Here is a 124,984-nt window from a genome sequence, read left to right as displayed (position 1 = left end):
GCCCCCAAAAAAACCTGTTTGCAGTGTCCTGCACATAGGACTAAAAGCAGCTTGTCCCCAGTTGGTTTTTGACTGGTCAATAAAGCTACCAGCAGCCAATGGCTGACAGAAACACAGGGCAGGACATTTAGGATTCCCAGGAAAGGAACGAGGAAGAGGGGGTTCTGGCATGACAAGGGTGTAGGAGGCAGACCATGCAGCAAAGTGCAGGAGGGAGAGACTGCAGACATGTCAATGGGGTGGGGGGAGGCAGCTCCAGAAGGGCTGCCCAGCAGAGGCCAGGGCAGCAAAGATAAAATATAAACTTAGTAAGTATTAACTCAGGAATATCAGAGGGGAGTGGGTGTTAGCCTCATGGAGTTAGGGAGTGACCCACCAATTGAGCTGTTTAAGGTATTTAAAATAAAAGGTTGTGTATGTGTGTCTTTTTGGGGGGAATCCATAAGGGATTGGGTCGGGAAACAAGGAGCACACACACACCCTCCAGGGAGTTTAAAGTGGTTAACTTATTACAGCTTCAATGTCCTGAGTTCTATTTCCTAGCAAACATACACACACACACACACACACACACACACACACACACACACACACACACACAAAACGGTATACAACTTAAGAGAAACAGTTTGGCATGTTGTAAATACAAATGATGCACAGGGCTTTTTTTCAACTACATTTAAAATAACTTCTGTCTCTACATGATAGTTCAAAATCTATTGGAAGCAGCAATATAGCCTCTGAAAGTCTGGAGTCAAATTGCCTGGACTGTAATCTTTTCCCTCCCCTTCTAACCTAATGACACTTCACCACTGAAAAAGCATGTTGGATGCCACCAAAGGCTTTTTCTGCATCTGTTGAGATGATCATGGAGTTTGTTGTTTAGGCCCATTATTTATTTATTAGATTTATCAGCATCATGCATCCATATATCAGCATGAACATCAGCAAGTGACTTTGTCACTGGTATCAGATGCAGTATAACTTCAGAACTCAAATTAATTCTTCCTACGCTGCATTTTCACTTAGAGATCAATAGATATATTTCCTACTTAGGTTTGAATAGTCACATAATGAAATATTCTGTTGTATTAAAAAAAGATTAGGAAACAAACGCTTGACAATCGGTAGGATGGCTGTGCTGAGAGGGAGCAGTGAGTGGTGCTGGCAAGGGTTTGGAATTGGACGCTTCACAGATGCATGGTAGGGATGTAAAATTATGCCACTGCGTTGTAAATACAGCCTGGAAGTGCCTCAAAATGAACAGAGCCACCACATGAGCCAGAAATGCTATTCCTAGATACAGCTGAAAGCTTGTCCTTATAAAATGTATCCACAAATACCAACGTTAACTTCTAACAGCCAAAAGTGGAAAAATCTAAAATCCCACCTACTTCACAAATTAATGAACAGCCTCCCAAATGTGTGTGGTCCCACTGATCGAAAACGTTCACAAGGAGCAGGTTCACGGAGAGTCAACGTGTCTTTCCTTAGGGCTCAGGAAAGGGAGATGAGTTGGGAGATGTCAAAAACTACAGAAGACAGAGACAAGCAAGACAGAGTGATGCCATAGAGGACAAGTAATCCATACCTTCAGATGCAAAGTCACAGAGAGCTAGCAGAAACACGCTGAAGGGCACTAGGGAGTCTCATCCATGCGTCAGCTTACCTGCAGTTGATCACTGTGTGTACTGAGGTTGCGTTCTGTTCCTTCCACACAGCCTGGGGGATTGGAAAACCATGTTCCTTTATGAATACATTTAAAGGGGCAGCTCCAGGCCCTGGAGGAAGTAATCCCCAGTTACATAGTTGCCGAGAGGCTGTAAAAAGATACATCCTCATTTAACCTGACAAAGGTCTTGCAGTTAGAATGCTCTAGGGGGGAACTGGGCTGAATGAACGGCACAGGGAAAGACACCTCAAGGTTTCCTTGGCCAATAGGCCTTCTCTAGGAGATGACACTCTCCTAAAATCTGGTTAGCAGAGGCTTGCAAACCTCTGTAAATACACTAAATGCCATTGACTATAAGTGTGTCCACTTCATGGTACTTCAATTAGATCCCAACAGACTTTAAGACAACAAAGAATTATCCATATTTGTGTGTGTGTCATACATGTATATTGATGTATAGATACAGATAATGTCCTTTTTTTTACAAGCTATTTTAAAAATGACCTTTCTTATCCTGGAGGAGAAAAGTAGTTGCTTTATCAAATTAAAAGCACAAATACTATCACTATTTGGTGGGTTTAATGTAGTGATTGTGGGCCCTGTGGCCTTAAAATCAGATCGGAACAGCAAGTTACTTTGGCTGTAGCCTCTGAGTGGCAGCTCACCTGTAAAGAGATAGTGGTGTTTCATACCTAATTCAGTCCTCCTTCTCCTCCTCCTCCTCCTCCTCTTCTTTCTCCTTCTCCTCCTCCTCTTTCTCCCCCTCCTCCTCCTCTTTCTCCTCCTCCTCATCTTTCTCCTCCTCCTCTTTCTCCTCCTCTTTCTCCTCTTCCTCCTCTTTCTCCTCCTCCTCCTCTTTCTCCTCCTCCTCCTCTTTCTCCTCCTCCTCCTCTTTCTTCTCCTCCTCCTCTTTCTCCTCCTCTCTCTCCTCCTCCTCTTCTTTCTCCTCCTCCTCCTCTTTCTCCCCCTCCTCCTCCTCTTTCTCCTCCTCCTCCTCTTTCTCCTCCTCCTCCTCTTTCTTCTCCTCCTCCTCTTTCTCCTCCTCCTCCTCTTTCTTCTCCTCCTCCTCTTTCTCCTCCTCCTCCTCTTTCTTCTCCTCCTCCTCTTTCTCCTCCTCCTCCTCTTTCTTCTCCTCCTCCTCTTTCTCCTCCTCCTCCTCTTTCTCCTCCTCCTCCTTTTTCTCCTCCTCCTCTTTCTCCTCCTCCTTTCTCCTCCTCCTCTTTCTCTTTCTCCCCCTTCTCCTCCTCCTCCTCCTCTTCCTCTTCCTCCTCCTCCTTTCTCTTTCTCCCCCTTCTCCTCTTCCTCCTCTTCCTCCTTCTCTTCCTCCTTCCTATCTCTCTCCTTCTCTCTCTCCCTCCCCCTTTCCTTCCCTCCTTCTCTCTCTCTCTCTCTCTCTCTCTCTCTCTCTCTCTCTCTCTCTCTCTCTCTCTCATGTGTGTACACATGTACATATATGTGCAAGTGTGTATTGGGCATGGGCATGCACCTGTCTCTGGAGGCCTGAAGCTGAACTGATGTCAGGAGTCATCCTTGATCTTTCTATTCTGTATTTATTAAGACAGTCATTCAACTGAACCCAGAGCTCATGGGTGGACTAATCTAGCTAGCCCATTTGTTCTGGGGAATACCTTGCTGGAATGCCTACTCGGGCATTTCTGTAAATACTGGGGATGCAAATCCTGGTCTTTGGCCTTGCATCTCAAGCACTGAGCCATCTCCTAGCTGCCACCACCCAGAGGAGCTCTTGTAGAAATGAAAGAACATAGAAAAAAAGGCTTAAGCCCATGCCTCAAGTTCTCAATTGTACCTAACAGTTAACAGATGCTTATGGAGAGCCTTTTTCCTACTTAGATTTGAATAGTCACATAATGAAATATTCTGTTGTATTCAAAAAGATTAGAAAATAAACACTTGACTATCAGGTGTTGTTCTAACTAGTCCTACCCTTGTCTGACACCATGAACCCTGCAGGCCTTGAATCAGCCTTCCTTTGATGTTTCCCACAGGCTTCCCTAAAAGACAAGGAACACATGGGGACAGAAACCCACCTCCCCTCAACTGTAGACCAAACTTTTGGCACCTAGAATCCCAGAATCTTCTGTCAAAATGGTTGATACTAATACAAACTGGTTGTCCTCTTTTCTTGATCTTTCTTCCCTGAAGCTAGATAAAGTGTACACAGGCCTACACACACACACACACACACACACACACACACACACACACAAAATCTCTCCTAGGGCAGGACGGGGTTGGGTTGGAAGAGAAGGGCTCACCATCCATAAGTCTTCCCTAGTCTGTTTCTGTCACTGGAGATGGACCAGTATACAAGACACATGTGAATCTTGTGAAAAGCACGACGCGTTGCTACCAATTAGAAGAGTTACAATCATTTGCCTTTATGTTCTTTCCTAAGTGCATAGCTACAAATCTGAAACCTCTCTGCCAACCCCCCTAAGAAGGCTGCTTGCATTTAAAACATTTTTTAAATTTTATATTTTTACATTTTTAATATTTTATAGTTTTATATTTTATCTTTTTATTTTTATATTTTTATAATTAAATTATATAAATTCTTAATTTATATTAAGTTTATATTATTTATATTATATTTATATTTTTATATTATATTAAATTCTTAATTTATATAATTTAATACTATATGAAGAGTCAATGCCTTGAGAAGTTGTGTACATATACTTCCTTTATAATTAATATGCTTTTGTTCCCTTGCAAATTTTTAGATTATGACAATAAAAAATATTTTCCCAAAAGCCAATTCTGAAGATTCTTCATTTATCATATACCCTGATATGATATGTTCCCAAAGAAAAATGTCAGTGTTGATAGGAAAAATAGATGCTAAGGAATTGGAAATAATGACTACAAGATAAAAACATTTTCAAATATATTGCAGATTGCAGATTGCTGGAGTCGACCTCATTACTCTTTCCCCTTCACATGGCAGGTGGTGTCAGCACCTTGCCCTTCCACAAAAGCTCAAATATACATTAGCTATATTTGGTATAAACACTGTAGCTAGTGTGAAAGCTAAATCCTAAAAATGTTATGAAAATCAAATGTAGGTGAGTTGAACAATGTTGGAAATGCAAGACAGAAAGAGTCCCATTGCTAATCTCATTTAGGTGAATAACGACCTTTAATATATTTCTCTTTAGTATAACATGGACGATTTTTCTCAATGAAAAAGGAAGTGTAAATCTAGAATGTCAGTATTTTATTATATGAAACTGAACTTACAGTTTTTTGCCCACAAAAAATGTATTAGTCATATCTAAGGAAAGACTAACAAGTTATGTATCAGTGTAGACACTCAATTCCTAGGAGTGACATTTGTGATAGCAAGAGCCAACCAAACACACAAGTGGTTTCAAGAAGCCATCTATACCTGTAGTCTGGGTCAGTAGTGGCCTATTTACCTAACATGCCAAGCCTACAAGAGGACAGAGCCATCTAGTGGTGCATATTAGAATTGCAGGTACTTTGCAAGGCATTTTGTTTAATAACTTTTCAAACTTAATTTGACTACTTTGAAGCCAACAGAAAAGATGCTAAAGCTGAGTTTTGAACTCCAAAAAGTTTAAAGGACACTCTTAATTACATCCTTAATTCAGAATAAATGTCCCCATAGAGTCCCACTGTACCAAGGTAAAATGGAATATCATGAGTTCATCTTACACAGCACTCTGAAATAGACCTTTGCATCCCAAATGATGTATGACAAGGCTTCTGCTTGCCAGAACATCATAGATTAGTGACCCTGAATAACTTGTAAGTTAATATATAGACAATTTGGTTATTATTTTCCCCTACGACAACAGTCACTATGTTTGCAATAGTACAGCATGAGTAATTTTATTCAAGTAAATATATAAATTATATATAATTTATATATTTAAAGTCAATTAAGTGTCTAATGAGTGAGAGCTACAACATCACCCCATCACCCTCGCTTTATTTCAGGCAGAGGGGTCATTCCTTATCTGCCCAGGGCTTCTGTCTGATTCACATCCACTTCCCCAGTTTTACCAATGCTATTGTCTTTATAAACATAGTATAGCCTTGTAGTGACTGAAATGGAGCCTGCTCCACTGACTCTAGACAGAGACTCTCTCACTTCCCCTAAAATTTGCAATAAATTCCAGTGCATTCTGTGCTTGGCTTTAAGACCTTGATGCCAAGAGTCCCTTCCCTTCCCTTCCCTTCCCTTCCCTTCCCTTCCCTTCCCTTCCCTTCCCTTCCCTTTTCCTACACGTGATCTGAGCCAAAAGGCCGAGAAGCGATTTCTTTTCTTTTCTTTTCCTTTTCTTCCCTCCCCCCCCCCCTTTTTTTTTTCTGTAGGACCTACTGTGGAACCCAGGCTGACTTCAAACATTGTGCAGCTAAGGATAACCTGATTCTGCAGCCTTTAAGAGTTCCTGGGCTACAGCCATGTGTAGCCACAAAGTTTTAAATTCTCCCCACGGTAAGCAAGGAACCTACTACTTACTGAGGTGCATTTCTAACCTAAGTTGCAGACAGCTTTTAAAATAAAACTAGATCTGGCAAACTGGCCCTGGAGTGTGTGGGTGTCACATGATGGGAGAGTTGAACGTTCCTAAATGAACCTTGCCTTCAATATTTGATGCTCTGTGACCAAAAGCATTTGACCTCAAAGCGGTCATGGGTTAAAGGGCAAAATAGTACTTACCTTGAAGAACTGCCAGGAGGAGTATACACAACTATGCAGGTGCCAAATCTAGCCGACTCCTGACAAAGTGTGCTTGATACGCCTTACCTACTGCTGATGCAACCCTTCCTCAAGGCAACTCTCCAAAGTGGTGCTTTGGGGCTGGGTGCCTCCTGGTATTGTATTAGACCAGTCACAGCAACTCTACAGAGCCCTGTGACCGTTCTGTCTTGCCCTTTATCACTGAGCAGTGATAAAAATGTCCCAGCTGCAGTGCAAGAACTTTAAAAGCAGTCCTGATTTCTCAGTCCAGCTGTGACTGTAACAAAACACACGAGACTGGGTCATTAATAAGTGGCAAGTTCTCACAGTGCTAGAGGCTGGGAAATGCAAAGTCAAGCTGTCGGCTATTCTGGTGACCTCTGCTCCCAAGATGGCATCTTGTTGGTCTAACCCCATTCAGGACAAATGTGTGTGTCCTCCTCACATAGCAGAAGGGATAGAAGGACAAAGGTAAGGCCAGTGTGCTTCTTAATGTCATTGCATGGATGGTGTCAACATGAATTAGAAAGTGACTTTTCTTTTGCACCAAGTGCCTGACCAGGAGCAACTGCAGGAAGGACTTGTTCTGTCTCACAGTCAAAGGGTCACACTGTATCTGCAGTCATGAAGCAGAGAGACGCAGGAAGTAGGACACCACCAAACCTTGAGGCATACCTCAAGTGACTCTCCAGTGAGGCTGCATCCGATCCAGACTCTACCATGAGCTGGATACCAAATGTCCAAGCTGAGGAGCCTGTGAACGATATTCCACATCCAAAGCAAGAAACACAAATATTCAGCCATGGCTCTTGTCTGACACGTGCCTCGCCTCACACAACGTTACACACTACTTTCACACACTTTTACACACAACTCCTTCCCAAGCTGAACTTCTTGACCTAGGAGGAGGAGCCAGGGATACAATGGTCAAGAGTCTAGAAAACAAACCCTATCTAGGCGCCAGCTCACTGCTCCAGACTTCGGGAGAGTTTCATTCTAGAAACACACCAGCAGTCTCTCAAGTCTATCAGGATGTAAAAGATCAAGGAAGGATGGGCTTGCAAACTTCTGTCAGCCTAGGTCTCCACATGGGGAGGACGAGGAGGATGGGGAGGACGAGGAGGACAGGGAGGACGGGGAGGACGAGGAGGACAGGGAGGACGGGGAGGACGAGGAGGACAGGGAGGACGGGGAGGACGGGGAGGACGGGGCCCTGAAGTGTCCTGCCCAAGCTTCATAGAGTTCATGCCAAAGCCAGAGTTTGACTTCCAATCCCAAGTCCGCATCTGTTTTCCTTCCACCCCTCAGTCTGCCTGTTCCCCCAAACTCCACACCCATCACCCATCCAGGCAGAAGCTCATTAGCAGGCTGGAGTGTTCTTTCCCACCACAGGGTCCCCCGGGGACCTAGAGTGTCTGCAGAAACAATGGCGTTTGGAGGCCAAGCTCCCCAGTGAGCATGCTTGTCCAGGCTTCTGACCCGAAGGTGTTGAGTAGGGACAGTGACTCCACCAGGGGACAGTCTTCCTAGTCTGGTAGCCTGCATTTTTCTTAAAGCTTACTCTCTTTTCTGCTCTATTTCTGCCTGCGAATCTCAGTGAGCCATTTCCTTCCCCTTCGCAGATACCTGGCAAGCCCCTCTTCTGCTAGAACTTTGAGTTAATTAAATGTGGGAAGTTTGTTCTGTGTTGTGTCATGATATAAAGTGTCCAAGATAAAGAAACCTTTGCAGTCGCTCATCCGGGCAGTTTCAGAGAGAGCCCCAGTGGCAGCAGGGACATCCAATCTCATGCTCCTGGTGGTGTTGACTTGCAAGCCTGTAGGAGTTTCATTGTGTATATAATTACCCCTTTCACAGTTGCACAAAGGTCCCTTGACAATAATTATATAACCTTCCTGAGGTTTTGGTGTTTTTCTTCCTGGCCTGACAGCCAAATCCATGGGTCTTTAGATTATCGGTGCGTTCTAATTTTTAATCGTTTTGAGGTGTGGATAGTCTGATGCATCAGGAAATTCGACACAAGCATCTCTCAAGTGACGCTAGATCACATCAAATTGAGAATGAAGATTAGCCATCATGCCGCCCTTGATTACCCCTCAAGCCTTCTCTCAGGCAGCTCCTTGTCTGCCAGCTTCCCTTGTAAGAGCCTGTCTCCCTGCTCAGCACATCTTCTCTGCTTATCCATCTGGAGACCAGAATCCCACACATGCCAGCACAACCTGCCAATCACAGAGACTGCAGTGGTTTGCTCTTGATTTTGAGTCAAGTGTGTTTGTTTTGAGGTGTTATTGTTGCTGGTGCTGTGCAGGTTCCTTCTGTCTTTTGGTGTAGACATTGTTCACCAAGGAACCAAGTGAATTTCTTTCTTTCACTAAAGTATCTTTGCCTCTAGGGAGGCAAGCCCCTGACTGCAGCTTTCAAATTCCAAGACCCCTCCCCTCTGTGGACTCATAAACTCAGTGGACACCCCGACTTATTGTAACTGGATGCTAGGGGTTGTGCTTAAGGGTTTGTCCAGGTCTGCGGCAGGGCAGCCCTGCCCTGAGGTGGAGCTACATCTCTGTCCTGCATTTAAATAAACCCTTGTACCTCACCTGCCACCAGAGATCTGCCCGCCTTCAGCCCAGCGGGAGAGGGAGTTCTGGCACAGTTCGTGGAGAGCTTAAAGGAAAGCCAACTTTGTTCGCAGTCCCCAGCGCCCTGGACCATGGCACCACAGGGACGACTTCTCATCCGCGGGGGTCGCATTGTCAATGACGACTTCTCACAGGTGGCCGATGTGCTAGTGGAGGACGGCGTGGTGCGGGCGCTGGGACGGGACCTGCTGCCTCCTGAGGACGCATCTCGGGGGCTGCGAATCCTAGATGCAGCGGGCAAGCTCGTCCTGCCCGGGGGCATCGACACGCACACGCACATGCAATTCCCGTTCATGGGCTCGCAGTCAGTGGACGACTTCTACCAGGGCACCAAGGTACCCAAACCACAGACCTATAATCTGGGGTCTCTAGCGGCTCCACCTCGTCCGCTCCTGCGCAGTAGTAGGGACTGAGGTGGAGTGAGACACTTGAGCTAGCTGTGGGCACAAAAGGACGCCCATCTCGGGTGAAGATACTGTATGCCGTGCTCTGTGGCCCCTCTGCTCTTCCTTTTGGGTTGTTTGGCACTCTGGAGGCCATCTCTTCCCTTTGCCTTCTTTTCTCTAGGCACCACCTCCTGGTGTCTGTAATTCTCTTTTGTCATGATAATCCGTGGGGGGTTGCAAAGCCGCTATACTGTCTATACAATTGGCTTGTTTGTTTTTCAAAATTGACCTTTGCGGCCTTTTCTCCCAGTTCTCCAGCCAACAAGCGAAAACTCCATTTACCTAGAGGATACTGCTGTGACTAGTGAGGCCTGGGTGAGTGGAAGCCACACAGAGATAGTCCACACTGGACGGAGCCCAGCCCTGTAGAAGTAAGATAGCCTGTCCAGGAGTTCCCTCCAGCCTTCACTCACACCAAGGTGACCTCTCCAAGCCCTTTTGCTACCTGCTTGCTCCAGGCAACAGTACCTGCCCGCTTTTAGTGATGTAAGCAGCCAGATCTAGACTGCAGAAGACGATGTCCTGGTCTTTGTCTAAGCGAAGACCAATGAAAGTTTTGGCCAAGGTTTCCTTGGAGCGTCTGAACCCACCATGGGATTGTCAAGGCAGCTTTATAGGAAACTGAAAACGTATCCCCCAAGCCTAGGCTGAAGATGTCAAATCCACAACATTTTTAAGTCTTGCCTCAAAGCCGCTTTGAGAGAAGAGGCTTCTTGCAAAGGGGAGGAGATACACTGATTTCAAGGCCAAGGTTGTTCAGGGGATTCCTCTCAGGACTGTGTCTAAACGCATCCAGCCGCAGAGGCCTGGTAAAGACCAACGGGCTCTCAGAGCAGTCCACACGTTGTTTATTTCACGTACTTACCTGGCTTCAAACCCTCCACCCTCCTCACACCCGCCCTGCCAACTGCCCCCGTCCTCCACGACCACACAGAACAGTTAACAGAAAGGAGAAAGGCAGGCAGTTTTGACCCAGAGAGAAGGGTCCAGGACACGCTGCCTAGTGCAACATTTGGAATGCTTCTTCCTAGTTACTCATTACCAGTGTCTATCATTGTGCTAATAAACATCATCGTCTGCAGGACAAACTATTGTCCCTTTCAAAACTAAAGTACTGTGCTATGAATCTATCTCTTTTTTACAAAATGTTAGGAACACATTTTTGTATTTGGGATGAATCTGTCAGTGATTGGAACAATCCACAATTGTAGAAAGAAGAAAAGTCTCGCCAAGCACCTTCTCCACACGCCCCGGTCTTTTGGTCAGTTCCCTCACGCTTCTTAATTTTGAATACTGTACATTCTTGACATCATTTGGGGCATACGTGTGTAGGACTGTAAATGTAAGTTTGCATATGAAGCAGTGTGACCAGTTGTTACCATTTACAGTGTGAGCCATTTCTGTCACTGCGGACCTATCATTGGCAGTAGATTGCTGGTGTCAGGGTATGACTTTGAGAAACTCCACCTGCAGACTGGAGAGCAGTGGTCCTGTCTACCACTTGCCAGGCATCCTCTTGAAGGCTTCACAGTAACTTTCCTTCCCTTTAACCTGGTCAGGGTCCAGGATGAAGCAACTACGGAGAGGATTTGAAATCCTGAGGACCAGGGGCATGGCGTCCCTTTCTTAGGAGTAGCCATGGTGTCTTGAGGTCCAGGCAGCTGGTTCTTTCTCCTCTTAGACATTCTGAAACTTTTATAGCAAAGAAAGATTTATAGTTCCTCCCTGAGGAAGTATCTCCCTGAAACATGTGACAGAGTACTCTTTCTTTGGGTGTTTCTATTTTTTTAAAGATTGTCAGAATGTAAAACAAAACGTGCTCTTAATGAGCCCAGTGTGCTGAACAGGAAATGGTATGAGCAGAGAGAGTAAGGTCGAAGGCTTTGTAAACACACAGTGTCTGCTAAATACTAAAGTGTATTCACAATGGGGCTGAATTGCTGATGTTGGTCTTAAAAATGGACCTCACGATAACAGTTCAGAAAGGCCCAGAAAGGAGACTCCCTAAGGGAAGGGGGTGAGGAAGACCCAGATGCAGCCAACCCTAGCTCACCAGCCTGAGTCTTCTTCCATAGTCTTCACAACGGTTCTCCAGGCAGAGTTGATGAATGAGCCCTTGGTTTGTGAAATTAAGGCTAAAGAGACCCTGTGTAGAGAAGGAATATATTACGTATTTCAATGCCTAGAGAAACACCATGTTAATGCTGTTCACTGACAATTATCCCACAGAGAACATGCTGTATACCAATTGGGCTAGATCATGCATCGCCCCTTACAATAGTGGGTGTCTTCATCTATATTTTTTAACAGCTGAAAAAGGAATTAGAACAACTTACCTGCCTGAGGGGGCACACCTAGCACATGTCCAAGTTAACAGCTTTCAAAATTCAGCACAGCTTGACTCTCTCTCCCGAGCTCACATCTATCAGGCTCGAGAGCTTTTGGGAAAACATCCAGCGTTCTGGTCCATGGGAGTGGCCAGTGATGGATGAGAGAGCTGTGTAACTTCTGTGGTAATGTAAGACGGAATTCTCAGGAACAGAGCACTGGGCATCCTCAGGAAATACAGTTGCTCTGCAATCCACCTCCCCAACGCCGCGGAGGTTAAAGTTATCAGACTGAATACCTGTCACAGCTATTACATCCATAGGGCAATTACAGCCACAGGACACAGAAAGGGGTGCCTTAGGCTCAGAAAGTCACAATGTAAATATGATATATTATGCTTTCAGGAGATGGGCCCAAAAGGTTAGAGCAAAGCTACTTGTTCTCTGCAGCCACAAGGATGATCAATAACATCTGACACATAGAAGGAAATTGTTGGTAGTGCTCTTTTTACTAATCACTGTGATGGGGCCCAGTTTGAAGAATGAAATATAGATCAACTAAAGGTTATGTATTTTTTAACTCTAATTCATGTCAGGCATTGGTTTAAAGCCTATAATGGATTTACTTAATTACAGGTAAAAGCTTTCTGTGTGATGTAAGTAATGGAAACTGCTCTACTTTGAAGAACCCTTCTCTCATTTTGTCCTACACTGGATGTAAAGTGATCTTCCAAGAATTCAGTAGCCACAGAGAAAAAACATGTGATTATTTAGAAAAAGAAAAAGAAAAAAGAAAACAGTAGATATTGTGAATTAAATAAACCCATAGAATTCCATCTTAACTACATTCTATGATAAAAGCATGAATTATAAGAGTTCTGCATATTTTAAAATATGTGTATTTATAGTGAGACAAAGGCCCAGGCTGGGTAGGTGGACATGAATTGAAAAGATGACAGGCTAAGCAGCTCACAGAGGGCCCAGCTTCCTAAGAATCCGGGGAAACAGCCTAGCAAGCTTTTATTCTTTTCCTACCTTTTTGTTTTCTTCTGTCTTTTTCTTTTTCTTTCCTTTCTTTCATCTTCTTTTTTAAAGGACAGAAAGTTCTCACAATTATAGAGAAAGGAAATTAAGCTTTGCTTTGGACCGTCTTGGTGAAATGCCATGCGGGCGATTACTTCCAAGGTACATGACTAAGCATTTTTGCAGTTGTATTTATAGAGCCTTCTCACCTTGTAGAAGAATCCTTGAAATCCCCTTTTCTATTGCTGTCAGACTAGACTTAGCTAAAGAGCTGGGTGCCTGACCCAGTGACCTCTGACCCAGTGACCTCTGCACATCACTTCCTGCCTGGGGTTTGTCAGTATTCATTGAATAAATAACTCATTGGATATAATTAATTAATTAATTAATTCGATTAATAAAAGCTGTCAATTGTGTTAGATCTTTTATAGACATTCAATATGTATTAGCATAGTAAATTGCATTTTAAAATAAAAATATGCAATAGGATAAAGAAAAATAATATTCAGATAACCTACAGTCTTAAGATTTTCTACCTATCCATTTATAGTTTTCTTTGTAGGGAGACATACAATCATGGGTTTCTTACTACAGAGTTAGCCATGTTCCTTAAATGCTTGCCTGTATCATTAAATGTCACAGATGTATACAACTGTGTGCCCTATCATTCCTATTCAGAATGCCTTAATCTTTTTTTAACTTCTATGTCTCTTGAGTAGCCAAGTGTATGTCTACCAGTCTTCAGACATGACAACTGGATGTTCCAGAAACACCTCAAAATCAGGGCACTGCAAAACAGCGAGCCAGACCGATCAACCATTGTTCACATGCTTGCTAATATCCTGGGACGTCATTCCCAGAATTCCACGCCGGGATAAACAAATGTTAGCCATTATTTTTAAGGAGTTTGATACATTCAGGCTGCTTGTCCTTTGTGCTCTTTTATAACCCACGTTTCACAACATCCTGGACATTGGTGCATGTCGGCTTTAAACAAAAAGCTGTGTCAATTTAATAGAAAAAAATTCTTATTTTAAAAATTACCTCATTTTTAAAATTACTAGCTAGGCTAAGCCTTCATATTGTGTTAATGTTTGGTTGTTCTAGCATGAGCATTAGTCTTTGCATGCTTTAAAAAAAAATGTCTAGTTAATGCTCATAAAGGTGGAGTTAGACTACTCAGAAGGAGAATAACATTTTAAAGATGAATTTGGAACTCTGATGTTAAATAGGGCAGTGGCCTCTTGGGGATGTTGTGTGTTAGGATCCCTCTAAGTCCAAGACTTGCCTTCCTTTTGCTGTTCAGACTCAAACACTCCATATTATTAATTCCATAATTTCTCCCTCATTTGTCTGACTGAAGTATGCCCGATGTTCAACAAAGCTGGTCGAATCAAGGGCACAGGGCATGCAGAAATGAAGCAATATCAATAAATCTGAAGGATAGAGTCAAGATTCCCTGGAGGACTCTATTGTGTGACCAAAGTGAAGAATCAATCACTAGTCAGAGAAGGGGTCAAGGGAGGGAAGAAAATGACTGGCCTCTCTCTCTCTCTCTCTCTCTCTCTCTCTCTCTCTCTCTCTCTCTCTCTCTCTCTGAGAGGAGAAAGGCTGAGCCCCAGAGAAGAAAGGACAGACTGTTAGAGAGGCATGAAGAGGTTGGCAAGAGATGACAACAGAAAGCTAAGGAATCAGATATGAGGTGAGGTCCATCAGGACCTCTGGAGCCGTATAACAGCTGCTCTTTCATCTTAAGAACAGAGCAAAGACAAAGGAAGACTAGAAGGCTCATGTCTCCGGCAGGGATATGGCCTGTGGCCCCTCTACCTCTCAGTTGAGTGTCTGTTGTCTTGAACACTCCCTGGGGAAAGAGTTCCTGTGTGTTGCTCTTCTCTTTCCTCTTTCCTTTTCCCTCTTGCTTTTTCTTTCTTTTTTTTTTTTTTTTTCCAGATCATTTATCCAATTAGGCTAAGAAAAAAGTGACACAGAGCACAGAAGGTGATAATGCAGAAGCTGGAGGGACTCCTGGGATGGATCAGAGGTGGCCTCAAGGAGTTTTGTATAGGGACTGGGTATAAGAATTTTGGGAAGGAAAGAAAATAGAAGGTCTGAAGTGGGACACTTCAGAATCTAGTGCAAAACTGGATAAATAGTGTCCTCAATGTTTCAAACCATGGCTTTGGAAGGCAAGCATGCACGGGACACCTTCCAAACCCCAAATATTATATGTATGGAAATGGGACTTAGGTTGAGTTTGTGTTTTCAACACATCTTCGTGACTACCAGAAAGCAACCAGTTCATCACAGAGCTTTTCTCCCCAAGGCCCAAGCGTACTGTGAGGTTGTTTGTTTGTTTGTTTGTTTTTTGCTTTATTTGGATTCTGTGGTAAATTTTAGTGAACCAAGTTAGACTTTGCAGGATGAGCAAGCATGTGCTGTGTTAGTTACGATCCTAATTATTGACAGTTTCCACATGTACATCTGTAGCTGTGCAGCAGCTTTGGTTGAACTGGATACATGAAAGGGAGGCTGGACATGAAAAGGGATGGGTGGGTGAGAAAAGGATGAAACCAAGGTAAAGGTTTCTGATAAAGGCTCAAAGTTTAATTTTCAGCTCTGCGTTTATATAGGGAAAATCCACAGACCCATTCTTTGTTTCAGCTGGATTGAGTAGCAAAGCAAACTCAGCAGGTGGTCAACTCCTCAAAGCTCCTGTAGGAAGTTGCAAATGTGGCAGGCGAGGCACCTACTCCAGCCAGGTTATAAAACCTTCAGGGGTTTGTTTAGCCTACTCAAGGCTGGGGGAAGGTCACTTACATCCTACTTTTAATTTGAACCCAAACTTCCTAAGATCTCTGATTTGCCTCTCTCTGTCTCTGTCTCTGTCTCTGTCTCTGTCTCTGTCTCTCTCTCTCTCTCTCTCTCTCTCTCTCTGAATCCTTAGTAGCCTTTTCTACATCAGGCAGTTTAGTAAGATTTCCCCACAAGTAGCATTTTCTATAGTACTATGAGGGTAGAAATGGATCTTCTGTCTGTTGTCCCAGCATTGTATTACAATTACTTACTTGTGTTTTAGGCACTCCCTCTGAACCAGTGGTTCTCAACCTGTGGGTCGAGACCCCTTTGGCAACGTTCTAGCTCCAAAAATATTTACATTACAATTCATGGCAGAAACAAAGTTAGTTATTTTGTGGTTGGGGGTCCTCATGACATGAGGAAATGTATTAAAGTGTTGCGTCATTAGGAAGGTTGAGAACCATTGCTCTAGAGCACCCACACCCCAAGGGAAATAGAAAGAATTCATAATTATGTGTGGTCCTTCAAGGCTTGCGTGTTCCAGGTAATGGCTATGTGTGGTGAATTTATAACATTTTTATCAGGAAATAAGTCACATGCAATGAAATTTTGCCATGTAACTGTGCAGTTTCATAGTTTCTGGACTGTTAACAGAATCATGGAGACACCACCACAGTGTTAGACATTCTGTTCAGCCTTGTCCCTCCTTCTGCCAAATTGTATCCGAGGTACCATTCTGCCCTCTCCATTAGCCCTAGTTAATCTCCATTCTACTTTCTGTACCCTCGGATTTCCCTCTCTGGAACATTTTCCATAAGTTGTGCAGTGTGTGCCCTTTCACGACTGGCTCCTCTCAGTTGGGCACCACGTTTTTTAAGGTTCATCTGTGCTTGGCAGGAGTGAAGGTTCCGTTCCTTCTGTAGGCTGAATACTGCTCCATTGCTGCCTACCCATCAGCTAACCAGAAGTTTCTACTTCTTGAGCACAGTAGCAAGTGCTGACTAGAATCTTGGCGCACAAGTCTTGCAGTAGACATGTTGGCGCTGACCTTGAGTACATACCAGAGAGTAGACCCCTGGGTTGTGCTTCATCTTCTAACTTTCTGAGAAACTCCAGACTGATTTCCAAGGCGTCTGAGTCATTCTTCCCTCTTACCAGGAGAGGTGGCTCTTTCTCTGTCACCTAGCGTATGCATCCTGACAATAATTTTTAATCGATTTATGTTGAACCGGTTCTGACATACTTCTTGCCATTCTTTCCAGATAATACAGGATAACAATTATTTATAAAACATTTGCATATGTGGGCAATCTAGGGGTAAACGCAGGAGACTGTACCTCCAGTCTGTGCAATGACTAGACCGTCCTATATAAAGGACTTGAACACAGGTTTGGGTTTTTTTTTTTTATCTGCTAGAAGATATGGCATCAATTTCTCATGTTCTGAGGGACCATTGTATCTAATTTCTCTATATCCTACATGTTGTGGAATGTTCTAAATCTGTAGACCTATAAAACTCTTTTCTAACACTTTAATTACCAGTTTTTTACTAGAAAAAGAAATACACCCCACTCCTGAGGGACTCCTTGTATTGAAAAGGCACTTGAAAATAGAAGAAGGTGACAAGATTAATCGCTATTCCAATAAAAAAAAATACAATCTCCAAATTCTTTTTTCCACCTCTTGACATTGCACTGCTAGGAGTTTCTTAGGAAATGCAAATAGTATTTTCTGCATGAATAAGGACAATGTTATTTAAAGTGGTAACAGAGTGTTGAATCTTATGTAAAAAAGTAAGGCAGTTAAAAGTGGAGAGAATTGGAGAGACACCAAGTGACTTAAGGAAGAATAAAAATATATTCTAAAGTGAGAGAGTGATAGGGGAGAAGGACAGGGAGAGAGACAGAGCCTACATTCAAGAGGGACAGGGGACAGGGGAGACAGAGGGACAGGGGAAAACAGAGCCTACATTCCAGGCCATGAGAGTAGCAGCCGCACCTGGGGCACATCATGGGGTAGGAGTAAGGCTAGAAAGAAGCTATCCCTCCTGATTATCTGGAAGGTACATCTCAGGAAGTGAGATATGACCAGGGAGTGAGATATGAAGGGTGTAAAAGTGGAATGATCCCTAATTATATGGCAAATGGCACCAAGGCTCATGATGGATTAGAGAGCAGTTCTCGGGAGGCAGCATAGCCTTGCTCACTGAGGGTCCAGATGCAGGTACTGTCCTCACTTCTCAGATGAGGAATCAAAGAATACAGAGGATAAAAAACTGTTCAGGAGACCTAGCTAGGTGCCGAGTCTGAACGGCATGCTACAGAGCCATTCCTGTTCTGACTCCTGGGCCACTTCACGTCCAGGATTCTGTTTGCTTTCTTCACCTACATTGTTTGAGTACAGCAATTAAAAATGCATTAACCACCTTGTGATTTTCGTTTAAATTAAATCAATTTAAATAATGAGCCAAAGGCATTTGTTTTTGTAATAGTTTTTAAATTACTTGTAATGTGGCGTAATATGCCACCAGGTCTAGCGAGGGTTGAGGCAGGATGCAGGGACTCAGAGACCAAGTTTATGAAGATTAAACTTCATCCCAGAGGCAACAAGAAGCATTAACTTTCTAAAATTTTCAGTTGGCACAGAGTAACCAGGGACTTACAGAGTGCAGTGTTTTACCTCTGTAAACATTGTGTAGTGATCAAAACTGGGCAATTAGCAAATCCATTGCCTCAGACATTTAGCATCTCTTTGCTGTGAGGACATTGCAAATCTTCCCTTCTAGTTCATGAGGCACACACAGCACAACTGCTAATGATAGCATTCTCCGCTGTGCTATTGAAACCAGAACGCATTCCCTTTGCAGGAGAAACTGTGCCTTTGTTCCTCCTCCTTCCTTAACCTATTGAGCCAAGTGGCTCAGCAGTGGGTTGGAAATGCCCTCTGCACCGAGGGTCTGTGTGCTTGATCTTAGGGCAGAACTGAAGCGAAAATACCCAACCAGGCATCAGCTAGAGATAAAAAGGTTCTGAGCTAAAACCAAGCAGTGGGAATAGGCGGTAACCACGGATGTAAACCACAGAAAGACATCACCAGCATCCCAGGGCGAGGAGGCATTGGTTAGCACTAGAAGTTCCCTGATTCTCTGGGTAGAGCACAGGGCTGCTGGCAATGCAATTCCTAAAATGAATCCCAAGGAAGTGGGATTTTACAATAGCATGTATAGTTTGGGACTTTTCGTTTGTTTGTTTTCGGTTTTGTTTTCAAAATGTTTTGTATCTTTTCTCCTTTTCCCATCTGAGGGTTTCTCGGGCAAAGGTCTCACTCTGTAGACCAGGCTGGACACCCACTCACAGCAAACTTTCTGCTTCAGCCGCCCAAGTGTTAGGACTGCAGGCATGAGCCAGCACAACCTCTGGAGTCAGGGTTCTCTGGAGTCACAGAACGTATGGAATGTCCCTATATGGTAAGGGAATTTATTGGAATGACTTGCAGTCTGCAGTCCAACTAACCCATCAGTGGGCAGCTGTGAATGGGAAGTCCAAGAATCTAGTAGTTGCTCAGTTCCATGAGGCTGAGTGTTTCACATGATCTTCTGTGTAAGCTGCAGTCCTGAAGTAGGCTCCAACAGATGTGCTAGCAAGTGAGTGCAAGCAGATGAAGAAGAAGAAAGTCTTCCTTCCTCCATTGTCCTTACGTAGGCCTACAGCAGAAGGTATGGCCTCAAGATCTGGGTCCCAGGTGTGCCCTCCATTTCTGGATTGTAGTTCATTCCAGATATAGTCAGTGTAACAACTGACAACTGGAAACGGCCAACACATCCACCCACTTCAGCTTTTCTTTACAGTCATGCTTTCTTTTTCAGAAGCAGCTCCAGGTATTTTAAGACTCCGAACTTTAGTTTTAGGGGAGTCTATTCATGCCTCTCAGGTCTTTTAAAAAGCAGCATCTTTGACATTCCCTGGACACATCAGATGGGCCGAGGGGCTAACAGATGTGCAGCTTTCACGGCGTGCGTGACCTCTGACCTAACCAGGGAGGATGACAATTGACCAAACCCTCCTGTGATTGCAGGCTGCTTTGGCAGGAGGCACCACCATGATCATTGATTTTGCCATTCCTCAGAAAGGCAGCTCCCTCATCGAGGCCTTTGAGACTTGGCGCAACTGGGCAGACCCGAAAGTCTGCTGTGACTATAGCCTGCATGTGGCAGTGACGTGGTGGAGCGACAAGGTAAGGCAACTGGCTTCCAGTGTGTTCCATTTAGTCCCTTTGTCCTTGATCTGTAGGAGAGCAAGAAACTGGCCTTGTCAAACAGGAAACACCCGCCGGTGGTGTCACTGTCTCAGGGTGACTTGGGGCTGGGAGAACAAATCTTCGCTGCTTATTCTTCTGAGTTAAAAACACTAAACTGTAAAACCACCAGAGCAAGCACACATTGGGTTTCCACTATGCTTGTTCACATTAGCATTGTCCTGTATTTAATTCAGGAGTTGTCAACATTTCCTCCAATTTCCATAGGACCTATCCTTCTTATTCTCAATGTCAACATGCCTAGAATCTTTTAAACCATATTAGAAAATTTTAATTTATGAGAAAAACATCAAAGAAATTCTACACTTAGAATTCCTTCCAATCTGAAGCCTCCGTTTCCACTCCTGACAGAGGAGACCAGCTAGGCTCTGTTCCAAGGCCTCTCCCAGCTGGGTCCAGCTGTTATGTGGGATCTCCCAACACTACACAGCTACTTCCACCTGAAAATCTCTTATGGGAGACCTCAAAACACTTTCTTATGCCTGATAATTATTCAGGTCATGAAGAAATGGAAAGATTCAGACAGAGGAGATAATTTTGAGAGCCATTCAAATATGTTGATTTTTCTCTTGAACTTCTGTACGTGTGCCTCGGGGGCAGTTCTCCTTGGGTTTTAAGTCCTAACTCATCTCTTCGTATTGCGCGTCCATCAGAAACGTTATGGTGGGGAAGGGTGGCCCACGGGGATATGAGTCAAGACGTTTGTACACCAGCATCCCTTCCAAAACGTGTTTCAGGCACTAAGTGGATATAAAACAAATGATCAGTCTGTTACAAGCACCCAGCAGACATCATTTCAAAGGTTATAGTCCATTGCCCAAATTGATTTTTCTCCCACAATGATATTTAAATGATGAGTTTGGTCATCATTTAAAGAAAGGCCAAGAAAGGCCAACCCTTCCTTTCTTCCATCCTCTCCTTTATTTCTTCCTTTCCTTCCTCTTTCCTTCTCCCTTCCTTTCCTCCCTCCTTCTTTCCTTCCCCATCTTTCCCCTCCCTCTCTTATTTTGCAGAGACAGCAGAAACAACGTTGTTAGCTTTTACCAGTCCTTTTCACATTTTAACAAGTAAATAGACTCCCAAACATAGATTCTATTGTGTTACTATAACCAAGAGCTCAATAAAGACTCCAATAACAGAAAACTTATTGTCAGTCCTGAAGGTTAGAAGGCCAAGGAATCTACTTGGTTGGTTTGTCCTAAGGGCTATCCCATGGTTTTCTAGAAGCGATCTGTAGTAATCTTCTGTGACCCTTGCCTTGAAGAAGGATCATTCTAACTCCTGAGTTCATCTCCTCATACATGCCTGCATCTCGGGTTCCTCTTTTTGAAGGCCACCAATCATCAGGGGTTAGAATGTACACCAATGACATCATTAAAACCAATCACATCTGTAGCAAGCCCGCTTCTAAATAAGGGCTTAAGACAATTTGTTAAAACTTTTTCCCCTTTTACGAAGATCTTTTTTGTAGTCTTCTTCTCCCTCTTTTTTTAAAATAGATTTCCCCTTCACATAATATATTCTGATTACAGTTTCCCCACACTCTGCTTCTCCAAGTTCCTCCATACTCCTCTTCTGTCCAGATCCACTTCCCTTCTGTTTTTCATTTGAAAAGAACAGGATGCTAAGAGATAATAATAAAATATAATAACCTAAAACAAAAACTATCACATTAAAGTTGGATAAGACAAACCAACATTAGGAAAAGAGCCCAAGAGAAGGCACCAGAAACAAAGCCCCACTTGTTTGCACACTGGAAGGAATCCCAGAAACTCTAAACCCACAGCCCGCGGCAGCTCTGTGCGGGCCCTGCCTGTGCCGTTTCCTTCAATCTCTATGAGTTCCTATGAGCTCTGCTCATGGTGATTTAGAGAGGGACTTGCTGTGTAGTCCCCTTGAACTTGCCCTCCTACCTGTACCTTTGAGAGGTGAGATTTCAGAGTGTGTTGACAGGCCTGGCTTTGTGCTTTTTTCATGGTATATTTCTTTGAGACACGATCTCTCTGCATAGTCCTGAAACTCATTATATAGACAAGGCTAGCCTGGAACTCAAAGAAATCTGTCTGCCTCTGCCTCCCAAGTACTGGGATTAAAGCAGCTTTGTGCTTTTTTAGTGGCTGTTACTGCTGCTGCTGTGTGGCTTCATCTTCTTTTCTAGAATGATCTCCTCAAATTGGAAGATAGATGCAGAGAATTCTGTGTTCAAGAATAGAAATTAAGTTCTTTAGGGAAAGCTAGTAACTTTTCCATGTTTGTCATCTCTTAACACACATGTTAAGTCCATTTAAGAATTTAACAGCAGCAGCCGTTTATCAGGTAAAACAGGATAGGACATGGGGCTTAACTGCTTGTTTCTGAGGTAATGGTTATGCTACATATAATAGATATGTTACATATATCTTTTCTGAATATAATCTTTGAGGAATGACGAAATTATCATTTAAATTAACGAGAAACATATTGGTGTACCTGTCGCCCCCCCCCCCCTAGGTAAAAGAAGAAATGAAAACCCTTGCCCGAGATAAAGGCGTTAACTCTTTCAAGATGTTTATGGCCTACAAAGGTCTGTACATGGTGCAAGACGAGCAGCTGTATGCGGCCTTCTCTCAGTGCAAGGAGATAGGAGCGATTGCTCAGGTGCACGCCGAGAATGGAGATTTGATTGCAGAGGTGAGCGTTTCCATTCCAACCCTCCCATAGGCAGGAACACAGCTGTAACTTAACGCAGAGACATCCAGCCCTATGGAGGTGGACTCAGCTCATGGAAGGGCAGGAACTAAGTCACTCATGGTCTGTGCCCATAAATCACAGGCAGGCTTGTTTGCCTTTGATTTTATTCTACACGGTGGGATGAAGAGCTCTCCTTTGCCAACCAGCTACATACGTTCACTTTTTTAAAAAAAATGCGCTGTTATAAAAATGTGAGGCTTTTTTTTAGATTTATTTATTTATCATTTATGTGTACATGTGTGCCTGCATGAGTGCGTGTGTGCCCGCACCAGTGCATGTAAGCCAGGTGCATGCAGTGCTTGCAGAGCCCGGACGAAGTTAGTTGGATCCCCTGGAACTGGAGTTACAGGCAGTAATGAGCTGCCATGTGGGCGCTGGGAACTGAACCCAGGTCCTCTGGAAGAGCAGCCAGCGCTCTCAACTCCCAAGCAGTCTCTCCAGACTGTAAGGCCTCTCCTGTACGTCCCTCAGCACTGGTTTGTTTCCTGGGTTTTCTGAGACTCAGGCTGCTGGTATGGAATGCTAATGTGCGGACATGCGTGTGAGCTGAGGGCCTGAGCGGTGAGTAAGACAGTATTTTAAAGCCTCACACTTTTCAGAGACGGGGAATCAAAATGTGCTCTGGAGGAATGTAGAAGATATTTATTTCTCACGTTAGCTCCATTACTAGTGCCCAAAGGGTATGCCATCTGCAAGATTTAAAGAGCTGTCTCTAACCCTCTATATTAGCTGATTCCCCACCCACCTTCCAGGCTTAGCTCCCATTAAAGTAAGATTGCATGCAGCTCAGTAGCCAGGAGGCCCTGGGAAGAAAGAGAAGGGGATGTAAGCTATAAACTCAAACAGGCCAGAGTTTAAGTGTGACTTCCTCACTGTGTGAGACCGGTGGGTCCTGTCAGTCCTCTGAGTCTTGACTTGCAGTTCTTTTGTGAAAGAGAGGAGCAAAAATGTGAAGAAATACTGGATCTAACTAGTGTAATGAGTTGAGGAACAGTGGCGACGGATTCGGTAGAAAAATAACAACTCCTTAAACAATATATCAAGCGAGTGACTTCAGCAAGGCTCTCGAGCTGTTGTTCTATTTTGCTTCACTGAATTAATATACTAAAGTCTCAAACACGAACAGTGCTGGACAGGGCTTCGGACTGAGTGTGAGTACAACCCTCCTCATCTTTTTCGGGGCTGGGATAGACAGACAGACACGCAGACAGTAGAGACCAGAGGACAAACTCTAATGTCATTCTTCAGGATCCAGTCCATTTTATTTTAGAGACAGAGTCTGTCTCTCACTGGCCGGGAATTCACCAGTCAGGCCAACCTGGCTGGCCAGTGGTCCGGTGGAGCTGCCTGTCTCTACTGCCTCAGCATCACAAGGGCATTTCCCATCTTGCTTGGCTTTTCCACACGGGTTCTGTAGACTGAACATGGGCTGCCATGGTTGAACAGCAAGCACTTTACCAACTGAGAACTCCCCCGGCCTCTTCCTCCAACCCAAAGAAACTATTGATAAAATGATGCATAGGGGCACTATGAATCTACGCTATCAGCGTATTTCACTCTGCCCCGCCCCCATACCTATAGCGAGCACATCTAAAAGCCTATCAGAACCTTTAATTTCCAATAAAATCCTACTTGCCATTAGCAATCTTTCCTGCTCTCCCTTTCACATTCTTGCTGCCTTTTAGGGAGCAAAGAAGATGCTGGCACTGGGGATAACAGGCCCTGAGGGGCACGAGCTGTGCCGTCCAGAAGCAGTGGAGGCAGAGGCCACCCTGAGAGCCATCACCATAGCCAGCGCTGTGAACTGCCCTTTATACGTCGTGCATGTGATGAGCAAATCTGCAGCGAAGGTGGTAGCCGATGCGAGGAGAGCAGGTGACCCTCAGGGGACCCCGTGGGTGTCTCAGGTTAACAACCGGGCAGAGCTCCCATGTTTCCTTTACTTAGTGTACGAGGAGGGCTGCCTCTCTCATCCTTACACAGGTCTACTTCGTTCTTCTTTTCTATCATCTTCAGGGCCTATTCTCTTCCTTCCGGTTACTTCTTCCTTCTACGTAGGGCCTCAAACTATTTCAAGCTCATTATCCATCTCTTAACATCATAAGCAGCAAGTTTTTAGTTAAAAACATGATAGTAAATTTTAATTTTAAAGCTAATTTTACAGCGACTCCCACCTTTCCTGATCATCAAGCTTCCGTTGCTAGGACCTGATGAGGCCAGGGCAGAGTTCATGCTCAAAAACTTACTTTTGAACAGAATCGATTTGTCTGACAGCACCTTGGATCTCGGGTCAACTGGAGCAGTAGCTCCCAGAGCATTTTAATGATTGCTGTTTCAAAGGTTATTTTTTAACTTCAAATTGACTGTTCCCTAAGCTCTGTAGTTCAGTCTAAATGTAGTCATGCAAAAGGAAGAAAACGTGCTCCTGAGCAAAGGGGAAAGACGTTAGTTTGTGAGTACTGGACAAAGATGGTTGAAAGCCACATATGTGCATCTCCCTGGAGCCCCCATCTCACTGGTAGAGATCCAGGTAACCCTGCAGCAGGGGAGGTGGTCCTGTTAACACCACTTCTGAGAACGACAGCCAATGGTCAATGTACCTCATTAAAAAAAAACCACAAAATGGATTTAGTATGCTTCTAATTGACACCAAAATAAATTTTGTCAAAACTGTGCGTTGCAAGGTTTAGTAAAGATTTTGTGAGCTGTGCTCACTTTTAAAATGTTATCCACTATAACATGTGTTAGGAATAAGGTTAATTTAAAATGAGCTCATAAGGTCTTACTAGCAACTATTGTAAACTCCCACACTCCGCGTGTGGGTTTGCCTGCGTGAAGCGGCTCCCTCCCTCACCTAAACAGAAGTAGCTGAAAATCCCAAACTGCAGTTCTCGCTTTCTCCCGCCAGATGGTGGTGTTGCCAGCGCTATGGAACCGGGAGGGTTTCCCTTGTATGGGCACACCAGGCACACAATGTTAGAATCTGTAAAATCTGCAGAAATGCCCATTGTCACCCACCATCAAGCTACGATTTCGAAAGTTAAGGCTGGAAGCTTCTTCTTGATAGTATTTATTCTATATGTGGACAAAATTCGATCAAAGCCGGCTTATACAAACCTAAGGATCACAGACAACTGTTAATCTTAGGTAATCTTAAGTACAGGCATTTTGATTTTGATTTTAAGTTAGTTTTAAACACAATTTTACTTCTTGAATGTGGGAAATGTTTACAATTTTACATTAATCCCAGTTTCAAAATTATATGTCCTCAAGAAATGTTCAAAGAAGTTTTTCCCTTCTGAGTCCTTGTCATACCCCATAAGAAATATCTATATCTTCTGTTACTTCATAAAACAAAACAAATCAAAGCAAAACAAAAAAACAAAACAAAACAAAACAAAACAAAACAAAACAAAACAAAACACCACCTTGCTAGTATTTTGCCCCTTTCTGGTTTTTCTGTTGAAATATATCCTTGAGGTAAGCTCTCAGAAGGTAGGTTTTATCATTCTCATTTGTAGGTCTATAATGTTCTGCTGTGTTTATTCAAACAACCCTCCAATGGTGGGCACTTGGTCTGCGGCAGCCCTTGGCTCTTACAAATGAACACCAGAGCATCACCTTCTGCAGAGACTATTTGGTATTTGTAGAGGCTGTGTGGCTTTTCTATTGTCTTTGTAAGAAACTGCTACAAGCTTAGTGACTTAACATGATCTTGCTATCTGGTTGTTCTAGACAACAGAGTATCCAGGTGTCTGGAGTGCCCTGCCCCTTCCTTAGCTTTCCCAGAGCCCGCACCTGCCCAGTTTCCTCAGCTCATGCTCACCTTCACCTCCACCTTCCTGAATCTTCAAAGGCAACCATGCTGGGCTGCGTGCTGGTGTCAGCTTATTCTGAATGGCCTCGTGCATCTCCCACTTTAAGGATCCTTGTATAATATCGAGCCAACTCCATTAATTTATAAGACTTTCCCATCTCAAGGCTTTTAATCACATCTGCAAGGTCCCCTTTGCTACATTGTGTAACATATGAACAAACTGTCCATTGGCATGTAGACATCATTATGGTTCCATTCTGTGCCTAACATAAAAGGGTATCTTCTAGATGAAGAATTGCTGGTTCAAAGATTAAATAGACATGCAGTTGTTTGAATACTGCTAGACTCATTTCCAAAGGAGCTGTAAGCATGAGATAATTTAATGCCACTTACGCATGCTGGCGAAGTTGGATTTACAGTAACAATACTTGTTAAAAAAAAAAAAAAAAACCAAGTGGCCAGTTGTCAAAGAGACAGCAGAACTCCAGAATGATTCAGCATGAGATAGCCCACTCTGTGAATGTAACATCTCTTGGGTGGAGAGGTCATGTGATCAAAGAGGAACCAGAAGGAAGAGAAGATAGATTAACAGACCCAAACTGTTCCCATGGTGACTACATCAGTAAACCTGGTATGGTGATGGCTAAGAGCCCATGGACCACATGTACTGTCTGAAGGACTGAGGTACCCACTCCGCCTGTATCCTCTAACACCATTTCCTCTCACATCATTTCTGAACACAAAAGTGCAATAAAAGCCTGCTATTTGTAACCTTATTTAAGTAAGAAAGACTTTATTCTTATGAAAGTGTAATATGGAAATCTATAAATACTTTCCTCACCCACTTGTTTCTCCCTGGGCCCTGATACAAACAGTAGACCCCTAGAACACAGTGCTGATGTTGCTAGGAGCAACACACAGAACCCCGATTCCCCTCCCAGACCCACTGAATCTAAGGCACTTAACTGAAACTTCAGGTGATTCATATGATTATTAAAATCAGAATCCAGCCACAAACTTGTCAAAGTATTGGTTGTCTGTCTATTGTGACTTAGGGATATGATGCTGTTAAATTTGATTTTATACCTCAATTGACAACTCTATACCCAGATGAGGTGGACTGAAGTTGGAACAGCTAACACTATCCATGCTTCAGAGTAGGACTATGAGACCCTTTATCCCTTCAGGTTTTATCCTCATTTTATTTTAATATATTGTTGCTTGGAATTATCATCAGAATACTTCAAGTTCAACTTTACAACTGTTTTGTGGCTGATGACATCAAGGCCTGGGGGACAATTGGTGGGCAAAGCTCAACATGACTTCAATGGCAAGCGCTAGGTCTACTGGTCCAGCCCAAGGCCACCAACCTAAAGCCTAACCTTCTCAATGACTAGTTCTACTGAAGTGTGCCCTGTGGAGGTGGGGGTGTGTGGATGCCATCTTTCCTAATTCATTGATTTGACATTTTAAAAATTAGCTGGTTTAGGAGGGTTGTAATTATGTTTGAAAGTTACATTGAGGGGTCTGGAGAGATGGCTCAGGGGTTAAGAGCACTGCAACCACATGGTGGCTCACAACCATCTATAATGGGATCCAATGCCCTCTTCTGGTGTGTCTGAAGACAGCTACAATGTACTCATATACATAAAATAAATACATACATCTTTTTTAAAAAGAAAGGTTTTTTTGAAGACACTATCATTATCTTAGCATCTTGGCATTATTGAAAGGATGGAAATGGCAAGACTGGATTTGCTAAAGCCTTCACTGGAGACTTGGCTAGCTCCCATTTCTGTCTGTCAGCCTTTCTTTGAGCTTCGTGGCTTTGGCCACATTTACTTTCACGTCTACGAAGCTTTCTTCAAAATTCTAGACTGTAAGTAGGTAGTAGTGACTTAAAATTTGGAATAGTATCAATTATCTTCCAACCATGAAAAATGAGTAACAGCTCATGTAAATGCTACCTGCCACCAGAGTTTTGTTAATAATTGTCACTTCAAATAACAATTTTTTTGTGCCTGGCTAGTGCTTTTAGTGACACTCCAGGGATGTCTCTGCCAGCCCCTTCTCCTCTCCGAGGCTGCAGAAGGAACTTGGGAGCTGTCATTACAATTGCAGTATGATTATCTTTGTTACCAACACAGCACAATTGTTTTCTTTTTCTCTCTGACTGATTTTACCATCTGGAATATTCTCATTTTTTCTTCATCATAGAGATACAGAAATTTCATGAAGCCCACATTGGGTCATACGATTGAAATAACCCCCCTTCATGTTTAATCTGAAGGCTGATCTTAGGTTCTGAACTTTTCTTCTGTCGTTTCTTCCATATTTATTTTCTTTGTTTACATTCCCAGTATTAACTCCTCCAGCATCTTCATCTCTTTCCAGTTTTTCTTCTCTTTTCACCTTTTAAAAAAGTCAAGTTTTTGTTCTGTCTTGTTTGCTTTCCTTTGCCCTTCCTATGGACTTTTGTCTTGGGAATATTTTCTGTTTGCTTGATACCTTATTCTTATTTTATGCCAATTGGTGTTTTGCCTGCATGTATGTCTGTGTGAGGGTGTCAGATCCCCTGGAACTGCAGTTACAGGCAGTTGTGAGTTGCCATGAGGGTGTCGGGAATTGAACCCAGGTCCTGTGGAAGAGGAGCTGGTGCTCTTAACTGCTGGGCCATCTTTCTAGCCCTCTCTCTTTTTTCCATATCCTTTTTCTAAGAATATTGATGAGACTTCAAAATTCTCTTTCATTTTCTGTTTGTTTGTTTTGTTGTTGTTGTTGTTTTAACATAAATTCCTAGTCTTTTTCTCCATGGTTAGGAGCACTTTCTCTACAAACACAAGGACCTGACTTCTAACCCTCAGCGTGCTCATAAAGAGCCAGCAATAGACATCTGAGTGTGTGACCCCAGCATTGGGAAGGCAGGCTGGGAGACAGAGACTGATGGATCTCAAAAGCTTCCTGGCTAGCCAGCTTAGCAAAGAAGGCAAGGCAAGCTCCTGGTTCAGTGAGACACTTTGTCTAAAGGGGTGCATACAGGCAGACACCTGACTTCTTCCTCTGACCACCACAAATGCAAACTCACGTACGTGCACCACACACCATATACCACACATATACAGCACACATACACAACACACACATACTTAGTCTTCCTTTGGTGTGATCTATGGTTTGGTTTTTCTTTTAAAGAAATTTTATTTATTATAATGTGTATTGTGTGCTTATGTGCACAGGTCTATTATGCACGTAGATATATACATGACACAGTGCACACGTGCTTGTCAGAGGATAACTTTGTGGGCTCTCTTCTTATACATTTGTGTGAGTCTTTGGGGATCAAACTTAGACCACCAGCTTGTTCTGCAAGTGCCTTTACCTGCAGAGTCTGCCCACGATTATGTGGTGTTCTGTAAACATCTGGTGGCTCTTGGCTGTCACTGCACCCATGTGCAGTTCAAATGCACAGTGTGAGGAGCAGACATGCATTTCTTCTCTGAGTAGATCTGTCTCCTGAATGAGCTCTGTGAATAGGAAACGCCTTTGGTGAGCTACAGTATACAGGTATAAGGTTTTTACTCAGTGGTATCAACACATTATGAAGGCTGACACCCCCCCCCCCCCACACACACACACAGAGGGGTGGTTTGAGGGCTCTGCTAGCTGACCCTCTCCTCTTCCCCTTCCTTACTGTTCACCAGAATTACTGTCCTGTTTCCCTCTGCTCATTTGAATTCCGAGCGCAATTCTCTGCTCCTCTCATTTCCCTTACCTGTTAGTCCATCCCATGTGCTTTCTATCGTCCTCAGAGCCTTCAGAGCCTCCCAGCATCCGTGGCTCCTCTTCCTTCTCTGAGTCAGATGGATTCCCTCCATCTGAGCCTCTTCATCTGATGCTGCCATGGACTGGGAAAATTATATTCAATTCCGCAACTTTAATCCCAGACTCAGGCTTTCCTTGTGCTGGAAGGTTAGTATTTTCCTCTAGCCTTTGTCCCCTATGATAAAGAAGCAAAAGTGTGTTGTGTCCGGCCAGCAGATCACAGCCTGGGTTCTAGCCTGGAAAGGCATTCTGGAAACCTGGAAGAGAAGAGGGGCTAGGCGGCGAGATAAAGAAATGCAGCTAAGACAGGCATTCTGATCAAAGCTCAACTTTACTGTTCCGCATGCAGTTATGAAGCAGGGGAAGGGGCCCGATTCCCGCCAAATAATCTCGGGGTCCAGTAGCAGGGTGACCACATGTGTGGCTCCAAACAGCAAAGCAGCACGTTCCAGCAGTGGGCGTGGCAGAATGATTGAGTGGAAAGCTCCACCCCTGAGCAAGCAGGTTTCAGGCTAAGGAAGGGGAGACGACCAGGCTGAGGGAGGGGAGACTACAAAAGTGCAATGACAGGAGAAGGAAGGACAATGTCAAGGTCAAGTCGCCTGTCTTAGTCACTGATATAGTGACCACAGTGACTTACAAGGGAAAAGATTTAATGAGGGCTGGCTTACAGTTTCAGAGGGCTAGTCCATTATCATCATGGCAGGAAGCCTGGTGACACATAGGTAGACATGGTGCTGGAGGGGGACCTGAGAGTTCCACATCAGAAGGAAGAGAGTGACCCTGACCAGGCTTCAGCTTCTGAGACCTAAAAGTCCATTCCCTAGTGACATACTTCCTCCAACAAGGCACACCTCCCAATATTGCCCATCCCCGTGAGCCTTTAGGGCCATGGCCATTCAAACTACCACATCTGACTCCCTGCTCTCCATAGTAGATCATTATGAAAAAGTCTCCATAGTCTATCTCAAAGTCTACTCTGAGACTCAGGCAATCTCTTGACTGTAATCCCCTGTAAAATCAAAATGAAAAGCAGATCACATGTTTCCAACATATAATGGCACAGGACATACATTATGATTCTAAAGGGGAGCTTACTGGACCAAAACAAGACCAAAAAACAACTGGGCAAACTCCAAAGTCTGCATGGCTTGGTCTGCATGACCATGTCTGATGTCAAAGGGCTCTTCAGACTGTTCATAGCTGAGTTACCTTTGACCTTGGCAAAGAGGGGATGTCCATTTCATTCTTAAGTCTTGCTTGGCCTGAGGTAATTAAATCAGGTGATTTCCCACCCACACTTCTTGTGTTAAGCCACTTGTGCAAAAAGGAAGCACCATAAATCTGTCCCAAGAGTTATCTCAGAGAACCCAGGCTAAAAATTAGACATACCCCCTGGTGGTGTGACTCACTCACAAGGAAGTTCTGCTCAGCTCAGCCCAGATCTGACCTACTCCCTATACTCCAGTTTGAGATGGGGTTTCTATTTCTAGCCTTGATTTCTATTATTATTATTATTATTATTATTATTATTATTATTATTGTCATCATCATCATCATCATCATCATCATTATTTTACAGTCTAGTCGTTATCCTCCATCCAGCTCGCCCCTCTGACAGTTCCTCACCCCATTCCTCTTCCCCCTGTCTCCAAGAGGATGTTTACCCCCAACCCCTCAGTCCTCTCCACTCCCTGGGGCCTCAAGTCTCTCAAGGGTCAGGTGCATCTTCTCTCACTGAGGCCAGACCAGGCAGTCCTCTGCTGTATATGTGTCAGGGGCCTCATACTAGCTAGTATACGCTTTCTGGTTGGCTCGCCTTGATTTCAAGATCCTCCTGCTTCAGCCTCTAGAATTCTTGGATTACAGGTACAAGTGATGGTCTAGTCTTTAGCCAAACAGTGCATGTGCTGATATGAGCCGTTGACATCCCTGATTATTCTCGTCTCACTAGCTTTCACCATGCACATACCTTTCTAGCCACTTTGCTGCACAAGGGGTTCTCAATGACCCTTTAGAAAGCACACTGTGCTCATCTCCCCAGTCTACCACCAGAGCTTGGATGCCATGGATTCTGCTGTTTTGTTTAGAGTGGAGGTGTAGTCTCTCAGTAGCTTAATCTGCCTGTTATTGTTTCTCCTCTGTGATTGAAACATCAACTATAGCCCACTTGTGGTGGTTTGATTAGGAATGTCCCCACAGACTCCCATGACTAAATGCTTTGTCATAGGGAATGGCACAGCTAGGAGAAGTGGCCTCCCTAGAGTAGGCGTGACCTTGCTGGAGGAAGTATGTCCCTGTGGGGGCAGGATTTGAGGTCTCAGAAGCTCAAGTTAGTTCTCTTCCTGCTTCCTGTTGGTCCATTTGTTGAGCACTCAGCTCCTTCTCTAGCACCATGGCTGCCTATGTGCCTCTCTGTTTTCTGTCATGACAATAATGGACTAAATCTGTGAACTGTAAGCCAGCCCCAATTAAATCTTTTCCTTTATAAAAGCTGCCTTGATCATGGTGTCTCTTCACAACCATAGAACCCTAACTGAGATAGAAGTCTATCCTTAACCTGTTTTAACGTATCTTATTAAAATTCAACCTAATTTTATACCCAAGCTCCCGTCTTTACGGGGCAAGTACACGTCTTGTTTGAACATATTGATTAAACATTTTATTTTTGCTTTTCACAAAAACCAAGTTAAAGGATGCAAATGTGCTGTCCCAACTCTGGGTTGGATTTGTAAATTAGAGTGAGGCCCCAATAGTTCCTCAGACACACATTGGGAGCTGGGCCTTGGGGTTGGTTTGCTGTTTATTTGTTTGTTTGTAGTTGTTTGAACTGGTCTTGGTTTTCCTATAGCACAAAGATCCATATCTACCCAAGCTTTCTGTTGCAGGACATAAAGTTCTCACACAGAGGTTGGGGTAGTTCCCACTTTTCAACTCCGTCCTCCACATATTCTTGTTTTTAGAAGACCAAAGAGAGATTCATAAAAGGCCACATCCTCTCATGCTCTTTATTGATGAACAGCAGCAAGCCAAGTCTTGTTTCTTCTATACTTCAGTGCACTGACTCTCAGTGGCCAGGGTAGGGGAGGCTGATGTGTGGTTGAGTTCAGGAGAATTTGAATGTCACCTTGTCTCTTCTTTCTTGGTCTTATGCATCTGATTACCTCATTGCCTTTTAAATTTAGAAAAAGATATACTTCAAAGCAGTTGAAAACTGGCCATTTAAGAACATTTCAAAATCTGGAATTGTGTGGCTCTGAGGGAAACAGCATTGATAGAAGGTGTAGATTTCTTAAGGTTCCTGATACACAAAGTACCACAGCCATAGTGCAAGCAATAAGGTCCTGTTTTTCCAGAGTACTGAAGATGAGAAACCTGAGAGGGCAGTGTCAATAGCACCAGTGTTTTCTGAGCTGTGGATGAAGCTAAATCCCAGGTCACATTCCAGGCCATGTCCCAGGGAATGTCTCAGGGTGATGTTCCAGGCCATATCCCAGAGAATGTCCCAAGGTGATGTCCCAGGCCATGTCCCAGGTATCCCAGGGTGATGTCCCAAGCCATGTCCCAAGACTCTCTTCTTGGTTCATTGGGAGGCTTTTCTCCTTGGCTTTCAATGTGTCCCTGTTTTTTGGTGTCTATATTCCAACTCCCTCTTCTTTTCAATGCCAGTCTTACTAGATTAGGTTCCACCCCAAAGGCCTCACTTTAATTTCACTATCTCTATAAAGACCTTATTCAATATCTTTGAAGACTTCAAGAGCTGAATTCTGGTGTGTGGTGGCTTGAATGGGAATGGTCCCCAGAGGCTCATATATTTCAATACTCAGGCCCCAGTTGGTAGAACTCTTTGGGAAGGATCAGAAGGTGTGGTCTTGTTGGAGAAGGCATGCACTAGAGGTAGGTTCTGAGGTTTCAAATGATCATTGCTGTGCCCAATAGATTCTCTCCTTCCTGCCTGTGGTTCAAGATGTGAGCTGTTCCTGTTGTCATGCCTTTCCTCCTCCATCATGGACTCTAATCCTCTCCTACTGTAAGCCCAAATAAATGCTTTCTTCTAAGAGTTTCCTCAGTCATGGTGTTTTTAATCACAGAAATAGAAAAGTGACTAGTCCATGGTCAATTTATAAACATGAAGAGACCCCAGGTTTCCAGGGCCTGCTATGTACTTTTGTATACATCATGGTTGTTGGTTTTATTTATTTTTTGTTTGTTTGTATTATGGGGATGGTTCATTTGTTTTTTTAACCATCACAAATTTACTATACTAGAATCATATTGCAATCCCATTTCCTAGATAAGAAAACTAAGACAAAGAACATTGATTCATCATATGCAAAGCACAGATATACAACATCAGGATTTGAACTCAAGCCTCCATTTACTACCATCCTGTCTCTGTTTAATTTTCTTCCCAAATGGTGTCTTCTTTTGAAAAAATAATATTTTGAATCGGTGTAGCTCAGCAGAGCTTCACCCTGTTATTTACAAGGAAAGTTATTTTGAAAAGCATAGCTATCTTCACGCTGTAGTTCAAGCATCTTCCCTGACACCTGCAGTTCATCCTCCTCCCCTTTCAACTTTCACTCATAGCTCTCAGGATGCAAGGCTCCACCCACTCTGTCACTTCTCACTAATAAGGCTGTCTGGTGATCAAGAGAGTCCTATGCATTCAAAATGCCTCATAGCTCAGAGATCTTTAGGATCTCTCAGAGATATAAATGCCGTTAAGTGGGAGATTGCAACAGGATGATAGAGTCTTTGCATTTGGTCCCATGTCCAAGGATAGAGAAAGACAATGGAGAGTAAATGTGGATAGAGAGGGAACAACCTAACAAAAGGTGCTAGGGAAGAAACAGGTGATAAAGACACAAGAGTTATTAGAACCATGAGGATGCAAACACAATTAGAAGAGGACCAGATGGAAGCCAGACACAAGTGCTGTTCACAGCCACCTGCAGTACAGAGCAAAGGAAACCAGGAAGGGAAAGTGGGTTACCACTTGGTCACATCCACAGATAGTTTGTGCTTGGCTGAAAATGTTTAGGAATGTATGCTCTCCCCCCGAGAATGAAAGTATTGCTTTTCTTGTAACAATGTGTGTATGGTCCTATATCAGAGGAGGAAGCCTTTAAGTCTGATTCCGTCACTGCCCATGTGTGGCAGATCAGTTCGTTTCATTGAGCATCAATTTCTTCTTTATCAAAGCATCGTGAGGTGTTGCTGTGACGTCAAGTGAAGAGATATGAAAGTTCTACAGTCCATACCTGTGGTCTCGATCGCGCTTGCCGTATTTTTAGATGTGCAATTAGGTTGAAGTTTTGTGGTTTCATACTTTAGCTTATGGACTCCTGGACTCTATCTTCCTTCTTTACACTTTTTGCATGAGGTTTGTTCTTTTAAAAGTTGAGGAGGGGAGCAATGAGCCATTAGGAATTTTTATTTATTTATTTATTTATTTATTTATTTATTTATTTATTTATTTTTGGTTTTTTGAGACAGGGTTTCTCTGTATAGCCCTGGCTGTCCTGGAACTCACTTTGTAGACCAGTCTGGCCTCGAACTCAGAAATCCACCTGCCTCTGCCTCCCGAGTGCTGGGATTAAAGGCATGTGCCACCACACCAGGCTTATTTTTAATTTTTTATATTCACAAATATGTAATGAGAATAAAGTTGAAAATACACTCCTTAATGAAGAGCTTGTGCATGCTAAGAAGGTAGCTTGTCACATCTGAAAGGGGCTAAGGCCTTCTAAGGAAATTACCTGTCATCCAAGTTAGAAGCAGCCCTGGCAGACTCTGGTAGATGTTGACATTTATTTTTTCCTGAGAGCTATTAAGATGGTAGAAGTCTGGAAACTGCATTCCCATATCATTTCGATGTGCCAAGTGACTGAACAGAACATGTGACAGGACCTTTCCTTGGTGATGAAGCACCAAGGAAAATCCTGAGTTGGCATCTCATGGAGCGACTGCAAATCAAGTCAGTGTCTCGTTGCCCAAGCAACTGGGAGATGTGCTCTTGAAACAGCAAATTCTCTTTGGAGTTGCAAATAGAGGCTGCGCCTGTCTTAGTATCTCCAAGTAGAGACTGCTACCTCTTAGCTCACTACACATAACCGATGTTTATCCTGCCTGCCACAGAGGGATACTAAAGTTGCTTCTCTTTTCTAGGAATAAGCCAGTAAGGACCTGGGGTGGTGTGGCATTGAGTATATCATGGAGTCGAAGCAGATCAGCAGTGGCTGGGTCCTGAGGGACCCCTTTCTTGCATACGTGGCACTCAGGTCAAGCTCCTGGGCTTCAGCAAGCCTGGCTGTAACTGTTCCTCTATTTCCTAGGCTAGCTGGAGAAAGAGGCTGTTTTGCAGGAAGGATAATTTGTGAGATAATAGGGTGCTACATTCCATTTTGAGGACTGTGGCAGCTGGTGGCCATCCACTGCATGTGCTCTCTAAGGAAATCAGTTAATTTCAGTTATGTATCTGAATCGTAACTAAAATTCAGCATCTGGTCAACTAAAGTGAGCTCATTTGGCATGCTAGAATCTCCTCACCATTCTCTCTCTCCCTCCCTCCCTCTCTCTCTCTGTCTCTCTCTCTGTCTCTCTCTCTCTCTCTCTCTCTCTCTCCCTCCCTCCCTCCCTCTCTCTCCCTCCCTGTCTCTCTCTCCCTGTCTCTCTCCCTCTCTCTCTCTGTCTCTCTCCCTCTCTCTCCCTCCCTCCCTCTCTCCCTGTCTCTCTCCCTCTCTCTCTCTCTCTCCCTCCCCCTCCTTCTCCCTGTCTCTCTCCCTCTCTCTCTCTCTCTCTCCCTCTCTCTCCCTCTCTCTCCCTCCCTCCCTCTCTCCCTCTCTCTCCCTCTCTCTCTCCTTCCCTCCCTCCCTCCCGCTCTCTCTCTCTCCCTCCCTCTCTCTCTCCCTGTCTCTCTCTCTCCCTCTCTCCCTCTCTCTTCCTCTCTCTCTCTCTCCCTCCCTCTCTCTCTCCCTGTCTCTCTCTCTCCCTCTCTCCCTCTCTCTTCCTCTCTCTCTCCCTCCCTCCCGCTCTCTCTCTCTCCCTCCCTCTCTCTCTCCCTGTCTCTCTCCCTCTCTCTCCCGCTCTCTCTCTCCCTCCTCCTCTCTCTCTCTCTCCCTCTCTCTCTCTCTCCCCCTGTCTCTCTCCCTCCTCCTCTCTCTTTTGATTGCTTGCATGTGATGAGGTTGATGCCAGTGTATCTATTATTCTGACAAATGCTAATCAGATAGGAGCCTGATTTTAAATTCAAATTCACTGTGCACTATTAAGTTTTCCAACATCGCATGCTTTGGATGTCCTCATTTGCATGATTTTTAAGTGTGCATTTCAGGCTACAATTTTATTATCTGAGTGTTCTTTTATTGAATATAAGTCTTCTCAGAAAGGTCTTTTTGAGAGTGTGAAAAGGTTATCAATCAATCAACAGCAAAGATGTACTATGGTTGGAGTCCATTGGCAGTATTAATAGTAGTTTATCATCTGGCTAGATGGCATAAAAATTGAGACCACTGACTCAAAATTCCTGGGTTCAAATCCTACCTCCTTCAGTCTACAAATACAAAATGTGTATAAAGTATCTGTAGAGAAATTACATAATCCTGTAGTTTTATCTTTTAATTAAAATAGTGATAGCATTTACCCAATAGAATTTTAAGATTGAATTACAAATGTAGCCCCCAGCATCCTCTGGGTTTTGCTTCAGTAACAGTGGAGAATAATCCAAGATGGTTTTAATAACCTCACTTGGAAGGAGAGCATGCCATTTGCATTCAATCTAATTGACCCAAACAAATCCCATAGCTGGGAGAATGATCTATGCCTTACAATGCAAATGACCTGAATACACTAGATGCTCGGTAATTATCAGCCATTGTCTGGTTCACAAAAGTGAGGTGTGGGGTGGGATTCTTTTAAGTTATAGTATCATCCTCTCCCGACACAGAGAAGACTCTCTGTGTGATTGTCAGATGTTTTTCTTAAACCTGCATTCAGGGACTGAATCCTGCCTTTGAACCTTCCAGGAAATGTGGTCTATGGAGAACCAATTGCAGCGGGTCTCGGCACTGATGGCAGACAGTACTGGAGTGAAGAATGGAGCCATGCAGCCCACCATGTCATGGGTCCCCCACTGAGACCCGATCCTTTAACACCTGGCTTTCTTATGGATCTGTTGGCTAAGTAATAATTTTTCAGATGACTGTAAAGCATTTGGATGGGAGATAATTCTTTGGATGGAGGAAAGCTTGTCTTAAATCTGTAGATCCAAGGACCTTCTGGTCTTCTGCTCTGTTTGAGCCATGGTATAGGAGGAGCAGAATACACTGGACTTAGAATGTTTAAGCTAATATGGTCTAGGGACTAGTTTGTTGCATGGGTGATTTCCCTTTCTCTTCATTCTGAACATTTTAGCATGCCTTGGTCACATGTCCCCAGATTTCAATTGATAGGGAACATTTCACAGTAGACTGGACAAGAACTAGCTTGTCCCCTTTCCTTTAACTTCCCCCTTCCTTCACACTTCTATGTCCCAGGGATTATTTATCAGCCAAATTGGGATTTTTATCCCTGGTGACAGAGCTGTTCTCAGCCAGTCTTACATTAGTGTTCATGACAATATGGACATCTGTCACTGGGCTGCTCTGGAAGACCTATCTCCATTGTCATAGGTCACCATGAGGATATCTCTGGGGTATTCTACTCACAAGAAATATCTACCTACATGTTCCTAGTGAGCCTGCTGTTTGTATTGCCAGGGCCATACAACTATCAGTTTCTAGATAGGACAAGCTCGAAGCCATGGGCTCATAAGTCTTGATGCAGAGTCTAGTGGGCACCCTATCATCTCATAGATCATTTCTTCCTCAAACTAGCCAGCTTCTTCCTATTAGGTTAGGAAATTGAGAAACAATAAAAGTCAGACTTGTGAAGGATTCTGCACCATAACACTTATGAGTGAGTTCTCAAAAAGTGCTTCTAAAGATAGACTGAAGAGAGGTGAACTGTGTACCTAGGAATTCTACTCACACCCCTCCCACTGCTTGGCATCCCATGGAGGAGACAGGAGGCTAAGAAACACCAAGGGTGTCCTGTTCCGTGTGCTTTCTTCTCACCTCATCATTGCCTTTCTTCCTTGTTCATTCTCCACAGTGGCGATTTGACCACAACAGGGAGTGACAACTGCACTTTTAACACCTGCCAAAAAGCTCTAGGGAAGGATGACTTCACTAAGATTCCCAATGGGGTGAATGGTGTCGAGGACAGGATGTCGGTGATATGGGAAAAGGGCGTGGTGAGTTTCATGGGAACGAGTCTGGGTTCACTCAGGATTAAGTTGTTTGGAGATCTCTCTGTCTCTGTCTGTCTGTCTCTCTCTCATGTGCACACACACACACACACACACACACACACACACACAAACTGTGAATCACCGCAGTCACCATCAACTCCACCCCATGCCCTTTCAGGGCATTATCAGCAAACAAGCAATTGGTTTCTCTACACAGCTCAGCTCAGAAGTGTTCTGTCATTTGTGCAGAGACATCAGGGACCAGTTTAGACTGGGTCCAGATAGGCTTCTTCTTCATGTGTCATTAATATAAATATTTGAACTGATAGGAAAATATATGAATGATATTAAATTTGCTGTCAAAGTTACATAGATAATGAAAGCTGTGGGCAAAGTGAGTTTTAAACTAATAATAAATGAGAATGAATAAAAAGTTTCTTCCTAAGGATAGAGCAAAATCCCATAGGCAGAAGTCAGGTGTGAACCCAGCTATCCAGGTGCCACTGTACAAAGATCTACACAAGACTAGGTAGACCCAAGATTCTCCCTGTCATGCTTTTCAAAGATCCCTCTCTTACATTTACCATATTTCACACTTGAGAATTCTCCTTGATTGTTTCTCCTACATCCAGTGCCATTTCTAACTCTCATTGCTCTTCTTGGAGTTTTCAATTGCTGTGATTAAACATGATGACCAAAAGAAGTTGGGGAAGAAAAGGGCCTTTCTGGCTTACACTTCCACATCTTAGTTCATCATTGAAGGAAATCTGGACAGGGACTCAAACAGGGCAGGAACCTGGAGGCTAGAGCTGACGCAGATGCTCTAAGTGATAATGCTCCCTGGTGTGCTCATGAGGGCTTGTTCAGCCTGATTTCTTACAGAATCCAGGACCTGATGGTATCACCCAACTTGGGCTGGGCTCTTCCACCATCAATCACTGATTAAGAAAATGCCCTACATTCCGATCTTGTGGAGGCATTTTCTCAATTGAGGTTCTCTCCTTTCAGATAACTGTAGCTTGTGTCAAGTAGCCAGCACGTCCATTATGTACTGAGTCCTATTGATTTTACTTTTCAGAATGCCTCCTTGTTTCCACATTCATGACTATTATAACTTGGAGGCTCCAATTTTGTTCCAACCATTCCCATAGTCTCAAAGCAGATTTCCCTATTCTCGGGGATCACTTGCTCCGCTGTTCCATCCTGCTCTGTAAGTGAAGCTCTGTGCACATTAATTCCTTCTCAAAAATGCATTAGCGCTGTCTGTTACCAGGAGTGTTTAAGCAATCAGTTTCATGCAAGGGTCTTCAAAACATCTCTCCAGTTCTAGCTTCTGCTGATCTTCCTCCTCACCCCTCCTTGTCACTCTAAACTCTAACCATCTCTCATGATTCTCCCTCTTCTTCTCCTTGATTAAATATTCTAAATTATAATGCAAATTTCCTCCTTACACTTGTGCTATTACAGTAAATATATGAAAGATTTTCATAATCTATTCTAGTTCCCACTATATTTATATACGTCTTTAAATATGGTCTTTAAAATAATTGAGTATTCATCCAGTTGGAGACGGGATAGGGGGTGGGGAGGAGGTGTGGGATGTGAGCAGTCAGAGGGTGAATGGGGGGCGGGAATGGAATATGGAGTGTAAAAAATGAATTAATTAAAAAACTAATTGAGTATTTTCCAATAACATGCATGAAACTGTATAATTTTCTGAAACAGTAAAATGATTTACTTCTGGGACAACTAGAAATAATAAACAAATCTTTAAAGGCAGTCTTGTCATATACATATATAAGCCCTATAAAGATTCTATGTTAAAATTTTTTAAGCAGACTTTCCATGATTTATTGCTTCACATAAATTTAAATTATATAAAATTGTGCCTCTTGTGTTTATCTTTTATCTTGTAAAGGCACTGCCACATCATTTAAAAGCATCATCTTATGTCGACTATGTAGTGTTTTACCTAATATCCACCTGATCATCTCACAGAGTTAAGTCTGCAATACATGAAGTAGATAATAAATATTGTTATGGCAGTGAGAACTTTAAAGGGGAATGGAAAATGCCATTATCAGCTTGTAGCTATCGTATGTAGTAATCTTGGATGATTTGGGGACAGATGGGAAAGAAATAGTAGGGTTGTCTTTTACTCTGATAGGAGTTTTGGAAAGCAACCTTCAGGCTTCTGTACACCCTCATCTTTGTCAATGGTGCTGTGACTGGTTTATACTGCGCATGCACAGACGTAGTTCCTTTATGTAGGGAATGAGGTACAGTTCTTTTTTGTGTGTGGTTTTTCGAGACAGGGTTTCTCTGTGTAGCCTTGGCTGTCCTGGGACTCACTCTGTAGACCAGGCTGGCCTCGAACTTAGAAATCCGCCTGCCTCTGCCTCCCAAGTGCTGGGATTAAAGGCGTGTGCCACCACTGCCCGGCTATGAAGTACAGTTCTGTTTGGATTAATAGCTGTCCGTCCTTCACTTTTATCCTCAGAGGAGGGGTTAGTGTTTGATCATCATAACAAATGCATCTTCTTTCAATTGTTTTACAGCACAGTGGTAAAATGGATGAAAACAGGTTTGTGGCAGTTACCAGCACAAACGCAGCCAAAATCTTTAATCTTTATCCGAAAAAAGGAAGAATAGCTGTAGGCTCAGATGCTGACATTGTGATCTGGGACCCAGAAGCAACAAGGTAAGTCTGAGATTTTGTGTCACCAGGTTTTACCCTTGAAGAAAAGCATTTAAGTTGCAAAGCAATCTCACCTAGGCCTTTCCCAGCATGTGTGCTAGGTAATTTCCTTCTCTGTGCTCAGGAATTCTAAGCCTGTGCGGAAGATAAAGGTGTGGATCGACAAATGTTTCTTTGTTTTTCTTGGCACAGAGGATGCCAACATTGTGTAGGATGGATATGTATAGAAAACCAATATGAGTTTGCTATCCCTGTGCCTGGCAAAGGCCCGAATTCACATGGGGGGAAAGTGCAGAGCCCTGAAGAAAAGAAAAGGCTTAATTTGAAAAAGAACTGAATTGGAAACTCAAAATAATTACAGCCTTTTAAAAGCTTTTAGATAAAAAGATTCCAGCACAAAAGACATCACTTTTAGTTAGCCAAACTTTCCAGATGAACTCAGCCTCAGCCTGCTGTTCCCGTAGGCTTAAGCCCTTTCTTTTCAATTTCCATAATTCTATGTTAATATTGTGGGTCTGGCAAACTCCACCAATTCAAAAGAGCATTGATGGACGTTGAATTTCTGCTAGATTCTTCTTGTAGGATATGTCCCCAGCAGTGCTTGTTTGCTCATGTCCTTGGGGTAAACACTGCTAAGGAGGAAATTCTGCACACAAACATGTTGTGTGCACAGTGTGTGTACATGGAAATTTGATGGTCCTTCTGCCTTCACTATATGGGATTTATTCAAGGTCCAGTATGTTTGTTTCTATTGTAGTTAGCAAAAGTGCATAGTTTTTAGGAAGTGATATTGTTACACAGATACAGAAGTACCCTTGGGCCACCCTCTGGGAAAAAGATGGCCATTTGGAATTTGGAACATGAAGGATGCGCCTATGGCTGAGAGCCTAGAAACAGGCCCCAGATGGTCTTTTTGTGGTTGGCACTTTCCTCAGGACACTCACTGTCCCTACCTAGGGATCAGTTTGTGGGATTGGCAGGCCATTGGTCATGGCAGGTAGCCTTTGGCCAGCACTCCAGTGCATCACCTCATTGCTGCTGTAAAATTCACCGCCAAGCAGTAAAAAGCTGTGTGAGAGCCTCAAGTCAGGAGACATCCTGGGATCAGAGCCAGTCACAACCCGAGGCCTTTGTCCTTATATTGAGAGAGAAAGTTATGTTTAAAGACTCGATGCCTGATAAAGCTAATGTAAACAGACTTTCTACTAGTCTAGGAAGGATAATGTAGAACAACTGCTTGGCTTTACAGACTCCAGATGATCTGTGCTCCACTCTGTAAGTTCCACTCTGCAGGCTCTACCACTGTACAATGGTCCTCTTGGCGCAATGCAAGTAATTTAAGCCATTGCTCCAAGGCTGGAACCAGGTATATCTTTTCAAATATCTCGTGGCTTATGAAGATCACAGGGTATAATTAGAAAACCCAGAAATTCTCAAAGTTCCTCTCTCCTGGAGGGAATATGTGAAAAGCTGTAACTTGTGAGGCCTTCTGTTTGAGTCATGGGAATAATAATTAGTAACACTGTGGGCAAGTCAGTGGGGCAGAAAGTACTTTGTCTCTAAGATGGTGTTCATCAGGTAAGACCAAGAAAGCTAAATCTAAAGTAATGAGAAAACTGTAACTATGAACAAAATGGGCAAGAATTATACTTCATTTTTCCTGTTCTATTCTTATCCCATTGGGGTGGGGACTTTAATTCTATTCTGTGTTTTCCTGTATCAAAGTGGAAAGAAAATAAAAAACTCTATTGAACTACGGAACTCTCCAGTCTAGTTCTAACCCCAGGGAGAGCCCTGGGAGACTGGTTCCATGGTCCCTCCTCCTCCTCTTCCTCCTCTCCTTCAATTATTTATTTTCTAGTTTTTGCAACTCATTTCACTTTTTAATTGAAAGTAGATTTTGCCATATATATTCTAACTATGGTTTCATCTTCCCTAGCTCCTTCCAGATGCCTCCCCCTCCCGATTCTCCACCCACTCAGATCTACAGCCTTTCTTTCACTCTTTCATTAGGCTACAGCTATCTAAATAATGGCAATAAACTAACATAAGATAAAATAAAAGCAAAGAAGCTGGAATAGGAAGAAGAAAACAAACTAGCAGAAGAAAAAGAGCTTTAAAAAAAGCACAAGAAGCCGGGCGTGGTGGCGCACGCCTTTGATCCCAGCACTTGGGAGGCAGAGGCAGGCAGATTTCTGAGTTCGAGGCCAACCTGGTCTACAGAGTGAGTTCCAGGACAGCCAGGGCTATACAGAGAAACCCTGTCTCAAAATACCAAAAAAAAAAAAAAAAAAAAAAAAAAAAAAAAAAAAAAAACCAACCAACCAAACAAACAAACAAAAAACCAAAAAAACCCACAAGAAACATATACAGATACAGAGACATACACATTTGCACACACAAAATACAATATATGCAAATATGATATATGTAAGAGACCTGTAAGGGGGAGGGAGCAAGGAAGGAAGAAGAGAAGAAATGAAAGACAGAAGGAAAGATGGGTGGAAGGAAGAAAGGAAGGAAGAGTATGCCCACACAGAGCATTATGAGAGGAGGCACCTCTAAAAAAACGCTATTGAGTGGATTTGAGTTGCTGGGCTCTGCTTTTTAACCTTCCACCTGGGTGTCTCAGCAGGACCCACGGTGAGAGTCCTTGGCTGGTTTGAGTTCTGGGAATCACACCAGCTCAGGTACAAAGCGTTGTCTTTCTCAGACAACTGGACAAAGAGAAATGACCGGAATGCAAGGCTGTGAATAATTCACTCACTTCTTTCCCCACCCTCTGCTGCTTGGAGGGTATTTATAGGTTGTGATTATGTCTCCCTGAGTCATGCCCGAGGCTATACAAATTTAGATCACTTTCTCACAAGCTCCAGTTACTAATCTCTGTAACATTGTTTTGTCCCTCCTGTCCTCGTCACTTGCTTCAGAATGGTGCATAATGGTCCAGATGTGTAGTTATTTTTTTTTAAATGGTCTATATATTACTTAAGTTTCCTCCAGTTTAGTCCAAGAATAACTGACTTAAGGTCAAACTCATGCTTCTGTTCTCCATAGGCATCTTATTCATAATGTTAGGCATTTATTCAGTTGTTCATCTCTTTTATTTGTTCTTCACCTATCTTTTACATAACAACCATTCTTTATATAATAATGACTAAAAAAGTTAAATATTTGAAGTTGTTTTTGGTGAATATATGTATTCAGCCTTGTGAGAGCTAAGTCTTCATTACTATGACACATATGTGCTAGCACTACCAAGTCTTCCTGATCACTCCCCTGCTTTCAATCCAGTTCTGCTTATCATGACTATCCCAGTGCCCGAAGCAATGGAAAGCAACACAGGTTGGAAGATTACCATGAAGCAACTTATGTGGACATATTTTATAAGCTAAACTAATCCTGTTGATAGCCTTTGCTTTATGGAGGAAGCCCCATGGTCAAACCACAGCACTGCATACACTAGATGCAATGTTGCTGCATACACTAGATGCAATGTTGCTACATACACTAGATGCAATGTTGCTGCATACACTAGATACAGTGTTGCTGCATACACTAGATACAACGTTGCTGCATATACTAGATGCAATGTCCCATACCTGTAATTTCAGAATTTGGGAGTTAGAGGCAGGAGAATCAGAAATTCACGACTGTCTTTGGATACATAGTGAGTTTGAAAAGAGCTTGCTAGGAAACATGGTTTGGAAGGGGGCGGTTAAGATGCATTGCTATGATGACCTTATCCTTCTAGTTTGGCTGCTGTTGGGCTTTGCTGAGTATTTGCACTTGGTTATGCTCAGTTCCTTCCCCTGTGTTGAGCAGGCAGGCAAATACACAGGGATTCTGCTGTGCTGACTCCCACAGCCTCTCAGAAACCCACAGATCTTTCCACGTTCTCTGCTTTTGTTATCCCATTGAAGGCAGAAAAAATATTATCAAGCTAATGACCAGGCCCAGTCCTCTTTGGAACTTTTATTTGACATTTTAAATTCTGTGTGAATTTTTTCTCTCATACACCATACGAATTTTGCACTAACATGCAAAATTTGTAGACTATGGAGAAAAAAGAGAGGGGATTGTTGGAGAGGAGGCTTCATGGAATAAGGGATTGGATGATCATTTAAACAACGAGAAAGAATGGTTTGCATAGTTCACATACAAAAGGAGAAGCAGGAGTATCTAGGTTGATGCCAACACCCGCGTTCTCTATTCTTGGCCTGCTTATTATGAGAAAGGTACTCAGTTGGACTCTCTATTCCCAGTCAAAATGTATGCAGATGACCTAGCTGGGACATTTCTGATGCACTACAATATTTTTAGCCTGGCTGCACACACCATCCTCAGCTCTCTACTGTCCTTAGAGATGGAGAATTGCTCTCCATCATCACCTCCTACCTCTTCCTACCCTGCACACTGAATCCTAGTGAGTTCTGCACACCGGCTCACAGTGCCGTGGCATAGTCTTCCTTTACTTTCTGATAATGTTGAGGTGCATTTTTAAAAAGGAATAAGGGTTCCGATGATGGCAGAGAAAACCCCCTTGGTCCCCACAGCCTTATCCCACTATTGTCAACTGATAGAGTGCCACTACTGTCAGAGTCGATGAACTACTATTGCTATATCAGTAGCTAGAGCCCATCCTTCATTCAGGTTTGCTTAGCTCTTACCCAGCATTCATTTCTGTTCCAGGATCCCGTAGTAGATTTCATCAACATGTGTCCTGAGGCTGCCTGAGGTGGGACAATTTCTCTGCCTTTGCTTTTAATCTCTTTGCCAGTGTTAAGGAATCATATTCAAGTCTTTTGGAGAATGTCGTCATTGTGCTTTTCTTTCTGACGTTTTTTTCTCCTTCCTAGCCACAGGTTTCGGAAACAAATAATACAAAAGCCTCACTTTGCATTAGTCATGAAGAGTGAATGTGGCAGATGTGGTGCCACACAGTTGATGCTGTGCTGGGTACCTGGCTGGTGCAGTCTTTGCCAGGCATAGCTATGCGCCAGCATCTGCCCCTTCTGTATGGCACGCTTGGAGAGGAAGTTGCTGCATACAAGGCAAACTTAAGAAGTGAGGTGCTATGCCCTAGGCTTATGTTTGAAAAGGTACTTTGGAACTTGAGCTTGGTCAAGCTCAGCCCAGTAGCATGTCGGAGAATGTGGTTGGGCAAAGTGGAAGAGAGCGGCCTTCCACATGGCTCAGGAGGCAGGAGGGATTTGGCAGTGGCTGGGAGACACTGGGAAGATTGCCTTCAGTGACAGCTGTGCTTCGGAGGAAGTCAAGGGGGGCATCCCCTCACTCTGCTCTTTTTTTTTAATTCTTTTTTTTTAATTAGGTATTTTCCTCGTTTACATTTTCAATGTTATTCCAAAGGTCCCCCATACCCACCCCCCAACCCCCTACCCCCCCTCCCCCTTTTTGGCCCTGGCGTTCCCCTGTACTGGGGCATATAAAGTTTGCTCTTAATTATTGTACAGGATCCTTCAATAGTAACAGGATGCAGAGATGTATCCGTAAAAATGAGATTTTTCCAAGCGTGAGAGAGGATGCCCTGCTGGACTCCTTTCGTTCTCTTGAAGCAGACTTTGACTTCTGAGGCTGAGAGCTGTTTCTCAAGCAGAAGTAGCTGGAGCGTGAAGAGAACTGCTCTCCTGTTGTGCTCTCAAACGCACTCTGGGCTGTTTCGCCTTGGAGACAGGTTCTGAGAGTCCAGGCTATACTGGTCCTTCCTTTGGTCCAGGAAGAGGAGAGGGAATATAAGATGAGATAGTTTACTCTCAGAAGGGATGTGTTAAAAATACCGTTTGACAGCCACCAAACCCAGACACTATTGCATATGCCAGCAAGATTTTGCTGACAGGACCCTGATATAGCTGTCTCCTGTGAGGCTATGCCAGTGCCTGGCAAATACAGAAGTGGATGCTCACAGTCATCTATTGGATGGAACACAGGACCCCCAATGGAGGAGCTAGAGAAAGTACCCAAGGAGCTGAAGGGGTCTGCAACCCTATAGGAGGAACAACAATGTGAACTAACCAGTACCTCTCATTGTTGTGTCTCTAGTTGCATATGTAGAAGAAGATGGCCTAGTTGGCCATCATTGGGAGGAGAGGCCCCTTGGTCTTGCAAACTTTATATGCCCCAGCACAGGGGAACGCCAGGGCCAAGAAGTGGAAGTGAGTGGGTAGGGGAGCAGGGTGGGGGGGGGAGGGGTATAGGGGACTTTTGGGATAGCATTTGAAATGTAAATGAAGAAAATACCTAATAAAAAATTTTAAAAAAATGAAGCCGGGCGTGGTGGCACACGACTTTAATCCCAGCACTCGGAAGACAGAGGCAGGAGGATTTCTGAGTTCGAGGACAGCCTGGTCTACAAAGTGAGTTCCAGGACAGCCAGGGCTATACAGAGAAACCCTGGCTCGAAAAACAAAAAACAAACAAACAAAAATACTGTTTGAGAGGTTCAGAGCAGAGCGGTCCTGCATGAGGCCAGAGGGAGGTGTACTGTCACGTCACGTGGGATGAGAGTGGGCAGAGGATCCGTACCCGAGAGTCGAACTGAAGCTGAGGCAGAGTAAACTCAAGCACGGGGGAGGAGCAGGCGTCCAGGCTGCCTGAAGAAAGAAGAGAAGGCAGCCAGATGGCCTCCAATGTGAATTGTGTCTGTCATAGACTGAGCTGAATGTTCACAAAGTTAGCCTTGTGGAAAAGAATTATTTAATCAAGGGAAGAAATGGATTTATCCTACGATGGTGATTTTAACATTAGTTACAGTCCAGTGTTATATATGATTTCTGTTTTAACATATAATTAGACACTAGATGTTTTACTGCAAAATTCCTCAAATGCTTTTAGCATAAATGACAGAAGACGGCAATGTGCATTGAATCCCATATCCTGAAGGGGGCGCCCACAACCCGCACTGGGCTGCCCGATCTGCTGGTTATGTAAGGAGGCAGCCTCCTGAGAGAGGAAGCGATTGCTAACGCTCTGGGGGCTACATGGTACCTAGATGTTTCTGTGTGTTTGTTATTCCTGTTGGTTATTAACGGCACGTAGAAAACAGTGTGCTTGCCACATAGCCTGCTGCCCTAAAACCGGGTTTCATTAATGTCACCAAAGGAGGTCAGGAGAAAGAAAAGCCGGGCATCCACACTTTTCTCCTTCTGCTGCTTGTTTTGTAAATCTATAGAAGCTGCATGGTTCCAAGAGTGAGGCACTGACATCAGTGTGCTGATGGATCTCGAGAGAGGACTGGGAGTGGGCGTATGAGGGGAAAGGTAGGAAATCCTGATGAAAGATGACCTTAGACATAACAAGCCTGTAAAGAAAAAGTCCCTGCAAAACCAACTGCAATACCTCCTCTGTGTCATTGCACATTTAAAAAAAAAAAAAGGCTGCATTTAGTGCAAAGAGAACATTATCAACTTTTTTTTTTCTGCTTTGGAAATGAAGAGTCCCCTGTATTCAGTTTGACAGCTCATTGAGCCTGTGTCTATCTCTTGTGACAGAAGTGTGTGCCCTGTGCTTCACTGCTCCGGTCAAAGCTTTAGAGTTAAGGACATAGCCCTTTATCTAGTTGTTTGGCCTTTTTTGGGGTAGAATATTCTGGTACTTAGCTTATAGAGAAGAAATCAAGAGTGTGGGTTTCATGTGATATTGAAACAGAATTTTAAGGTGTCATATGGTTGAAACAGAGATCAGTCAAAATGGCCAACCTGTTAAAACTCTGATCAGAGAAAGGGGAATGTGAGCTGCCTGCAGGTCTGCAGGAGCAGCAGCAACTCGTGGTCTGGCAATTTAAGGCTCTCCTTTGAGCTCTGGTTCTTTGGTATTCATTAAAGAGCACTTAGTTACTATGGAAACTGTCCCTTTTCTGTATTTATGAGCTACAGGGCATCTCACAGCATCTCAAGCATACCAGCACAGCTGACTACTGTGTGCATTGAAACATTTGATGAAGACTTCTAGCCGCTCTGTATTCTGCAGAGGAGGCATATTTTTGTTTCCAGTTATTTGGGGTTTATTATTTTTTTTAAACTCAATTACAGCAAGCTTTGACCTTGCATTCACCATTCTGGAAGGCATTGTGCTGCCTCTCCTGCTTAATTTCCGTCCTTTTCTCAGTGTAGATAGAGATAAACGAATTTAACTTTGTATTCAGTGAAGAGTAATGACTTGAAGATTATGAATGTGCCCCTGGGTTCTGCCTAGGAACCTTTGTATGAAATTGAGCAGGAGAGGGATGGTTCTCTAAGGGACATGGAGCAATAGGGAGTAAAAAGCATCATGAACCAAACAGTGAAGCTTAGGGTGTGTACATAGGGTCATATCATCAGGGAGAGCTTCAAAGAGACCGCTTGGCATTTTCCTTGGAGAAAACTAGATAACTCATTGTGTGCTATCTAATTTCTGAACTGTAATTCTTGTCTTCTTCCTCCAAAGAAGTATATGCATACACATGAGAGTGCACACACACCACACACACATGCACAAGCACATACATAAGCACACCTAAGTACACACACAAGCACACACACAAGCATACACACACCACACACACAAGCATACACACACCACACACACAAGCACACACACACCAAACACAGACAAGCACACACACAAGCACACACACAAGCATACACACACCACACACACACACACACACCACACATATACCACACACATAAGCGTACACACACAGAGAGAAGCACACACACACACCACACACAAGCACACACATAAGCATACACACACCACAACACACCACACACACAAGCACACATACCACACACACACACCACATACACACCACGCACACAGCACACACACAAGCATACACACTCCACACACTCAAGCACACACACAAGCATACACACAAGCATTTACACACCACACACACACCACACACACAAGCACACACACACACACACACCATACACATAAGCACACACACACACACACACACAAGTACTCACACAAGCATACACACTACACACACACACACACACACACACACACACACACACACACACAGTCTGTGATTGTTTTGAAAAGCTGGTCAGCATAAAGATTAGCTTTTCACACCAGTGCTGACAGACTCTGTAAAGAACTGTTCTCCCAGGCCCCAAAGCTCAGTTGTCCCAGTTCATGTGGTAGAGAAGAGCAATGTGCACTCAGGGCTTGTGCAGGTGCCTACGTAGAAACGATGGTTACACCATGATGTCCTTGCTGCGTTGTCATGATGCAGCATGGTGTTGGGACCCACAGGTGGGTCTGCACAGTTGGAGGAGCATCCTCCACACAGTTCTTACTACAGATGTGTATGCTCCCAGGACAATTTCTTGGTGGATGATAATTATAGAGATGTTGAGGTATGAGCGTTATTTTTTTATTGTTATTAATCCACACGAAATCCAGCCTGTTATTCAGGCATTGGGGTAGTAATACCCTGGTGGGAGAAGAAACCTTTTTATTAAAACTTTTCTTTGAAAAGGTTTGAAGCTAACAACTTTGTCTTTTCTGAGCTGGTTGTGGCTTTGAGAGTGCTACTTGGTTAAAAGGAACAGCATTATTTTTTTGTTTTGCAACATTGCTGTCATAAGGACGCTGTACACAAATCCTCAGCGTATACGTAATGCTCACAGTACTTGGTACACAGCAGTGCCCACGCACCAGCAGGGGCCAGTGTGTGGAATGGGTGGGAGCCGTGGCTAGCCATAGCTGTCAATCAGAGCTCATTGCATAATGGCTTCATTCAGGCAAGAACTGGATGAGTGTAAGAAAGTGATACTTCACTTAAGGCATCTCCTGTCTCATAGACACGCCCAGTTTTTACCAAGAAAGACGGAAACTGAGACACTCTCAGGCTTCTTTCTGGCTACGACAGCCTGGTGGAATCGGGTGCTCCCAAGAGTTGATATCCCTTAAAAATGATTTGGAGAGAAACTACTCAAACAAACCACCTAAGATTATTTTATGGCCTTTGTCAGACAGTTGCTTATTAAGTTTGGACGGTTCATGAAGAGAAAGTCTAGCTCTTTGATAACACACAGGGGTAAAATATTAACCACCATGTAGTGCATGTTATTTATTTAAACATGTTCTTATGCAACTGAACCTTTCAAGGGAACTAGAAATGATTTCTGAGGACCTCCTTAGCAACGGCTGAACTGTTCTGAGGACCTCCTTAGCAACGGCTGAACTGTTCTCCACGAGATGAAAGCGAAGCAGGTCAGAGGTGACTTTCAGGGACCAGCCAATCCTGAGAGGTTCTCTTTGCCAGAGCAAGCAGGGTTTGTGTTCAGCATTAAAACCAGGCCAAAGCATAAGGTCCAAGAGAGGCTGTGTAAGAGGCACAAGCTCAGCTAAGCTACTGTCTCGTTTCCTTCCCACCCAGTGCACACTGGTGTTTTCAGGGCTTCCTTTTGGCCTCGTCGCCAGGACAGTTCCAGGAAAATAATCAATAATTATTTGCTGAGTGAATGAACCAGGTTTTAGTAGCCTTGGACTACTAAAAGTAAATATGTGCTTTTAGGAGTGTGTGTGTGTGTGTGTGTGTGTGTGTGTGTATGTTCTCCCCTCTGAACATTGTTTACCAGCTCTTGGACCCATCTCAAGGTCTACATTTTATAGTTTTTCCCTTTCAGTTAAAAAAAAAGAAGAAGAAATGAATACCAGGCGTTTCTGTTGTCATCTCTAAGGCTGCCCTGATAAAAGCCACGTTCTACAGTCAATGGCTAGAGAGTCATCACCGGCCTGTGCATTATGGTGGCTTATTCCACTCTTAGTTCTAGCTAGTCACCCTGACAACACAGGTTCTAGGTTACAGAGGAAACAAAAAGGAGTTCAACGGGACTGAGGGAAATTTGATGGCAGTACTTAATGGGAATCCTAGGGACCTTATACTTGCAGTGTGCAGGATGAGTCATGGCTGCCTACAAGAGGCTTTGGAGAAAGCCCAGCAAACACAGACCACTCCCTCTAAGAAATGGTCACATGGCAGTGAGAGTTGGAGATTAAGTATTTTAGGGAAAGGCCTTTTGTTTGTTTGCTTGCTTGTTTTCCCAATGGCTTGAACGAGACACCAAAATTTACAATTTAAGATTTTTGTTTGCTATGTTCATTTTTTCCTGTTTGTTTGTTTGTTTGTTTATTTATTTATTTATTTTACAGAGGAGAGGTCCCTTGACTAACCATGCCATCACTGGGGATTTATTCCAAGTGTGAATTCTCAAGCCCTATCCCACACCAGCTTCTTCGTGAAACAGTCATATTTTAACATGACCTACAGGGGTTCAGAGACACACTGAGGTTTGAGAAATTCTGGTTTAGACTCAAAGAACTAAATAAACTTTACAGACTGTAGCACAGTTGGCCCTAGAGGCAGAAGGCCTCACCCATCTTTGCTTATTTAGTCCTTGAAAGCCCAGTGCTGTCTGAACACAGACATTTCCTTCTCCTCTATTGTCATGTGTCCTTTGCTCACTCATTCCATCATGTAGGCCAATAGACTGGCCCTTCCAATGGTCGACACACTAAGCAGAAGGGCAAAGTCATGAGGCCTAACCCCAATTTTTCTACCCAATTGTAAAAGCAGGATCGGCAAAGAGGTTGAACCTTCTGGTTTTTGCCTCAAACCCTGTTTTGTTTCTTTTTAAAGTTTTCTAAATTTCTCTTCATTCAAAACTGGAACAATGAGGTTAAGAGTAACTGTGATGGTTCAATAAGAAACACCAAGGCATAGCATATTAGTTAGCTTTTTAAATCTCCGTGACCAGAATGCAAGATGGAAACAGGGGTGAGAGAATTTATTTTGGCTCACAGTTTTAGGGAGTCCTTGTCATGGAGAGGAAGACATGGCCAAGCAGCCCAGCTCCCAGAAGCAGCAATGTCTGCCATAGACTGTCTACATCACTGTGGAACAGAGAGCAGAGAGGAAAGAACCAGCAGCCAGGCTGTAACACTTAAGGGCTGGGCCCCTACTGGCCTACTGCTGTGAGCCAGGTCCTGCCACCAAAAGGTTCCCCCATCTCCCCCAAACAGTGCCACTATTCAAACATTGGAAAAAAATATTCAAGACATGAGCTTGTAGAGGAAATTTCAGATTCAAACCATGATCCATGGCTTCTAAACCCATGTGAATGTCTGGCGCCTATCTGTGCTGAATTGAAATGAGAAAATATACCAAAAGCTCACATCTCACAGTTAATATAGAGCAAGATAAAGAGTCTCTATAGCTAAAGGAGAAAAGGCAATGCTTAATGGTGGAGGGAAGACAGAGACAGACAAAAAGACACCCATTAACTCAAGACACCATCCTTGTCGTCATTGTGTCTAGCCTTTGCACAGCACATGGCCAGGAGCTGTGCTTCATGGTCTCTGAGAACATCTAGGCAGCCAACTGTGTTGAACAGCCATGGTCCAGGCTACTTGGGAGGCAGAGTATAAAAGGAGTTTGAGATTACCTGGACAACAGGGCCCAACCCATTTCAAAGAAACCAAAAACAAGGGCAGAGGCTGTGGCATCCTGGTAGAGCATTTGCCTCGGATACATGATGTCCCAGGCTCAATGCCAAGCAATAGCAAGAAAATAAAATAGCCCCAAACAAGCACACTGAGTACAGATAAAATTATAAATAAATAAAACACAGACACCAGGGGCTTGGAAACTAGGGGACAAATAAAGATACAGAAACTTCATACACAGAGTAGGCATGTATAGCACACAGTGGGGACATATGCCAATCTTTGCCTTTTGAATTGTAGTTCCTACCTGCCCTTATCAATCAGGCCAGAAGCTGAACCTGGAGACCTGGAGAGTTCAAACCCTTCTCCTGACCCTGGTGATGCAAACATTCACCTTTAGACTGGACTCTGTATCTATTTTGTTGTTCTAATTACACAGTGAATCCTCAAAATATTGTCTCACACCCAAGACATGTAAAACTGCTTTCTGTAAATCTAAGTTCTTTGATTATAGACATTTATATCCTGGGCCAACACCCACACTGACCCTTTAGCTCCTCACTCTTGGTACATATAAACTGAGACTCTTGATTCAAGCAAGACCAAGGTTTCTTCCCTATGCTCCTGGGCACCAGATTGCATGTCTGTCCTTGGCTGTAAGAGTTCACTTGGCTGAGACAAGGCAGAGATCCCTGAAAACCTGCCAGGGTGCCTGGACCCCAGCCATGCACATCCTGCGGCCAGCATGGCTTCTCTGGACACCAGAAGGCGGGTGACTTTCCAATTTGAAAGAGTCCGTGTGCCTGCAGAGCACCTACTCAGTGTCTTCCTGAGGAAAGAGTGACTGTGTGCACCACAGAGCTGGGGAAGAAGACAGTAGGGCAGAGTCAGTACTGGGTTTTATGCTGTGATTATGTTGCCTGAAGGGAATTTTTGATTGGTTCACCAGGCCTGCCTTTAGTACTGTAATTGTGGCTATAGCGCCTCCCTGGTCACAAAGTGAGGCTTTCTATCTGTCTAGAGCTCTCACAAAACACCTGGAGGGGTCAAGTAGGCCACGCCTCTTGGGCAGAGTGTGGCTCATAAGCAGGAGGTAGATGTCTGTTTGGGTTCCTCTGCTTGTCTTCTGAGGTAGATAGATTTGCTTCGGTTTTGCTCTCCCGTGAATCTCTTCATCTAGACATCTTTCTGTGTTTGTAATGTTCTTTGCTCTCCAGGTTTTTGACAGGTGGCTTCTTTACTTTGCCATTGTATTTTCTCTCTGCCCGCCTCCTGGAGTTTCTTTCCCAACTGGAAATCCTGACTTTGCTCTCAACTCCACTCTCCGCCAAGCTTCCAACTGATCTGAAAAGGCAAATTTGTCCATGTTTTTAAAATGGAATATTTATCAGTATGGGAGGTTACTAAATTCCACATGGCATGGGAAAAGACAATACTGGCAGTTAGCTGTAAACAGAGATTCACTGCATGCTTACTATGGGTGATTTCTGGACACCATGGAGTGCATAAATATAAGGAATAATACCTGTTATTTAAAAGGGTGTGTGTTAATGAGGCAGGTAAAACACAAATGTGGGAAAAAGCAAATAATATTTCAGAGAAAAAAATGAAACCGTTCACCTTAGTACAAGAGATGGGGAAGGATTGAATCCTGATGAGAAAAAACCATGATCTAAAGATAATTCTGATCTGTGTTCTTCTGCAATGACTCCACAGAAGGCTGGCTTGTGCTTAGGAAAGGGCACTGGATCAAGAGAATCCTCGAGGGTGGCTCTGGGTTTGTAAACAGAGGGCAGACATGTTGTCATGGAGGGGAAGCCATGGGTCCATGGGAAGACTCCTTCGCTAAGGAGTCATAAAGACACTGCCAGGTGAGGTTCAGATGGTGAGGAAGAGAAACTAGGATTATTCTTGCTCATACAGACAAGGGCTCTGAATGCTGAATCAAATATAGAAGGATTTCTAGGATACAGCTCAAGTGATTGAATGGTTTCAAGTGCTAGTTTGAGTTGACTAACTGCGGCGAAATGCCTGCTTCACCACCTCTATCAGTTTCTTCTCTACTGCTTCGGTGAAACAGCGTGACCAAAGCAATTGATGAGAAAAGGATGGTTTTTTTTTAGGCTTGAAATTGCAGAGGGATAATTGTGGTGAGGAGGCATGGCAGCAAGCAAAGCAGAAGTTGTTCAGCCATTTCTACAAGCATGAAATAGAGCAAATTGGGAGTAGGAAGAGGTCTTAACATCTCAAACCCAACTCCAGTGACATCCTTCCTTCCTTCCTCAAGGCCACGCCTCCTAAACCTCACCAAACAGTGGCAACAACTGGGAACCAAGTCTTCGAATGCCAGAGACTGCAGGGGTCATTCATTTCTCATTCATATTACTACATAATTACATGACATTTTCAGGGAGTAGTAAAGAAAAAGGGACCAGGAGGGTGTTGTGGCAACACTGTATCCTGCTTTGCCAGAGACACTGCCAATTTAATGGATTCCTATGTCCTTGGAAATCCCCCTGGACTATGAGTTAATGATAGCAAACTGTCACTGATGTGTTTATAAAAAGATAGGAAGCGATAAGGGTTATGTTCTATGGTTATGTGGTGAGGTGTTGGGAGGAGGGGTTGTCTCAGCGGGCCCTTTCCCCTTGAGGGACCAGACAAGATGGTATAGTATAGAATAGAGTTTATTCAGGACATGGGGATGGGAGTTAAGAGGGCAGTAGAGACAGAGAAAGGCAGAGAGAGGGAGAGAGTGGAGAAGTAAAGGCCAGCCATGATGATGAGCATGTGGAGAGAAGAAAAAGGGAAGGGAAGAACTCAAGAGGGCAAAAGGGAAGCAAGAGAGCAAAAGAGGGAGGAGGGGGCAAGCAGTCCCTTTTACAGTGGGTCATGCCTGCCTGGCTGTTGCCAGGTAACTGTGGGGTGAAGCTTAGACAGAATGCTAACAGTCACCCTATGAGAATGACTTGGTCCAAGGCCCGAGGGCTTCTGTCTTATGCCCAGCTCATTTATTAAGGAAGTCTCACTAAATCATATTTTAGGGAGCTAGCCAAGTGTGTAGGGTGGATTGCAGTCAGGGAGAATTGTAGGAGGCAGATAATGGGGTTTGGATAGAGGGAGTAAGAACTATGACAGGTCACACATGGTGTCTGCAAGATGCTGAGAGTAGGAAGTCTCAAGTTCAAGGATTGCCTGGGTCGTAAGAGTGAGCCCAAGCACAGCCAGTGAGAAGAGATGGTCTCAAAATACAGAAGCAGAAAAGATGGCAGGGGAGGAGTCCAGTGTTGAATGTTTATATAACGTGCAGGGGGCTCTTAGCTCAATCTCTAGTTTGTAAACAAACACCCTCAGAAGCCATGAAAGGGGGAGAGAGAAAAAGGAACTGATTTTAGAGGGTGTTGTTGTTGTTGTTGTTCCGGAAAACTCTCTCCAAGAAATCGATGAAACACTGGAAATGAAGTTAAAGAGAAGTTGTTTATGTGTGACCCATAATTTAGTAAATGCCAGGTGGCAGTAACAGGCTGCATTCAAAATCCAGTAGCAGATTTTTAACTTAAGACCTAACTGGGCAGAGAAGAACCAGCCCTTGGTCAAGTTTTCCCTCACCTTGGTAAAATGTAGGGTAAAATTCCCCTTTGGTAAAATGCAGGTGCAATAACAATAGTATCATCATTTTGTGACTATTGGAAGGAAAGCTGGTGTGCAGCATGTGTAGCAAAAGAGAAAGAAACATCAATGCATCATCATCGTGGGTAAGAGTGACAGTTTCAGAAGCTGGCAGGAGACACAACACGCACGTGGAATCCTAGAGGCAAACACAACTTAGAAAAACCAAGAGTCCCAGCATCCCAGTTTGGCTTGTCACTCAGGGCTCCATCCCTATTGAATGTATTTTCTCTCCCTCACTTTCATTGACAAGTCTGCTGGGTGCCATTTTGACCACAATGTCACCAGAATGTCCCTTGGATGCTACATTGTGCAGAGGCACAGTTTTGGGGTGATCCAAATATATCTCAGAAGTCTTTGATTCTCAGGAGCGCAGCCTCCCAGCATGGAGCATCGGCCCCAGGGAAGATTATCTGACACTTCTCTGTGAAGTCCCTCTTCTGGGCTCATGGTAATGAGTACCTTATACAGTTTTTAAAGTTTTGCTATTTTAAAACCTCTGATTGTTTCCATTGTATCAACGACCAACCATTGTATAACAACCACAAACTAACTGTTTGTCCTAGCAAACTGTCCGTTCCTGCTGTGGCACAAGGGGTTTCTCTCTTTCCACTTCTGGATTCTTTTATATGTGAGCATTATTACCTCTCAGCTGCAAATTGCTGATAGTTTAGCACTAATGAAGTCGAGTACTTTCTTCTTTATTTGTCACAAGGTTTCATTTTTTTCTTATAGAGGAATATCAATCCATGCCTGCTACTGTTTCTTTGGGTCACATAATATTATTTTTCTATTTAAGGGTTCTATCCCATTTCTTGCAAGCTGCCCAATGTTTCCGAGAAATAAATGCTGTAGTTCTGGAGAGTGTTCAGGGCAAACTGCGAAGAGCCATGTGCCTGTCACTATTATTGAATGCTGACCTCATTCATGAACTTACATTAGAATCCTGTTTATAGCAAAGAAATCGATGTTTATTCAGAAACATTGTGATTAGGAAGTCAACTTCAAGGGCCAGGGATTTTCATCTTTTCTTGACCCATCCGCAGCACCGGAACGGTGTCTGGCATGCAGCAGGTGGGCAGTAAGTGCATTGATAGAAGGTGGTTGGGCACCCATAAACAGTTAAGACTTGGCTACAATTTTTTACCAAAAGGGAGTTTGTTTTGTTTTCTTCTTCCTTCATCCCTTTCTCTCTCCCTCCCCACCTTCCTTCATTCCATGCTTCATTTCACTTGAAGCCAGAGATAAGTACAGTGGTATAGTTGGAGTTGAGAGGCCAGAGATACGAAGAAGTTATCTTAAAAGTCTCAACATGTCTAAGAACCTAATTCCCCCATGGTAACGTCATGGACCTAGTGAGCAACCTTCCCTCATTTGTGTGAGAAATAAGGGACAAAAAAAGTTTAGTTATACAAGAGTAGCTTGCAGTGATTTAATAAAAGACCCAAAGTGTTGCTCTGTTTTCAATTTACCAGCATCTAATTCCAAATATAGGGCAAACCCATCACTTCTCCTATGCGAATTTATCACTTTTCTGGTCCTTGTGAGACTGTTTTGTATGCAAGGTCTGAAGGAAAGCACAGTGAAGTGCCTTCATAGCGACACAGCCGTTGATGACCTCTTTGGGGAAAATGTGTTAGATAGAAGTGTATGCCGATTAGTACATTTTCCTATTTAAAACATTTATGGGCACCTGGAAACATCTTTTCCAAAGATGGAGTTTTTGATATGTTTTGATCCCTAGTTTTTTCTTAAGTCACCCTAGTATTTCTGGAAAGATCTGGGGAAGAATTTTGGGAAGTACGTTCAGGTCCAGACTTGTTGGAAGTGTCACTTCCAGCAGGAAGCAGCACACTATGACTGACCTCTTGGTGTCTGAGTGACAGAGACTCCTGTTTATGGAAAGAGGTGGCTGACCCGGTTTCCCTGAGCCTCAGTGTAATGAGGATTAAATTAAATAGGGTTTGACTTGCTTCTAATGTCAGAGTCTCATAGATAAGCATGCGGTAAATCAAAGCCATAACTAAATATCTTATCATCACATTCATCAGACACACCCTTGACCACACTTTGAACCACTGAGGTGCTATTAGTAAATTCAAGGAAAACAAGTGACTTCGAAGGCAAATCATTTGAGATTTTAAAAGAGAAAGAAAGAAAGATCCTTATGAGCAACAGTCCCAGAAGTAAACCATCTAGGATATGTCAGGGTTTGTGTGTGCATATGCATCTGTCTGTCTGTCTATTTGTCCATCTGTCTGTCTGTCTGTCTGTCTGTGTATATTCATACACTTCTCACACATACAATTCTGACCTTCCATACTGACTGGGGCTACAGTTTCATTCTCTGTATCTGATGCTGGAGCTTGAAGTCCAGAGGGCAGGCTGCTGCCATGGAGAGACAGGACTGACAGGAGAAGGCAGGACAAGGAGAGCCAGAGTATAAGGAATCTCAGAGACAGAGTGACATGCGCAGGTCATGTGTCTTCAGTGCTGTAATGCCACTGGTCATGGGCCCAAGCACACATGCATGACCCAGGAGCTAGAGCACATGAAGGAAGATGCAGGGCAGGATGAGCATTGAAGGTCTGAGCCCCGCCTTCCTACCACTCAATGTCTTAATAGACAACCTCATCTCCTATTCTTATTGCAGAGAGTGTACCAATGACAGAACAACAAGACGATTACTCCCAAGTCTAGCTTGGTGAACTAGTGAGTTTTCTGGGGCTACTCTCGTAGGAGGACTTATGAGGGGCTACTCACAGCAGCATCACTGAAAAGCCCTGTGCCCCAGTATGGACGAGGACTCATGGAAGTTGTAATTTGAGTCTCCTGTGTAACTACAGGCAGTGTCACACAAATGAGTCCTCTCTCCACATCGAGTGTTTTCTGGGTACACCTCCAGGGAGGGACTTCTGAAGTTTACAAGTTCCATAAATTTCCTGCATCATTCATTTCTTGCAAGCCTCATGAGCTAAGCCCTTCCTTTATGGCCATGAGGGAATTCTTCAATCTGGAAGAAACAGCTATAGAACAAAGGTGCCATACAAAATGACTGCCTTCGTGTGCTACTGAACATGTGAACATCCATCCACCTAAACATCCATTTCCAGGATCCCTCTTAAGGATGAGGGCACAGAGATGGAGAGAGTGTTTCCCAGTTCACCCAGCTGAGAAGACCAAGGAAGAACTTCCAAGCAGGCCAAGCAGCCTTCATTGTGTCGGTACTTTCACACTGTAAAGGCACAGCCTCCCCAAAGGTCAGGCCTGGAAAAGGCGCTACAGACCCCAAGTTAAGGTGTGGTCTCTGGTGCTGGCTGTCTGCTTGTAACCCCCATCCAGTTACTGAGTGAGGTGAACACCGTAGCCTCGCTTTGCCTCATGTCCTCATCAGCCATGAGGGAATGATTATAGTAGCCCTATCACAGCTGCTTGGTAGAGGCAGGGAGCTGATAGACATGAATTCTCTCCAACAGAGCTCAGAATTTTAGCCATCCCATGAGCTAGGTTATTATTTCCCCAGCCTGTTCAAGTCAACGGATCTCAGAGTATCTGGCTGTGACAGATAACTCCTCATGCCTCCTGGGTGTCACTGCCTTCCCATCTCAGCTCTGGGTGACTTTGCCCTCAGGCTTGCTCTGTGGAGAAGCTGAGTCAGACTGGCAGTCTGCATTTCTGCAGGTTTTTTGTTTGTTTGTTTTTTAATTTTCCCCCCCAACTTCTTGTCACAGGGAAGCCTTGTACCTGGTTGAGATAGCCACACTCTCTCCATGCCCTGGGAGCCAGTAGCTCATTGGTTATGCTTAGAAGCAGTGCCATTTGGTCTGGGTCCAGCTCAAGCCATATAGTGTATTGCTAATTGGGATTCAGGCTATGTCATAGGTTCTGAGACCCTCAGAGATCCTCTACATCGGGAGGGTAGACGAAATGCTAGAATGCACCAGACAGAAGACGGAGATGATTACCTATCTCTGATTTTCCATCCTGCTGGAAAATAGCTAATTATCCAAGAATCCCCAGTGTTCTGCCCGTTCCAAGAAGTGAAGAGCATTCCGCTATCGGTTCTTGTTGTTGCTGCTTGTTTATTTGTTTGGTTTGGTTTGGAGCAGGACCTGTGGCGGCAGGAGGAGCAACCTGCGTGTGTTTGGCTTCTGGTTCTTTTGCTGAGATCCTGGGTGACTCATTCAAAGTCTCTCTCTCATTCTACTTCAGTTTCTACTTCTCCATTGGCTACAAGGACATAGTACTGTGGGCTGTTGAGAAATCAAGTAATTCAAGGTGCATGAACGCATTCGGGCCTCGCAGGGGCTGGGCCAATGCCTAGAACGTGAAGTTGCTGCTAATCACGCAGCTAGTCCCATGACTTCCGGGTCATGGCTGCTGTTGCTCTTGCTTTCCTTGGTGTTCTCTTCCTCCTTTACTTTCTTTTCTTTGCCCCCTTCCTTTCTCTCTTTCCATTCTTACCTGCCATTTTCCCCTTTGGTGGCTCTCCAGCTTGTTTTGCTTTAATCTTCATCCTCCACCACCCAGAAGTATGGTATGTGATTTCACTTTTGCCCCTGGAGACATTTAAATCATCAAAAAAGATTTTTAAAAAATTAGTGACTGTTGAAATACTTCTTGCAAGCTTCATGAACCACAGGTCTCTGTAGCTCTGCTGTTCATTTCTGCTTCTGTAATGTAGTTGCAGTCATAGATAGCATCTAAGTGAATGAGAGTGACTGCATACCAATAATACTTTATTTGATAGAAGGAAGCTGCAGGCCAGCTTTGGGCTGCAGACCAGGAGCTGTAGTTGACCAAATATTGGAGATTGCAGATTCCTCACACTGAACAGCCATTCTCTGACATCCTCATCTCCACTGAGACATCCAGGAAGCCTTTGGTGCCTCTTGGGATGTTTTTCCACAGTTCAGGGTTTAGATAACAGTTGAAGCAGTGATTAGAGAGTCTGGCTTGGGCTACCTATCAAGTTAGAGGTAATTCTGGGCTTCAGAGAGAAACCCTGATTCAAGAAAAGAAAGAAGGAGAGAGAGAGAGAGAGAGAGAGAGAGAGAGGAAGAAGAAGGAGGAGGAGGAGAAGGAGAAGGAGGAGGAGGAATAAGAAGGAGAAGGAGAAGGAGAAGGAGAAGAAGAAGAAGAAGAAGAAGAAGAAGAAGAAGAAGAAGAAGAAGAAGAAGAAGAAAAGTGTTCTTTTGTTCTTAGTTACGTGTTTGAAATGTCTACAGAAAATCTGTTAGACGGTTGTAAGTAGCATCATCAACTTAAAGCTGAGTGGTGGCTTTGAATAGTCACCACTGGACAAAGAAGTATATAAGTATAAGGTGGCACCTGCATATTGAATAACTATTTTGTCTCAGGTTGTTTTCAGTTAAGTGTGCACAGCCTGCAATGAGGTTTAAGCAAGCAACTTTTCACTATTGAATGGCAGTCTTCTACCCAGAGTTCTACGTTTGACTCTTGTGAAGTTGTTTGCTCCAGATTAGAATTGCCTGCTGCCATTTTAAATCATGGCAGCTGGAATCACTGAGACCTTCACTATATCTGGCCTGTGATGACTCCTTGTGAAAGGAGGAGTCACAGGAAGTTCTGTAAGACTCTCCTTAGATGGTTTAGTGAGTGGAGGGGCTTGCTGCTAAGCCTGACCACCTGTTCTATTCTCAGGACCCATCTAGGCTATTTATAAGACGGTTGTAGGAGTCCCTTTCCTGATTGAGATTCTCCAGCCACAATGGACATGCTAAGAGTTTTGCCATCACATGCTTACTGGGAATGAGATAATGCTTTAAGTCTTACTTCAAACACTTTATTATTAATCTAAGGTGGACTTGGAACTCCATTGTTACTTAGTAGATGACCAACAGCTAATGTAACTTCACCAAAATTCTGCCCAAATGTTGCCTGAATGGAACAAAGGGATCATGTTTAGCACTTGGAGTTGAGTGAAAGAGGCCATAGTCTCTCTCCAGCCCATTATTCAACTCTCTTCGCTACAGATACTCTGTGGATTTCCTTCAAGTCTTTAGCTTTCTGGTTATCTGCATGGCTGTGGTTATCTGCATAGTTGTGGTTCTGCATGGCTGTGATTATCTGCATGCCTGTGGTTATCTTCATGGTTGTAGTTATCTGCATGGCTGTGGTTATTTGCATGACTGTGGATATCTTCATGGCTGTGGTTATTTGCATGACTGTGGATATCTTCATGGCTGTGGTTATTTGCATGACTGGATATCTTCATGGCTGTGGTTATTTGCATGACTGTGGATATCTTCATGGCTGTGGTTATTTGCATGACTGTGGATATCTTCATGGCTGTGGTTATTTGCATGACTGTGGATATCTTCATGGCTGTGGATATCTGCATGGTTCCACCTGTTCTACTCCCTTTGCTTACATTCCTCTGTCAGAAAGTATGCTCATTAACAACTTCATCTTCTTCTTCTTCTTCTTCTTCTTCTTCTTCTTCTTCTTCTTCTTCTTCTTCTTCTTCTTCTTCTTCTTCTTCTTCTTCTTCTTCTTCCTCTTGCTCTTCCTCTTCCTCTTCTTCCTCCTCCTCCTCCTCCTCTCACCCCCTTCTTCTTGACTTTTTTTGGGAGTTGTCTCCTATGGTAAGGATGAAGGAAAAATAGATCATCTTCTTCCATCAAAATCAATAGTGAAATTTGAACCCCTCAGCTATTTCTTGCCCCCATCTTCTGTTTCCTTAGGATTCTGGCTCATGGAGTACTTTTAAGAAGGGCATTGCATGGCTTTATCCCAGCCACCTCCTGTGTAAGAAGACAACCCTTTCCCTCTCAGGCTGTGCCTGGGAAATATGTCAAGAGATGTCATCTATCAAAGGTGAAGCAGTCCCCCAGGAAAGCCACAAAATTATAAGGCCATTTCCACATGCCGCCCCAGGAAGCTATTTCTAACTCTTACTGACTGGCCAGGCCAGTAGACTAGCCTTTCAAAAACCCAATAATCATCCTTCATCGCTAAGCACTTACCTGTTCAGTATTCATAGGATGTGCCTCCTCGTAGCCTGCTAGCTTGCCTGGCTCACATTCAATTCCTATTTCTTCACAACATTAAATTATTTTTAGTTTCTCATTTTCTGAAAGCTAGTGATTAAAATATTTAAAGTATTTATGTTAAGTAGCATTACAGAGATTTGCTAATAACTTACTTTCTTATAAATGAACACGCATACAAGTACCTTCTAGATGTTCAGTGCTGTGAGGTACGTGGGGTGAAGGACATAGAACCTACCCCAGATTTCTAGTGTCTAACACTATTTATGCCACTGTGATCTATACCACCAGCTGTGGCCTATATTTCAGCCCAAAGCAGAAGAAGAGTACACAGCATTGGTTAACTCCATCAAGTCAATGTTAGGGCAGCATTTTTTTAGGAACCTGAGTTAAATGTTTTGTCGTCAATGAATATCAGTCGGGTTCCAAGCTATTGTCCGATTTAGATTAATGATGTGGTTGAAGAGTTAGATTCCCATCTTCTTTTCTGTGGGAAGCTGATGTGGAAGTCTGAACAGAAGAAAGAAGATTGATGCGGGCAGCCAGAGCAGCAAGAGTAGCTCTGCAAATGCTGACAGTGTACTCGAGGTAGTGCCAGCTAGCATTGGCAGAGACGTGCCTGCTCTGCTCTTCATTTACATAACTTGTCTCGTCCATGGAGCTGACAGAGAGGCAGTTGCAACACGCGTCAAGAAAAGCAAAACTCTTGTGCAGTGACCACGTTGAGAATGACTGGCCAATTCCAGCATAGGAAATTTTACGAGCATCTGAAGTCCTTTGGTATCACACAGAAAACAGACCAAGAAGCACCAGAAAGGATGAAAAGGAGTCACTTCTTATTTAGTGTCTGGGGGTGAAGAATGTTCCCAGCAACTGTACAGTTTTGTGGTAGGAGCCCAGCTTCTGAAGCCAAAGACACAAGATCATATCATATATGCTCATAACTCACATCCATACCTCTGCTTCTTGAATGTAGGCTGTGTGCCATGGGTGAAGTATTAATCCATTTTAAGCTTCAGCCTCCTCCACAGCACAGGAATAATAATTGCACCTACTTCTTAGGCGATAGAAAAAAAATTTAACAATGAACTATTCCTGTTTCATGCTGAGTACACAAGGTGTCATAATGCAGAGAAATGAAGTATACTTTTAAAGATGCCACTAAGATGAGCACTGAGATGATTGTATTGGCTTCCTTTCTGTATTTTGGTTCTCCTGGCAATCTCATAGGAATCCATTCATGCCATGAATAAAATGAAGGAGTTGGAAAGAATACAGTAGAATGCCTAATCAAGTTACTTTTCTGGGGTCAGGGAGACCCATGATGCTCTAAAGAATGACCCTTCCTCGAGGGTGTTTTCTTGGGATGCTCAGAAGTGGGGCTGATACCTGGCCCAGCTTTGCTTCAATGATCTCATCTGTAAAAGCAGGCGGCTGGCTGGTTGATAGAAAGCCATTTGCAAAGGGACAGAATGGCTTTTCTGCAGCTGTGATGTGAGTGGCATCAAAGCAATTGACTAAGTCAGAAAGCAGCTTTGAGGCTGCTGCTTCCCGTGGACATCATCTGCCTTAGATAAGTATAAATCATAGTGGGGACTCAGTAGACAGGGGTGTTGCCCCCTTCATAGTGAGACCTGTCTGTGACTCCCGTGATACAGGTTCAGGGTAAGTTGACAAAGGTCAGCTTTCCCCTGGTCAGTGGCCAAGATCTGCTAATGAGAAGACCAGCCCACTTGACTGCAGGGAAGGAAGGGTGTTAATCACTGAGCTGCTGGGACAGCTATTGGTCAGTAATGAGATGATGGACGGATGTGCACAAGATCCTCCGCATGACCGTGAGGTTGGAAAAGGACCCGATAGCGAGTCTTGCAGTTCTATTCTGCTCACAAATGAATGAGTCTTGTTCCATATCCGTATCTGTCCCCTAGGAAGATTTGCTTGTAACTCTCTTCTCTACTCAAGCCATTTGAACTCTGCCTCATAAATATCCATGCAATTCCTCTCTCTCTTTTAAAAAATTACTATGAATTAATTGTCCATAGAAATAGCATTTGGTGTAAATTTTCCTACGTTATCTATATGCCCTTGTTGGTCAAATTCAGCCTCGTTGTCTGCCTATCTGCACCATTGCATCTCTAATAATTTCTATTATATTTTCAGGTCAACATTTTGGTTGTTTAGCTTCACATCTAAGAGATGATGTGAGCCATTTGTGGTGATCCCATGCCACTTAATTAACATCGTACATTCTACTTGTATCCGTTTAGTAGTAAATAACATAGAAATTTTGTTCTTCTTTGTGGCTGAATAATACTCCACTGTGCATATTTACCAGGTCTTATGGATCCCTTTCAGGTGTTAGAATCAAGCACTACAGCTGATTCTGTAACTTGGCTGCTGTGAATTGTGCTGTGATAAACAGCGTGCAATAAACGAATTATTCCCCTAAGGACACGTTCTCTGTCAGTCTTTGACAGCAGATTATAGTAACCGACTATGCTTACTGATGTGAAGATATAGGTTATGAAGGCCAAAGGGAAGGCTGAGGCTCAGTGACTTCTTTGAAAGGAGAGAGTCCAGGGTATCACAAGAAAGTCTATAACAGGGTGTGGTCTGTTAGGGGAGAGGTTATATCTTCTAAATATTTCAATTTTTCCTGTTACCGGGAAAGAAGGCATGCCCTCCCACCTCTTGGTTAGGGAACAGGAGGGTAGCATGGGGGATTTCTCACCAGATTCTCTCCAGTGAGGAAAAGAGGTTTCTTAAAGGAATCTTGGAATTCTGTTGAAGACTGCTCGGGGTGGGACAGCAGCAGCATCCCAACCCCCAGCTCTGAGTCTGTGGGTGGCTTCCACCTGAGAGCAGAATAGGCTACAAAGACACACATGACCTTTTCAGCTGTCTCCTGGTCTGCTGACCTTCACCATGACTTACCTTAGACTCGGTCAAAGCCAAGGTATGCATGTCATCGTCTTTGTCCTTATTAGGACTGTCCACTTACCTGTAACACCGGGCCAAACAGACTGACAGAGAAGATTCTAAGTCTGACTTGTCCTTCACAGCAAAGGCAGCCTCTTTTGAAAACCTAAAAGGCTGAGGGATGTCAAATGAGGGATGTCACATGAGAGATGTCACATGACAGTGCAATAAAGACAAGATGCAGGGAGCTGTTTGGAGAAGGACAGGACTTCTTCCAGGTGCTGTGACACCAGTCATGGATGAGGCCAGAAGACCATGCATGACACTCGTGTCTGTCCTGAGCTCCTTGGAGGGATAGCGTTCAGGTGACTCCAGACTTGACATTCAAGTAGAGCTTCAGGTCTATATTTCTGAGATGGCTGTAAAAGGAAGATTTTGTCATAATCCCAGAGACCACAGTAACTGCTTCCTTCCTCAAACTGCTTCTGTCAGGGTATTTTATCACAGCGACAGAAGAGTAATGAAGCCAGTAGGGATACCCACATAGGCTATTCTCCAGAGGTGAAAGTATTTCCTAACCCCTTCGGTGTCTCTAGGTATCTAACTATATGAGCCTAGGGCAAGCTTTTCAACAGCGTCTCATCAGAATGAAATTTAGCTTATACCAGTGGCTGATAATACTATTACTGCCAAGTACTGTGGATATCAGTGAACCCATTTCATGTAAAGGATAAGATGCCACTGAGGACGATAGCTGTAACACCTTTACTTATTATTACTAATTAACATGCACACTTACCAGAACAGTTAGGCACTCACCAGAACTCCTGGACTGTGTATCCACTTTCTATTTAATTCATCATTCTGTTCCCAGAACCGTCATGTCACCAAGGTTAGAAAATAAAGCTGCCCTGAATAAGCAGGAGAAATATCTTGCAATCCTTTTATTTGGCCATTTCCTATTTAAAAAGCGCGTACTATGGGATGAGCATCAAACTACCTGGTCTGTGACTTAGACTGTATAGCAGTAGGAAAAGAGCCAGATTCAAAAAGACTCCAGAGATCCTGGATTAGAGCTGGGTTCTGGCAGGGTTCTGACTCAGAACAGTGAGGCCCTGGTTTCCATTCCCAGAAACGCAGAGATAAAAATGAAACAAAATAAAACTCAGAGAACTGGAAGCTACGGGGGAAGAATGAGGCAGTTTTGCCAGAGCTTGGGGGTTGGATTCTAGGATCCACAATCCTTTTTGTCTTTCATTTGGGACAGTTGTAGCTATTCATGGGATCTAGTGTGACAGTCAGTTGCATGTATGTACCGTGTGATAATTAAAGCATGACTTTGTGAGAACACAGGCAGAGGGAGGGGGTAGGCGTGATGAGGCATTCGGGGTAAAGGGCTGGAAGAACAAAGATGCAGGCATGTGGACGCTCCAGAGAACAGCAGAATTGCAGCTTTGACTGGAAGGGAAACGCTGGGTGCGGATGACACCCTGTCAGACACCTTCCTTGTGAAAGTGGGAGCAATTCTTTTAGCTGCTGGTGATAATGCCTAGAATTTACATCCTGTGTGAGTGTGACTGCATTTATATAGTGCCTGCTTTGTAAGAAAGCATCTCCTGGATGTTATCGAATTTCCTCTTGCTCTTGCTAAGCTTGAGGGTGAGAAAAATCAAAGTAACGTCCTTTATTTGGTATGAAGCAGAGAAATCTGATTTGATGTTTTTCCGTGTCAACCGCCTCTTAAAATCTCAACTCAAGTCACAGAAACAGTGCACAAACAGGGTCCTCCACATCCATTTCCCCAGCTGCCTTTCATATTGCCCACACGTGCACGCATTTCATTTCTAGAGGTGTTAATGGCCTGTTGTCTTCCTGTCTAATATAAGACGCTTTTGCTTCTCTGGAATATTCTTACTTCTCATCATGCACAATGCTACGTATTCTATTGAAGAATCAGAGGGAACTCGTTTGCTTCAGCTTCTCAGTAGTGTAGACTGACTGTAGTGGCGGTCGCCGTGCATAGAACACACTCCCCTGTTAGCGTGCGTTCCTTGGTTCCAGAGACTTTTGTTTCTCTCCCATTCCTTCACTTCACAACGCCATTTCAGTATGGATTTAAATTTTTTGAGATCATAATTTGACCACATCTCTCCCCTCTAAACCCTTCCACAAACATCTCCCCACTCTCCCTCAAATCCATGGCCTCTTTTCTTTTTGAATTAATTTATTATTTCATAAGCATTAATTTTTCCTTGTTACTGAAAGTAGACTTTTTTATCAATATACCCTGATCATGATTTCCCTTCCCTCTACTTCTCCCCGTTCCTCCCCACATCTCCTCCCACCTGAGACCACCCCTTTCTGTCTCTCATTAGAAAAGAAACCGGCTTCTAGGGGACTATACTATACTATGATAAAACAAAAACAAATATGTCAGAATAGGACAAAATAAACGAACAGAAGGGGAAAGCCAAGAAAAGGCATAAGGAATAAACACAGATGTAAAGACTGGCTAGTTCCCACATTCAGAAATCCCATAAAGCCACTAAACTGAAGGGCTGGGTACATAGACAAAGAACCTGCAGGGTAAAAAGAGAGAAGAAACATATATAAATAAAAAAAGATAAAATTTGAAAAGAAAAAACCCCAGACATGACATTGTAAGATGAAAATCACCTCCAAAGATGTCTGTGTGTTAACTCTGGTGGCCATCTATGGCTGGGCACATGGCCTACCATTGAGAGCAGTTTGTTTCCTCAGTGAGATTCCCTTAGAGAAAACCAAACTTTCATTTGCAAGAGGTTGTCAGTAAGAGATGGCTTCTGGCTTAGAGATGGGGTGTCCATGTCTTTCAGGTCATCAGCAAGTATTTTTAACCATTTTGCCTAAAACCACCTCACCAAAGCATCCGCTCAAAAACTTTTTTATTGTTGAACTTGGCTTATTTTGCAATACAAACCTAACAGAGTTCAGTCTTGACAAAAATGCCCACCTTAAACATCTTTGAAGACACCAAGTGAATCAGATCCCAACTTGTAACATTGTAGGATGATTTTAGTCCCAATGAAGACAGGCCTAGAAGAAAAATCCCACAGGAAAAGAAGATGCACTTGGTCCTAAAACCTCCATCAATTATAAGCCTTTGATCTGCCCCATCGAAAGCCAGGGCTTGTCTGCTTCCCTTGTGATCTTTATAAAAAGCTGTTTGTCCTTTGAGTCCTCCAGTGAAATGGGTTCTTAGACGATGCATTTATAGCTCGTCTTCATCGCCTCTGTTCTTGAGAACGATTTGCTGCTTAAATTGCTTAAAAAAAAAAAAAGACTTGGTTTTAAGCTCGATTTTGCTAGATTCTATCAACTGGGAAAAGCTTGGAACCTTTTTTTTTTTTCTTCTAGCCTTCATTCCTAGGCTTCAAGAAGCCTTGGTCTGACAGGTGCACCAGAAGCAGGGGTCATCAGGAGTCCTAGAGCACTAGACAGCTCCAGTCTAAGAACATTCATGCAGCATGCTACAGGGAGAACACAGAATGGTAGCCATGAGCTGTGGGATGGTGGCACCCAGGCTTTGACACACTGTGAGGGCCACAGATATCATTTTAACCTGAAAGTCTGGCCTTCCTCTATGTTGACTCCTTGTTGGCTTTTTCTTTCTTTTTAATCTTTTCTCACAAACACACATTTCATCGTAACTCAGTCTGTAGCCAATGTCTTCATTTTCCTATTTAGTAACTAGACACTTGAGCCAGCCCTCCCCTCCTCAGTATGCGAAGTTCTGGCTATATTTGTATTTCTTCTTCCTCAGCAGGGATTTTTCCCACAATCCCTTACCTATAAGAGCCTTTGTTGTAGCTTGCAAAGACCATACGACCCAACAGGTTCACTGCTGGGTCTTTACAATAGAGAAGCACTCACACAGTGTATATAAAGTATTCTTTGCAAAGAAACACTCTGTGAGGTAATGTATCAGCTAACTGGCCATTTAGTCCTTCCATACTGTTTACATCAAAATAACAAATTGCCCAGGGCAAATACATAGTTTTATCTTTCATTGTAAAAAGTAAAATTAAACTAAGTCAGTGGGGTTGATAATGAATGTGCAAACATGTGATACAAAATGCTAAGTGTTATTTTAACATATCTATTCCCACTGTTCTTAAATTTCTCATTTGTCATTGACCAGGGGAAATCTTTCGTAACGTATTTCTTTTCTTGATAACTACCAAATTCAATTTAATAACTGTCAAGTAGTAGTTTCCCCGGAAGGCAGGAGTGAGAATGGATTTGGGACGGGTACTGAGAGAGCCCCAGCTGCATCTGTCAAAGTCAACGCTCTGTAGAACTGAGCCAGCGTGCTCATCTGTGCTTCGAATGTCTTTAACTAAAAGGTAGGGATAGGGAGGCTGCTCTTTGAAATGCTTTTAAAAAATCAATACGGCAGACATTGCCCTACCTCAGTCTATCTGTTTGTCACTGTAAAGAGCAGTCTCTTGGGTTTTCCTCTTCAAGAATATGATAACTTTGCAGTAAAATGGCAGTGGTCTGTTTAGTTCTGGAAGCCTCCTGGTACCAAGTTCTGGACTTGGAGTTCAAGTTTTCTTCCAAGTCAGTTCTGTAGCGTTCTGTATTCACCAGTGATGACCTGGAACTGTTCTGGTTTTACAAACACAGGAGGATCTCAGCCAAAACTCATCATCAGGCCGTTAACTTCAACATCTTCGAGGGCATGGTTTGTCACGGGGTGCCCCTGGTGACTATTTCAAGAGGCAGAGTGGTGTATGAAGCAGGTGTTTTCAACGTCACAGCAGGACATGGGAAGTTTATTCCCCGCCAACCCTTTGCCGAATACATTTACAAACGAATCAAGCAGCGAGACCAGGTGAGTGGCAACACAGTGACCAGTGCTGTCTACACACCTTGGGTGTCAGGTTCGTCATTTATTGTTCACGGTGGCGGCACCATGTCAGAGTGCATTTAACATGCTCCTGGAGAGTCAAGATTGACCAGAGAAGACAGGCACACCCCAGCTTTCAGTGAAAGAGTAAATCCCCTAGTTGGAGGTTTGTAGATGTGTCTCTTATAGTTTTCTTGACTTTCTTTTTCGGGATAGGGCCTTAAGCAACCTATTCATCATTAGGTATGGGTCTTCCAAGAACCAGGCATCCAGATGGATCAAGTGGGGTTTGTCGGAGACACCTGTGAGAGAATAGTTAAAGGAGCTGGGGAAACACTGAGGGCAAAAATGCCATTTAAGGATGACCTGAGAGACAGGAGAAGCCAGGAAAGGGAGGGACACATTTTAGAAGGCTAGCTATACAGGGCACATCTGGTTGGGTTCTGTTTAGGGAGAACCTTTAGGCCACCTGTACTGGCTAGTTTTGTGTCAACTTGACACAGCTGGAGTTATCACCGAGAAAGGAGCTTCAGTTGAGGAAATGCCTCCATGAGACCCAACTGTAAGGCATTTTCTCAATTAGTGATCAAGGGGGAAAGGCCCCTTGTGGGTGGGGCCATCTCTGGGCTGGTAGTCTTGGGTTCTATAAGAGAGCAGGCTGAGTAAGCCAGGAGAGGCAGGCTAGTAAAGAACATCCCTCCATGGCCTCTGCATCAGCTCCTGCTCCATGCCCTGCTTGAGTTCCAGTCCTGACTTCCTTTGGTGATGAACAGCAGCATGGAAGTGTAAGCCGAATAAACCCTTTCTTCCCCAACTTGCTTCTTGGTCATGATGTTTATGCAGGAATAGAAACCCTGACTAAGACACCACCTCTGGGTCTGGTCGGTTAGATCCTAATGGTGGCAGTCATTGGCTGCAAGCTGCCATGGAGGACGTGGCCTACCTGACCTCACACTTTTGTGGGTCTTAGTGCCACAGCTGTGCAGTGAGACATGAGTTCCCTTTAGTTAAGAATCTGCAAGGAGATTTCTGAGGGTAACCACCAGGAGTGGGTACAGCTTGGAAAGGGGAGATCTGAATGTGCACTCTCCCTTGCCTCCCCACGTCCTGGCAGCGTGCCCGGAGCAAGGTCCCTGTCACCCTTAGGTCTGCTTTCCACCTGGACGTTAAACATCTTAACCCTCAAATAAGAGTTTGAAATGTCAGAATTAATAAATGTCAGTCCCATCTCTTTGTTTTCTCTTTGCTTTGATAACGGATTCTGTAACGAAGGCTAAGACTCTTTGTAACCATCCAGTGATTATATAAAAACAGTATCTGTTTTTAATTTATCTTGTGTTTTTCACGTTTAGTTTATACAGTTTTAAACTGTTTTTACACTTCACTAAATGGACTAAAATACTGTTTAAATTTTTTTAGATGGAAAAATCTAGAACTCTGCTTTGAGGGTGTTGGTTTGCACTAACAAAGTTGCTCAGAGCTGTGGTGGCTGGCCTCACAGAGCATGCCTTTCTGTTCCCCACCCAGCAGGCCTCACTCATGTTCATCCCCCAAACCCCACCCCACCCCGCCAAAGAGCCCTTGTAACACACAGTTTCCGTCAGGAACCTCCCCTCTTTCCACTTTTCAAATATGTACTCCCCTCCTGCGAAGTTTCTCTAGCTGTTTTCCGATTCATTTTGTTTAATTTTTAAAAAGAGGTTGATTGATTGATTGATTGATTGATTTTATATATGTGAGTACCCTGTCACTCTCTTCAGACACACCAGAAGAGGGCATTGCATCCCATTACAGATGGTTGTGAGTCACCATGTTGCAGGGAATTGAACTCAGGACCTCTGGAAGAGCAGTCAGTGCTCTTAACCGCTGAGCCATCTCTCCAGTCCTCATTTTGCTTAATTCTTATGTCCTCTTTGATTTCTGTGTGATGGCTTGTTAGTTTGTTTGATTTAGGGATACCCAGAGTCCTTAACACAAAATACCTCCATTTTTTAAGTAATTTCCGAAGGTTTTGTTTAGGTAAACCAGTGCTCTTAAATACTTTAAATTCCTCCCAAATACCACAAAATTATTTTTATCTTCCCCCATCCCCCACCTTTTTTCATTCATTCCCCACCGAGAATGAGCCTAGGCCTGTGTTGGGCTGAGCCACACCCTGACCCTACAGGTCTCAGTCAACACAACCAGTGCTTAAGATAGTGTTGAGTTTGCTGTGGGGTTAATTTAGAAATGTTGACATTGGAAGGTAACAAGTGGTGACTGTGAGGACCCTGGGGGTTTTCTGCTGGTTTTTGTGCTAAGAAGCAACAGTACTAACATTTAATGAGGGCGTATTCCTGAAGGCTGACTGTGGCAGCACAGGGAGGTGAATGAATATTCAACGAACAGGAATTGGAGAGAAGCCATTAAGGCATTAAGAGCATTTGCTGATCTAGAGGACACAAGTACTGTTCCCAGCAGTCCCATAAGATGGCTGACTGTCCCCTGTACCTTCGGCTCTGAGGGATCTGATGTGACCTTCTAGCTTCCATGAGTCCCTTCACCCATGTGACATACACATACCAATAAAAAAATTAAAATAAAGAGTTGGCTCAGCTGTTCTAGAGGCCATGGCTCAGCACTTGTAGAGCTCATAACCGTCCGCAGCTCCAGTTGCAAGGGATCTAATACACTCTACTGCCTTACCTGGGCCACAGGCACGCACAGAGCACACAGACATACATGCAGGCAAAATACTTATACTCATAAAATATTTTTTTTTTAAATTTAAGTACAAAATAAAAGACATGAATCTAAAGGGAAGGGGAGCATTTTTTTAAAAAAATTATTATTATTTTGGAATATAGGCAGCTAACTTTCCCATAACTTTTTCAATAAAAAAGAAAACATTAAAAGTACTTAAAGCCGGGTGAGGTGGCGCACACCTTTAATCCTAGCACTCTGGAGGCAGAGGCAGGCGGATCTGAGTTCGAGGCCAGCCTGGTCTGCAGAGTGAGTTCCAGGACAGCCAGGGCTACACAGAGAAACCCTGTCTCATAAAACCGAAAAAAAAAAAGTACTTAAATTTTTCATAAAAAGCCATTCAAGGAAGAGCTTTAACATCAAGGAAGGAGAAACGAAATCAAAGGAAAGACAAAGTAGTAGAAACTTGGATATTCCAAGTTTCCTGAAAAAGAAGTTACGTTTTATTAATTCTTTACCAAACACAAAAAGCTCTTTAATTTCAAATGCATTATATCCCTGGCCTTTTTCTGTATTTAGAGTATAATAATTTTCAACAAAAATTGAAAATATGTGCCTTCCTTGAGTCTCCCTCTCCCTCTCCCTCTCCCCCTCCCTCTCCCTCTCCCTCTCCCTCTCCCTCTCTCTCTCTCTCTCTTGCTCTCTCTCCCTCCCCCTCTCCTTTTGGATTAGGCAACTGCTCTTTTCTGGAGCGTAAGGTCACATTGCACTTTAGAGAGAAATCAGAATAGCTTCCTGGAGAAATATATGGTTTCAGGATTCTGCTGCCAAAGCTTTTAAACTCCTTGAATCTTTGCAGTGATAAGCCCAATTTTCCTTCTAGATAAGAGAAAATTGAGCAGATGACTGACTGGGTCCTTGAAATGGGTATTTTCCATTTTCAACATCATAGTTTGTCAATGCCTCTCTCAAGGTGGTAGTGTGAGAAACTCATTTAACTCATGTCACCACCTGCCTTACAGTCCTGATTCGCTGGATTGATGGCTAATAAGTGGCAAAGGTGGAGCATCTGCTGGAGCTGCCTCTGGCTTGAAAAAGAACACTTGGTGCGTCTCTGTCCAGTCCTCAGTCACTGATGTCAGTTTGGTGGCCAGGAAGCAGATGTGAGGGTACACTTGCATTCCAGAAATGGGCACCACTACCACCGGAATGCTAAAGACGGAAAGGAAAGAAAGAGGGGGGCTTGCTGTTAATATTCACCAGACCACTAATGCATGAAAGGTACTTTCTCTGAGATCTGAGATCCTCCAAAGTCCAAAAACATTTTAAGAGTTGACTTGAAACACTGGGGAACTTCAAAAGTCCAATTTTATAGCTAGGAATGCCCAGTCAAAACACCTAAAAAATATAGAAGATGCCTTGTCTCTAGTATTTCGAGGAACACTCAACCTGTGTTCTTTCTTTGCTTTACCTAACCACTCAACATCGTTCTGCCAGTAATATTTATTGACCATGACTTAGGTGTCATAGTTTAATTCTCATAACCCTGGAGATAAATGGTAGTAGTCCTATTTTGTAGGTTAAGAAATAGAAGCTCACTATAAAGCATGTTAATCACAAAGTTTTCGCCTTACTCAATGTGTAGCCCCGCCTCCTATCTCTCCATGGGTTCAAAGTCTTCCCTCTGCAGCGGGGAGGGGCTCACTTTCCCTCCTGCTAACAAACTTAAGATGAAGCCAGCCCCAAAGTGAGATAGTTGGATGTCGTTGCACTGCCCTTGGGCAGTAGTTCACTGCATATTTTAGGAATTTTAAAGTACCTATGTTTTTATTGTTGAACCTCTTCTGTTGAACCCAGGGGCTGCCCACATTGTAGTGACTCATGGGAAAACACTGGGTGGCTCAGCTTAATATGGCCAAAAGCCCACCTCACCCCCCAAATTCACTAGGGGTGGGCTGAATTTCTTTATCAAGGAGCTGTCATCCTTCTCTCCATGGGTGACATGGTATCAGTCATTCCATTGAGGTTGAAGGGGTCTTTTCCATTGTTCTTGATGTCTTCAGAAAAATCTGGTATCCCTTCATTTCTCTCTCAGATAATACAGTCACATTTTTTATCAATTTACATGTTCCTCTTCGCCTGATCAACTAACCAAGAAGCATTTCTGTAATTATGTAGACATAATGATGATTGCAATTAATGTTTATTCATGGCACTGCATATAATTCTCATTTTTGTCTTTCTATTAACACAGCACAATGACAATCATATTAAATATGATGAACTCAAATTGAACTCTCATCTGCTAAAATAATCCACCCATATTCCATTAAGTGAGGGGCTAATTTTGCTTTCCATGGTACTTAGGGCGCCCTTTCACATGCATTTACCTTCAAATTGTCTTGTTGAATCACGGTTCTCCTGAGATGGAAACTACCGGAGCTGAAGTGTGATTACCAAATCTCAGGGAGATGCCATGACCTGTTCTAGATGTGTCCCCAGTGTCTTGAGATGCAACTTGAGAGAGCTGTTGAATAATTTTATATAATGTTGCTCTCAAAAGAATGATAAACAGTTCCCAGAGGCCTAATATCCAAGCACCCTCCCTTCATTCCACAAACACTGTTGGTCATCAGGAAGATTCAAGGTACTAGGATACAGGACCATGGAAGGCAGCAGTCATTGATCCCAAAGGCTCACATCCTGCCTCTTTTTACTCCAGCTCCTAGTGTGTAAGTCTTCCTTCGTGACCTACTTTTACACATCTCTTTGCTATGCTTTTCTAGCTATTTGGATCGGGAATGGGAGAGATGAAGCCTGGAGATCAAGTTAACAATCATCAAATATAGATTTATCTTCCCCAGTCCAAGCTCACCAAGGCAACTGTTAGATGGTGATAAAAGAGGGGTCTTATTGATGCTCAGGGAGCCCAACCTTCAGAGAACAAGGAAAAGCAAAACCACCCAGGGAGCTGGAGAAAGCTGGTCTGTGAGGCAGAGCAAATGAGAGCAGAAGTTCCTAAAGCGAAAGTACCCAAAGCAAGTGTTTGAATCCACTTACTGTGTTCAACCAGATCACCTCAGCCTTCATTCAGGCCCATGTGCTTCATGCCTCAGCAAAAAATCTGCTGGGATTAAGTATCCTTTCAGCAAGGAGACATTGTGATGAAGTCTGTGGACCAATACTGTAAGCTCTGATCATCGATGCCTGGTCCCAAGGAATCTGGGCTCTGTATTATGCTGGTATTTCATATTTCACATGGATATTTGCCATTGTGACTAGAGGAGAGGATCAAGACTCAATTTGCTAAAAATGGTAAGTTCCATTTACTTAGAAAACAAATGTTTACCTGGAAGTGCTGCAGAGTGAGTGCCATTTGGTCACAGTGAATATCCCTTGAGGCTCCGAGAAGCACATAGAGCAAGATGTCCGGAGGAACATCCACCAAGAGTAATGTACCACGCCCCAGATAAGGGATGCGGATAGTTTGGGTCCGGCTGGAAGAGAGCTTACTACCTGTGAGGAAAGGGAAATATCAAAAGGTTAACATTTCTGGGAAGCAGGAGGCTAGACCTTCATTGTCATGAATTCCTGCTCACTTATCTGAAAGGTTGTGCAGTGTAGGGTGGCAAGGCACTTGAGAGGCGTTGATTTATTTCTAAGACGGCAGTGGTAAGAGCAGCCTCCATCTCTTTATCATTCTGGTAGAAAAACCAGGCTTTCCTACCTGAAGTGTCTGAGGTGGATGAGCAGTAGAACCTTAGTCTGGACCTGGCTGGCAGGACTGAGACATAGATGGTGTGAGCAAAGTGGGGACTACCAGGCTACATGCTGTCCAGAGGCCTGACCAGGACAGTGACTGGACAGCTGGAAAGCAATTATTAGATACCAGGTGACCTGATGAGACCTGGACATTGAATGCAGTTAATTAACAAGAAAGGGCAGTTCTGCAAGTAACACGTGGTGATGGGTACGACAAAGGAGCTTGGGGAAAAATGGAGTCAGTCTGGACCAGAACATCTCACACAAGAAGAAAAACACCCTGACTCTCTGCTCCAAAGATCGTTTTCCTCATGTTTTTGTTTTTTTTTGTTTTTGTTTTTGTTTTTTTGGCATATTGCTTATATTTATCATTAGGAAACAACAGAGTAACCTACCAAGCCCCAGTCTTCTGGGAGAGACAGTCGAGGCAAAGGCAACTGCAGAACACACTCGTGTGTCTATCCAAGAGTCCCCACGGGAGAGACAGCTTCAGGTCTGGTGTTTACCTGAGCTGAGCTATAAAAGACAAATGAAAGGGAAAGAAGAGGTCAATCATGCTGGTCTGTGCACAAGCCTGAACTGTGATTTCTGGTGCAGGTCCTGAGTCTGCAGCTAGGATCCATGGAAGGGATGCTTAGAGCAGCTGACCAGTCTGTAGAAGAGCAGTTCTCAACCCCTTTGGAGAGACCAGCTAAGACTCTCTGAAACCACAGATGTTTACATTATGATTCATAGCAGCTGCAAAAAATACAGTTATGAAGTAGCAATGAAAATAATTTTGGTTGGGGGGGTCACCAATACATGAGGAGCTGTTTTAAAGGGTTGCAGCATTAGGAAGGTTGAGAGTCACTGTTCTAAAACAAGCCCACCAGAAACGAGCAGGACCCAGCACAGCTGGTACAGTGATCTGCTCCAAAGATGCTCAGGACACATAGGAAGGCAACAAGGGAACATAGCAAAGTAGCTAAGGTCCAGGAGCTGCTGTAGAAAGGGGAAGGTGGAGCAGGATCGGGAAGGGCCAGGTCACACACAAATGCATGACCAAATGTCTGCCCGCTCTGTTAGTTCCCCCAGAGCAGTCGCTAAAATACACCATGGGGTTAGCCAAGAGGAACAGAGAGAAAGGCAAGACCCACAAGAGAGGGTGAAAAGAAGGTGCGGGGAAATCTTGGTTTTGCTTGCAGGGCCTGGGTTATGGAAGCTTACGATGTCAGTTATCTTTCCCATTTCAGAAGTGTCCTGCTTTGGATGATAACTGCATAGGGACCAGCCTACTGTGGCAGCTAGAGCCTCAAGAGGGAGAAGCAGAGGGGCAAAAACCTGAGATGAAGGATGTAGTCAGAGACCATGGGGTTATGCAAGTTTAAAGTTTCAGATGTGACATCTCCAAGTGACCAGAGCATCACTTGAGTGACACATATGGGAAATTGACACTGTCTGGCTGTCTGGAGATGACGATAGAACCAGAATGAAGGAAAACCATGATAGGAATCAAGTAAAGTCTCTGCCTCCCTTGGTGTTTGAGTGAGTGTAGACACATGTATGTACACATGTATGTACATACATGTATGTGTATGTGCACATGCCATTCATGTTGAGGCCCAAGGTTGACCTCGTGTGCCTTCCTCTGTTACTCTTCCATTTTTATTTAATGAGGGAAGGTCTCTCAGCTGAACCCAGAACTCACTAATCAGCTATTCTAGCTAGCCAGCTTGTCCTGGAGAGCCTTGTCTCTGCCTCCCTAGGGCTGGAATTACAAGCAGCTTCCCTACCTGCCTAACTTTTACCTGGGTCCTTAGAATACAACTCTAACCCCCAAGCTTGAGTGACAGGCACTTTATCCACTGAGCCATCTGCCCAGCCCTCTGGTCTTTCTGTGATGCAGATAACACCAACTAAGAGGGAGACTAGAGAGTAGGAGGATAGGATGCCTGTGGTCACTCACAGAGTTACTGCTCTCACGATTCACACTGACTTGGCTATTCAAGAAGGTAACGTGGAATTCAGGAAGCGAGCCAGGCACAGGAGAGAAACGGGATGCATTCTGTTTCAGACCTGCACACCTGTGCCCGTGAAGCGCGCCCCCTACAAGGGAGAAGTCACCACACTGAAAGCCAGAGAGACAAAAGAAGATGACACTGCTGGAACCAGGATGCAGGGCCACTCCTGATCTGGATGCTGGAGTTAAGCAAGTGCAAGGTAAGTGTTCTGGAGCAAGGGAGTGAGTATCAGCCTATGACTAGCACATAACATCAGTGTCTCTCTTCCCAGACTTTTGAAGAGTCCAGAGCTTCAAAGTAGAAGGAACCCTGATAAAGGCCTTGAGAGTCAGAACGTTAGATACGCCTTGATTAAATGAAACAGGCCTTGAGCTAAAGATTCATTCTGTACAATGTTCAAGAATATTCAAAAGAGCCCAAGAGAGTCTTCTATGAGTGCAAAGCAGTAGGCTAGTCCAGGCAGAGAACCCTGCCTGCAGTACTAAAAGCATGTCCCACGGTCAATATTTGAAAACCAACTAAAACTTTATGAAAAAAAAAAAAGACGAATCTTTGTATTGTACATGCAGCTGTGTTCTATGACTTAGAATGCATGGACAAATGAATACAAATGAGGAAATAAAGGGAAGTTACACAACTTTGGGAAAGTTTTTCTAGAAGTATTTGGCAGTGTTGACACGTAGTTTCTAGAGGAGTGTAGATCTCAGTGTGGGAAGACTTAGAAACACTGTCCAGTCTCATGATGCCATTGGGCGTGCAGAGCTTTCTGTTTTGAAACTCCCACTATTTCCGTCTATTTTTCTGTTTCTTTCCCTCCATTGCTTTCTGTTCCTCCTCTGCCGAATCAGTATTAAAGGACAGTGCTACAGTTTTAGTGTCTCTATGAGGTCACTTCTATTGACTCAGTAAAATGCACATTTTCACCATTTGATGGTGAAAATTACATACTTGTGATGTATATTTATATGCGTCAACATGTAGCAATCTGGGGGAGACTTAGGCCAGCATGCATGTCCGGTTTACAACCTGTGGGTCACAGGTTGGTAGTACAGCCTAACCCAAAATCAGTTGCTTCCTTGGGAACTTGATTGTACATTTCTCAAGTGTAAACTTTAGAGAGGACAAATGTCATAGGGCGATGTCAAAGGGTCAGATGTTGCTGTTAGAAGTTGACCGGGTGGATGGGGGGTATAGTGTGTGTCAGTTGGAGCACTGCTGGACACAGGTCTGGTTTTCTACATACCCTGCCACTGCACACATTCCCATTTGACGACCTGTGCATCCCTGCTTGAGCCTTGTGACCATGGAGATTTGGATAACGAGCACCGAGACATTACAGACCTGGCTCCCACCTGCAGAGTGCTCTCTCATTGTTGAATATTGTCTTTTTTTTTTCCTACCACCAGCCTCAAGCTTCAGATTTTCTGTCATTTCCACATTTCAGGAATTATTTGTGTGGTTCAGAAAGATCATATTTAAAATTCAGGAGATTAGCAAGAGAAAGGCATTGGGGTTGGATGTGATCACGTGCTATCCGAGCTTTTGTAGGAGCCGGCTTAGTGTTTACTTTGATTAGAACGTTTCTTGGCACTAGCTTGAATCCAGTGTCTCTTTGTGAGAGAGAATGTTACACTGAGTGCCTTTTATTCTCTTCAAAGGCAAAGGCAGAGCAAAGGCTCTGAGGCGCCTCTTCCCGCCATGCCGCCAACCCCTGGAGAAACACCTGCTATTTCAACTCCCCAAGATCCTTTAGGAAAAATCATTGCTCTAGGCCTCTTTGATTTTTCTCTCAAAAGCAATAGCTGTCTGCCTCACTGTGCCTTTGTTGCTGTGGAAGACTGAAGATATAAATGAGCATTACTGGGACGGGACGTCTGCGTGAAGACTCACTGGAGATTCCTTTCAAATGCCATCTTTCTGTACACTAGATTTCTTTCTTTGGATCCTTAAAGATTTCTTTCCAGTGTAAAGGTTTTATTTGTTTTGTTTTAATGTCTATATTTGTTTGAAAAAAATCACTGTGATTTTACATTTCACCACAATTAATAAACATTGGGAGCTTCATTCTGTATTCTAGTGTCTGAGTTCCATGTGTGTCCCTCTACCTAGTAGGTGGGACTAGGACCCTGGATTGGTCATGACGAGAGAACGTGATTTCTTGTGTATCAGTGTCACCTGTAAGTCAAGTCCCATGATGGGTCTAAAGAAACCAGATCCAGTACTCCACCATTAAATGAGTCCGAAGCAAAATATCCAATCATATGGATAGATTCAGGATTTGAGGGGATTCGATGGAACTGGCATCGCATGAGGATATCATGTTGATCTGTTCCTCCCAAGTCCTTTCTTGTGCCTTGGTCCCTCTGTGCGGCAAAGCTGGGCTTCTCTTTGGATGTACCCACACTCTGGAGTAAGAGCCCAGGAGAGGATGTGTGGTTCCTTTAAGGAAGGATGGGCGGAGCTCAGCGTCATTTGATCTCAGCGCCCAGAAGAAAGGATGGTAAGCTGCACCTGAAGAGAAATCTTCAGCTCAATTAAACTCCAATTCTTTTTTCCCTCAGGTTAAAAGATACTGCAAAACGTTTTATTATTTTTTTATCCCTACACTTTTTAAAAAGACTTATTTATCTATTTATTTATTTTATGTATATGAGTACACCATCACTCTCTTCAGACACACCAGAAGAGGGCATCAGGTCCCATTTACCGATGGTTGTGAGCCACCACATGGTTGCTGGGAATTGAACTCAGGTCCTCTGGAAGAGCAGTCAGTGCTCTTAACTGCTGAGCCATCTCTCCAGCCCCTTATCCATACACTTTGTTTGACAAAGGCAGCTCTACATTAGAACACAGACTCCTTTACCAGTGAGTAAGTAAGCTGCTTTCTTACCCAGAAGTCAATCCTCACACAGCATTTACTGTTCACTGGAAATGTCACTGTCTCCTGGATGCTTTCCTAGGTAGGATGGTCCTTCTTTTATGCAGCTCCATGGAAGGGCCCAGCATCCAGTCCACAGGATGCCTTAACTCCTGCAGCGTACCGTTATCCTTCGTATCTGTGGATGCTACACAGCATTTACTTCTCATTAGGAGATAAAAGTGATCAGGAGTTGGGTTCAAGTGTAATAGTGTAAGGGAGGGTGAGCATGGGTAGTTAACATGATGTCATCCTAGGTCAGTGGGGTCAACATCCCCAGACTTCAGAATCACACTGCTGAAGCCAATTCCCCCAAGCACACTCACTGAGGGACTGAGATAGATGATAGCTTCACTTCTCTGTCTCCTCCCTCATCCCTCCTCCCTCCTCCCTCCAGAAGCTGAAAGGTCATTCAGGAGGGGCTTGTCTAGCTCACTGGCTCTCCCTCACACCCAGCACAGTGTGTGGTCAGTTATGGGCACTCCGTGGATACTTCACAGTTTTTAAATAAGAGAGGAAATAAAGGAATTCCTGCCCAGTTCTTCAGTGGATACAAATGAAGTGAGAGAGTCTTCTGTGAAGCAGACACCAATCCTGGAGCTACACAGCTCTCTAAGAGAGAGGAAAGTCACGTGGGCTCCAGCTAAGTCCTTGGAAATGCACATGAGACTCCCTTTGTATATTCCAGATGGCCTGGGAGACCAAGCTCTTTTTCCTTATGAAGTTTGATTGATCTTCCTAAACCTCAGTTTCTTCATTCACGTGACAAAAACAAACAAACAAACAAACAAACAAAAACCAAGAGTCTCCCTGGGAGTACCCTGAGGCCCATGATACTGTGGGAATGTGTGACCTTAATAAGATGTCTGCTGAAAGACCTTCCTGGTGATCTTCCGATAGAAAGCTCCCTTCCCGGAATGACCCAGCAAAACAAGCTTTACATGGAAGCTCTGAAGGTAAGGCAGGTGCAAATAATGACCAAGAAAGTTTCAGTCCCCTCTTCTGGTGACTAAGACCTCACCTCCCCCAAGGCCATCAATGCTGCTTAGGGAAGGTCTCAGAAACACTTGCCTCCCTGGAAGGGAGAGGCTAATTACCATTTCTAAAGGGGGAATGAAAAGGTCAGATCCAGCAAACAGTGGGCTTAAACACTCTTGTTGTAATCAAGGCCTACCCTTAAACTGTATAAAAAGTGTGTGCTTAGGAGACTTGGACTTGCCTCTGCCCTGATTGCAGGACAGCCCCAGTGTTCTGGATCAATAAGCCTCTTGCTTGTTGCAGCAATCTCAGTCTCCTAGTTTCTGTGAGTTGGACATCCTGGATGTAAGGCTCTTTGGGTCTTACATTACCCAAGCCCTACACAGTCTGCAAATGCCAGTGCCCATTGCTGGCAAGGTGATGAGTCAATAAAAATGGCTGCCCAGAAAGCCTAGGCCGTTTTGTTCTTTCCTTGAAGTTCACGACATCTGAGAGAACCAAGCCCTTAGTGGTGGCAGAATGGAAGCTATGAAAAGGGAGGTGGTTCAAACCCAGGCACAGATGAGAGCATTCAGCCATCTTGGAGACGTCAGTGGATGAAGGCCAGGATGTGGGCACCACGAGTGAAATGAGCAGGGATACATTTGGAGCATGGGAGATGGAAGCAGAGTGACAGCTACATCTCAGCAGGAACTCTTCTCCCTCTGTAGGAAGAGGGAGAACTGGGGGCTTTGTCAAAAGCTGGGAGGCTACAAAAGCTGCATTTGAACCAGCTGAGCAAGACATAGAAACGTTCTCAGTTTCAGTTCTTCTACTGATAAAATGCAGTAGCTAAGATTATTTTCTATGCAAGAAGAGTTAAAAACTAATGTCTTTGTTAGGCTTCCTACTTGCAGTTGGTGCAGAGGCCATGGAAGGGTGCTGCTTACTGACTTGCTTCACGTGGCCTGCTCAGACTGCTCTCTTATAGAATCCAGGCCCACCAGCCCAGGGATGGCACTACCCACAATGGAGGGCCCTCCCCACCTTGGTCTCTAATTCAGAAAATGCCTTACAGCTGGATCTCATGGAGGCATTTTCTCACCTGAGGCTCCTTCCTCTCTGATGACTCTAATGCCCATCTGTCAAGTTGATACAACTCAGGCACTATGTATAATGCCCTGGCTCTCTGTGTTAGTCCAGAGGCATCCCCTCCTGTTCTTCCTCACCGGGCTTTCTCCCTCTTCCTTTCCAACTTCCTCACGCTGGGTTGGAACCAGAAGCCACACAATATAATAATTAGATTTCTTTTTGTCAAACCAATTCTCTCCTTTTACTTCTTTCTGTGGACAAGTCTTATAAACAGAGAGACCCTGCCATCATTTATTGAGCACCTGCTGTTTGCAGGGCATGGAACCAGACCCTTTGGCCCTGAACAGCTGCACAGAGCAGTTCAGGAAGCAGCTTGGGAACTCTGCATTGGATGTCTTGGGCAAACAATTTAGTGAACAAGGAGAAGAGGGCTGTGCTGCGTAATGAAAGTAAACGCAACCACTGTGTTCATGGTCGGGGCTGCGTCTGTTGTAAGAGTCATCTGTGGTGAATCAGTGGGGCCTGTAAACCTACAAAGTGCATGCGGCCAGGCCCTTAGGACTCTTGAGACAAGGGTGTTTGTATAAAAGCTAGAGGGGCAGAGCATATTAGCTCGGTGTTTTCAAAGTGTGTTTTTATTTGTTTGTTTTGTTATTTTGGCCTTATAACAGAATGTAGTCTCCAGAAGAACACAGGACCTCTGGGTTTTCCTCTAATGAAACCTTAAATGTGCTCAATAGTTCCTAAATGGTAAACCCCTATTAGGCCTTTATGATATTATGTGCCTGTACCAGGGCTATAAGCTCTGTGTGGACTCTATCACCTTATTCTGCCTACAAGCTTCTGAGAAGGCACTGCTTCTAATTACAATGAGAAAGCCAAAACTCAGAGAGGTTTAGCAATTGCCCAACGTGATGGCATTTGGTGACTCAAGATGTAAACCCCAGTCTATTTGTAAATAACTGTTGTAACGCAAATGTTGTGATGCAAATGTAAGTCAGAAGGTTCTCCATGCCCCAAACAGGACACACAAAGAACCCACATTCTCAGAGAGGACAGAATCCTTTTCACCCGAAAGAGAATATCTGTCCAGCTACTGATAGCTCTGGACACCATGTTTTACGGTGGTTTAGGTTCCAATAGCCTGCACTGATCAGCAGGGAACTGAGTCACTGTGGAGATGCGGTCAGCAGTAGAGTTGAAGGGATGTGGTGAGGCAGAGGCGAAAGCACAGAGTAGCCAACACAGAGCCGGAAGGGAGTGAGTGAGCAAGCACCTGGCACATTATACAGCCTGTGCCAGTCCCCTGCCACTGCAAAGCCCTGGGAAGGGACTGCAGGAAAGCAGGCATCACCACAGCCTCCTGGCTACCAAGCCATTCCAGCTGGACCTGTTGCAGACTTGACTGCCAAACCCTCAGCCTGCCTCCTCCCTCAACCCTGTTCCTGTAGCCATTCTTACGCATGTCCCTCTGCACCTCAGAGAAATGAGTTATGAGTTTTTCACACTCCTGGTCCCCACCTCCCCAAGTTCTGCTTTCTTGAGTGACTTGCAGTACTCTGTGAGGCCTTACTCCTTGGGGCCAATCTCACTATAAATAATTCAGTTGTCTTGGGAACTCTTGTTGCAGGAAGGCTTGTTTTCCATTCTTAAGAAATCGCGCACACACACCCCTCTGATCAATATTTACGTCTTGGCACAGGTCTGTGGAGAGAAGAGAAGTTTACAGCACATTAAGGAGACAGGAAATGAGTCTGGGGGAGCAAAGCATTGCAGTGGAAGTATCTGGAAATGCCTGGCAGGGCTCTCGGAGTGCAGCGGGACCTTGGGGCTGGGACTTCAGGGTCCTTCGGAGAGGAGGGAAGGAGGGACACCTCCAAAGACAGGCCTGTTGCCTTGTTTCATTTTGATTGTAGACAACAAAGGACAACTGAAGATTCTTTAGAATGTGCCGTTATGACCCTGGATCTGAAGGCTAAGGAGAGAGGACAGACAAGGCTTGGTGTTAATGTGTACCGCAGTTCTTTACTGGATGCTGGAATACCTGTCAAGAAAAGACTCAGGAAGAGTGGGTGGTGATGACTCTGAGACAGCCTCCTAAAATAAGAGTGTACAACATGGGCAAGGTGACCATTTGGAGAGGACTTGGAGTCCACGCTTCTCAGGATGTATGCAGTCTGAGGAATGTCACTTCACTTCCCCTTTATGAATCTCAGTTTCTTGATCTATGAACTGGAGACAGTAACATTTCCTCTGCTTCCTTGACCTCATTGTTAAAAGAACCCAAAGAGGAGACATTTGTGAACAGCAATAACTGTAATGAGTGCCATAGAAGGACACCTGAACGTCATGCTCAGTCAGCTGCTCTGGAAATTGCTAGTAAGAGCAGACATCGAATGAGAGCAATTAGAAAGCAGTGGGGGAGGAGTGGGGGGTGGGGTAAAATAGATGAATGAGCTCACAGCCACACAGAGAGGCTCTTCTGCGGGGAGAATGCCAAGGGCTGGAGAGAAAAACGTGGGCAAAACCAGAAGGTGAGCGGTGGCTCCAGGAAGTCAGAGCTTCTGTTTATTCCTACAGAGGCTTGGGGCTGGGGTGACAACTCACAATGTGGCACTTTCTGAGTCAATCCATACTAACGGTCACATGCTCAATCCAGAGCCAGATGCAAGCACAACAAAGCCAAGGTTGGGCTGAACATAGAAATGAGAGAGAAGAGGCTGCAGGTGGGTGGACCAGCACGGTGAGTAAGAGAGGCGGTATAGGGGAGTTCCATGGGACAAGGCTAGAACACGTAAAGGGTGACCCCAAAGAAGGTGTTGTGCCACTGGGCTGGGGGTGAAGGCCAAGAAGATGAGGAAGGAAGGAAGTCTAGAAGGGACCAACCATAGGACCAGGACTACTGGGTAAAGTGAGGCTGGTTCTCTGGAGTGAGATAAACTCTGCTCGGGATATTAGCTTCTCTGTAGCCTTTGTGCCAGGGTCTGTCATTCAGAGGGCACCCTTAGTCATGTCAGAGTGAACTGACAGATGACAGAAACAGGCTAATTGAAAGTGTTCAGCAAACCAAGCCTGAGACCCAAGTTATTCAGAAAGCTGAGGCAGGAGGATTGTAGCTTACTGAAACCATTATCTCAAAATAAAAATGTAAATCATTTGGCATGGAAAGGTAGCTCAGCTGTAAAACGCTTGCCTGGCATGTGGCAGGCCCTGGGTTCAACTGTAACACTACAAGAGAAGTAAACTATTTGAACCCTTTTTGTGGCTTAGGCAACTGTTAGATTTCTTTCTGATAGCATCAATGGGTCATCTGTCTTGTTCTTTGTTTTGTACTATTGACTGGAAACAAAACAATAACAGCTCTCACCTAAAACAGAGTAAGAGATAGTTTATACTAGAGTCAAATTTGTTTGTCCATGGGCCTGGAACCCAGATTTAGCTTATCCAAATTCCATGTTCCAACATAGAAGCAGTTTCATGAAATCTTATACTTTTATAGAACAGAGAAAGTCATAAATGAAGATTAAAAAAAATACATGAGAGAAGTGGTTTCCTATTGGCCTCAGAAACTACCTGATGACTATCTTAGCTTTGGGGTTGGTGGAAGCCTGTGGTCTGCTATGTTTATATATTATAAAAGGTCATAGTATGTTAGTTCTGACACAGAGGTGGGCAAGAAATGGGACTAAAGCTAGCCTGAGGTAGGGAAGTAGCCTCTGGACCCACAACAATCCAACCTCTTTGTAGATGTAACTTCTTTCCGGAAAAATATTATCTCTCTCTATGTCTTTGTCTCTGTCTCTGTCTCTGTCTCTCTCTCTCTGTTTCTGTCTCTCTTTCTCTCTTTCTGTTTGTTTCTTTCTCTGTCTCTCTCTGTGTCTCTCTGTCTTTCTCTCTCTCTCTCTCTCTCTCTCTGTGTGTGTGTGTGTAGCTTCAAACCTGGGACAACCCTACCTCAGTTTCCCAAGGGTTATAATTGCAGGATTATGTCATCAAGTCCTGCCTCACCCATCTCCTTCTCTTTATAGGATACAAAGGTTTAGAACTGCCACGCTCCATTTAGTGTCTTGTTGCCATGGCAACTTGTTTCTGCATCTTGCCATTCTCAATCTGCCTATAGTGCTGTGCTTGATTCCAGCTTCTAACCACAGCAACATCCTGTCCTGATGCAACATGTTTTTAAAAGAACACTGTCTTCTAAAAAAATTCATTTAAAGCACATTTACACATATGAAGGCAAGATTTTTTTAAAGTAGAAATATATAATTTCTTCACACTCCCTAGTCAAGAAATAACTTGCCTTATCAGTCTATTTATTGACTTTTTCTAAGCTGTTTGCTACAGATATATCAAGTGTGATGGTTTGAATAAGGATGGCCCTTGTAGATTCATATATGGGAATGCTTGATCCCCATGGGATAGATCTCTTAGAAAAGAATGAGGAGGTGTGGCCTTGTTGGAGGAAGTGGTCATTGGGGGATGGGCTTTGAGGTTTCAAAAGCCCATGCCATGCCCTAGTTTGCTTTCTCTCTGCTTCATAGTTGTTGTCTCTACATACAACCTCTCATTATTACTCCAGCATCTGCTGCCACACTGCACAACATGGCGGTAATGGACTAACCTTACGAAGCTGTAAGCAGACTTCCAACTAAATGCTCTATTTCATAAAATACTTTGGTCTGGTGTGTCTTCACAATAGAACAGTATCTAAGACCTTCAAAGACAACCATAAAGAGCGTCTCCAGGAGACGCTAGACTCCAAACATAATGTCTGGCTCTCAGAGTTTCTTGACACCTTCCGTGGTGATTAGACTCTGTTAGTGTCCCCTCCTTAGTGGTGCGAGCTGGGACTTGACCTCAAGCACACGCAAGAACAAGACAAAAAATTCATTTTTGTTTCACCAGTATGTTTTCTGACTAACAAATCCTTCTAGTTTGTTTCTTTTTCCCCATGTATGTGCGTACACTTGAAAGCCCGAGGTTGGTGTTGGGAGCCTACTTCCACGGCTCTTTCCACTTACTCTTTGAAACAAGAGCTGTCGATCAATCCCAGGTCTTGTCAACATGACTAGTTTCATTAGTCAGCTTGAATTCCTGTCTCTGACTTCCAGAACTAAAATTGCAGGAGAGCTGCCCCATCCACCTGGCATTTATTTGGCTTCTAGGGATCCAAACTCCGGCTCTCTTCACGCATGGCAAGTACTTCAACTGCTGGGTTGTCTTCCCAGACCATCTTTGTGTTTTCTAAGTCCCCTGGCAACGTTTCCCACTTCAGTGAGGCTAAATCAGCTGAGCCGTTAGCCTTTATCTTATTGTTCTAGACTAAGGTTTGCATTGAGTTTTATTTGATTTGTTTCTGGCTTTTTAGCTATAAAACTGTAAGACTTTTAAGAGATGCTTGGATGTGAGCCCACAAATGCTGGTTGACAATCAACTGGCCTTTTCAGAATGAATTTCCATATTTTCTAGCAGAACTGTGCACCGTTTGCCCTTGGCCATTAGTGCGGATAAATGACCTTGTGTTCCTAGTCTATGTCCTGAAAAGCCAGGTTTGGCCACCTGGCCTCAATAATACAATTAGAATGGACAGGTTAATAGTAAAAACCAAAGCTATGGGGTTTACTCAGTGTGGCCACATTTGGAAAAAAAAATGATAAAGGGATTCAATCACACTTTTCAAGTTCATTTTTGGGGTTCTGAACTGAAATTGAAGTTTAAGTAAGGGATATACATCTCTGAGTAGTTCCCACTCTCCCAAGTTCTCTACGCTGTATGAAATCTCCTTCCTAGGTGAAGTTTCTCCTTTGGAGAGTACAGGTCTTTATTACTTCTTCCCCAGTATGAGATTCCAGGAGGAATCCCACTTTCTTGGGATTTGTTGTGTCAATAGTATGTAAGCTAAAATAAGGAGCACAAGTGTCCTTTCAAAATATTATTCGGGCCAGAGTTGCATCTCCTCCTCTGGAGTAGCTGCTTTCTTATTGTGATTATTGTGATAAAACACCACGACCAAAGGCAACTTATAGGAAGAAAGATTATTTAGGCTTATGGTTCCAGAGGAATAAGAGTCCATGGTAGCAGAGTGGATCATGGCAGCAAGCAACACGCATGGCATAGGGGCAGGAGACTGGGGGCTCAGAGAGCAAAGTAGCAGCAGATGAGGTTTCACTCTCAAAGCTCACCTCCAGTGACACACTTCCTACAAAGCCAATGCCTCCTAAGCTCCCCAAGACAGGGGCAAAAATTGAAATCACAATGCTATAACCATAGAATGCCAAAGACTTCGGGAAACCACCCAAAGGTTGGAAGGGACAGGTAAAGAAGCTTCTAGAAATTTTGAAGGGAGCACAGCCCTGCTGACCTATTAATTTGCGCTTTTAGACTTCACATTTCTGAGGGCAGAGATTTCTATATAGTCATGGGAAACCATTCCGTGTCTGGTCACTGGTTACAGCAGGACCAGGGAGGTGGAGACACTGAGTAAGTCTGAGAGGTGTGAATTCTCCAGACTCTCCTAACTTAAGCATTCAACGCCTCCAAAGGACAGATGGGAATGTGCCACATTGCTTTTATTCTTCTGAATGGTTTATTTTCATCCCTAACAATGATTGCTAGAATTGGCCATAAGACGTTCAACACAGTATTTTAGGGGCTAGCTGGATATTTGCAGCACCACTGGGGTATGAAAGCCTGGCATCCAATGCAGGGGCTACTGGAGAGCCAACCTAGTCCTGCTGTGAGCCTCTACCCTTCCCCACATGACTTCAACATGGTTGCTTGGAGTTGGCATTGCCCCCCCCCCCCCCCCCCCCGCCTCCCACGCCACCCTGCGCCTGCTCGGGAGGTGGGACTCCGGAAGTTGACTGTGCTGATCTCACATTGGTGAGGGGCAGGTATTGGACTATGAGAAGCTGCTGGACACCGCTCCGGGGGTCCCGGACCTGCTAGGAGGCTGCGGGCATCTGGTTCTCATGCTCTTGAACACCTAGATGCTGTTGGGAACCACAGAAGCGCTGAAAACAGGGGTGGGGGCTCTGGTGGGCTGGATCTAGCCCAGGGCCGAAGGGGAAAAGAAGGGAGCTCCGGTTAGGTTCCATGGGGAGGAGAGTCCTTGGCTTGGTCAGTGGGCGGCTTAGCTTGGTGGAGGCCATGGCTGGGAGCCCTGAGAGGCCTTCTGGGATAGATTAGCGGCCAGCTCTTTAGACCAAGGCCTGTTCCATTGCTTCCTCACAACAGGTCCTGATGAAAAGAGACAGTCCATGGTTCTAAGGCATTTATTGTCATGGCTGAGAGTGGCCAAGAGTAAACTGTACCCCACTTTCTCAGGGCAGGCTTGAGGTTAAATACTTTGTTGCAGGGAGGAATGTTTTAGTATCATTGGCTAAGCCTCCAGGCCTTTAGGTAGTTCATTAAAATGGAGATCTGTCTTCAGGCTATATGATCTGTAGTCACATCCTCTACCTGTGGAGAGGCTTGGGGCGTTGCCCTTATGTGACTGATGGCCACAGAATTATGGAGAGCTGCAACCATGTGTCAGGAGCCTGGTGTTAAGGAGTGTGGCAGGGTTATCCACTGCAGGGTCTCCAGGTTTCCAACCTAGCTCAACCAGAAATCAGGCTGCCTTTCATAGTCCTACAGTTGTTGTTGTTTTGTTTATAGAGAAAAGGGTCAGAGGACTGAGATGCTGTAGCAGAGATGGAAACAGAAAGTAGCAGGTGCTAGGAATGATGATAGTTGCCCCAAGGGAAGGAGACTTTCTGAGTGCTTCATCAATGTTACTGCTTGGGGTTTACACAAAACAGGCCGCCAACAAAGCTGCCCTCTAATGTGAGAAAATGAAAAAAATATATGGACCATCAACTGCTGTGGGGAGTCAGTCTCTAAGATGAGAAAGACAGGCCGATGGAGGTTTGTAGATGTCTGAAGGTCATTGCCACTGAAGCAGTTAGTATGAAGTTCTATAGCTACACAGAGCCAGTGGTAAATCGGATTCCAGGGCTTCTGTTATAGACTCATACCCTTTTAGTATCATAAGTCAAGAATGAGAAAAGGCAGACAGTTTCACCTAGAACTTCTAGATTTTGTAGAGTCCCATTTTCTCAACATACAAAATCTCCAAAAAACACTGGAGCAGAATCTACAAACTAAAGTTCATGCTCTGGGTTCTACTTTATTTTAAAACACAGTAAAATACAATTTTATTTCTAACATTAATAATTAGATGAGTTCCCATAATAACCTGCGTCTTTGAATGTTCTGGAAAAAGCCAGTGGCTCTGTAGGAAATGCAGTAGGAGCTTCCTCATCCTGCAGATGAGATATAAGTGGGCTGCCTCACACACCTGCCAGACTTTAGGTCACACTGTCAATTTGGCCTAGAGTTTGCAACCCCTGGGACCAGGGGTTGGGTGGGGAGACAGAGTAGAGGTCAGAACAGACTCTAGAGCCCCTGGCTGACAGTTGAGATTTTATATTACAGAGTGCAGGGAGGAAAGTGGGCAGAAGAACACAGAACAAGAAGAATGAGAAGAAAGCCAAGGTCACAGAAGCAAAAGGTCTTGTCGAAAATCCAGGGACAGAGTTTTCGTCTATTTCTGGATAAAAGAACAGGATGTGGGAACCAAAACTGTGGTCAGTTCTCTAATGCCACCCAGCACGATGACTTAGGCAAAGCATCCTCTTTCTATTTTTAACTAGATGGAGCTGCGTCAGAGGACCTTGCTGCTGACTAATCTTGTCAAAGCGTCTTTTTCTGAATTGCATAAATGCCATCTACACAGGCTGAGGAACATTGGAGACGAAAACTTTAAAGTCGGCTGCACACGGGACACACTATAAATAGTGTTCTGAAGAGGAGCAGGGTGTTCCGGGTCATGGCTCTCTGGAAGTTCTCTAGGATTTCATGGTTGAGCCACACAGACATGCAAGAAGTCATTCATTGGTTTAAGCTGAATTAATGGCCAGTGGGTTCCCCCCCCCTCATTCAACGAGGGCTGCCTTTGTAGTGTAGATGATAGAAAAATGTATGCATATTTTCCGGCAAAATTATTTTTCTACTTGTATACCCCTTCACTAGTAGTAGGCATTTCATTGGAGGAAAGCAGTCGAGAATGGTTGCAAAGAGCTTTATGGCAAGAGTTACATCCCAGCCAACAACAAGACTTTAGTGACAGCGGTGTGCTAGGTGGTTATGGGCTGTACCCTATCACAGTTCTTTGATGGGGGGGGGGATGGATATTGTGATATCTAGGCTCTACTGCATCTCCATCCCATCCCAATACTCAAGCTCACAGATAGGGAAAGCTCTTGGTGCAGCCTCGAGTGCCAGGGAAGAGACAGTGCCCAAACTCAGCTGCCCACAGCTACCCACTCACTGGAGTTGGTGTATAAATAAATGCCTTGACCCTTCAGTGCAGTTCCATAAGCTCTTCAACACAGAATGGGAGTGGGGGGGGCAAGTTCTGCCAAACGAGGACTTATAAGTGAGAGTAGGGTTTGTTTTGTGTGTGTGTGTGTGTGTGTGTGTGTGTGTGTAGCTGACTCTCTACCTCTTCCACACAGGCAATCAAAGACTGAAAGCGTTCAGAAAAAAACACAGTGCATCTATTTGTTTTGTTGTTATTGCTGTTGCTGTTATTAACTTCCTGAATAATATACATAGACACAAGCAACATACACGCTGCTTGTATTGCATGAGATATTATTATTAGCAATTTAAATAATTCCTTTAAGTAAAAGTGCTGAGTTCACTCAGAGAATGTTTAAGTAAATGACAGAGCAGAGCCTATATAAATAGGATAGAAAGAACAGTGGTCACACACAAGTTACTGAAGCTGGAGAAGCGTGGCATTGCAAGGGACTCACCTAGGGGACACCCAAATGAACCAGGAACATCTTGCATGGAGTTTGTTGGCTCTACTTTGAAAGCAAATTATTTCCTCCAAAGAAGCTATAGAGACTTGTGGTGTTCTGCCTTGGATCAGTCTTGAGGAATTCCTGGTCTAGGTCCTTCATCTCCTCATTCAATATACACACACAGACGCGTGCACACACATATATGTATACACATACACTCATATGTATCTATGCATATTTATACACACACATACGATGAGGTCTCATTCTTTAACCCTTGCTAGCCTGTGTAGACCAGGCTGGCCTTGAACCTGCAGCCATCTTCCTGCCTTTGTTTCCAAGTGCAGGAATCACAGACACACCCTAGCGCACCCAGCTGGCATGACGTGTTCTCCAGGAAGCTGTGTGCTATTGACAGGCTGACTACTAATTACTGTGGTAGATAAGCGAAGGAGTAAGACATATGTTCTCTATTCATAAGAATGTTAAAATCTAGCTGGAAAGCCAAGGTAAATTATTCACCCATGTGTGATGTATTATTAAAAACCACATATCTGAATACAGAGGAATGAGTCATTATCATAAATTGGGATAATCTGGAAAGTCTCCATTCATTTGCTTTTCAGAGATAGAAAAAAATCTATAGCTGTCGTGCTCTCTCTCTCTCTCTTTGTGTTTTGATCACTCAGGTTTCTGAAAGACAGCCAAGATGAAGTAGGAGGAAAGGAAGGTTTAGGCACCAGCTCTGCTTCAAGCTCATTAGGAACGGTTGATCCAAAGAGCCCAGTAGAGAAAACATGCTGATGTACTGTGCAGCAAAGACCTGCGTTCAAGTCTGCTTCTGGAACAAGCTTCTCTGTGCTTCAGTTTCCTCATTCCTAAAACTGCAATACCATCAGAAATTTGGTGAGATGTTACACTCAGTAATGTGCCCGACACCCAGCAAGGATAGTAAGACTTACTATGTTTTCTGGGAAGAGCTGATTTGAGCCAGGAGGGAGAAGGACTTGGGTCACCTCACAACAGCACCTGAATAATAAACTCATTCTCTAAATTCTGAGTTCAGCATTTTTTTAAAAAAATTCATTACATCAAGGATTTTGAAAGAATATGTATTTTCTTCAACATATTAATGCATCCATTTGCAACACACGGGGCCTTATTATTCCTGTATAAACACTTTTCTATGACGCTTTCCTTTTCAAAACAATTTCGATTGATTTCTTTCTCCTCTAATTAATATATCATGTTTACAGCCAGTGCACCGCTTGCTGTGGAGAAGCAAGACTTCAATTTTCAGGTCGTCTGCCACTGACACCACACTCTGGCTTTAAACTGTATGAAATTACACATGACATTTAGAACTGAATAACGGTTCCAATTGCCTCTGAAAAAGAACATTTCTTTTGACCTAATGTTATCTTCCCCCCCTTTCAGAAAATAAATCACACTAATACCCCAAGAGCTCCTGTTGTTCTTTATGTTTCACTGACCAACCATGAAAGAGGAAGCCAATCAAATGCCAAGACTCAGGCCACCTTTGAGGTTCTCTCCAGCGGACTGCTGTCTCCCTAGGATCCTAGGTTTGAAGAAGTAGCAGTTTCCTTGGAGATTATTGAGCTCGGCCCTTTGAGAGATGATCTCTGAGCCGGGGTGGGGTGGGGGGGATGGGGAGGTCACTTGTAAAGTCAGCCAGCTAGCTGGCATTTAAAACAAGGTGTTGGGGAAGATCTGGGAGCATCTCTGTTTCTAACTTAAAAGACTCTCCATGATACCATGTCCTGTGCCATCCACGGACTTCTCAAATGCCTTTCTGCACTATCAGGTGTTCAGTTACATCATGCAAGCTCAACACAGCCTACTGCTTGCTCTTCCAGTAAATGTTTACTGGAAGGCAAACTTGCTCATGCAGCCATTGTGATTATAATGACAAAGTCAAGTCATTGCACCGGAGACTGTATGAAGGCAAAGCCTCAACTATTTGCCACCTGGACTGTCACAGAGGTCTGCTGTCTCTCAGGCCTAGTCAAAAGTCCTTCTCCACTGTTTTTACTCTGTGTATCAGACTTATTGCCAGAAGTTGAAAAAAAGAGGGTAACAACTAGAGAGAAGAAAACCAGAGGGGCCTGCATTTATTTATTTAACTTGGAGGGGAGATGTTCACCAGCTTTTACACATGTCATCTCATTGAGTGTCTATGGGGCGGATTGCTATGTCTTAGCTATACATATGGAAGCAGGCTCAGAGAGACAAGCACTAAGCTGCTTACATTTATATCACTAATGCTTAGCACAGGGATTCGGATCCAGCTTTCCCCAGTCTAAAAATCTGTTCATTCTATCATACTGTGTAGTTTTACAAGGTTGCCTTCACCTTTACAGCAAATTTATCTATCATCCCCTAAATTTAACAAAAAAAAATGTAATCAAGTTTAATCATCTAAACAAAGATACATTTAGCAGCAAGTCATGTTTATTAAATGGATAAGAATAGACAAAATTGTCTATCCTCACGAATTCACACAAGTAAGCAATTGGACCACAGAGAGGGAGGCAGTGTATTGGTTGGCAGGCAATTAGCATTTTGTGTTATTGAAGAAATTCAATGGCTCATCAATAGTAGGTGGAAGTCCTATGTGTATAACCAGTTACACAGTTAATTACATAGACACCACGTAGATGCGCTTTTACTTAATCAACAATCCCTCTTCTCCAAGGCTTAGTAAAATTCTCCAGATGAGTGTGTACTGAGGTTGCTTAATCATCTCAATTATTCACTTCTTTAGAACATATATTCCCAGGGCATGAATGCAGGTTTGGAAATTTGGAATTTCCTTTTCCTTTTTTGCATATGCACTCACTCCTTTCTGTTGCTGCTGTTGGTGGTGGTGGTGGTGGTGTGTATGTGTGTGTGCACATGTACACACACACACACACACACACACACACACACACACACACGTAAAGGTCAGAGGACAGCTTTTAGGAGTTAGTTTTCTCCTTGCACCTTGTCAAGGCACTATCTCTCTTGTTTTTGTAGCCCTGCATACTCCATGATAGCTGGCCTGCAAGCTTCCACTGATTCTCCTGTCTCTGTCTCCCCTCTGGCCTAAGGAGTATGGGGGTTGCAAATGCAAGCCATCACATCTGGCTTTTATGGACTTAGGAGATCAAATTTAGATGACATGGCTGTCACCTCTGATCCTATGCTGGCAACTTTGACACTGAGCCAACTCTAAGATGGAAGAGCAAGTCAGCAAGGGCTGCATGTTTGTCTCTGTCCCCCAGAGACCTCCCTGGTTTCTCTGAATCTATCCTTTTCCATAAATAAATGTATGCCATGGTCAGAGAAGCATCATTCCTAGCCTTTGCTAATGAGCCTGGAAGATTTGAGGCAGCACACACCACACTGTATACTTCACCATCCACAAAAGCAGAGAGCACTCTGTTCTAACTTCACTGACTGTGTGACTAGCTGTAGTTTATTTATGCCATTGGATTTTTAACTTGTTTGCATTTGTACAAATTGGTCTACTGGCCAACTTAACTCTGATTTGTTCTCTAAGTATAAAGTGAGGTTCACAGACATTCAGAATTTAGATTAAAAAAAAAAAAAAGGCAGTTGTCTCCTGTATCGTGTTACCATCTTTCCTTCATGTCTAGCTTTTGAAAATGTCACTAAAACTATTATAGATGGGAGTCAAAAGGGAAATTGACCTCTGAACATGTGGAAGCTTAGTCTACTGTTGATTTGAATCTTATCTGTGCAGTGTAGGGCTATTTAAGGCTAAGATAACAGATTTTCAAATATGGGTATGTACCTACATTCACCCACCATTCATTTTACCAGCCAGCACCTCTGTCCTCTGTAATGTGAATAATTGACCTCAATGGTATTTGTTACTTATCTTTGAGTGAGACAGCTAGTTCTTACTAAGAATGAACTATGTGAGACACTTTGTCATAGGGGAATTAAAAACAAAAACTATCTGAGAGCTTCAAAACATCCTGCATGGTGATCTTGATTGATTAGGTCCTAATGAGAAAAGCAGCAGACCCAGAATTTGAGAAAGGAAAAAAATGTCTAACATCACAGGAAGAATCATGATGAGACTATTCCTACGAATTAGTTAAAATCACTATATCTGCAGTAACAATATAAATCTATAACAATAGTAAATATGGTGTCAGTGAGGACATCAAAAAGATTCCAATGCAGCACTGCCACCAAACTGGGATTTGACATGAGAAAGGACGATGTTGTCTCTGATGCAGTAGACGTTATAAGCCATCAGAACTAGGGAAGAAAGGCAACTGTGTGAAGTCACCCTCGCCAGCATCTTTCTGCCTCTACGAGATTAAGAAAGCACATTTCACAATAGATAACTCCAAGAATTCAACCCACTCTTCATTTCCATTTAAAGTGGACCAGCTACAGTTAAATAATCATGCCGGTAGTGGTGGCACATGCCTGTAGGATTTACTGAAAGAGACAGAGGCAGGAGGATAACGAGTTTGAGGCCAGCCTGGGCTACACATTTTAGCCGGGCAGTGGTGGTGCACGCCTTTAATCCCAGCACTTGGGAGGCAGAGGCAGGTGGATTTCTGAGTTCGAGGCCAGCCTGGCCTATAAAGTGAGTTCCAGGACAGTCAGGGCTATCCAGAGAAACCCTGTCTTGAAAAACAAACAAACAAACAAAACAAAAACAAAAACAAAAAATCAGATGTGTAACATAGACTGTAATGAGCAGGCCAAAGTCTGTTTTCAACATCAGAATTGTTCCTTGTGACAGCATCTCCTTCCCAGGAAGGGACCCCTTCAGTCACAGGATAACTGTGTCCAACAGAGTGCAATAGCAAGTCCCAATTCCTATGACTCTTGCTAGAGACAAGAGGAGTGGATTTGATTTCTATGAAATTAAGACATTTTTGCATGTGATGCCCTCCCCACATAGAAGAAGCTGACCTGTGCATTTGTGGTAAGGAGGACAGAGGTACCAGCATGGCAGTCTAACATTGTTTCCTGTGCCCATAGCACTTACCTAAATCTACTGCACACTTTTATTTTTGGATAAGCATATGTGCAACTTCCTCACTAAGTTGAAAAAATACCAAAGGGACCAGGTGACCATCACCCTTCCTTGAGAGTAGCTGGGTCAAATGCTTGCCCCGGATATCGGTGACGCTGATGGTGAGGCATATAAATAGGCTAGATAATTACCAGAAATGAGATATTTAAAAGCAACATGCTCTCTCTAAAACCTGTCCATTTGATCCTTTGTCTGGGTTAATGTGAGTGAGATCCTTATTGTGTAGAGAGAATAAACTAAAAAAATTATATGCATAAAATCATTCATTATAGAAATTTGTTAATATATGCATTTCTTTAGGAAACACAGCAGGTTTAGAGATGACTCATTGAGAGAACACCTTCCTATCATTCATAAGGCCATGAGAATCTAAGGTTCAATCCTTTTTGCAACAAAATCAAACAAAAATCCCTATACACAGGCACATGAAAGCACATAAAACCTTCAGTTTTAAACAAGTCAAAATTGCAAATGCCTCCGTGCCTTCCCAGGTCCTTCTATGGCTGACAACCGTGTGTGATTATGGGCACTTTCACTAGAACACACTCTATAGCACTGGTGCACTGTGTTTATGATAATCAGAGATATGATTGTTCTGTGGTCTAACAGTTTAGGGGAAATTCAGGGTGACCAGTGTTAACAGGAATGTTTTTATTGTGGAGTCTCATGGTGTTTTCACTACCCCACTAGGCTTTGTGATTCATCCTTGAATTTATCGCGTGATGCTCATGCCACACAGCCCGCTTTTTACGAAGCAACCATGGAGCTAGTGGTGTTTGTAATTTGATTGGAAAAATTCTTAATCAGACACGTTTCTAATGTAGGTCTCTTCTGTTAAAGAGATCTCACCACTGAGGAGCTGTAATTCTGCAGGATTCCATGGGGCGTGGTTCTAAATGGCAGCTGCCTGGAAGAATCCCTAAGCAGCTTCAAACAGGCCAGTGTGGGGGTCCCTGCCCTGGCAGCAAAGTCAGGTCCTCGGAGGATGGATTGAAGTAGTAAGCTTTAGAGCTACACATCCTAGGAATTATTCCTCCCCACCAGCCTGGGAACCATGGACCAACAATGTGAACTCTTCTTAAACGATGAATGCATGTGCAGGAACTCCATGGAATCTGCCTCCCCATCCTACCAAACACCTACAGTGTTAGGATGCCTCATTTACATACATGTAAAATCAGAGATAGGTCAAGCCTGATTGTGTATGCCTTTAAATTCATCATTCTGGAGGCAGATACAAGTGGATGTGAGTTCTAGGCCTGTTCTGTAGAGTGTGTCCCAATCCCTTACTTAGTAAGACCAAGTCTTTAAGCAGACATGTGATGCATGTCTTTAATCCCAGCACTCAGGAGGCTGAGGCAGGTAGATCACTGTGAGTTCAAGGCCAGCCTGATACACACACACACACACACACACACACACACACACACACACACACTTCTCCAGGACAGCCATGGCTACATGAAGGGACCTTGTCTCAAAACAAACAAACAAACAAACAAACAAACAAAAAAACAAGACAAAACATTTTAATAGGCTTATGTGAAGTATTCAGATAGTGAATACGCCCTTGAAAAGATATGCAACCTCATCTGTCACTGGAAAAATTAAACTTCTAAAAACAATACTACTAGACTAAGTTGGACCAAAGTCATATTTGTAAAATAAATAAATAGAAGTAAAGAATACAGAAAAAAGAGGGACAATATTTTATAGAAGATTTGGGGCCAAGGAGGGAAAATGATAAAAGCTTAAGAGGCACTAACACAGAGAGCTTTATTCAAGTGTCCTTCAGAGAACAAAACCAACAGGAGCAGTGAGGGAGCCTCCAGCCGGAGGAGGGAAGTTTTGAGCACTCCCAGGAGAGGGGAAGGGACAGTAGGAGCCAGCTACATGTGTAGGTGACATGGCTAGGAGCATATAGGTCAACAACTCGGAAGCTTGTAGGACCTGTTGTCTTAGGACCACAAGACTCTTCCTGGCTGGTGGACAGCAAGAAGTAAAAGAGGTTTCCATGGATACGCAAAGCAGGTAACCTCTAGACCAGCAATTCTCAACCTGTGGGGCATGACCCCTCTGTGGGTTACATGCCAGGCATCCTGCATATCAGATATTTATATTATGTTTCATAACAGTAGCAAAGTTACAGCTGTGAAGTAACAGAGAAATAATTTTATGGGTAGGGTTCAAAGGAGCATGAGGAAGTGTATTAAAGGGTTGCATTGCTAGGTCCGTTGAGAACACTGCTCTAGGTGGTAGACAGCTGCTTGAACACGTAGAACACTACTAGCACAGATGGCCAAGCTATTACTAATACAGGGTTTCAGCCTGTGGTGAACAAATAACCTACAAAGTCAACCCAAGAGGACCATCTTTTTACCCATTTCTATAACATACCTGCTTTGCTGAGCCATTAAAAGTCTACCAGGGATAAAATGCTGGCTTAGACAGAGCAGAAAGAGGTATAGCCAGATCCCGTCCACCACCTTGGAAAGTGCCAACAAGCACTGGTTGATTATTCCAAGTCCTGGAATCTCATGAAGCTCTCGGATCATGCAGAGGTCAGAGTCATTTTTCTATTGAAATGTTGAGAGAGCTCCCACCCCTCCCTAGTGTTTTCTTTGAAAGAACATCTATGAAAGAACAGACATGTGCAGATCTTCAGACATGTGCAGACATTCGGATCCAAAGCCTTTGAGAGGCAGAGGAAAAACCAGTGTTCTACCTTGCCTGTTCTCTGCTGGTCATCTCCTTGTCTGCACAATACCTACCTCACACAAAATTTGCTCTTTCACCAAAGTGTGCCTTAGAGGGAATGATTATGCCTTGTGATAGCACGATAAGTAAGATACAAGTAAGAAATTATTAAACTAGAAAAAAACACTATTTCATCACCACAGGAATAAGTTTTACATCAACAGATGCTAAAATTAGAGAGTAAACACGTTAAACAGGGATGCCTGCATAGTCTCACAATATCTCTCCACAGATGCTTATTAATTACAAAGGAAAACAATAATTACGATGGAACAATTCACCAGATGCCACCTTAACCCTACGATCAAAAGTAGCTTGTCAGCAACTCCTGCTGTGATGCAGGAAACACACAGTCTCACTTTTGTATATTTTCAATGAAAACGCATCACCTCAGTTTAACCGAGAGAGAACCGGACTAGGAGCTCCTGGTTCTGTGAAGTCATTGTTCTGCTCTTGAGGTTGTTTTGTAAGATGTGAATGTTTGGCCATGAAGGTGAAGGGCAAGCACAACTGTATGCTACTTCCTCAACTTTTCTAACCCTGCTGATTTTCAAAATAAAAAGCTAAAAAAAAAAGAAAAGAAAAGAAAAGATTTTTGTATTCTGGTACTTAGAGATAACAGGATCATTATTCAAGAAGATTTCCCCCTTCTTGGTATTTTGCGATAAGAAAGGTGAAAGAGGTCCAAAATGTGTATTTTAATAAGCGTGTCCTACGATGCTGGTGCAGTATGCATCTGCATCCTAAAACTTGGGCTGGAAAAGGCAACAAAAGAGTCAAAGGCTGGAGGGATGTGAGGGAGGGGCAGGCAATGAGAGGAAACTGGATGCTCCTGCAAACAGGCTTCAGGGCTTCTGACTGAGGGGCACATGGGGAGAGAGGCAACTGTGAGGTGACATCATGAAAAACATTATATACAAGAATTCTAGGGGCAGAAAGAGACCAGGAGATTAATAGACACACTGTTAACTTTATATACATGAGCTCTTGACAGCTGCTAATGACACTGAAATAGACCCTTCACAGTTGTGTTTTGAAATTTTTCTCTGAATGTTATTTTTCTGAGTGGTATTTGCTCTGTGCTGGGACTCCTTGGGAAGGGGTCCAAACATAACTAATTACTTACCTTTCTAGAGCTGTGATAAAGTCACATGATCAAGGCAACATATAGAAGGAAGGATTTATTTGGGCTTAAGGTTTCAGAGAGGTAAGACTCCATCAATATCACAGTTGGGAACTCTATTACAGACAGACATGGAGGCAGGGACAGCTGAGAGCCCACATCTCCAGCCACAGGCTGAGTAGAGTGAACAGGAGTAGCACATGACTTTTAAAACTGCAAAACACTCCTCTGGAGTCACACTTTGTCCAGCAACATGACACCTTATAAGCCTCCCCCAAGATGCACTAACTGGGGACCAAGTTTTCAAATATCTAAGCCTTTGGAGGACATTTCCATGCCAGCCATCACCATAGCTTTAACTATGACACAGTTTAGATACTGTGTTTTGTTTGGAAGACAGACTCTGAAACTATTTACCTAGGGGCTATTTGGCATTATGATCGACATGTATCTTGAAGGATCACCAAAGAGAAAGGCAGCCTTGCAAACTCAAACATCTGTAGACCTTCTCAGATAGCCCCCTCTTGTTGAGTAGACAGAAGCAGCAGTTGGCCCAGAAAGAGGGACTGTGTTGCTCATAGATCATCTTCATTTGCAGGGATTGTCTGCTTCTTCCTAATCATTTTCAGGACTGGAAACCAGAAATGAATCTGAAAATTAGGTAAATGGACACTGGAATCACTTCAAATGCCACTGCTACAAACTCTGAAAAACACAGAAAATATCCTTAGGGCCTTCCCGGTCTTTCATTGACTGAGCTGCTTTCTAGCTGGGTCTGTTGCCTGAAAGGGGCAATGTGAAAGATTCTTGTGCTTGACACAGAGTTGAATTTCTCCCTCTAGACACAAGTGCTTCCCCCATGCATCCTTGAGGAGACATTTAGTTTGGCATTTATAAAGCAACATTGTTATTGTCCTGGTGATCTGAATATGAGAGTGCTTTGAACTATTCTTTGAATTGCTCACTGATTCTTACTTTTCTCTCATTAATAAGTCAAATAAAACCAGTAATGTGTGTAAGAGGCAGATAGGTAGATAGATAGATAGATGATAGATAGATGATAGATAGATAGATAGATAGATAGATAGATGATAGATGATAGATAGATAGATAGATAGATAGATAGATAGATAGATAGATAGATGATAGATAGATGATAGACAGAATTCTTTAAGATTTATTAAGTGCCATTTCCTTCCATGTTTTTACTTTATCTTTGGTGTAGAAAGGTAAACTGTCATACTGCACTTGAGCTCCTAATGTAAAGTTGTGGAGTGCTTTGCAATCTAGTGTTGTTTGATTTCAAACAGAGCTTTATTTGGCTTAATTAGAAGTATAGCACTACCTTGGCCTTACCTTTTTAAAGTACAGGCTCGGTTTCCCGTCAGCCTCTCTCAATGGCTGCTTTGATCGTTTCTCAAGGAGCTTCGCATGCAGGTATTCAATTCTCTCCCTCTCCACTTTGGGGTAGAAGGAGACTGACACGAGAATTTTAAGCTGCATCAGCATAGAAGACAACAATCCTAGTATTATTAGTGTTAACAGAATAATACTGAGAGGAACCCAAGTCTCAGACACACTGAGACGTGGTTTAGGAATGCAGCTCGGTTCAAACATAGATATATTAAAGGCAGAATCATGGACGACTCCTTGGGTTCCTTGCTTCTAAAATGAAAGAATAAAATAATCACTATGTACGCCATCTTCTACTCTGTCTCATCTGACTGTCTTTCTACTTCTTTGAAACATGCTATTTTCCTGAAAATATTCAGGGAGCTTTGTCTAAAGTAGCTGTGTGTAACCAGGCAGTGGTGATGAGCTCTGTGAGCGGTGAGTCACAGAGTAACTTCCAGGACAGCCGGGGCTACGTGGAGAAACCTGTCTCAAAAAAACCAATGAAGAAGGAGGAGGAGGAGGAGGAGGAGGAGGAGGAGGAGCAGCAGCAGCAGCAGCAGCTGTCTGTCTGTCAAATATCCCTGTATACACTGTGATTAGAACAGAGAAGAAAGAATGACTTTTCTCTGGAAAGGTGACAGTGTTTTCCGAAGTAGGCTTGTGAAGAGCCTCTATCAAACAGAGTCAGTTTCTCTGTCTCTTCTTGGTGATTCAGATGCCGGTGGAAATGTTAGGTCCCATGAAGACAGAGAACTATGCTTTAACAAGTGTAACCATATACCCATTTTTAATGGATTTTTTATGTTGGTTTTTTTTTTTTTTTTTTAGTAGGGCACACAGAGGTAATGAAAGATGGGGAGGCAGCTCAAATGAAAGAGAGAATTGGATTGTTACATAGCCATTCAAGCCTTCAATTAAGGACAAACTCCCTTCATCAGACCACAAAGTTAAACAATATTAAGACACCGAGTCATAAACTCAATCTTTAGAGTTAGGGGGAATTCTCACTTCTTTAGAATACGATATCTCCTTTTAGGATGACATGTTGACCCATCATTGAGGGAGACTCAATGGTCTTGTTGGAGGAGGTTGGAGGAGGCATTTTCTGGTCTCTCCGGGTTTGAAGGCTAGAGAGCAAACCAGTTGTTCAGCCAATGGGACAAAAGACAGAAGATGACATTGAACCACCCAGCTCAGCCACCCGGGTGGAGAGTGAATGCTGATTCAGCTCTTTCTCTCCTCTGACCTGGAAAAGTCATTTAATCTCTCAGTGGATTTGTTTTCTAATTTGGTAAAGCAGGAATTAATGGACCAGATCCTGCCCATGAATAAACTACTCCCAATGAAAATTAAACACCTTGGGGATGGGACATTAACCTTACAGACTAGAATACTCAGTAACTTATTATCACCCTAGTGCCACAGAGCCCCAGGACCAAGAAGTAAATGACTTATCTAATTAATTAATTACTTAATTAATGAAGTAACCACACCCAGTGAATATCTTGCATCTTAGACCTACCACCAAACCTGGACCTCAGTGCAAATGCCAAGTCACATGTGTATCGGAGCAGTGGGAAACATTTGGGCAGCCTCTCATCTCCTTTTATTAAAAAGACAGTCTCAATCTGCAGTTACATGGAGACTTCAGTCCCTAGAGCAGAGGCATGCACTCTTTTTAATATGGTGGGAGAAACAAACACATCGATCGAGTCAGTGATGAGCGAGCCTGCAATGAGAAAGCAGCGGGTGTTCGGTCTGGGAAGAAGCTATTTAGTCTAGAAATCTAACTGGGAATTTGCAATTGGGAGTCAGAGCTTCAGAAAGATTGAGTCAACACTTTTGTATGGGCTTGCTTCGGGGCAATGTAGAAGACATATTCGCTCCTTCAAAATGCCAAGCAATATCCGAAATGAGACCCAATGGTTTAGAATATGTTTACCTCTCTTAAGTAAACAACTTGCTGAGATGGTATTGCTTGCAGTGGGTGGGAGGCTCTGCTACCAGATTGTCCTGGAAAGCTAATGCAGCCCAGTACCTGGCCCATGGGGTGCCCTCACTAAATCAGGACTATGGCTGCTTCTACTTACACCGCCATCCATCCAAACTCAACTTGGATCACTTCCCACTCTCTTTATTTAAAGCATTTGTCTAAAACTATACAATAGTGGAAGAGAAATATTGGCAAAACCTTGTAATCACTGTGTCTCTTCCTGTCTGATTTCTTTTTCGCAAATCTGCCATAGCAGAGAAGGTGAAGAGCCTTCAAGGGCATCCTGGGATAAGGGCAGGGCATTGCCAGTCACGTGGGGAGAGGGGAGGTAAGCTGCTGGCACAGTCTCCCAGGTACCGCAGAAGAAAACTTAGGAGATGTCACAGAAACCTTGGACTCATACCTGACCCAGCACCCAACATGCAGCTGCTGTTATGTGTGTACACAGAGGTCTCATCCATTGGTGTGTGAGTTCTGCAGTGGAACTATCATGGTCTAGACATTATTATATTCCTGGTACTAAACAATGTTTAAAGATTAATTTTATGGGAAGATAGAACTTAGACATACACAGAGACACAGACACAGACACAGACACACACACACACACAGAGACACACATACACACACACACACACGCACACAAACATATATATATACACACACACAGACACCCATATGGACACACACACATGCACATGTGCATACAGAAACACAGACACACAGACACACATGGATAGAGACACACACATATGCACAGGTATACACAGATACACAGACACACATACACAGACACAGAGACACACACAGAGAAATACACTTGTACACATGAATACAAACACACACAGACATACATAGACACACACATAGGCACACACACACACAAACACGCACACTCCAGTTTAAATCAGTGAAAATTCACCAAACAGGCATGGATGTTTTATACTGGCAGAGACAGAAATACATGAGAGAATCAGAAGAGAAATGGGGACAAGAGAGAAAACAGGAAGACTGAGGTGGGGAGTTAAGATGGGGGGGGAGTGAAATGAGGGGAGGGGAGTGAGGTGGAGGGTGGAGGAGAGCGAGGTGGAGAGAGGCCTTTTGCTTCCAGGCTTTTTATTTAGCATCATTTGAAGCATGTCTTCCATTATCTGCCCATTCCAAATATCTAGAGCAACAGGGAACCTGATAATTAAGTGAATTCTTCAGGGACAGCAGAGAGCTCAGAGTAATCACCTCTAAGAAGCAACTCAGGATCTGGAGGGCAAGAGCCCTGAGACTTGGTGTGCCGAACCAGAGGAAGGGGAAGGGCAGAGGAACTTGAGGCCCCCAGAAGCAGAGAACGGGAGAGTGGGGTTTAGAGTGGCCCTTCTCCCCAGCATCTTGATAGAGAGGAGACGAGTCAGACATGTGGAGGAAGTGGCCTGTAGGGTACTTAACCCCAGCAAGTACCCCTCCCCCTCCTTCCACCTGGATCAGCTCTATAATTATCAATGTTATAAAAACAGGCAAGTGTCTGATATTTTCCAGATCCTGTGAAATGTTACAGGCAAAATGGGACAAAGAAAAAAAAGATATGATGTAACCCCAGCATTCTCTGCTGGCTTATGGCCGCCAAGGGGAGAGAGAAGCTAAAGGGAAGACAGAGTTCCCACACACGAATCAGGAGCGCTGGGTCCGAGGAAGACAAAGTCTTGGGGTGATTAGGGTTCTCACAGAATCTTCTGGAGGATACTGAGGTTGGAGTTCCGGATGTTCTCTGGGTGGTAGGATTAGGAAAGGGTTCTCAGCCTGGCTGCACAGCGGCGTTGCAGTGGGACGGGAGCTGAAAAATTCACTCTAATCCAAGCAAAGTGGATAACTTTACACCAGACGCTTCGAGATGGAGAAGTTGTCTTGGTGCACCCTAATGTGACCATGAGCCTGTTTTGAGAGGGACATAGCTATTTTTTCCACGCACAGAGAGATACATGTGATGCCGCCACAAGCCAAGTAACACTGCTGGCCAAATAAAACCAGATGACGCAGCAGCGTGAACGGCTTTCTGGAAGGAGATGCCCATGCCAAAGGGTTTGGATTTCAGCCCAACGATACTGATCTAGGCTTCTTGCTTTTGAACTAAAAGAGAATAAATGTATGCTGTTTTAAGACACCCACCCTATGACCATTAGTTATAATAGCCAGAGAAAAATAATATAGCATTATATTTTAACTCTGGGACCTAATTTAGCCCATAATATTGGAATCCTTCTGGGTGCCAGGCACCACCAATCTGAAGACACTGACTGGCTTAGTCCCAGCATTTTTGCAAGGCACACCAATAAAAAGCCCCATTACCCTATGGGAAGTGCTTGTGAGCCCCTACCTCTCCACGTAGTTTCAAGTGAACTTCCAGCCCTGGCAAGCTTTGGAACTGTTTGTTCATGGAGGAGATGAGCCGATACAGCAGATAGTCCACAGCGGCAAACAGCACCCACATGTAGAGATAGGTCAGGACAGGAAGGAAGAACAGCCCAAGGGTTTTCTTCTCCTTAGGAGTCAGCTGCAAAGATGGGACGATGACATATTTCTTCCTTTCCTTCTTATTCAGCGGGAGGACACAGGGCCGCTGTTGGTGCCTCTCCTTTTCATCAAACCGAACAAATTGTTTGGTGATGTAGACATTCTCATACTTCCAGCCACAAGGGCCCAGGAATCGCTTCAGGAAGAGGCCAGTGCTGACTAGGATGAGCAGAAGCCCGGCAAGGGCAAGCAACTTCTGGCCCACGGAAGTCAACAGCTCTGTCGTGACCACCATATGGTGCAGGACTCCCAGGACTTCTCCTCTAGTGTCATTCATATGAGCCTCCAGGGCATGGCTGGGACTAAAAAGAGAGACCACCAGAGTCTGGTTCCAAGAAACAAGGTCATCAAATAGATTCAGCGGAGTGGCAAGGCCGTAAATCCACTGGATGGCTTCAGTATACCGTTTTAAAAGTGGGAAATGTACTGAAAAGCTCTTTGCCCTTAGGTTGCAAGTCATGCTGTCTAGGAGACCTCTGAAGTTATAAAAAATATTTTCCACATGTCCAAAGATCACTACCCCAGTGCCAGCCGCAATCAAAGCGTTCCTACCTTCACGGAGGCCACACGACAGAACGGCCAGAAGAATGAAGCATCGTGCGCGCTTGGAACAGCATAGGAAAACACAGGTGATCATCCAGACAGAAGAGAGCAGGGCAACGGGTGGCAGGATCCAGTAAAAGGCTGCAGAGAAGAGGCTCACCGAAAGGAAGGCCACAAAGCAACAGACTCCCAAATGCTGGATGAAGTCCAGCCAGCTAGGGCTTCGTGGAAACACATAAGTCCCCCAAAGCCTCAGGAAAATACTGGTGCCCAAGGTCCAGAGCCTCATTCTCCCTGTGTCTCTAGAGATAAAAAAGAAACCGAGTTCAGAAGTTATTTAAAAATCAAGCGGTAGCAGGGCGATGGTGGCGTAAGCCCTTAATCCCAGCACTTGGGAGGCAAGAGGCAGACGGATTTCTGAGTTCGAGGCCAGCCTGGTCTACAAGGTGAGTTCCAGGACAGCCCCTGTCTCGGATAAAAAAAAATTAAAAAAAAAAATATATATAGCGGTAGACTAGCTGTAAATACACACACACACACACACACACACACACACACACACACACACACACACACACGCCTCCCTCTGTCCCTTCCCAGTGGGACTCCCACCAAGAAATGGGAGAAATAGATACATCAAGATGTGAGGTGATGCCAGAAGGTGATGCTGCACTGCACTTTCATCCCAACACTTGAGAGGCAGAGGCAGGCAAGTCTCTGAGTTTGAGGTCAGCCTGGCTTATAGAGTGAGTTCCAGAGCAGCCAGGGCTACACAGAGAAACCCTGCCTCAAAATAAAACCGATCAAACAAGCAAATGACAACAGTAACAACTGAAGGTAAGGTGTGTTTCTGCATCTTTGGGTCTAAGTTGGTCTCATGATTTAGCTAATTAAATGTGGCAGCAATGTGTTCATACCAGCCTTGGGACGATGGCTCAATTCTTCATGCTCTAGTGTAGCCTTACCATCTGCTGAACTGTGGTAATTAGTGTCCCTTTAACATGTTAACAAACTATCACAGACTCACTAGATCAAAGAAACACCCATTTATTCTTAGAGTCTAAAACGGGTCCCTAGAGCTATGATCCTTCTGGAGGACCAGGAGGAGAACTGGGTTACTTTCCTGTGCCAGCTCCTTGGGGGGTTGGGGATGAGAGCATGCATTCTCTGGATCATAGCTCCTCCTTCCATCTTAAAGCCAGCGAGATTGTATCTTGTAAGTGTAACTCCCAACTGACATAAAAATACCAACAAACACTGTACCATATGTATAAGATTGAATGGGAGACACTGCAGTCTTTAAACACCCTCAAATGTATTCATTTTCATGGAAGTATTATGGTATAGGATCTATGGCACAGCTTAACTCTGCGAGAACCAGTGTGTTACACTGGATGTGGTAGAGATGAATGTAGGTGGTGGCTACAGGGTATGAATTAGAAACCAGACGTCAAGATCTGATTCTGTGCTCAGGCTGAGTGGAGTTAGCAAAAGGCAGAATTAAGGCGGAGGAAGCAGGCACCTTAGGAGTAAACACCTGTAAATTTCCGGTTCAGGAATGGATCCTAGCAGAAAATAAATGTGGAGAAAACTCTTATGTTGAAGACAGGCATTATCCATTGCTTTAAAAAAAACAGACAACAAACAAACAAACAAAAACAAAACTGCTGCATCACAATTCCTGACAGAATCAACTTGGTAGGGGATTTTAGTGCAGGGCTGGGTGACTTCAGTCCAGGGTTGTTTGGGCCCAGGATTTTGAGCAGAACATCAGGGAACTAGGAAGGGGTTGCAGAGGAGAGCTGTTACACCAGGCAGACAGAAGTTAGAGAAAGAAGTGAGCAGGGCTAACGTGCCCCCAAGAACTCTTCCCCAGTCGTCTGCTTTCTCATGCACAGCTCCACCCACTGTCCATAGCCTCTCAAAATAGTGTGTCTATCTGGAGACTAAGGTTCAAATCATGAGCCTCTTCAGGCACTGCAAACTCACCCTACAAGGGTCATTGTCATGTACACTAGCTTCACAGAAATCAATATCCCAAACATGTGGAGCAGGCAAGATGGCTCATCAGGTAACAGACTTGGTCAGCCGGTGGTTTGCAATTGTTGTTGTTGTATTTTTATTTTTGTTTTTGTTTTGTTTTGTTTTTGTTTTTGTCAGCTTGACACGGGCCAGAGTCATTTGGGAAGAGGGACCTCAGTTGAGAAAACACCCCTATCAGATTGACCTGTGGGCAATCCTATAGGGCATTTTTATTAATTAATGATTGATACGAGTGCACCTAATTCCTGAAAGAGGCAGTGCCACTGTGGACAGTGATCCTGAGTGGTATAAGAAGAAAGCAGGCTGAGCAAACCACAGAAGAAAGCCAGGAAGCAGCACTCTTCCATGAACTCTGCTTCAGTTCCTGCCCTGCCCTACTTCAAGATGAACTGTCATTTGTGAGCTGCAATAAGCCATTTCCCCCCACCCCACCCCCGAGTTCCTTTTGAACATGGTGTTTTTCTCCACAATGGAAACCCTAAGACACCTGAATACCTGAATTTTGATAGCTGAAACCCACATAAATAAAAGTGGAAGGGCAGAATAAACTCCACAGACTTGCCCTATGACCTCTGCATAGCAATGTGTAGCATAGGTATCCAACTCCCATCTCTCTCTCTCTCTCTCTCTCTCTCTCTCTCTCTCTCTCTCTCTCTCTCACACACACACACACGCACACGCACACGTAAAATATTGTTTAATAAGGATGCTCCACAGGAGGCTCTTCTTGCATCAGAAGGAAGGGGAATTAGAGAGGAGATCAGGGTGGAGACCATAAAGGACCAGCTCTCTATTCCTGAGAGCTGTGTCATTTCTCAGTCCATGAGCAATGCTTGCACCTGGTACCCAGGGAAGAGAGAGCCAATATCACCAATGGGTCTGTGCTCCTGCAACTTTCCCGCTGCCCCTGCCCTGGAGGGCTTAGTGGATAGTGGGCTGTGGGTAGGTAGGAACTGTCTCTCCTTAGACAGACCTATGCACGTTCTTTGCCATCAATTTTAGAGCTTTAGGATTTGACCTCTTGCTGTTATCTGACTGACTGATATCTAAGTAAGTACTAATTATCTATTACATCAAGGGCACTTTGCAAGAAGCCTCCACATCCCCTGCTTCAAATGTGCTTTGCATCTTATGCAGGGGAAGCTGAAGCTATGAGCCTTTGCTGAAACTTGCCAGTCTTCACGCAGAGTGGGCCATACAGTGGAATTCACAGCAAGCTGTATCGAGCCTCCAGCGAGCCATCACCTCTTCGTCCTGCCTAGATTTCACAACTCTGGGTTAGGGAACAGGACACTGCTGTCTGAGCCTGTTCCTCCTGGAAACAAGCCACCTTTACTGCCAGCGACTGCTCAAGAGCTGATCCTAGTATTACAGGTCCATTTCCACTGTCTATTAGTTTAGGTTGTCTCTCCTTTATCTGAAAGGTCAACCCTCTGAAGTTAGGATGTCTCCAATCGGCAGATTCATCTTTATACAAATGAGAATACCCAGTTTCATTTTTTTTCTAATTTCCTCTATAAGGTCCCAATTTTTCTTGTCTGCTGAAGTATTAATAATGTATATTGTAGGCTCATTTCTTCCTTCTCTTGCCTTTTTCCTTGTACAGCATGTTCTTAATACAGATATTCCTCCACAAGTATGAAACAGATTTATAGCCACATTAAAGTTTGAGTATTCTACAATAAAATCTAATATCAATTAAATGAGATCTATGGCTGCAATTTCATTCTGTAAGAGGTACATGTTTACTCAACAAGCAACAGTTCCACCCTTGACTTTGAGAACAAGATGTCACCTAAAGACACCAAACCTTCAGGGAGAAAGACAGGAGGCATTCTCTCAGTGTGCAGCTCAAGGGACTTAGCTGAGCCCTGACCTTGAATCTGCCCCTCCCTTACTCCCAAGTGTGGCTTTGATTTCTTCCCACCCTCAGCTTATCATTTTCCCTAATGTAGATGATCTGCTTGATCCCTCTTATTGTAACTTAAGAAGAAAAACTTCTCTAGACACATTGCCGTTACCTAGAGATGATGTGTCCTGACAATGTAGCACACTTCCAGGACAGTGAGCATCACACTTCCAGAACATTGTGCATAGAACTTCCAGACCATCATGCATTGCACCTCCAGACCATCATGCTCCACACTTCCAGACCATCATGCATCACACTTCCAGACCATCATGCATCACACTTCCAGACCATCATGCATCGCACCTCCAGACCATCATGCACCACACTTCCAGACCATCATGCATCACACTTCCAGACCATCATGCACCACACTTCCAGACCATCATGCATCACACTTCCAGACCATCATGCATCACACTTCCAGATGAACATGCACCACACTTCCAGACCAGCATGCATCACACTTGCAGACCATCATGCATTGCACCTCCAGACCAGCATGCAACACACTTCCAGACTATCATGCACCACACTTCCAGACCATCATGCACCACACTTCCAGACCATCATGCATCACACTTCCAGACGAACATGCACCACACTTCCAGACCATCATGCATCGCACCTCCAGACCATCATGCACCACACTTCCAGACCATCATGCATCACACTTCCAGACCATCATGCATCACACTTCCAGACCATCATGCATCGCACCTCCAGACCATCATGCATCACACTTCCAGACGAACATGCACCACACTTCCAGACCAGCATGCATCACACTTCCAGACCATCATGCATTGCACCTCCAGACCAGCATGCAACACACTTCCAGACTATCATGCATTGCACCTCCAGACCAGCATGCATCACACTTCCAGACCATCATGCACCATACTTCCAGACTATCATGTGCTTCTATAGAAAATTAAGACTTTCTATTTTCTGGTCTTGTGCTTGGACACTCACATTCATGAAAGTCTGAGTGGAAAGCCAGTTGTTCCATTCTCCTGGTACAGTCAACTTCAGTGACCTCTTCTTGCTTCAGTGTGGGTCCCACCATTCTGCTAGATACCCTGATTCTCTCCTTTCCAAGTAGCAGAAAATCAAACAAAATGAGCTATTTCTTTCCCAGAGTAAAAATTCCTTGTGTGCATGCCATGGTCAGAATGAAAGATCCTGACAGGATGTAAAAGGTCACAGAAGCCCTGAAATTGGCAAAATAGATTTCATTGTTAGTAGAACTAGCTTCACTGATTTAGAAAAATAGAGGTGCACAATGTTCCTCAAACCTGTGTGTCTGCCAATGTTCTGACCAGGTGTGTGCCCATTGCTGCACCTCACTGCCAGGTGTTTGTGATATTGGTTGCTGGGAAAGAGTCAGGAAATCTCCCCAGCAACCATAGTAGGGGCCAATCCGGAGTGCTGCACCTTCATTAGACTCTTTCCTTGTTTCCCTCCCATACCCATTTCTTGAGGAATCAATCATTTTAGAATAGATATTGTTTAGATCTGGAAATCCCCTACTCCCCCCTTCTCCTTTCCCCCCTGAGGGCCTATAAAAACTGGGTCCTCTTTCCCCTCGAGGTCGACTCCTCTACCCCTGCGTGGGATATGAGTCATCCCCAGAGCTCTGGCTTTCCCCGAATAAAGCCTCATGTGGTTTGCAACAAGCTCAGTCTATCATGAGTTCTTGGGTGTCTGCTATTGTCCTGAGGCCTGAGCGAGGGGCTCCTTTTGGAGTCTTTCAAGGCCACCATAACAAAATGCCTTAGGGAGAAGCAGGGGATGTTATTTCTTAGAGTTTTGGAAACTGGAAGACCCTGTTCATGGTTTCACAGGAAGAGGCTCTGGTGAGGGCTTTCCTCCAGTGTACAGATAGTTGCTTCCTCTCTGTGTGTTCTCAGGTAGCAGAGCGGGGAGAGGGGAATCAGGGTTTCTCCTCCTTTTTGTCTCTCCTCTCCTTCTTTTTATTTTTCCAGTATGTTATCGTTAATCAAGTATGAAGCCTCCATCTCTCTGTTGGATCAGTTTTGTCTCTCTCTTCAGCGATGGTAAGCCATAACCTATCAGTCACTTTGGGTGAGGTCTCATTAACCTCATCAACTCCCTTAGAGAGTGCACTTCCTTGGACAGCCACACTGGGCACATGCATTCCACACTGGGCACATGCATTCAATGCCCAGCCACCTGTCCTTGGGTGCTGTCTAACTGTTATAAAACATTGGCTCATTCTGACTGATTTTGAGCTCAGTTGCCAGTTTGCACTTGATCTTCTCGAAGGTCATGACTTCCTCCAGTGTTCCCGCCCCTGCTGGCCTTAGCCCACCTCCCAGCCATGCCCTGGGATCTCTTCTCTTCACCTTGTTGCTTGGGGTAGCTTGAGTGTGCTGTAAGCTGATTTCCAGTCTCTGCATCTTGGCATTTCTTTGAGCTCCCTTTGCTTCTCTTGCTTTCTGTGTACCGGACCGAGTCCCTCAGCCTCTATGCTATTTCTGTTGGCAGCTTCTAAAAGCCTCCTTGATCCCTTTAACCTATAATTTCTCTTCATTTTGCTTCCATTATCAATAATGCTTATTGCCTGACTCAACAGCCTTGTCTCTTCAACATAAAGAGCCTGCTTCTTGCTCTTACAGCATCAATTTTCCAAGAGTAAGCACCACTACCTTGCTTTTATCCCTAGCCTACAGTTTGCAACACGCCCCAAGCAGGCAAGCCTTAGCTCAAGTTTACAGCAGAGTGCCACCAGGATCCTGTCTTTCTTTCATAGGGTTAAGGGGACTTTCATGAGACCTAGTTGGGTGGGTGGGTGGGGGGCAGAAAAGAACAGAGCTGTGGTGAAGACCCTGAGTCAAACCCAGTGCCCTGCAGAGCTGCGCAGTCAGTGTATTTAACCTGAGCCCACAGTTACCTGCTTTTATGCAGAGCTGAGTTGTTGCCATAGAAATGGGAACACCAGCCCTTTCCATCTACTCTGCTTATGTAGCTAGAAAACACAGCTGCTGGGGTTTTCTCTGGTACTCTGTGTGTGTGTGTGTGTGTGTGTGTGTGTGTGTGTGTGTGTGTGTGTGTGTGGTGTGTGTGTGTGTGTGTGTGTGTGTGTGCGCGCGCGCGCGCGCGCGAACATGCGCACTACTCCTATTCCTGAGCACTATCCTTTGAACACAAATCAAACTTCAACATCCATGTATGTTTCCTATCTTGCTTCAGATACAAGGTGCAGTAAGATACTATAACACATAGACCATGAAACAGTAACAACTTGCAAGCAAATGGCCTGCCCTGAGAGTGCTCTAGAATGCTCCCCAGTGAGGCACACAGTAGGCCTGCTGCTCTACTGAGGGTGCAAGAGAAAAAGGTCAGGAGCTATGACCTCCAGGACTATTGCTGTTTCTCTCGCTGGCAGAACACTGCCAGCTCATTCTGACCCTGCTTCTGCACAGAATCCAATGGCCTAAACTCAGCCAGCACAGTTTATCTGCAGTCACCCGAGGGAAATTACCCCAATGGGATAATCTGTCATTTCCTCCAGGGCACCTCCAACCAATTCTGCCTCCAGCTTTCTTTGGGACCTGACATGATGTGAAAAGTCATTTGAAAATAAATTCCTGCAAAAGGCAGAGAGAAATTTTGAAAAGGTTCCAGGCATGGAGACAGGATGCCTGCCCTCTAGCTTGTACCTGCCTATATGGGCTGTGTGGCCTTTGATAGGTCATTTCACCTCCTGGGCCTTCAGCTTGCTCCCTGCTGACCCAGTGGTCTCTAGGTGAGAGATGAATGCTAGCCACAAATGCCCGGAATGAGCACTTGGCAGCCACTTCTGAGGCAGAGAATCAAAGCTCGGCTGGCCCTGGGAGTGGGACACAGGAGGAATGAAAGGTGACCGCTCGCCTTTTTCTTATCTTTTTTTATTCCCCCTCTTTCTTGCTTGCTGTTAAGCTCTTGAAACTTTTTATCTTTTGGTTGGGAACACGCTGTTCTCTCAGGCTGCCAAAATAGTGTGAGCGGGAGCTGCAGCCTCCTCTGAGGTGGAACGAATTCCTCATCACTCTGGTTTAGTCATTTTTGCCTTGGGAAAGCCAGCAACTGCATTCTCCAAGAAGGCGGACTTCATCCAGAAGGAGATTAATGGAAGCCTCGGGGTAAACAAAGTAGCAAGTGCAGGACAATTCACCCAGTCACTGTGTGCTGCAAAGCCGGGAGGGAAGCTCTCGGTTGGCCAAGCTGGCTCGCTTTGCCTCAGTGAACCCTACAAACCAGCTCCCATGCTAACCACAGCCAGGACGTCAGGCCAGAGACCCACTCTTCCCAAGACAGGTAGACGTGAGCTACTGGGCCTTCAGCAGGACACCCCTCAGCAGTCTTCCCTGAGCTTGAGAGGCCAGGTACCAGCCCTGAAAAGCTGTCTTCCCATTCCTTCACCACAAAAGCAGATGACTAAGGTAGAAGACAGGTTTAAAAGTACTCTCTGGTCCTGGGGCTGGATTCCTGGATTCCTGGATTCCTGGATTCTTTTAAAAGCAATTTTAGAAGCAAGATTATATTTGAAAGTTTACTTACAAGTTCCGCTTAGGTTCCTCCACAAGCACAAAGCACACCCTTCTGGAAGCTCGTAGGCTTAATATAGGTCAGGGAAAGGGGAACTGGACATGAGAAGGTAGGTGGGCCACATCACCCTGAATCAATCTTCTCATTTCCTCCACAAAGTGACGAAGTTATTTAATGTCATCAAGGGTAAAAACTGGAAAAAGGAGCCACAGGTTTCATTCCAGCACTTTCCTTAGACATTAACCCTAGGAAATAACATAATAGGATATTTTCAAAACAATGAGTTGTAGAAATGAGGACCCCCCCCCATTCTCTTCCTTCCCTTTTTCCTCCCTGCTCACCCCAGCCATGGGGAGGGCAGATTGGTCTTGCCCTCAGGCCCCACCCACAGCTGAAAAGTCAGATTTCTGGATGAGCCCATAGCTCTGAAGCTACTAGGTGATTCCAACGCACACATAGTACTTATCAGCTTAGAAGTTTACTTCTCTGGCTGAAAAGACCATTGTTCTTCAAAAGATGTAGACAAGTCTCAAAAACTTTGTATAAAGCCAGTCAATCAGTCTGTGAAAGTTTTTATGTTAAATGGCTTAGTCGGCCATCATTGGGAGGAGAGGCCCTTGGTCTCGCGAAGATCATACGCTCTAGTACAGGGGAACGCCAGGGCCAGGAAGCGGGAGTGGGTGGGTTGGAGAGCAGGTCTGGGAGAGGGTATAGGGGACTTTGGGGATAGCATTTGAAATGTAAATGAAGAAAATATCTAATAAGAAAAAAATTTAAAAGCAAAAAAATTTACAATTTCTAGGCAAATTCAAATGTCTCTAAGAAGGATGTTGCCTTAAATATTATTACTAATAACAATTTTGATCATATGACTGAGTGAAAAGCTATAGAAATGTCAAGGTATCAAGTCATATTTTCAAAATTATTACCCATATGCATTTGCAAGCTTGTCAGAATTTCAAAGACACACCTACACATTAAGAAGTGACATTTACAATTAATCTCCTGATTAAATTATCGATATTCTCTCTTCTCAAAATGTTTCTTTTATTTATTTCATATGTGCTGTCTGGACTCTTCAACAATGCCAACAGTTTTCCTGTCTCCCTAAAATTTTGGAAGTATTCATTTGGAAATAACTGATAGATCAACAGGTATTTGTTGAAATTCTTTAAAATGCTTAGACACTGAGAGATGTAAAAACCAAATAAAATTCCAAATTCTGATTTTAAAAGACTTGTAATTTATAAGAGAAACAAATATATATGTCTACACACACACACACACACACACACGCACATATATATATATACACTCATATATGTATCTATTTATATATACATGCATACACATATTTTGAAGGCAGGGCAGGTTTAATGAATTGGTTCATTCAGTTGTAGATTTGTAATTCCAAAATCTGCATCCACAATTTTTTTCTTCATTGAAATTTTGGGAGTTTTATTCATTTTGATTCAGTTAAATGCAATTTAATCTGTTGAGGGCAAGTTGAAGCTATGAGACAGAAATGATAGATTATGGGTCCAGGAAAGAGTTGACTTTGGAGCCCAAGGTCACAAGTGATTTCTATGCAGAATTATTTCTTCCTTAGAGGCACGGTCTTCTATTCCTCAACTGAGTAAATTCGGTCTGCCTCTTTGATAGGGTACTTTATGCAAAGTTTATTGATTCAAATCCTAATCTCATTTTTTTTAAAATGTCTTCATGATAGTATATAGAATGTTTGGCCAAACAGCTACGTGTGATGACCTAGCCAAATTTACATTCAAAATTAACAAGCACAACCAGATTGGCATAAATGGAAAAGAAAAATAAAACATAGATTAGTTTGTTTGTTAGCTGGATAAGAACGAGACAAGGAACAGAGGTGATCCTGATCCGGGTCTTTTCTGTAGGAGCCATTTATGTATTGAGACAGTGGCTCAGGGTTCTGACGAGGTGTCAGGATAAGACACCCATTTACTCTGATGATAATTCGAGATGTAATGGGTAAAGACAGGGAACTGAGAATTAGCCAGACAGCACAATTTGGCCTTCCCAACAGCAGGGTCACATTGAACTTGAAACTACGGGGTGAATAGACTTTCTGCAGAACACCCCGTAGGAAATATTGGGACAGGGGCTGAGAGAACAAAGGTCTTCCTTTACCATAAGTGGTTCTCCAGCTAGGAGCACCCATGAACAATCAAGGGGACAGAGCCAGCAGGGGGAGACAGAAAGAAACATCAGATGATGGGGAGAGGTACAGGGCCGCAGCCTGAGTGGTCCTTCCTTTCTGGGACAACTGATCCAAAAGCAGTGATGGGGGCCAAGTGAGGAAGGGTCATGCAGTGAAGATCTGAGGGAGGGGCCTTGAGTGGGAAGAAAGAGGAGACCCAAGGAATGGACCTGATCTTTGAGACTAGGTCTTTAATACTTTGGGAAGAGCCATTTCAAAAGTAGAGGGGCGAATCCAAGAGCCAGGAAGGGCGGAGTCTACCAGAGGGGAGCAAGCAGTGCTGGGGGTGGGGGTGGGGGTGGGGGTGAGAAGGATTACGGAGGCCATGGGAGGCTGGGTGGGGCTAGGGGGAGGTACAGGAAGCAGTCCGGCTGACAGTGAGCGCTGGGAGGGGCTTGGCATTATTGGAAGAAGAGAGGAGGAAAGTGGTGGGTGTTTTCAGGCCTCTCAGCAAAAAGGTGCTAGAATCCTGTTATGCTCAGGGAAGAGGTACAGGTTGAGGGTTCCTTCAGGGCAGTCGGGAACAGGTAAGGAAAAATTGTAATGATGATTCTCCAATGCCCCCAGGGGAGTTTCAAGAGTCCTTCAAACTTCCCAAGATTTGGAGTGGGACCAAGTGGCCAGGTGGGCTTCCACCTTAAAGACCCCTACAAGTGGGTTTTACCTGGAGTAGAGGAGAGGGTGTGGACATCTCAAATTCATCTGAAAGATGTCATTGTAGTGCTTCTTGTGACTCTAGAAAAATGAGAAAACTATGCCCAGCTGTGACTCTTAGCCAGGTCGGCTCCAATACTCCTTAGTGACTTGTGAGAGCACACAGTAGTACCCATCCTCAGCCCTCAGCTTCACTGCTTCTGACAGCAAGACAAGGAGGACAACTGGGTAGAGTCCAGGATCTGGGCTTCAAGGAGCTCACTGGGGTTCTGCCAGCAAGGAGAGAATTACTGTAGGATCCAAGAGTCAGGAGCATCCTTCTTTCTTTTCTCCCACCATCAAGAAAGTTGTGCCATTTTAGATGTATTGAGACAGAAACATAAATGGTTCCAGGTTCATCTCAGCCCAGGGATTCCTCTGAGAACCAGGACAGCTACAGGGTGTCTGTGGAAGGTGTGTGGTCTCGTGTACATAAGAACTATCACAACTTTTAACTTTAAATTATGGCAGTCTTTCCTGCAGACCCAACAATAGACAACACAACATTTCCTGTGCTGAAGGAAGAACTAGAGCTCTGAGTGTCCAGTTGTCCTGGCTCTGCACTTGCTCCTGCTCTTGCCCCAGCCAGCCTTGCAGCCCCTGGACATGTGATTCACTGTGGCCAACAAGACCCACAGGGAACTTGAAGAGGAGCCTGTAGAAGAGTTCCTCCCTTTCTTAAAATGATATACCCTGGAAGAGATGTGCCCTACTGGGCATGAATATACTTACCTGTGATGCATGAGCAATAGTACCACTCCTGTAACAACAAAGCTAAATGATGGGAAATTCTATGTCCTTGGTACCATCCTCTCTGCTCCCAGAATGTTGATGTAAGAGGGAGCAAATATCCCAATTTTTATTCATAGTTTCTAAAGCTGGCCTTAGTAGAAGAGGCCTGAAATCCCAGCTGTTTGGGAGGCTGAGGCAGGAGGGTCACCTGCTCAGCCTGGCTGGTTATATTAGTGAGGCCCTGTGTCAGCAGCAATGATTGATGATGGTGGTGGTGGTTGTGGTGATTGAGAACAAGGAGAAGGAGGAGGAAAAGGGAAAAGAGGAGAAGGAAGAGGAGATGGAGGAGGAGAAGGAGGAGGAGGAAGAGAAAGGAGAAGAAGGAGAAGAAGAAGAAGAAGAAGAAGAAGAAGAAGAAGAAGAAGAAGAAGAAGAAGAAGAAGAAGAAGAAGACGAAGACGAAGACGAAGAAGAAGAAGAAGAAGAAGAAGAAGAAGAAGAAGAAGAAGAAGAAGAAGAAGAAGAAGAAGAAGAAGAAGGAGAAAAGAAATATGAACAAAACAGGAAAGGAGCTGGGATTATAGATCAGTGATTGAGCATCTGCCAGCATGTTCAAGGCTCTGTACTCAATCTCCAGTACCATAAAAAGCAAACAAACAAAAGCAACTCTTCCTTTATCAAGCCATCTTTATATGCACATCCATTTAGAGTCATTTCCACTTCTACATCCCTGTCCATGCACATACATAATCTGCCTCCTATACAAGAAGGTTTATGTGCTATGTTTAAAAGTCAGCACTGTTGTGTCATCATTGTCAGACAAGGGGTG

The 124,984-nt window shown here is 43.9% G+C and overlaps 2 protein-coding genes and 1 long non-coding RNA gene across 9 annotated transcripts; 1 reads left to right on the top strand and 2 right to left on the bottom strand.

Moving 5' to 3' along the window:
- Window positions 1–9,003: 9,003 nt before the first annotated feature.
- Window positions 9,004–97,989, top strand: Dpys (dihydropyrimidinase). 2 transcript variants are annotated; one of them, NM_022722.3, is made up of 10 exons: window positions 9,004–9,375; window positions 19,707–19,865; window positions 22,437–22,616; window positions 24,362–24,551; window positions 38,343–38,499; window positions 39,469–39,610; window positions 42,166–42,308; window positions 73,040–73,247; window positions 81,760–81,905; window positions 97,216–97,989. In NM_022722.3, the coding sequence occupies exons 1-9, from the start codon at window positions 9,112–9,114 to the stop codon at window positions 81,874–81,876; spliced, it is 1,560 nt and encodes a 519-aa protein (NP_073559.3). In that variant the 5' UTR covers window positions 9,004–9,111; the 3' UTR covers window positions 81,877–81,905; window positions 97,216–97,989. The 2 variants fall into 2 exon arrangements, with proteins under 2 accessions (NP_073559.3, NP_001157938.1); NM_001164466.1 differs by lacking the exon at window positions 97,216–97,989 and adding an exon at window positions 83,365–83,777.
- On the bottom strand, window positions 54,097–69,429 carry Gm16291 (predicted gene 16291). The gene is made up of 3 exons (NR_045788.1): window positions 69,191–69,429; window positions 68,454–68,790; window positions 54,097–56,114 (listed from the first exon to the last, which is right to left on the bottom strand). It is a non-coding gene; the product is annotated as a predicted gene 16291 (long non-coding RNA).
- Window positions 97,990–105,535: 7,546 nt separating the features above from the next.
- On the bottom strand, window positions 105,536–120,544 carry Dcstamp (dendrocyte expressed seven transmembrane protein). Of its 6 annotated transcripts, none has more exons than NM_029422.4 (4): window positions 120,507–120,544; window positions 111,249–112,290; window positions 106,852–107,160; window positions 105,536–106,145 (listed from the first exon to the last, which is right to left on the bottom strand). In NM_029422.4, the coding sequence occupies exons 2-4, from the start codon at window positions 112,275–112,277 to the stop codon at window positions 106,071–106,073; spliced, it is 1,413 nt and encodes a 470-aa protein (NP_083698.1). In that variant the 5' UTR covers window positions 112,278–112,290; window positions 120,507–120,544; the 3' UTR covers window positions 105,536–106,070. The 6 variants fall into 6 exon arrangements, with proteins under 6 accessions (NP_083698.1, NP_001276435.1, NP_001276442.1 ...); NM_001289506.1 differs by having other exon boundaries at window positions 106,852–107,157; NM_001289513.1 differs by having other exon boundaries at window positions 105,536–106,200; window positions 106,852–106,992.
- Between the last annotated feature and the right edge of the window lie 4,440 nt (window positions 120,545–124,984).

The sequence above is a fragment of the Mus musculus genome, chromosome 15 (genome assembly GCF_000001635.26).
Source record: "Mus musculus strain C57BL/6J chromosome 15, GRCm38.p6 C57BL/6J".
Taxonomy (NCBI): domain Eukaryota; kingdom Metazoa; phylum Chordata; class Mammalia; order Rodentia; family Muridae; genus Mus; species Mus musculus.
This window is presented reverse-complemented; position numbering and strand designations above follow the sequence as displayed.

What these genes read in the sequence shown, in the direction of transcription:
- Dcstamp (NM_029422.4), bottom strand. Translation starts at nt 112,277, where the DNA reads ATGAGGCTCTGGACCTTGGGCACCAGTATTTTCCTGAGGCTTTGGGGG. An exon ending in ACTTGAAACTACGTGGAGAG is followed by an intron (nt 107,161 to 111,248) that starts GTAGGGGCTCAC and finishes CTTTCATTTTAG; the next exon opens with AAGCAAGGAACCCAAGGAGT. An exon ending in CGAGCCTGTACTTTAAAAAG is followed by an intron (nt 106,146 to 106,851) that starts GTAAGGCCAAGG and finishes CCTAATTTTCAG; the next exon opens with ATTCATTTCTGGTTTCCAGT.
- Dpys (NM_022722.3), top strand. Translation starts at nt 9,112, where the DNA reads ATGGCACCACAGGGACGACTTCTCATCCGCGGGGGTCGCATTGTCAAT. An exon ending in AGCCGATGCGAGGAGAGCAG is followed by an intron (nt 24,552 to 38,342) that starts GTGACCCTCAGG and finishes TGAACCTTCCAG; the next exon opens with GAAATGTGGTCTATGGAGAA. An exon ending in TGATATGGGAAAAGGGCGTG is followed by an intron (nt 39,611 to 42,165) that starts GTGAGTTTCATG and finishes ATTGTTTTACAG; the next exon opens with CACAGTGGTAAAATGGATGA.